This window comes from Lepidochelys olivacea (assembly GCF_965140295.1).
Source record: "Lepidochelys olivacea isolate rLepOli2 genome assembly, chromosome: 8".
Classification (NCBI taxonomy): domain Eukaryota; kingdom Metazoa; phylum Chordata; order Testudines; family Cheloniidae; genus Lepidochelys; species Lepidochelys olivacea.
This window is the reverse complement of record NC_140418.1, coordinates 94,540,772-94,684,950: the sequence shown is the minus strand read 5'-3', so window position 1 is coordinate 94,684,950 and position 144,179 is coordinate 94,540,772. Positions and strand designations below refer to the sequence as shown.

The window sequence follows — 144,179 nt, the reverse complement described above, 5'->3', positions numbered from 1 at the left end:
TCAAACGCCTTTATTCATTAAGACCAAGGGACTATTTAGTTCTTGGTAACTAATGCCTGAGAGTAGAAACATCCACTTCCACAAAATTCCTCTTCTCTTTTCATTTACCCTGCCAAGCAATATTTTATTTTTCCTTTCCTCTGGCATGGAGCATCCCTGCAGGTCAGCAGTCCTTTGCAGAGCCAAAAGCAAGTAAGGAGTGGTGCTTCTTTTATTTGTTTGTTTGGCACCAAGTCAGGTTTTCTAGCAGAGCTACAGAGTGAGCGAGTCCTGCCAGGACAAAATGGTCACTTTGAGAGGCACTCTGGGCTTCAGTGACAAAATACATAAAGGTTGCCAGCAGAAGGCTGAACCAGCAAAATGTAGGTTTATTTATAGTTTTCAGCGTATGCAAAATGTGTGTGTTGTACTGTGCTCTCTGGGGATAGGAGAGGAGAAGGAGCAATATGATGAGAAATGTATTGTTTGTGCTTTATAAAATGTAGGTATTGCCTTTAGGAAAGTGCTTGTTAGGCTCATACACCTGACAGTCTGACACTGATCACCAAACAGATCTTGTGTTAGATTCTAGGGGCTAGGCTCTTGGCTGCAGCCAGTTACCATTGGGCACTGCAAGGCACAAGGGCCTGGTTGGAGTTTCCAGATTCACTGCCTGGACACACATTAGAACAGCCTGGGAGCTGCTGTAATTTACAACAGCTGGCTATGGTTCCCAAGGGACTATCCACCAGTTCGGGATTGCTGGAGTTCATCAAAGCCACTCCTCTTCCCCATCCCTGTCACGTTCCCTGCTCCAGGGCTTGTGGGATGTGGATGGGGGAGGCTCAAGAGACTGCTCTGCTGGCTGCGTGCCCACTGAGGGCATTCCCCCCCTGCCAGGGAAAGCCCTGGCAAGGGAATTGTAGACAGTCTCTGTTCCCCTTGAGCTGACTGAGTGGTACAAAGCCAGTAGAGAGTGGGTGCCTGCTGTCCTATGTAAAACCTATGGCCACTCTGAACGTAACCAACTGGGCTTATAAGATGTTGAGCCAAAACAGTCTTGTTTTTATTCTTTTCTTTTCTATTTTTTGTTTGTTTGTTATTTTGGTCAATAAAATGTGCCCATTATGCAATAAAATGGGGGGGAAATCTAGTTTTTAATATATTGGAACAATCATCCCTTCACAAATCTATGTCTGGATCATCTCCATTTTGCATACAACTTATCATTCATACTCCTTCAATATTTAGAAAACACTCAGGATTTACTATAGCTAAACGAACGGAGGAGACAGTTGAAATCACTTGGAGAAGTTGGTTGAAATTTAGGCTGCTGCCTTCAGCCTTCAAAAATGCAAAAATGTCATTTCTGAAATTGTATTAACTGGGAAGTGTCGTGTTTGGTCATTGTGTTTCTATAGTATCGTTAGATATTCTTTAGCGTCTCTTCTCTGGGTGGCAGGGACTCAGATCCGTGGGCCTACCTACAGCAGTGAAAGAATTATGTGACTTTCCTTCCAGACAAACTGCAGAAGACCACAGTGCCACAGATATAATCATACCCAGCTCTGAATAACATTGTACAGTATCGTAGCAAGGTCTTGTTCATATCTGATACACAGTGTTTTTACTGTTTAAATTTACTCTTGACATCTGTTTTACTCTGGCCCTACTAAACGGCTGCCTATAATATCATTAAAGGACTATCTTATTCCAGCCCACATTGTGCTGGTTTTGGGAAGTGTATATTTTGTCAGACAGACGAATCAGCATACTTCCAAGCAGATGTCCTCAGCCAGGCTTTGGGGTATTAAAAAAAGGGTGTACAGAGGAAACCTCTTCATTCTGATAAATCCCGCAAGTAACTTGACAAGGTTAATGACAGAAATGTCAAATAAGGGCATGAGTCATACTAGTTGGGGAGTTCTCATTTACACTGGAATATTGTCAGGGTTGAGGATCCAGCTGATAGAGAATAAACCTGGTCCAGCTTGTCGGCTGAGGTCAGTGCCTTTGATACGGGTGATCAGTGAAGTATGCACAGAAGATAGTGCTGATGTCAGTTGCTGTGGATGGGCTATTGGCTGGTTTAGGAAAGGTGAATTAATTAATTCATCTGTCACCGTGACAGGGGAAAATGGAGAGTGAAAATCCAGAGTTATAAAGGGCTCGCGTTCAGGTCTTTGAAACAACAAATGGTTACATTGCTAGAATAGTTCATCTGGCAAATCTCTGCTGAGATCTAAGTAAGCAAACCTCTAAGGGTATGTCTACACTGCAGCTGGAAATGTGCCTCCCAGGCCTGACAGACTCATGCTAGCAGGGCTCAAGCCAAAACTAGCTGTGTGGACATTGTGGCTGTGACAGAGACTTGGGCTGGCCCCCATGCTCAGACCCAGGAGTCAGGTGGGCTTGAGCCCCTGAGCTGCCACCTGACTGATACATCCACTCTGCTATTTTTAGCACTGTAGCTGGAGACCTGATAGCAGAAGTCTGTCTAACAGGGCTGGGAGGCTTGCTCCCAGCTGTAGTGTAGACATACCCTAAATAGCATCGGAGTGCGATACATGGGGCATCTTTGGGAAGGAACAAGAAAATGATACAAGTAGAGAGAAGGTGTATGTGAAATCTAGGTCATTTCACTCTGGCCCTTTGGCCTTACTTGACCGTCCTGAAATTTCCTGTCTGTGGGCTCCGTAGCTCCAGCTAATCATGTAAACCATTGCCTTCCTTTCCGTGTCCATCTGTCTTAAGAACATCAGAACGGCCATACTGGGTCAGACCAGTGACCCATCTAGCCCAGGATCCTGTCTTCCGACACTGGCCAAAGCCAGCTGCTTCAAAGGGAATAAACAGAACAGGGCAATTATCAAATGATTCATCCCCTGTCATCCAGCCCAAGCATTTAGCAGTCAGATATAGGGACACCCAGAGCATAGGGTTGCATCCCTGACCATCTTGGCTATTAGCCATTGATGGACCTATCTTCCATGAACTTATCCAGTTCTTTTTTAAACCCAGTTAGACTTTTGGCCTTCACATCCCCTGGCAATGAGTTCCACAGGTTGACGGTTTATTGTGTGAAGAAGTACTTCCTTTCGTTTGCTTTAAATTTGCTGCCATTAATTTCATCCGGTGACCCCCCCCCCAGTTCTTGTATTATGTGAAGGGGTAAATAACACTACATTATTCACTTTCTCCACACCAGTCATGACTTTATAGACCTCTGTCATACCACCACCCCCCTCCCCGATATCATCTCTTGTCAAAGATGAACAGTCCCAGTCTTTTTAATCCCTCCTCAAATGGAAGCTGTTCCAGACCCTAAATTATTTTTGTTGCCTTTCACTGTACCTTCTCCATTTCTAATAGCTGTTTTGAGATGGGACAACCAGAAATGCAAGCTGTATTCAAGGTGTGCACATATCTTGGATTTATATAGTGGCATAATGATATTTACTGTCTTATTACCTGTCTCTTTCCTAATGGTTCCTAACATTCTGTTAGGGTTTTTTTTTTTTTATTGACTGCCACTGCACATTGAGTAGATGTATCAGAGAACTATCCACAGTGACGCCAAGATATTTCTTGAGTGGTAACAGCTAAATTTAGATTTCATCATTTTGTATGTATAGTTGGGATTATGTTTTCCAATGTGCATGACTTTGCATTTAAATCAAGTCTTACGTCAAGATGACTGCTAAAATTGTTTCTCATGGACTGTGACAAATCTAGTCATCACAGATGCCTTTGAAGATGACATTTTATTATGAAAGTCACTTGCTATGGATAAAAGAACATGGATGGCCAATGCAAGCTGTCTCAGTTTTGTAGGGAGAAGTAGGAATCCAGGTAAGAAAAAATATTGATAACATTTGGATGTCCACGATAAGGGCCTATTCCTGCTTCCATGGAAGTCGGTGGGAGCGGTGTAGGTTTCTTAATGGCAACCTAGTGCGTAGCACTTACAATCTTCAAAGTGCACCTTTCCTCTCATGCTTTACACAGCTCAAAATGTTAATGTGACAAAACATTGTTTTTGTCCTGGGTGACAAGGCCTAGTGGTCTCTGGTCCCTGAGCCAATCCAGTTCAGAACTATGCCCGCTTTGTGAATTTTCTTTGGCTTTGCGTGTAGACAAATCATGGGATGTGAAGCAGATATTTCCTGTAGTGTGTTACATGCAGAGTGCTTTTATTTATTGTGCACTTAACAGAAAACCATGTTTCAGAAAACTATAACATCGCTTCTAGAGGTGTCTTGACACATGGTAAAGCATAGCATAAAGGAGAAAATATCATACAAGCATCTACGGGTCTGTAGTGACACGTCTACTTTATGGCCCCATCCCGACTGACTAACAAAGTCCCCATTCAACTTAGATCAGTGATAGATAGTACAGCAGGTTTTGGTTGTTTGGACTAGTGATGACACTTGCAGATAATTCCCCTATTTTCCCTTTTCTCTTTTAAATGACTGGATGAGCCTTGTTAATTTTAATGAAAATTTAATTGGAATGAAAATAGCCTGGCTCTAGTCAGTGCTTTTATTCCAAGGGGGTGGGGAATGGATTTCCCTGGCAATTTTTAGCTTTTAACTCTAACATCCTGGCAAAAGCTTCATAGTGACTTCCGGCAGCAATGACTGTGTCTGTGATTAGTTCTGAAGTCTACCTTGTACCATTTTATTATGTTTACTTCTAAAAATGACTGAAATCTTGTGTATTGTAATGTAAATGTGAAAGAGGTCAAACTTTTTGATGAAAATTAGTCTACTGCTCAAACAGAAGTTATGGGTTTAATGCCAGAATTACTGGGTGAAGTTCTATGATCTGTGTCAAGCGAGTAGCTAGTAGCTATGATCATAGCGCTTCATATCCCATGACCATGGTGGTCCCTCCTGGTCTTAAAATCCATGAATCTATGAACCACCTTTTTTAGTTTGTGTTATAGAGAATTGTTAGATCGAAGGGGAGGAGGTGACCAGCCCTCTGTGGAGAAAGAAGTGGTTCGGGACTATTTAGAAAAGCTGGAGGAGCACAAGTCCCTGGGGCTGGATGCGCTGCATCCGAGAGTGCTAAAGGAGTTGGCGGATGTGACTGCAGAGCCATTGGCCATTACCTTTGAAAACTCATGGCAATCGGGGGAGGTCCTGGACGACTGGAAAAAGGCTAATGTAGTGCCCATCTTTAAAAAAGGGAAGAAGGAGGATCCGGGGAACTACAGGCCAGTCAGCTTCATCTCAGTCCCTGGAAAAATCATGGAACAGGTCCTCAAGGAATCAGTTCTGAAGCACTTAGAGGAGAGGAAGGTGATCAGGAACAGTCAGAATGGATTCACCAAGGGTAAGTCATGCCTGACTAATCTAATTGCCTTCTATGATGAGATAACTGGCTCTGTGGATGAGGGGAAAGCAGTGGACGTGTTATTCCTTGACTTTAGCAAAGCTTTTGATATGGTCTCCCACAGTATTCTTGCCAGCAAGTTAAAGAAGTATGGGCTGGATGAATGGACTATAAGGTGGATAGAAAGCTGGCTAGATCATTGGGCTCAACAGGTAGTGGTCAATGGTACCATGTCTAGTTGGCAGCCAGTATCAAGTGGAGTGCCCCAACTGTCGGTCCTAGGGCCGGTTTTGTTCAATATCTTCATTAATGATCTGGAGGATGGCGTGGACTGCAGCCTCAGCAAGTTTGCAGATAACACTAAACTGGGAGGAGTGGTAGATATGCTGGAGGGTAGGATAGGATACAGAGTGACCTAGACAAATTGGAGGACTGGGCCAAAAGAAATCTGATGAGGTTCAACAAGGACAAGTGCAGAGTCCTGCACTTAGGACGGAAGAATCCAATGCACCGCTACAGACTAGGGACCGAGCAGCTAGACAGCAGTTCTGCAGAAGAGGACCTAGGGGTTACAGTGGATGAGAAGCTGGATATGAGTCAAGAGTGTGCCCTTGTTGCCAAGAAGGCTAACGGCATTTTGAGATGTATATGTAGGGGCATTGCCAGCAGATCGAGGGACGTGATCTTTCCCCTCTATTTGACATTGGTGAGGCCCCATCTGGAGTACTGTGTCCAGTTTTGGGCCCCACACTACAAGAAGGATGTGGAAAAATTGGAAAGCATCCAGTGGAGGGCAACAAAAATTATTAGGGGACTGGAACACATGATTTATGAGGAGAGGCTGAGGGAACTGGAATTGTTTAGTCTGCAGAAGAGAAGAATGAGGGGGGATTTGGTAACTGCTTTCAACTACCTGAATGGGGGCTCCAAAGAGGATGGATCTAGACTGTTCTCAGTGGTAGTAGATGACAGAACAAGGAGTAATGGTCTCAAGTTGCAGTGGGGGAGGTTTAGGTTGGATATTAGGAAAAACTTTTTCACTAGGAGGGTGGTGAAGCACTGGAATGGGTTACCTAGGGAGATGGTGGAATTTCCTTCCTTTGAGGTTTTTAAGGTCAGGCTTGACAAAGCCCTGGCTGGGATGATTTAATTGGGGATCTGTCCTGCTTTGAGCAGGGGGTTGGACTAGATGACCTCCTGAGGTCCCTTCCAACCCTGATATTCTATGATTCTATGAAGGGGCAAAACAGGGAGAGGACAGCGAGAGGGGGAGCACATAAGGGGCTGATGGATGGACAGGAGAGGTGACACATAACCTGCCACTGCCTGGCGCCTGCCCACACTCACCAACCAGTGCAGCACGTAGCCAGTGCTGGCTGGAAACAGGGCAGGCAGCAGGGCCCTGCTTGCCAAGACCCAGCACAGGCTATGCTGACGGACAAGCAGGGGAAGTGGCCAGCCCCGTGCGCTGCATCTTTGCCCCACCACCAGCCTTGCATACCCACCCCCATTGTCAGGAACTGGACCCCCCACTCACCACTGGTGGGCAGGTGGCTGATGAGCAGAGATCTGGCCAGCAGCAGGACCTGCCAGTACTGACGCGGGGGAGACAGAAATATGGGACAATTTGCCTGTTTTTAAGAAAAAGTCAGGACATCTGCAGAAGGGCTTAAATATGGGACCGTCCCTTTAAAAATGGGACGTCTGCTCACCCTGTGCAAGTAAGAAACAGATACAATAAAAAACTTCTGAAATAAATTAACAGAACAGGACTTAAGAAGGGGGAAACATCTAAGTCCATCTAAGTTCATTTGGGCTGCACACTGACCTGTGAGAGCCATTGATGTATGTATGTGAAGCTGTGGTTTTTCTCACTGTTCCCGGCATGGAGTGGTAGGGGTGGGATGTGGGTCCTGATGCCATGTGGAAAGTGGGGTGGGGGTGTATGGAGATGCTGAAATGGAGTTCTCCATTGAGTGCACAGCAAGGCAAGCCTTGTGCTTGTTGAACCTGTAGGTCAACAAGAGTCTACAGCATCTGTTTGCTGCTAGAGAAGCCCTATTATGTCCTGGTGTATCTCCCTCTCCCTCTCCTCCTCCTTTTCCTGCTGGGACTTCTGGGCCTTTCTCCTGTCTGCTCTTTCCTTCTCCATACTGTCTGAAATATTCACCCAGGCCCTCTGTTCACGGTTCAATGCAGCACTGGCTTGCAGGATCTCACTGATCATATCCTCCCATGTCCTCTTTTTTCTCCTCCTTATCATGGTCAAGTGTTCTGTGGGCATGGAGAGGGGAGTCCTCTAGCCCACAACAGCAGCTGCACATCCTATCCTCTGCATGCCTTATATTTTTGTCCTGTTTGTCCTATTGACACATATTTCGTCCTTCTCTAAGGTACCACAAGGACTCCTTGTTGTTTTTGCTGATACAGACTAACATGGCTACCTCTCTGAAACCTGTCCTATTCATGGTCTTCTTTCCCCCCACCTCCCCAACGTGCTTATGCAGCTTATCCACCAGTGATTTCTCCAACTGTGCTACTAGCAGAAACTCAAGAATAATCCCCCTGTAATGGAACTACTGTTCACAATGGTGGTTTGGAGGGAAAACATTCTCATGATATAGGGTTGCCAACCCTCCAGGATTGTCTTGGAGTCTCCAGGAATTAAATATTAAGCTTTACTTAAAGATTATGTCATGTGATGAAACCTCCAGGAATACGTCCAACCAAAACTGGCAACCCTATCCTGATGCTGTACAGAATTCAGATCTAACTTCCTTTTCTAGGCAGGAAGATGTGCTACATGTCCTTCACCCTAACATCTCTTAGCACTTTTCAGCTGCTACATAGTATTTTACTTCCCCTCTAGAGAATAGCCACATTGCTCCTTTAACTGCTGCAGATAAAACACACAGAGGTTTCATTGTAGGTATAGTCACAACAGAAAGTGAACGTTAAGATTCAGAATTCCCTTCCTTGCTCTCCCTAAAGTTTTAAACAAGACAGGCTTATTGACACTTCAGCCTTGGTGCGCCTGTGCATAGCCCCAGCGATGCTGAGCATGGCAAGGTGGGGAGTAAGAGAGAACCAGGAGAGAATTGTTCAGTTGCAAGAAAGAATAACACTTCGGCCCCTACTTCCATGGGTATGAGTTACAACAGAAATCTCTCATCACATCCGCTAACGTCTTTTGAAAACAGTCTGCTATCTCTTCATCCTGTAGCTGTACCACATTCTGATCAGAAGATCAACAGACAATCCCTATCAATTTACTCCCATCCAAAAGAGACTTTGGCTGTTCTGTAGTCCCATGGTGTAAAGGGGCTGCTAAAGAGCTGCAAACAGACTCCTTTGTATTTTAACAATGGGGTGTCTCATTTGTGCTGTGCAAGGGGTGCAGAAGCAGCCCTAGCACTTCCATGGGATTGCAGGCTGTGTATAGAGTATGATTAGGCTGACAAAGAGCGACTAAAGGGCTGTATCACTAGACAGGAGCCCGGGCAGCCGTGATTTACTCAAATCAAAGTCTTGCTGACAAGGGACCTCTCAGACTTCCAGTGAATTGAAATGCCACTGTATTGACTCAGCCATATACTAAGCAGCAACATTTGATGGGCTCTGCAGTAGCAAAAGACTGGGAAAGAATATTTGCTACTCCTTGAAACTTCCACTAACAATGCTGCTTTGACTCAAGTAATAAGTGCTGCTGTTGAATTCAAGGCTCCTTGGTACAAAGGACAGATTCCTCAAAAACTAGTTTTTACAAACAAAACAAAAGCCCATCTCTGATTTGGGACATAGGCAAAAAGTCATTTTTACAGGCAAATGGAATAATGGTAGCTCTTATTAGATAGTCCAATGTTTTACAAGACTTATGCAGCTCAAGTAAAATTTACTAGGTGGGGAAAAATCTCCAACTCCAACGGCTTGAGTTGGCAATGTTTTCTTGAGCTCTGAATCATTGTGTTTTGATCCCAGCAAACCTCAATGTAGGGCAGCAAAGGATGTTAGGTTCTGAGTCACAGAGCTCCAAACAACCAGTTGGACCTCGCTGCAGATGTGGACCACGAATGTGTTGAAAAGGGATTCGTACACTACTGCCACGGGGACCACTAGAATGGTGGGGAAGGGGTTACCAAGAAGCCACTCTGGAGTGTAAGGGCTGCAGAGGTGTTATCAAAATTAGGAGAAAGGCAGCCTCCATTCTCCTGACAGCTTTAGCTTTAAGTTCTGGCCTTGGTATCTAAGAAACTTGGAAATACAAATATCTTGTTAAAAGAGAAACTATGTCAAAGTGCCTGGTTACTAAAGCTGTTTGACAAATATATATTTTCCCACCAGTTTTTTGTTTTTGTCAGTTTTTCTACAGATGTTTTGAGGTTTTCATTCGAAAACATTTTTTCCAGTTTTTGGCCAAAAAAAAAAAAAATGGCCTGTCTCTAATCTTACTGAAAGGTTTTTGCCCACCAGCTGAAATGTTTCAGGTTTTGGTGCCCCAAAATTGATTTTTTTAAAAAAATATTTGGTTTTTGATTCCTGGAAACCAAAAAAATGGTGAGCCTTTCTCTCTCTCTCTATATATATATCTATCTCTTTAAGTTTTCAATTGCCAAAACCTGATTTTCTAAAAACTGTGTTTTTTTTAATTTTAAAAATCTGAATTTTGGGATGTTTTTCTTTGCTGACAAAAATGGAGGCCTGTTAATGAAAAACTTAAAAAATGTATTGCCCCCCCAAAAGCCATTTTTCTTCAAAAGGAATGTTTAGAGTTAAAAAAAATCTATCTACGAACCATGTGCCATTAACCGGAAAAGCCAATCATTTCAGACTACCATCTCTTCCTTCAGGTTGCAAAAAATCCCCTGGAAAGTGGAAAACTTCAGTACCATTAGAAATGCAGATTGTAAGTACTTTGGTATAGGGACAATTTTATTCCATTCCGTTTGTAAGTGCCTAGCATAATGTGGTCCTGATCTACGACTGGGGCTCCTAGGCACGAGCAATACAATTGCCGGACGATTGGAAAAAGGCAAATATAGTGCCCATCTTTTAAAAAGGACAGAAGGAGAATCCAGGGAACTACAGACTGGTCAGCCTCACCTCAGTCCCTGGAAAAATCATAGAGCAGGAGCTCAAGGAATCAATTCTGAAGCACTTGGAGGAGAGGAAGGTGATCAGGAACAGTCAACATGGATTCACCAAGGGCAAGTCATGCCTGACTAACCTGATTGCCTTCTATGATGAGATAATTGGCTCTGTGGGTATGGGGAAAGGGTGCATGTGATATACCTTGATTTTAGCAAAGCTTTTGATACAGTCTCCCACAGTATTCTTGCCAGCAAGTTAAAGAAGTATGGATTGGATGAATGGACTATAAGGTGGATAGAAAGCTGGCTAGATCGTCAGGCTCAACAGCCCAGTGTCTAGTTGGCAGCTGGTATCAAGTGGAGTGCCCAGGGGTCGGTCCTGGGGCTGGTTTTCTTCCACATCTTCATTAATGAACTGGATGTTGGGATGGATTGCATCCTCAGCACACTCGTGGTTGACACTAAGCTGGGGGGAGAGGTAGATACACTGGAGGGTATAGATATGGTCCAGAGTGACCTAGACAAATTGGAGGATCGGACTAAAAGAAATCTGATGAGGTTCAGCAAGGACAAGGGTAGAGTCCTGCACTTAGGATGGAAGAATCCCATGCACTGATATAGGCTGGGGACTGACTGGCTAAGCAGTAGTTCGGCAGAAAAGGACCTGGAGATTACAGTGGACGAGAAGCTGGATATGAGTCAACAGTGTGCCCTTGTTGCCAAGGCTAACGGCATAATGGGCTGCATTAGTAGGAGCATTGCCAGCAGATTGAGGGAAGTGATTATTCCCCTCTATTCGGCACTGGTCAGGCCAAATCTGGAGTATGGCATCCAGTTTGGGCCCCCCACTACAGAAAGGATGCGAACAAATTGGAGAGAGTCCAGCATAGGGCAATGAAAATGATTAGGGGACTGGAACACATGACTTATGAGGAGAGGCTGAGGGAACTGGGCTTATTTAGTCTGCAGAAAAGAAGAGTGAGGGAGGATTTGATAGCAGCCTTCAATCACCTGAAGGGGGGTTCCAAAGAGAATGGAGCTTGGCTGTTTTCAATGGTGGCAGATGACAGAACAAGGAGCAATGGTCTCATATTGCAGTGCGGGAGGTCTGGGTTGGATATTAGGAACAATTATTTCACTCGGAGGGTGGTGAAGTACTGGAATGGGTTACCTAGGGATGTGGTGGAATCTCCATCCTTAGAGGTTTTTTAAGGCCCAGCTTGACAAAGCCCTGATTGGGATGATTTAGTTGGGGTTGGTCCTGCTTTGAGCAGGGGGTTGGACTAGATGACCTCCTGAGGTCTCTTCCAACCCTAATCTTCTATGATTCTATGAAATAATAATTGCTGACTGCTGATTTGTTTTGAACTTCAGTGATGCTATTCCAGTGGTTGTTGTCAGTTAATTTCACTTTCATCTTTCTATACAAGGCCAACCTTTCTGGCTTTATTCATATCAGTAGTCCTTTTGTCTTCTATGTGACCTATAATCTTAACCAGTTCTGCTTTCTCCAGTTCCCTCTGAAAGGCTTCTCTTTGTCAGAAAATAACCTCAGTTCCATTTTTCTTTACTAGCATGATTCAGATTAGCATACAAGTACATCAAAATGGCAAAACCACTATTGTGTATGTAGCTTTATTCTTGTTTCTTTATTTCATTTGTCACACTCTTAACATTTGTCTATAGATCTGGAGTAAGTACCGAGGGCCAGATCCTTGGTTGGTGCAAATTGGCAAAGCTGTATTGGCTATCTGATGTATGCCAACTCAAGCACGTAGATGGCTTTCAGCATAGACACATTTGACAGGTTTATTGTTTTCTGCTATTCCTGAATGTTCATTCACAACATTCTATATATTTGTCTTCTCTAGTCTTAGTACACAACAGTGAAGGAGATAGCTCTCTCTTCCCTCTGTACTCCTCTGCCTATTTTAGATGCATTTTCTCCTTCTGTGCTAGCTTTGCTATAGACATACCCCAGAGAGCTACCTGTCCTTTTTTGCTCATCCTCCAGCTGAAAATTCCCCAACAGCTATGTCTGCCATCTCAGCTACTACACGGGCACCCCTTCTTTCTCGGTGTAGCTCTTAAATACAAGATTCAGCTCTCTGCACCAACTCTTCACACGGGTATTCAGGTGCCTACTCCATACCTGTTTGCCAAGCATGGTGCCATTTATTTCAGATTGCTCCCCTATGTGGTCCTCTTTACGAAATTTTCACCTGAGAATATTCTTGCAGGGAACAGGGGCCTGACCCACATAATGGGTGCTGGGTTTGGCACCCATACCCATAGATCCAAAGAGATCGAGAAGGATCATGGTGAATATGCAGGAGGCAAGACGTATCTGTAAGCAGACTCTTTGCTTCTGCTCTCCCCTCTCTACTCCCAGCATTCTATTCTATTCCTTATACGGCCCTCTTCACCTAAGCCCCTTCCAGAAAAGCCTTAAGCAATATGACTATCATGTAATCCATTTGGTTCTTCTGGCTTTGGCAGAGCCCAAATGGGCATTCTACAGAATGGAAGAACTCAGGCTTTACCGCAGAGTATCTACTGGTGTCTAGGGCGAGGACAGCAAGAGAGAGAGAGATGTGAATAGTGCACCTGTCTCCCCCCCACCTAGCCTGCCCTCTTGTCTCTCTTCCCACATATGGATCCATGACAGGCTCTTCACTGGGTCAGGGAACAGTGGAGGATGGATCTGTGGAGACAACACTTCCCTACCCCCAAACAGGCAGTCAGGGGCAAATGACAGGTGGAGGAATGCCCTCCACACACCTAGGGGAATAATCTGCTGCCAGATTACATATTGTATTATTTAGCTAGCTCCCAGTTATTGAACCCATTCTCTAGGACCTCCATTCTAGTTTGCCACACAACACTAGCTTCAACTTGAGACAAAATATTTCCTACCCTGGTACTTAGAAGACAATTAGTTGTTCGGAATTATGGTCATCATGATTGTGGATGATGCTATTTGCATATTTACACATAAGTGAGCATGATGCTATTTACTAATTCTGAAAATGTGTTACTTTATCAGGTAATGAAACAAATCAGGGAGCATATCAGATACTGCTCAAGCTATCTGATTAGATGTCCTGCTATATTCTACATCTATCAGATCTTTCTCTCTTTAATTTTGCCACCTCAAAGTTCACTGCCAGCCAGAAATAGATCTAAAGTGCATCTTAGAAGTGCTCATTCATATTATTTCAAGTTCTGGTCTGCTTCCATTTCTCATGTACAATACTGTACCCAGTCTCCATTCATTTCACACAGTAATCTCTTCCCATTCACATTGCACTGCACCTAGTAGTAACTATTCATATGCTGTCTTAGCCGGTTCCCTAGTCATTGCCATATATCATAGCTCAACAAGTTCCCATTCAAATAATTAAGCAATTATTAAGCCGACATTTCACATCCTTTTTCATTTTTTCCTTTTGATTCATAATTGAATCAAATTTTAAACCCATCTAGGAAATTACCTCAATATTGAAGTAATGTCTTGTAGCAGCTTTGAATATTTAAATGTATGTGTGGGTTTTTTCTCCTCTTTTCTTCTACACCTCTGGTAAACAGTCTCCCCCCCCCCACCATTTAAAAGTATTAGAGATGACATCACAGCTGACTAAAATGTTCATGTTGCTTTAACCTGCAATGCATTTTTAATGGCTGACTCAAATTTCACCCAAGCTGGCTCCTTTTCAGAGCCTGACACGATGGATCATGGAGCCAGATTTCATGTCTTGCGTTTACCAGGTGTAAAAGCCAAAGGAGTTAAGTGCACAATGCTATGATTTTTTTTAACTTGGGTAATGTTGTGCATTATCAGCCAGGCGCACCATCCATCTCTAGGAATTTATATGGGCACCATTACTGTGGCACCTCATACTCTTCACCTCATACTCTGACAACGCTAGTTGACCTGATAACACTCCTATGAGTGAGAGAAGAGCTCATACCCATTTCACAGATGAGGGAACTGAGGCCCAGCGAGAGACTAAAACTATGTCCACACTTATGGCAGCGGGTAGAATACAGGCACTACACACCACTATGAAAGGCAGGCTCTGGCCACACTTGTCACTGCTGCATGGCAAGGAAAGGCTCTGGCAGGGGAAGGCAGCAGGACATTACACTGCTAAAAACAGCATTGTAAACACAGGAGGCACTGCTTGGGCATGTAGGGAGCCTGGGTAGGATATATATACCCTGGAGGTTCAGGCATGAGCCCTGGAGGTTCACCTAAGCCATCCCCCACCATCTTCACTGCTGTGTATACCCAGGTCAGCTGGACATACTATGTCTGCACTCTACATGCCACCATGAGCGTCGACAGACCTTCAGTGTCTTGCCTGAGATCACCAAGAAAGTCTGTAGCAGAGCGAAGAACTGAACCCCAATCTCCCGAGTCCCCTAGCTCCCTAACCATGGAATCGTCCTTCCTCTGCTACAAAGTGATAACAGTCTAGGGCCCCAATCCTACAAAAAGCTCCATGCAGAACTCCAACAGTCAATAAGACTCCACTCAAGGCCGGGGCTCCACCCACACAGAAATCTTTGCGGGTTGGGGGTGTAGGTATTATATATCACTAGTATAAAGGCTTCCGATGCATCACCAAAGTAGAAATGGCTCCCTAAAAGACTTAGACCAGTTGCAAGCTGAAAATTATTTCACAAGCACCATGGTCCTTGCTAACAGAAGCTTCACGTTGTTGTTACTGGTGTTATATTTTGAGTACGAACAATATGCTCCCTGCTGTGTAAAACAAGGAAGAAAATGCAGCTATGAAGGTATCTAAGGTGCTTCGTTAGAGGTAGGCAGGACAGCCTAAAGAGACCTGGGCATAAGTAAAATGTGCAAGAGACAAAGATTGTAAAGTCAAATCATCATATCACCAGTGATTTCTTTTAGTGTGGTTTCTAATATTCATTGCTGCAGAAGTTAAGGCTAATGAATATTGCATTTGGTGAAGTCCATCACTTTGCGGTGGAGGGCTTATGTTTCAGATGACAAGAGATGTGCCATTGTGGTGGTCTACAGCCTGATCCAACTCCCACTCTAGCCATATGAAAAATCTCCATTGACTTCAATGTGCTTTGAATCTAGTGAAAATTACTCCAGCTGGTTTTGGTTTTGTACAGTGATTTTAGTTCTTGTGAAAGGCAATAGAATAACAGTGCTTAAGAATGAAGGGCCAGATCCTCGGACCATGTAAATCAACATAGCTCCCTTGAAGTCAATGCTGATTTACAGTAGCTGGGGATCTGACCCTAGATCTGTGGAAACAAGATGAACTCCCCATGACTTTCATCTTATGGCACAGGCATTTGCACCTTTGCCAAGTGGGTTTAAGACACTATTGTGCTGCTCTGGTACTCCCACTTTAGTCAGATGCAAATGGGACTATTGTGTGCCAGGCCATGGAGAATCAAACCCTCTGTCATAAGAACTTAAGGAGGGGAATGATACCAAAATGTATTAGAGTCAAGCCAGAGAGATTTAAATATGTGCAAACACTTTCTAGCTAATGCAAGGGTGGGTGGACAGGGTTGTTAAAGGCCCACAAATCAGATGGGAGCTTTACCTTTCTACCCATTATGAATAGCAGCAGGCCCCCATCCCACAGCTGAGATCATATTTTGAGGCCAGCAGTAGATAGGTGCAGCTGAATCATGCTTACCAGCTGGTGGTAGCGCTCTCTAGTCCAAAGAAGCTCTAAAGGTGGGGTTTGTTGTGATAATGCAGGTAGATTTACCACCTGTTCCTATTGTAGTTAAAGCCATCCCGGTGTTTCACTTCAAGTGAATATCACACAGCTATTGTGAGATGCTGTTTGAGAATGTCAAGCCATTGATCAGCTATGTTAGTTATAAATATGGGGACTGGGGGGAGGAGAAGAAGAGGGGAATTATATACTTTAAAATTAAAATAATGTGGAAAAGATGTGATGGTGTGGTGTTGGTGAAATCAGTTAGCTCAATTCCCCACCCCCACCCCGCGGCCAAGGCCTGGGTTGCGAGAAAGAGAAGTCGTCATTCTTGTGGCATATTCTTGACAATTCCTTTTAACCCAATCCCATTGAACTCCTTGTACCACTGAGAAAAGTAAAGCAAACACAAAGTCTACCAAATGAACTTTTAATTCGAGAAGGAGCTGAAAAAAGGCACAACTTAAAAAGAACAGCAGACATCAAAAGCAAGGACTATGACATGTCTGAACATTAGAGCTTCCCCCTCCTATTCAACGCACCTCATCTTCTGAAATATGCTGTTGCTGTCATCCACAACAACAAAGACTTGGGAACTAATCAAACGTCCACAAAAGTCTGTGAGAGCCTTCCCATTGATTTCAATGCATACTGACTCAGGCTGACAGTGGTGGGGTGTTGGTTTGTTTGTTTGTTTGGGTTTTGCTTCTCAGGTAAAACTTTTTCCACTTCCCTGTTCAGGGAGAAGTAGTTGGAAGTTTTAGGGATCTTGACTTGTTTGCGTGAGTTGACAGCCCAAGAGTATTCGCCAAAAGTTGGGAAAGTGCCAAGTTTTCATTAAACCTCTTGTAAACTCAAAACTGCAGTCCCACGAGGCTACATCTGGCAAGGAAGCCATCTGCGATTCGTATAGTCTTGCTCCAACAAAACGACAACAGTGTGAAAAACTCTTTTCTCTGGTCGGCAGTGAACTGTAAAAGTAACATTAGTAATAGCTTCTGCAGGCTCAGTAATGACATAATTGACATTGGCTTAAAACGCAACCCCCCAGCTGCGAACTCTTGCCAAAGATCTGGATTGATTCATATCATCCTTTAAAAATGTAGGTCATAGTCAATAGTCCTCTTAGACACTGGTCTCCAGTTTAGCTTTGGCACAGATCTGTTTCTGAAGGATTCTGTTGCAAAGTACCAAAATCTTCAAAAAAGCCTCATAACCTCACCTCCTAAAATGCAGCTGTGCCTGACTGAAGCCATTTGCATTATCCATAAACAGGATCTATATTTCCAGTTGTTTAAAAACCTGCAGTTTCATAGAGGGGTGGACACTGCACCTAGTAATCTGTTATAGCTGTAGCAACATGACCTGCTGCATTTTATTTAATGCAGAGCCCTAGCTAGGAGATTGGGCTCTAAGCCATGTGCACATATGTTTCTTGGATATTTTCATCTTGCTTCAGATGATCTGAACTGTTGGGGGCTTCCATTTATAGCATCCGGGATTTTTTCCAGAATATGTTGTGATTACCCCCACCCCAACCCCCTTTACTCCTGCCCCATCAAAAAAAATACAGATCCCAGCAGATGTCCAATAAAAAAAAGAGGAGAGGCCAAGAAAACAGTGATCTGCTCAGATCTCGTGAAAAAGGAAACCATTCCCTAGTTTCTTTGTGTTTAAAAGCTCGGGGCCCCTGTTTTACCGAAATCCTAGCAATGCTATTTAAAGATCTCTATGGGACCATGCAGCATTAAGAGACTGCTTGCTTACTAATGGGGAATGTTTAGAAAAACAACACCTCAAGCCACCAAGACTTCCATTTTCACTTCTCCCGTTCTACACTTATTTTAGAGAGCTCGAGCTGAAATGCAGGAGCATGTATTGTCTTATTTAGACAAGTAAGTGGCAAAATCTAATGGACCGAATCCTGAGTCCCTTACTCAGTCGTTTCAGGTGGCAGTGAGAATTTGATCCAAGGAAGGGAAGAGTAAAAAAAAAAAAAAAAAGAATATGGGCCATAAGATCACTGGAACAACAGGCACTGGATTTGGGCCGTGTTTAGAAATGTGAAGGGATCAATACTTACAAAGCTCAGAGACTGCTCTTCACATAGAGTGACCGCTGTTCAGACAACAGAACCGGGGAACTGAGGGTGGATGGAGTGGGTGAGGGAAGTGGAATCATCTGCATACATTTTTTTAGAAATATTCCAGCTCTAGCGAAGAGTCAGTGGGCCAAATTCAGAGCTGTTGTAAGCAGGTGCAACTCTGTTGTATCCAATCAGCTGCTTACATCAGATCTGACTCAATAAAGGGCAAAAAATGTCAAAGGCCAAACAGTGAATAAACTGAAAGCTGATTGGTCAGATCCTTGGTCCTGCTAAGGAGCTGGAGTTGTACTGGGAGACAAGGCAGGGCTGGCTGGGCATGGGAAGAGGCATTCCGGGCGTAGGAGGAGAAGGGCCCAAAGTGTGTTTCATTTCTCTGATTGTTGAATGGTGGAACAATCCCTAGAACATTGTCCTAGACCTCCACTGCTGTAATTTACCCTGGAGGCTGGTTTGGCCCCAGCTGGCCCAAAATCAGATTGGAATAAAGATGACTTAGAGCTACCTTTGGTTCCTCCCTTCGGCTGCACCATGCATGACCTCATCACAGCAGAGGACTGTGCCCGAGGTCCTAGTATTTATGTTGTGTACGTCGTTCTTTTACAAACACGTAAGCTGTGCTCTTACACCCGCTCCCCTCTTGTCGCCTCACTCACTGAGACTCAGCAGTCCAAGAGCCAGAGGCACAAGCCGCACAGGCTGCCAGAAAGACATGTCAGAAATAGTGAAAGGTGCCACAAGGACTCCTTGTTGGTGTTGCTGATACAGACTAACATGGCTACCACTCTGAAACATGTCGGAAATAAACATTCAAGACGAAAGTCACGATGCCAGGATCCTGCTCTAAACATTCCCATCCATTGGCTCCCATGCTTGGCACAGTTTGAATCTCCCACAAGCTCAGTTAACTAACTTGTGGTTTTTTGGGTTTTTTTCCCTTTTTTTCTTTTTTTCAGGCCTGCTCTTTGAGTCTATAGGGTGCATTCACAGACAGCTTATTGGGTGGGAGACAGACAGCTCATAAGCTTTAAGGGGCTTGATCACCAGAGCTCTCAACTCTGACCATTTGATGCAGCTCCACAAAGAAAGGGGTTTGTTCTCTATTCAGTGCACACTCTTCGCAGGAGTTAGGCAGGCACATCAGAAGGAGGAGAGTAGCCCCCAGCATGGGTAAGACAAAGTGCAGACAAGCATTTTCTAACATTGTTTAGACAAGCACTATAGAACTCTGAATGAACCCTTACAAACATCAGCTGGTCTTGCCTCACTGTTGTATGAAAGGTGCTAGTCCTTAAAAAAGTCAAAACCCATCTACCCGGCATTTATATCACACGTTGACTCCTGCAGCCCTTCCTGCCTCCAGACATAGGATTAGAACACGTAACAGAAAAGGCTGGTGACGACTATTGATTGACTTTAATACACTGTTTTTAAAAAAAGGAAAAATATTCCACATGTTGGATCATATTAAAGAAGTTCTGTATTAAAATCACAAATGAGTTTGATTCCCCATAGTTTAAATTCCAGGGTATTACTAATTAAGAGGTCTCTTGGTTTTTGGTACTGTTTCTCTCCCTCTCTGTGTGAAACTTGCAAGCTGCTAATTGCGTTAGTACATTCTAAGACAGACTCTGTTCTCAAAGCAATTCACACAGAGAGAGACTCAAAGCAATACTCTGTAACAACAGAAACAGCACCCAGAGACTCCCCACCCTTTTGTTGTATTCATCTCGCTTTGTTAACAATTGTGATTAAAATAGAGATAGAGGATGTATATGGATGGATGCTTGGTGTGGATAATAATTGAATGATCAGGGAGGTGCCAGCCTAAGAATCCAGTGTCCATCGGCTGAAGAAGGCATCAAGTGGAAATAACCAGAGGACCCCCCCCCCCGGAGGGCAGACTGGAATCCACCCAACAGCCTGAAGAATGGAAGAATCAAAGAACAAGATAACAACTGGCAGCACGGAGCCGTCAGGAATGTGCCATCTGCTGAGTGATTCAGCAACAGCATCATGAAGCAATTCCCATAGACTGGCATAGGAAGAAATTGCTATAAAAATGGACTCTAGAAAGTGAGAACTCTGGGATCTGATTCTGCAAACCAACTTCTAGGAGCATCAGATGAGCATCTGATAAGTCCCTGCTTCCTCCTCATGTCCTGGCCAGTGGCTTGGCATGAGCAACTCTAAGGCTGGTAACTATGATAACAACCTTGCAGAATCTGTGAGTGTGTATGAATGAATGTGTGAATAAATATGAAATTGAATGGAATGTTATAGCTATAACTAAATGCTTACTATGATTCTTTCTACATTCACAATAAATGTGGTATTTTGCTTTTTTCCCTTTAATAAGATCCTGCTGGTTTTTATTTTATTGGTATAACACACACCCAGGTAGGACTTCAGAGCAGTCACTATGCTACACACCAAGGCTAGGCAAAACCGCAGCTGAATTAACTCTGGTCCTCCTACAAAAGCATTAACCCCTACCACTTGAGCTAAATGTGACCCTCCTTTAAGTGTTAGTGGTAGAGGGTCTGTGACGTGGTTGTGCAGTTCTTATTTCACTCAACAGCATAGATACATATACTAGCTAGTTCATCACAATACACAAAATAAGCTTTCTATTATTGATGACACCACAAAAAAAAAGAAAAAAAAAGAATGCCCTATAAACGTTAGGGCCAAATTATAGCTTGGGATACACAAAACCCAAGTCAGAATTTTTCCACATAGCCATAGTGTCAAACATTAATTATTTCCTAATGTTCCCTCTTTTAAATTCCATGTTTGAATTGTAGTTCATTATTCCTCTTTTTTTTTTTTTTTTTTTTTTTACAGATTGGGGTGACTAGTGGGCTCTAAGATCAGACGTATGTTTCACTATTCATGGGTAAACAGGGCAATGAAGATGATTGTAATAAAGAAAAATATATAATGTAGGCTTGGAGAGAAGTGGGAAAACGAGCAAAATGAGCAGAGGGTGGCCACTTTCTCCATTTGTAGATTAATACAGGAAGACCATTACTAAAATACTCAGTCACTGTCATTTACATCCAGCTAGATTACCAAAGGATTTATAGCACAACCCCCATACCAGGGTGTTGCGGAAATTGTGGTGCTATCAGATCCTTTCTGCATTTCAGGTTGAGTTTCCCAGGAATTTCTTTTATCCCGTTATCCTTAATAAGTGCCCAGTGACTTTGGGACTCGGTTTCATTGCTAGGCATGAAGAGGGAGGAAGTGTGCCGTAAAAACAAATATCATTTTCCGGCTGCTGCATCAAGGCTCTTTAGGAAAGGGTTTGTCTTTTTATTATGTGTGGTCTGCATCTAGGATCATATTAGCAGCTAGCTGCTGAAAAACATGACACTTAGGGGCAGAGATCCCCTCTGTATTCAGCTGTAAGATTGTTAGAGTGCAAATGGCCAAGTGGTCAGGATTGGTTCCCCGCCATCCTGGAGGGTTAATGGAGGATGGCGGTCTGAAGGCTCCTGAATCCCCCATGATGCTGCCATGATACCATGGCTCCATCACTTACCCAACATTTAATTCATTGTTTGAGCCGTCAGAAGCCAGACACCAGATGTGTACCTCGGACAATGTGATTCTGATCCCCTGTTGGGGCCTCTGGGTTTTCATCAATAAAAATGCTAGAAGACAATCAAATATAACAATATACAGTGTAACAGTGAAATAAATAAATAAATTAAATAACATTTGCAGAAGCCTGACTCCTCAAATGGGATTGAGTCTTTTTAACCAAATATGGAGACATTTTATGGATGAAAAACTAACCCATATAAGAAGCCACAAGAAGGAGAAGAATCTAGAATGCTGGATTCCTTTCTTTGGACTAAATTCTCAGGTTCTTAATTAAGTCTTTAGTCTCAATATTTCATGATTTAAAATTAATATGCTGGACTATTTTAGAAAAATACTTTATTTTGGAGTGTAGGCTCAGATGGTTTGGTCATATAAAGCACTATGTGGGCATGTCGAACAGATCAAGACTGAAGTAAAAAGACAGAGAGGCTGACCCAAGAAGAAGTAGTGGGATGTCATAAGGAATGATCTGTTCACATGTGGTATGATCGAGGATATGGCACTGAACGGAGCACTTTGGAGGGAGAGGACTTACAGACCAGACCCCATTTGATGGTCTTAACACAAGGAAGAAGATGACTATCTTAGAAAATGGCAGACAATTAAGTTGTGGTTTACTCACACTGATAGTGCTGATCCAATCCAACTGGAGTTTACATTGAACTAAATATTGTGTCTCTCTACTCAATCCTCACAGCCTGAAATCAGTTTTTATGTGTTTTGGAACAATATGAAATCAGTAAGATCTCCTTGAAAAAGCACAATGTTGCAATGCAAATGTTGAAAACCCATTCCCTTGTCCGATTTTTAAATAGGGTTTACAGATTTGCTGAACAGCTATAAATGAAAGCAGAAATATGCTAAACTGCAGACGACTACATTATCTGTTTATGCACTCTCCTTCTGGTAGCTGTTGGGATCAGAATACCAAGGAACATATAGCCTCATGTTTTTGTTACTAACGTTGCATCTTGTTACTGATCTGACAACACTAGCAACAGGGCAGCTCATCAGCTTCCTATTAGAGTTGTGACATTTCCAGTAGAAGAGTAATGCGCTGCACAACAGCTAACCAGGTAGTAATGTCAAAGGTGGGGACATTTCACAGACGATTGATCAGTAATATATAAAAGCAATTGATAAAATGCCAGGTTATTGACATTTGATACTAATTAATAAGATGGCAGGTTGGTATGAAGCAATGCTATTTGTTCTATTTTGCTCGTACAAATCATTTGAGAAATCTACCTCTCCTCGTCTTTTGCATTACTGTGGACCAGATCCTGGTCCTTGCTTTGTGCCAATGCAGGTAAAGAGCCCCCCTATTTCCCTGAATTTCCTACCTGTACTGAGGCTAGTGGTGTGTGGAAAGAGCAGATGTTTCCAGGCCACTGCCCTTCCCAAGCAGGTGGGCAGGCAGGAATGGGAAGGGACGTGAGCTTTAGCTCCATCTCCCCGATGCTCCAGTCAGCAGAGCTGAGCCAATGTGGAAGCAAAGTGAGCTGTGCCAGGAAACATGCTGGTGCAGCTTTCTTTCACCATGAAGGAAGGAGGATTCAGGGATCAGGTGGCAACTCTGTGAAAGGGAAGGTAGAGATGATCTACACTGCATAGCTACATGCTACCCCTACTTGGAGCAGATGGTGAAAGATTACAATCAAGCCCTCAACACTTATAAGATGAAGAGAGATGATAGGCTAACCTGGAATAAAAACTTACTGCTTAAATGCTCCCAGTCATGCTGGTGCAGAGTGCTGATCATTCTTGGTGCTACAAATGAGCCCAAACAAGAACTCTGAATCCACACATCCCTGGACTTTGGGCATTCTGGATCCAAACTTAATTCCATGGACCAATCTCTAACTGGTCTGTCTTCATGTTCGGTTGGACTGTGTGATGCAGAAGTATTCTCTGGGTCCTTCTGTCTGCTGGCAAGCCTTGTTTGCCTGACTGTCAGACAGTGTGGAAAGAGAAGGACAATGGGAAAAGAGTCAGATAGTTGGAATCAAAACGGTGGAACAAAAATCAGACACAAATAAGAAGCATGTTGAGCTCACTCCATCCCTTGTGAGAGACACACTGCCATAGGATCTGGGGCTTTATTCTCACTTAGAGGAGTTAATTTCCCCTTTACAGCCTTTTTCCTTGCCACAAAGGGCCTTGGCTGAAATGTGAATCTTGTCTTTGGGCTCCTACTGCTACATTAAACCATAGCACGCAAAAGCAGAGATTTGGCTTTCTTAAAGCCATTTCCCCCATTTGCTGGTTTAGTGATGGCTACCCATTCATAACTCTCCCAACCCCCCGTGAAGATCTTTCCTTCCAACATTTCTCATTCCACTCACAGGACATTTTGCCATTTCTGCACTTAATAAGGATTTAATCAGAAAACAGTGATGCAATGACTGGTCGCCAGCTGAGAATTTTATAGCCACAATGAGTCAGCGGCCAAATCGAAGTCCATCTCTGCCAGAGCTTTCTCGTTCTGATAATGTTACAATCTAGCCAGACTTTTAGTTTGGGGAGTCATTACCAACCACCTCCTAGGCATTGCTTGTGTACTCTGCCAACTGATTGCTTGAACTAGTGAATTAAAACTGCTGCAAGGCTCATTCTCTCATCTGTACTGTTTGCTGCCCGCTTTCAGTGTTGTGCTACAAAATTCTTAACCACCTTAAAGCCATAGCTGTGGCAGATGTTTTAGTTTAAGAAACAAAAATTCAATTACAAGGCATGACTAATAAAAGGTAGAGGCAGGAAAAAAACAAAATGGCACCATCTGCTTTTACTCCTCCAGCAGCCAGCAGAATAATTAACCACAGCACATGTTCCGTAAGAACTTCACAAATCTTTGTCGATTTGTAACTGCTGCTATCCTGGCTGTTGAGCAATGAGTGGGAGATATTCACCAAGAAAGGCTGCTTATTAGAGCTCGACAATGCAGTTCAGGTACAATAAAAGCCTCTTTCAACCTTTTGTCCAAAAATGTGAATCATCATGAACAAATCCCGAACCAATTTTGAACATCAAAAATATTAGCCCATTCTACATTATTTTTGTGAGTGGGTCCAAGCCACCAAGTTTGGTTCTTCTGGACTTTGCTTCAAACTCCCCTAAAGTCTGGGGGTCGTTCAGATTGTGAAATTTTGGTTTGACACCACCTTTATAAATTCTCTCTAGTGCCATTTCTTTGGACTTCCAATGGCCTTAAGCATTTCCATTCTTAATGGTGGCATTTCTTCTGAAAACTGTTACCGTTACAGTAGTCCTTTTTGTTTGCATTACAGAGACTTGATCTACAGTACCAACTTCTGTTGGTATAACTATGTCATTCACTGGTGTGGGAAATCCAGACTTAAACCAACCTAACGCCTCCGTGTAGACAGTGCTATGTTGATGGGAAGGTTTCTCCTGTCAACATAGCTAGTGCCTCTTGGGGAGGTAGAGCACAACACCGATGGGAGAAACTCTCCCACCAGCGTAGGTAGCTGCACTCATGTAGCTGTGGCCACCGCAGACCTAAGTGTAGGCAAACCTTTAGAACCAACATCTGAAGTCATCTTCTTAGTGTGCAGCGGGCCCAGATCTAATGTGCTAATACCATGTGCCCTAACTGTCTAGGAAGGACTTTTTGTTTGCTAGACTGCCACAGACAGAGACTGTGAGGTAATACAACAAAGTCACAATGTAAGCATGAAAATATCAGAGTAAAACTTCAGAAGACCACAAGGAATTTCAGATTCGTAGCCCTGCAGCAGTGAGAGATCACACAGGGCTGTTCCCTTCCATTACTTGTTGGTGTCATTTTAGAAAGTCTTTCTTCCACTACCAACTCAACCCCTTTCCCCCACCTCACCCTGTACACACACATGCACACACCTCCTCCCAAGGCAGTTTTTTTCTCTCCTATGGTACTATCACAAGCCAACAGCAGCAACAAAAGAACACACAAATGTCCACAGTTAAATCCCCCCAGATTAAAAAAAAATGCCCTTATGTTGTGGGATACCAAACTTGCTGTGGCGTATTAGGAATGAAGTCATCTATTGAATCCTGTAAGAAACACAGTAATCAACTGTACGAGTGACCAGAGTGCAAATGAAATCCCCAAGGGAGTTCTGACTTTCAGGCTTTCATTTTGGATCAGTGTGCTGGTTATTTATTTGTTTGTTTGTTTGTTGGAAAATAAGGATGTTGCTTATGTTCAAAAGCAGAAGAAGCTACTTTATGTGAAGAAAACCCAGCCGCTTTCCATTTTTAGTGCATTCTACATTCTTCAGAAAGTATATGAACAATTGTTGAACAAAATAAAGGTGGTTTTGTTTTCACTTGATTTGAAAAATGAAATGCAGGATTTGTGACGATTTTGTAGACAAAGCAGTGTGACAAGAATAAGTTTCATTAATAGCTACAGCTTTCATGTAAGTGTTTTAGTGGGCAAACTGCTCTAAAGAAACCTGTAGCTGACTTGATGAGCTTGTATCCAAGTATTTGTACACTGTCAAATCTGATGAACGCAAACTGGCCAAATATCTGGTGATGAAGGATAGAGAAGAGCTAACCTATAAAGTGTCCTGTATTCTAACAGCCTGTTTCTCCATTAAGCTTTTTTTTTAAAGACACCAACAGAACATATAGTACTGTATTGTATGTTACATGTCTGTGTGCTGTAAAAAACATTAGCTTTGTCAACGGAATGCTTAACTCCTGAAGGTATTTGCAACAGCTGGTGCTGAGTTGAAGATATTGCACCCTCTTTATTTTTGATTGAAAAGTTACATTTGGTTTTATGTGGTCACATGATCACCAGGTTTCACCCAAAATACAATTGAAATTTAATTATTATCACTACTGTATTTGTGGTGTGGAAACACCTAAGATGCTGGCCCAGACCACCAGTGTTCTTGGCTCTGTACACACAGATGGTCCTTGTCCCAAAGAGCTTCCAATCTTAAATCCAGTTGGACAAATTCTACAGGGTGGTTGCTCCAGGATAATGGAGGCAAAATGCATTTTTAGATCATTATCATTATGTGTACTTACACAGCCACTTTCACCTGGAAACCCAAAGCATTATGGGCTTAATTCTGAAACAAAGGGGAGGAATAAAAGGTCAGTTTTCAAAAGAGAGAGAGGTAAATAGTGGTGTCCCCCAGGGGTCTGTCAGAAATGCTGAAATGTCGCCGACGACCCGGAGCGAGAGAAGGCCTGTGCCGCCGAAGACCCGGAGCGCTGCCGGATGAGTAAAAATTTTAAAAGGCGCCTATAAATTAAAAAGGCACCACTTGTGCTCAGAGCAGGAGCGGCCGCTCCTCCCCGGCTATGCTACTGGTCTGTCTTGGAACTAGTACTGTTCAACATATTCATAAATGATCTGGAAAAGGGGGTAAACAGTGAGGTGGCAAAATTTGCAGACACAAAACTACTCAAGATAGTTAAGTCCAAAGCTGACTGCGAAGAGTTACAAAGGGATCGCACAAAACTGGGTGACTGGGCAACAAAATGGCAGATGAAATTCAATGTTGATAAATGCCAAGTGATGCACATTGGAAAACATAATCCCAACTATACATATAAAATGATGGGATCAAATTAGCTGTCACCACTCAAGAAAGAGATCTTGGAGTCATTGTGGATAGTTCTCTGAAAATGTCCAGCGGCAGTCAAAAAAGCGAACAGAATGTTGGAAATCATTAAGAAAGGGATAGATAATAGGACAGAAAATATCATATTGCCTCTATATAAACCCATGGTATGCCCACACCTTGAATACTGCATGCAGATGTCGTTACCCCATCTCAAAAAAGATATATTGGAAATGGAAAAAGGTACAGAAAAGGTCAATAAAATTATTAGGGGCATTGAGCAGCTTCCATATGAGGAGAGAGTAATAAGACGGCAACTTTTCAGCTTGGAAAAGAGACAACTAATGTATACACGTATAAAATCACGATAGAAATGTATAAAATCATGTCTGGTGTTTGGCCATTCTTACGTTCTTATGACTTCAGCAGCCAGAGGCTTACTCGTGAGTGGGTCTGTAGTTAATCAAGGGTAGCTGAAGATTCTCATGAGCAACACTCAGAAGTGGGAATTACTATATCTTTAAAAATATATGTTGCCCACTTTGCCCATTGCTGGCATTTGTACAAGGCCCATGACCTTCACCCTCGCTAGGATTTCATATCACTCCCACCACCGCTATATTCTGTGTACTTGTGTACTTCATGTTGGATCCATGCAACAACCTTCATGCCCTCTTTGAACTAAAACACACTGATGGCTATGCAAGTCTGGTCAGCCCGCACCACACAATGCACTCAGCTTTCTGGTTGCCTCCTGCAGGTGTGAACTGGAGTTAGCCACAACTCAGTCCTAACTATGTAAGCTTCACAGTACTTATGCTTTGTTACACCTATTGTAAAACTGAGGATTGTTGAGGTTAAGTGCCCTGAACAAGATCTTATGGTAAATCATTGGGAAGACGGAATAGAACGCAGGAGTCCTGGCTCCCTGCCTCTTGCTTTAACTACTAGATCAATTACTTATCTACAAAACTATTGTATTCCACCCTTGAATTATCATTAAAGGCCCTTTCCAAATATGCCAGCAATGCTAATACGTATTTAATCTTTTAACCATTATATATGCAGCAAGAGCCCTGGGATCCAATGCATTTCATACCTGGAAATAACATAAATGGCTCCATCACAGATATTAGGCAAATGATACAACTCAGAAAACAGGTAATCATAGCTAGAGCACAGTGCTGCAAATGTTGGCATTTTAGCATTGAGGGGTTTAACCATTTGGTAACAAGAGTTCCTAGTGCCATTACAGTCATCAGTGTTACATCTCCCATCCCCATTATTATCAGTGTACTTTGTTTAGAATCTTGGAGAGCTCTCCGTTTGTCTGGGAAGCATTTCAACATAACGTTTAATGGGTCATCCTCTATATTTGTACTGTATATGGGAGTTCACATCCCCTGCCTCTTCCGCCTCACCAATGGCTCCCTGGAAGAGAAAAAGCACACGCAAGGAACAGCACAACAAATAGTTCAAAGGGATGGGGGAGGCGGGGAAGAGAGAACAAAGAATCTTCAACCTTGTAAAAAGTTTATAGTGGAAAAAGCAGTAAAGCCCAGGTCAATACCGGTAAGAGTATTTAAAAAGTATCAGGAAAGTAGAACAAAAGCAAAGATAATTAGGCTTAGATGTACTTCTTCTTGTGCATTTCTTAGACATCGTCTGTACATGATTTTCCATATATATTTCCAGATGGGAAATATGAACCCTATTTATGAAAATTACACCCTTTCTTGGGTATTTAACCTCTAGCCTTTAAACAGTGTCTTAAGTCAGAGAATAGTTTTGAATGGACAAGATGTTCTTGTGATCCAGTATGGATCCGTAGGTAGTATACCACTCAGAATCTACTCTTCCCTACCCTTCCTGACACCCACCTTTGTCCTCACGTGTCCATTGAAAACAATGTTGTTATGATAATCTTTTGGGCCTGTTGTTCTGACGGTTTCACACACAGACTCCACCCCACACGTTTTGGGTCCATCCACAGTCTCCTCTTTCCCTACCATATACAATGACATGTTCTTTACCTCACGTTTATGAGTTTTGTTTCTTCATATTTATCTGCTTTTGTAGCTTATTGCAGCCTCTAGTCCCCTCTACTCCATCACTGAGGCCAATCTGCATTATCCATTTGACCATTTCTTCTACAAACACCTGTGTGCTTTCTTCCATACAACCCCTTCATTGTAAAATTCCCTCACTGAGCTAGTCCATAAAGCCCCTACCAGTCCTCTTTCTAGTCACTCCCCAAGACTAACATGGAACCTATGATAAATGACCATCTGATAATAGCTAAACAGGTAGAGATAGTGACATCTACTGTATTTCATTTTCCTTGAATATTTCTTATAATGTAAAACAAACAAATGTTTAATTAGTGGAGACCATCTAATTGTTTGTTTTAACCTCTTTTTGTTGTAACCCACTGGTCAGTGTATGTTACATGTCCCCTTCTGAGCACAGTCCACATAGGATGTGAGTCCAGTACAGCTCTCAGCTAAACAGGCTGGCTTTTCAGCTTAAGCTGTGAAGGCTCATGCTCTGAGCCGCAGAGAGCTGTAGTTCAATCTCTGAAGTTGGTTAAAATGGCAGCTATCACATTGTGTCCTGTCTTTATGACCCTGAAAATAAACACAGAAGCAGCTTTACTTACAGGAATGCTCTCATTGAAATAAAGGGGACCGTTCGTGTGAGTAAAGTTACTCCTTTGTGTTACTCCTTTACTAGACTGAGCTCATGGACTGGTTCCAGCTGGGCAAATAGTAAGAAAAGTGGTCTGTGACCATTTCAGCAATTTCTAAAGAAAATCTTGCTTCAGTTCCATTTGCACCCCTTCTTATTCACACGGGGTTCTGTACAGATGTTCATGCAAAGTTTTGTTTTTCTGCATAATCACAGAATCTTCAAGTCACGGACAGTTTCTCACTACTGTATATGTTTGTACAATGCTTAACAAGATGGAGCGCTAGCCCTACCTGAGGCCTCTGGGTCCTACTGTAATAATACAGGTTTCAGAGTAGCAGCTGTGTTAGTCTGTATTCGCAAAAAGAAAAGGAGTACTTGTGGCGCCTTAGAGACTAACCAATTTATTTGAACATAAGCTTTCATGAGCTACAGCTCACTTCCACTTCACTTTCCACTGAATGCATCCGATGAAGTGAGCTGTAGCTCACGAAAGCTTATGCTCAAATAAATTGGTTAGTCTCTAAGGTGCCACAAGTATTCCTTTTCTTTTTGTAATAATACAGTGAATGACAAAATGACCATTGATTTACATTGGACCAGGATTTGGAGTTTTATAAATAAAAAGGAACGCAGAGGAATTCCATTTTGAAACAGTTGTATTTAACGCTCTATGGAGTTCTGAATTTTAAAGTAGCCCTGTGACTCAGAGTAAGCCTGTCTCAGGTGAGCAAGCAGGGACTGGAAGCTCTAATCTTAGGCTGTAAGTGCAAATTGCACTTTATCAGCTTAGTGATCATACACAACATCAGATGACAGAAAAGTGAAGACATGTAAATGGTTGGAGACATCAACAAAAGGTATTTAAAATATCTAATGAAGGATTTAAAAAGCTCTGGTTTTCCTAAATTCTAGCTGCAAGTGCTATTGCCAATTTCATGCCAGGAATAATCAGTCTAGGAAACACTTGGGAGTTCATCAATGTAAGTGCTTTGCCTGGTTCTGCTGGCCTTAACCATACAGAGCACCCATCAAAGTCAGTGGGAGTTCTATGTGGAGGACGACCATGGGATCAGACCCATGGAAGTTTCTGCTTCATATCTTGGTTTGTCTTCTGGTTTTACTACGGACTGCTGGGCAGTCCCATGGGCAGACTGGTTCCAGCTAGGCAAATGGTAAGAAAAGTGGTCTGTGACCATTTCAGCAATTTCTAAAGAAAATCTTGCTTCAGTTCCATTTGCACCCCTTCTTATTCACACGGGGTTCTGTACAGATGTTCATGCAAAGTTTTGTTTTTCTGCATAATCACAGAAGATGAATTTCAGTCCTGGAGCTGATTCAGTAAACAAGACAATGAAAAAATTGTTTGGGGCAGAAACTCTAAATATGCCATGGAGGATGTGAGACCTTTCAAACAAACACTCGGAGAGTCTCAGTCCTGCAGTCCATGCCCACCCAAATTTCCACTGGTTTCACAGAGACTTTGGGGTCCATGTGTAGTGTAGTTACAGAACCTGGGACTGTGTAATTATGGAAATAGATGCAACTCATGCATTCACCTGAAGGTGTGATCCAAATTCTCTATTGTTTTCAGTTTCATTTAAAGAAAATCTTCCTCCTCATCCTAAAGAGATTACATGCAAAAATCTGTTATTCATGAACTTATTGTAAAGATTGAGCTTTTAAACACATAAGAGTATGGAATTGTAAAGTTATCATTCCCATTAAATCTGCCTCATTGTACATCCTAAAGCAAAATAAACTAACACCGTAAACAATGACTCAGTCAATCCCTGGACATAGAAGCTTGTTGTTTTGGTAACTATGGGGCTGGATCATTATAAACAAGGGGCAAAAATCCACTAAAATAAATGGAATTACACTGTGGTAAACTGGCTTAAATGAGACCACACTCAGGCCCCAATAGCATTGATTTTTGCAGTCCTTACTCAGACAAAACACTCATTGATATCAATTGGGGGTTTGTCTGTGCAGAGATTGCGAGATCACAGCCCTAAGGCTTTTAAAACTAAATTAGATGATTGCATGAACTCAGATTTTTTTTTTGCATTGAAATTTTTGTTTCAGCTTAAGCGATTTACTGAATTGTTCCACTGAAACTTGTAAATAACATTATTTCTCAATTATTACCCTAATAATTCTCTTGAGATTAAAAAACGTGTTTATTTTGACTCAGACTGTAAAACCACAGAAATAAAACAAGTGTAGGCTGCCAATGCTTTATTTAATTTCTCCTCCTATCGCTGAAGCTCTGAGAATAGCTGCTGTTTCCTGCTGAAGAAGGAAACAGTGTTTTCCTTGACTTATATAAATATTACTTCCTCACTTGTACATTTTCCCAGTGTTGGAATCATATAGGATTCTTCCCAGACATGAATATTGCAGCCCTTTTTAAAAAATTGACCTACACCCAGTTTACCTTGGACTGACTTGGAATGTTTACAATTTCCCTTAAGGAAGTGGTGTGGCTGCATTAATCCTTATGTTCATGGTTAGGGTCACTTGGAGCAAAGAGAAGGTGCACCTCAGCACTGTGCCTGCCAGCTCTCTTGGAAACAGTCTGACTCCTGATCAGAGAGTGCTGACTACATTTTGACCTCAACGGAATGCTTCTCTGTGTTCATTTTTCTGTGATTTAAGTCTATAGGCTGTAACATATAATCAAGACTTCCCTTACTAAAAGAAACTCAAGCTAGAACCAAGAGAGTAAAATATAGGCTAGACAAGTAATGCAAGCATGTGAATGTGGATGGGAAATGCAAAAGAGAGGATCTGGAGGAAGACCTCCAGTAGAAAAGTAACACTGACATCGAGAATTATTTATATGGCATGTATGTAATCATATGCTACTATACTACTGGGAAGATGCGGTGGTGAACGTCAAACAAAGGATACAACAGATGCCCAGAATTCCTCTGGATATTTATTACAGCAACATAATAGCATAGCAAAACAAAACAAAGACAAAGGCCTACATTTAGAGTGAAAGTAGAGTGGGCTTATTACCACTGTGTATAGCATTAGTGAGAACATGACTGTTAGCTGTAACATTGAAAGATATCCTTACATGCAAGAAATATCACTGCAAGCCCTATTGCTAGAGTTGTCCCTATCCAAGTTTTCCTCGGATAATCCCTTTTGGAGGTAGATGTCCTGGGAAATCAGTAAGGGTGTTCCGAACACACTGCCAGCTGTCCAGTTTTATGGGCTCAGCATCATCCCAGGTCTCCTGGTTTTTTTGCACCCAAAGGTGGCAACCCTACATACAGTACATACGTTCCTGTCAGGGTTTATGATCTGACGGGGAAAAACTACACTGCTGCTGGTAACCAGACAAATGTGGTGTTGAGGTCGTCTGCTTGACTAACTAAAACAATGTTTGCTACAATAAGAGAGTCGGGCAAAGAGGGTGATATAGGGACCAGTGACCTTCCCAAGGGAACTGGTTAGGAAATAACGTGCTCAGTCATGCAGCTAGGTTCTTTCTTATATTGTCTTGGCTGTATAAAAATGGGTGCTTCCCAGAAGCTCAGAAAGCATCTCTATTAGATAGTGCAGGATCCTGCTTGGTTTGCTCATTTAGAGACCAAGCCTGACTCACGCCAAACACACTCAGGTTTTACTTAGGATAATGGGATCCATGCCCCTCATTTCTAATTATTCTACCCTGTATTGTAAAGTTCTGTCTAAACCTGGGGTATAGAGCTAACATCCCTTTCTCCTTCTCTCTCACATCTGTCCACATACTCACCCCTCTACTTCTTTCTGCTATTGTCTTTATTATTTCTCACATTTCCTTTTTGTATTGAGACTTAGTAAGCTAGAACCCTAACAGTGGCTGAGATATATTACCACAACTGTGCTGAGTGGAAGGGGACACTTTATGACACCTTTTGTTCCACCCCCTCCTCCAAATCCTGTGGTTGGCTAGGCCCTGGTATAAGTTAGAGCAGCCTTAGGGCTGCTCTTAATTACATATCCATTCTCCCAAGAAGTGTGTTCAGGCATTTGAAGGTCATTGAGTCATAGGGATTCCCTGGCCATTCTCTTTCTCCTGGGAAATTCCCAGAGGCTAGGAGGAAGGGTGGCATAGAGCAACTACATTGGCTCTACATCCCCTGGGATTCCCTCCCTGAAAGAAAATCCATCAGGAGCCTGTTAAGATGGATACAGCTGCTTTGTACTGCTGGAGCAAAACTGAGAATTGGGTGCAGTAACCACTGTGTTGTGAACTGCCATATAGCGTCTCCTTGGTATACAGCCCACAGTTTCAAATAGCTAAATCCAGGAATACAAACAACTTAGAATAGTTATCTCTGTCCTGATTTTTTTTCCTCTGGATGATAAATCACCAATTAAAAGAAAATGACCATCTTCCTGAAATTTCTGTATCTTCTGCCGTCTCCACCTCTGCCTTTATCTCTTTCCTGGAAGTGTGTTGGGAATCTGGTTGCTGAAGGTCATGTCCCCATTATTCTGCTTTTGTCATCTTCTAATCTACAGTTTCTCTCACTCCTTTTTCCCCCTTCCTTCCTTTATTGTCATTATGGCCAAATGTTACCATCCACCTGCGCCCTTCCAAAAAGAAAAAAGGATTTTCTCATAACCTTTATATGCAAGATCCTTCACTTTTGAAACACACAAAAACACCCAAGTTGTCATCTCTCGTGTAACTTTCCAAGTCCCCTCTATCGGTACTTTCCGTGGAGAAGGGGGTCCCAGTTCAGTGCTGACTGAGTTCTCCAGCTCTTAGAAGATTCCAAGCAAATAAGTGACACGTTTCACATTACATGCAAAATTCTTTGCAGAACACCAGTGACAGTACATTTTACAAAACAGTGTCTTATAGAAAGAGGCCAACCTAGGGGGTCTCCATCCTCAAAGGTGAAGACTCACAAAAGATTGCATCCTTTTTAGAATTGGCCCCTAATAAGTGGAGAAAGAGGGAAATTGATAGAAAAGTGAGAGCTTTAAAACACGCTTGAAACTAGCTTCCAACCTTTGTGCTAGTGGCCAAAAAAAACAAAAACAAAAACAAAAAAGAGAAAGTTTCCCCAACCAGGACAGGCTTAGGGACGTAATGTCCACAGTATTTATTCTGATCCATGTTATATCATTCTAGGTTGCTCCAAGGAAAGGTCTTGTTTACATTACCTCACTTAACTGAAGAATTCTTTTCAGTGCCGCTCTCTCACTCTGACAGGCTATTCCCTCACTACACTTGGAAGTTTTCCCTTACTTCCAGCCTCGTGTTGTAATCCCATTTGTTTTTCACTGTAAAACCAAACCAGCCTACTACGTGGCTTTTCCCTGCTCTGCTGTTTCTGTGTGCAATTTTGTGCTTGCTTATTATACGCAATGATCAAAACAATATAAATATAAGTATAACTCTCATGGCCAAGCTGTACCGCTGCTAAACATATTTGTACTTTTGATGGTAGAGCAATCTAAAATGTCCTAATGCTGTCCAGGTTATTCATAACCTCATCTTACTAGTTTTTATTTGAATAAGCTCCCATATGAATGGCATGTTTATCAGATATTCCATTACAGTCACAGAGAGTTATAGTGAGTATTTACTATATGGGAAGAACATGGATTCAGCCATTAAATTCTATGAGCAGCGGTTAAATGCCAGACTAAGCTGACTGGGTTTGCCCAGACCATTTTGTAAAAGCTTCATCAAGTGTCTTCAGTCACCAGATAAAAACAATGAGGAGTCCTTGTGGCACCTTAGACACTTATATCCCATGAAAGCTTATGCCCAAATAAATGCGTTAGTCTCTAAAGTGCCACAAGGACTCCTCGTTGTTTTTACTGATACAGACTAACACGGCTACCCCTCTGAAACCAGTCACCAGTTAGCCTCTGAAGGGTTTAACCGAAAATATTAACATTAAAAAACATTCACAGGCTCAAATTTTGTGGCCAGGCAGAGGGAATTTTGATAATTTAACCCTCGAGGCAAATGGGTAGATTATTCAAGAGTAATAAAACATGTTTACTCATTAGATGCAATTTTATATCTAGAAAGTCTTAAAATGGATAAGGTTTTCAGAGCTGCTTTATCTCCTTGGAATTTGAGGAGTGTTTATGGTGCCACTCGACTGACAGGACTGTATCTGTGGATGTTATCAGCTAAGTCTTGAGTCACTCACCTTTTCAATGCAGCTCAGGCTGTTGATAATAACCTTTTCCCTAGCTTGGAATGTTGCTTGTTTTTGTATGGACCTGACATTCTACCAGTATTCTAGAAGGGTGTTAGCTAAGCTGCTTTTACTTTATCTCTCACAAGCCTTTAGGAATCTCATTCCTTTTCCATTTTATATCTCTATGTGAAACTCTAAAGTATCTGCTAATCTTATTTGATGTCCACAACTTGGTCCTACACATTCCTTGCACTGGAGCTGGGAGGGAATTAGGTGCTCAGTTCCCGATGAAACTCCCTTATGCAACTTTGAATATCCCAGTCTGAGTCTTCCCCCTTACCCCTCAATTGATTATTCAGGAGGTTAACTTAATTTCCAAAATTAACTTGAGAACTGTCTTCTCTGCCAGCTTTACTATAGCTCAAACATTTGCTGTGGTGAAATGTTGACAGTTACACCCTCTTAAACCTATTGCATAATCAGAAAAGTGACACTTACCATTCTCCCATCACTGATCCATTTATCATGACCGTTAGCACCTAAATACCTGATCTGTGCATTCAGGGCAATGGGTATCACCTGATGTCTGATTCAGTTTCCTTTTAGTCCATGTGATCTGTGTAAAGCAGGAGGCCACACAAAACTTTGTAGATTTCAGGTTCAAAATGAGCAGTGAAACCCTGTGAGTTTCATGCAAACTTTAGTTGAACACATAAACCTTTCATTGAAACGTAGGTCAAATTCAACTAGTTGCTGGTGTAAAGAGTAATATCAGGACTTATTTTTGCCCCAAAAGTAAAAAAGGGGTTTTGACACTGAGTTTCCTGGTTTCGTTTTGATTTTGTGACACTACTGCCAACTGTTTGTCACACAGTAAGGCTATGTCTACACTAGCACTTTTGTGGGTATAATTTTTTGGCGGTATAATTTATGTCACTCAAGGGTATAAAAAAAAAACCCCCTTTGAGCAACATAAGTTACACCAACAGAAACGCCAGTGTGGACAGCGCTGTGTTGGTGGGAGACACATTCCTGCCGACACAGCTACCGCTGCTCATTGTGGGTGGTTTGATTATGTGCACAGGAGAGCTCTCTCCTGTTGGCACAGAGTGGCTAAAAGAGCAATCTTACAGGAGCACAGCTGCATCAGTACAGCTGTGTACTCGCTCGTGCAGACATGGCCTAAGTCTTCTGTGTTGAACAAACCATTTTTTCCTGAATTCTTATAAAACCTTGTTAAGCACAGAGCTTAATGAAACTCACTAGTAATTCTCCCTTCACTATGCTGGGATCAAAGAAACCTGAAACAATCCCGGAGGAGTAAAACTGAATTGTCTGAAACTGAGTTAACAGATGGTTTGAACAAAAACTGGCAAAATTTACGCTGTCCTACTCCTGAGGACTTTAGAATGCAAATATATTATACTTGTTCTTAATCCTCAAGCTATTTATTTGTAGGAAATGTACCTGTTCCACCTGTGTACATGTGTGGGGGGTGGGGACAAAAGGTCTAGATAATATCTACGTAAAAGTTCCTGTAGTTGATTTATATAATTAATAAAGCATATGCAGACTGCCAAAATTGTGGGACATGACTTTTTCCATCTTTTCGATATCAAATACCCTCTGGCACCAAAATGTGAATCACAAAACCCAAGTGACCCTTGCAAGTTGGTTTGTTTCTGCACAAAAGATTATCCAGTCACAGGCAAGAACCCAACACATTGCAAAACCCAAAGTACAAATGACTTCACACATTATAAACCATCCCTGCTCAAATATTAGGAGAACCGTTCAAAAATTTGTTTTCTTTTAACTGCACTAAGGGTTGTTATTCCCCCTCAAGATGCAGTGTTTCTTGTCAAAAAACTAGTTGATGTTTTTCCTGGAGCTGACTCTTGGAATGGAGTTGAACTCTGATTAATTATGAAGCAGTTTGAAATGAAGGTCTTTAGCAGGATAATGTAATATTTACTTCTTTCTTAAGAGGACACAGCCAAGTATATGTGTGTGTGTGTGTGTGTGTGTGTGAGTGTGAGAGAGAGAGAGGGAGCTTTTTTTTACTCTTTTGTTTGTAACCCGCATTTAGCAGCTGAAAATCAACTTTTCCTTACCTATATTTGTCCTTTTCTTTTTATTAGAAATGAGAAATACTAGAAAGGGACCTGGAGAGAGTTAAATTGTGGGCAGAAAAACTCCCAGGTGAGAGTGTGGCTAACCCTATGCCAGGGGTTCTCAAACAGGGGGTAGCGAGGTTATTTCATGGGGCTGGGGTTGCGAGCTGTCAGCCTCCACCCCAAACCCCGCTTTGCATCCAGCATTTATAATGGGGTTAAATATATAAAAAAGTGTTTTTAATGTATAAGGGGGGGTTGCACTCAGAGGCTTGCTGTGTGAAAGGGATCACCAGTACAGAAGTTTGAGAACTACTGCTCTATGCGATCTATTTAGAAGCAGCAGTGTGGTCCAGTTGATGTGGCACAGGACTTGAAATCAGGAAAACTAGGTTTGCTTCCCAGCCCTGCTGCGTGACCTTAGACACACAAGTTGGGTTACCATATTTCAGGTTCCCAAAAAGAGAACATTGCTGGGGCACTGGAGGGGGCTGGAGGATTGGGAGGCTGGGGGGTTTAGTTGGGGGTGCTGGAAGAGGTACCTGCAGCGGGGGTACTCACTGGACGGGGGGGGGGGGGCAATGTCACTCCCTGTTACAGCGGCAGGGCAGCTGGTGCACGTCCAGGACGCAGCAACAGCCAACAGTCAGCGCCTTTCTGTGGGACTCCCTCCCAGCAGTGGCAGATTAGCCACTGGGCCAATGGGGACCATGCCCAGGGGCCCTGGCCAATTGGGGGCCCCCGGGAAAAATGGGCACCCCCATGCCCTGACCTGCCCATCCAGCACTCCTGCCCCCAGCAGAAGCATCAGGTGGGCAAAGCGTGGCAAGCCCTCATGCCCCGACCCAGCCGGGGGGATGGGGGATGGAACTGCAAGCAGAACTTGCTCTGGCCCAGGGCCCCACAGACCCCTAATCCACCGCTGCCTCCCAGAGCGGAGAGCTGGGGCTTGCGTGAGTGGGATCCAGCAGCTGTGCTTTCAGGGGAACGAACCAATCAGCTGCAGATGCAGGGGAGGGACCAATCAAGAAGCAGTTTGAGGCTCTTTCTGGGGCTCTTTGGGGCACTTAATTGGGGCTCTTTCTGACCTGCAGCTTTTCTGCGCTACAAAAACCAGGGCCATTGCCTATTACTTTTAAAATCCTCCCCGGACAGAAAAAGGACACTCAAAAAAGAGGCTTTGTCCGGGAAAACCCAGACATTGAGTAACCCTGCACTCAAGTAATTTAACTTCCCTGATCCTTATTTTCCCCAGCTGTGAAATGGAAATAATGATACTTACCCACTTGTGTGAAGTGTTCTTCAATCTAGGGATGAAAAGTCAAGTATAATTACAATTATTATCTAATACAAAACAAAGAGTCTGGTGACCTCAGAAGTTAGTCTTTGGATTTCTGATTGTTTTAGATCTAAATGGAGATGAAGTAGCATTTAAACATTCAAATAAATTCTTAAACAATCCAGTACTGGGGGACATTAAACTTTCTAACTGTTGTTAATCCATGTTTCAGCACACTACAACATTTTACTCTTTGATACTATTTTGAACTCCAGTATTTTGACATCCTGCTGATGGTTTGATTTGGGAGGCAGAGCAAACTTGTTGTAGTTAAATTCCGGTTTGAGCAATGGGACTAATTAATACCTCTTCTTAACCCAAAAATACCATCAGTCTCATAGTGTGGCACAGATGGTTAGATGTTCAGTCTTACATCACATCTGTCAGCACATTGTTTCCTTGCAGAATCCTGGGACATGAATCTACAATATCTATAGGCCTCCAATTATTGTGGTGTCTAGGCATAATTGTGCCTGGACCCAGAGGGAGTCATGCTTTACTTTTCATGAATTTGAAGGATTTTATTTATTAAATTTATCTGTTTTAAAAATAAAAACATTAGAAGGGCTATAAAGCCTCATGCTTCAGAGCAGAAACCAAACCCCAACCAATAGGGAAGATAACTTGCCCATAGGGGAGACATTCCATAACTGACCACTTCAGGGCTCCTTGCACCTTTCCCTGAAGCATATAATACTGACCCCTGTCAGAGACAGGCTACTGGATTAGATGGACCCACTGGTCTGATCGAGTATGGGAGTTAGGGCAGGTCTACATTACAGTGGGGATCAATGCTCTGAGATCAATCCACCAGTGGTCGATTTAGCAGGTCTAGTAAAGGCTTGCCAAATCAACTGCAGATCGCTCTCCAGTCGACCCCTTTTCTCTACCCCTGACAAGAAGAGTAAGATAAGTCAATGGGAGATTTTCTCCCATCGACCCCCCACAGTAAGTCAACCTAAGGTATGTCGACTCCAGCTATGTTATTCACGTAGCTGGAGTTGCGTAGCGTAGGTTGACTTACCGCAGTAGTGTAGACTTAGCCTTAGTATGGTCTTATTTCCTACTGGTGAGCAATTTCATCTATTATCAGTGTTCTCAGCAGCTTCCCACATCTGAGATCAAAGATCTATACTTATTTGTAGATGCCCATAATTTCCTACCTTACCTTTATCAGGTCTTAAATACAGGACTGGGAGCCACTATGCATAACCATCCTCTTATGCCTGACATTTCCTCTGCACTTAACACACTGTCAGAATAGACATGCTTCTTGCCCTCATTTACTTTGTTCAGATTTCTGGCATGTAATTCATTGGAGCATGTTTCCTTGTAACCTCTGAATACTCATGTTTGTTACCTATCTTGCTTGGACAGAAGCTATTAAAAGCTTTTTAACATTTCTTCCCCTCCCAGGAAAACGTCTCCAATCTCTAGGATGTGATGTTCAACTTTTTTTGTGAATGTGGCAGTAAATAATCCATTCATCTTCCTAGTAATATCAGCATCATCTGTCATTAAGTTCCAGCCCATGTCTCCTAGTCGCCTTACTGACTCCTTGCTGGTTTCCTCCTAAGATATTTAAAGACCATCTTAGCATTTCTCTTTATTTCCTTTGCTATTTGTGTTCCATATCCTTGGCCTTTCTTATCGTCCTTTTCATTCCTTTGGCTGTATTTAATCAAGAAGTTCACATTCAAGGTTACAGATAAAAAAAGGAAACCCATAGAACAGGTCCATGATGGCAGGTCTTGAAGAGTCAGCTCTTAAATACAGATTACAAGGCCTGATACAAGTAACTTATATAGGATTCAGGTTTCCTATTAGTTTAGTCCACAACCTTTTCCGGTGCACCAACCTTTTCTTGGTGAAGCATAAGTTCTATGATGTAAACTATTGTTCCAGTGAGAACTAAGCTCAGACCAAGTTTCTTTTCCTTTAGGGCCACAGGCTATTCTTGCCTTGAGTTACAAGGGGACAGACCTGATGATTTATCCACTAAGTCATACAGGCCCCTCAAACAGTTTCTTAATATAAAACATATGTCACCAGGCCCAGGCAGTTAGTTCTCACTTTGACTTAGACAGGGTTTGTTCAAACATTGAACATCACTAGACAACAGATATTTTCAGTAAGGAAAGCAACATTTCTGTATTTGTCCTTAAATGAGGTTTCCAATCAGTCTGCTGGCAATTATTTTGACTTGGATTTAGTTATTTACATAATGCAACAAAGGATGATTCATTTGCCTGCCCTCTAATTATGATTTGCTTTTGCAGCTCTAAGTATTGTGTGTTATGGTGTGTAGGACATGCACAGTATATCAGTGTGAGTGCAGTGGGCCCCATTTATTGCCAGGACTTACGCTCTTGTGAACAACGTGTAAGTGGGTTGTTGCAATATGTGAAAATGTGCATATCGCCTTTATGGAGGTTTCTGAGTTTATGAGGGAGGTATCAAGGCTAACTTACACTGAGAATCAATTGGTGATTATCCAAGAATGGCTATACGACGTGTGGGAATGAAAGAAAAGAACCAAGTAAACGCTATGTACAATGAACCCTGAGAGGCATGGCATATGGACCCGTTCTTATTGAAGTTAGTAGCAAAACTCCAGTCAACATCCATTTCTGAACGCCCATTCTGAGTAAATATATTGGACCACTTCCTCAGCTGATGAAAATGTACATAGCCCTATAGGTTTAGTCTACACTGCAATTAAACACCCACAGCTAACCCATGTCAGCTGACTCATGCTCATGAGGCTTGGGCTAGGGGGCTGTTTAACTGAGGTATAGATGTTTGGGCTCGTACTGGAGCCTGGTCCACTCCCCTCTCATAAAGTCCCAGAGCCTGGGCTCCAGCCCAAGCCCGAACTTCAACACCACAGTTAAACAGCCCCTTAGTCCAAATCCCACAAGCCCCAATCAGCCGCAGCTGTTGATTGCAGTGTACATATACCCATAGACTTCCATGGAGTAATGTCCATTTACACCAGCTGAAGATTTGGCCATCGATGAGTCTTGCCACTTAGCATAGCTAAGAAATCCCTTCTATTGTTTTGGAGTGTATTGAGGTACTTGCTAGAGTAAATAAAACAACATCAAATAGAAACAACCACCAGATGATAAATTTATCAGAGCAAGGACAGCCTTTCTGTTATGTGTATGCTGCCTAATACTGAGGGGCTCTGAACTATAACTGGGGTCCAGAGGCACAGCTGCAATACCAATAATAACACAGAGAGCTGGTAAGGAATTTTCTGTCAATGGTTCTTTGATGGAAAATTCCTTTTTGCAAAATCTTTCCCTGCCCTCTTCCACCCCCACAGGGAAAGTATGATTCTTCTGTGGAACCAGTGTGCTGCATCATGGGAGTTTAATAGCCAAAGTGCATCATGGGAGAGGTAGTCTGGCCCAGCCACCCAGCCCATAGGGGAAAAAATGGGGCATGAGGCACCCAAAGGCACTGCAGCAACTCAGATAGATGCAGTTCAGTGTCAGACTGACTCCAAATAACACATTTTGATTCAGGAATGTCAGAGCATTTCATTTTGATCAAAAACACCTACACAAAACATTTTGATATTTCCAAAGGGAAATTTTTCAGAACTTTCCATTCAATGAAAAATGTTGGTATTTTGATTTTTTTATCCTGATTCAGAATGAAAAAAAAAACAAACATCAAAATATCAGAATTTCTCATGGGTTGGAAATTCCAATGTTTGACCAGCTCTAGTAATTACAGAAATGTGTAGGAGAAACTCTAAACATATTTGGCCTAAGTAAATACATACATCTAGCATATCTGCTGCCTTCAAATAACTCCAATACATTACACAAGACTACACAATTACTTTGGAATTATAGTGTATTATGGTTGACCAAAAATGATATCTGGAATCAGATTGTCACTCATTCTTAAAGGAAATAAATGAATGTCTTATTCTCTCATTCATCATTATGAGACTCAATTCAAGGTTTTTGCATAATTCATAGATTCCAATGCCAGAAGGGACCATTGTGATTATCTAGTCTGGCCTCCTGTCTAAAACATGCCACAGAACTTCCCCAAAATAATTCCTAAAGCCGATCTTTTAGAAAAAAACATCCAATCTTGATTTTAAAATGGTCAGTGATGGAGAATCCACCACAACGCTTGGTGAATTGCTAAATGGCTAAATACTCTTAACGTTGAACATTACCCCTTATTACCAAAAAATCATACATAAAGATAACATAGTAATATAGTTTAAAATAAGCAGATTTTGTGAAAGCATCCTATAAAAGAGAAATGTATCCAGGAATCCATTTACAAGATTCCTCCACTTCCCAAGAGAGGAAGAAGGAGGGTCTTGTGGTGAAGGCACTGGACTGTAACCCTGGTTTGGGTTGAACTCTTGGCACTGTCACAGACTTTGTGTGATCTTAGGGAAATCACTGTATCTGTCTATACCCCAGTTTTCCATTATAAATTAATAATAATGCTTCCTTTTTCCAGCCCCTTTTCAGACTATAAATAGATTATGAGCTCTTCAGAGAAAGGAATGTCTTACTATGTGTTTGTACAGCACTTAACACAATGGGATCCTGATGTCGGTTGGGACCTCTAAATGCTATTGTAACATAAATAATAAAGCTCCAGAAGACAAGGACAGAGACATGGCTTCTGTGCTCCACAACACCTGTTGGAAGAAGGACCTTCAGTAGAATGACGGACAGGCCAGGATTGAGGCCAGTCTTCCTTTTATAAGGCTGAGATTTGCAGGAGCAGGGTCAGTATATGTGGTTCTTGGGCTCACTGCAGATCAAAGGTCCACCTGTAGCACTAGTTTGGCGGTCCTACCACGCTGTGCTGCTTTTGGCTAGTCTCCACCCCTACCAGCCAGGCGCCGCTGCACACCTCTTGGGCTCTTCAAAGTAGACTGAATTCCATTACGAGTTACTCTTGTCTTGAGGGAAGTGCCGCGTAGAAGTCCCTTGAGGACACTTCTCTTCTGGCGACTTACAGCTGCCCTGAATTCTTGCATAGCCCCCAAAGCAAAGTATGAATGGCTTTCCACTGGCTGGGAAGGGGAAAGAATGCAGTGTAGTAATACTAACCTTCATGTGGAGCCTTTGCCCCATTTCCAATCATATTTGCTTCCCCTTCATGCTGTTTATTAAATCTCTTGTCTGTATAACTTGATTCCACCCCCCACACACAAGCATGGCAGCCAATGTATGAACATGGGCCTGTTTCTTCCTTATCCTGTGTTGATCCCTATGTGCTGGGGAGGCCTGGGGGCAAAGGGACAGTGTAGGGGCTGGCAGAGAAAAAGATGGAAGTGGGTTGGGGAAATCTATTCAGTTTTTCCCACCAGGTAACCAAAAATGGTTTCTTAACCAAGTATTACTGGGCAAGCAAACTCAAAGTACAGTAAGTGTCTTGCACTGGAAATATTTATATTTTGCTTCTAATAAAGTATGCAGGGTATGCGGATAGCTTAGTTATGCACAATACTCAATATATTATATGTCACTGTTGTAGTTTATGCATGTTTGACCCTCCAGCCGGATTAGAGAGGCTAAATTGTCCAAGTGTCACACCGATACGTACAAACAGTTGTTCCCTGATAAATCAGAAAAGGACTATATTTTGATGGGTCAATTTGCTCCCTGGGTATTCCTTTTTCTAATTATTGTCCCTAGAGACATGTGTGCCTTACAATACCGTTATTTGTATGGGGAGCTGCTCTGCAGGATACTGCTTTGCACAAGCATTTCCTTGGAAGAGTTAATCCGCATGTTAAATTTATAGCCAGGCCCATTCGCCACCTGCTTTTGGGAGCTACTGTATGTATTGAATGACAGTGCATGCATGGATTAACACCCTGCGTGACTTTGCCTTCTATATCCAAATCCCAATGCAGGAGCCTGAAAATACAATTACATACCTATTGCAAATGCTGTTTTCAGGGGAGCAGAAGGCATTCAAGATTTTTTAATATCTTGTCCTTAACAAATACAACTGAAAAAGCAACCTTCCACTGACTCGCTCCCTGTAGATTAGTAGGTCAGGGAGCAGCCACTGGGGGAGAAAAGCCTGATGAATTATTTTAAGTTTCCATGAGCCAGCGTCTATGCAGTTATCCATTATTGACGCAATGTACAATTGTTTGTTCGGATCAAGGCCAAGGCTACATTTGCCTGTTGTGTCTTTGCAGGCAAACAGTTGCATTTCAAGAACTTGTGTGGATTTCCTACCATTTCTTTGTAACAATGTGTCTGCATTGCCCTGGAAAGCTGAAATTTTTACACACAGTTAATACTTCTACTGCATGAATATTTAAGGTGCTCATCAGCAGCGGACAAAGTCTGCTCCCAATGAGCTTAACTCTCCAACTTCACCTCCTCACTTCCCCTGAGAGGAATTAGGCTCCAAAGACCTAAATCTAGTGTTGTACTGGTTTTCCACCTTGGTCACTCAATTGACTTGATAGGAATCACCCTTTATGTATACCAGTGTAAGTTAGAGGATAATCAGACCTGAGGTAGTGTTTGGAGGATGCGGCCCATCTGCCACAGGACACTCCCTCAGCTACCCAGTGTGCCACACTGCCTAGCCCGTTTGGGTGGTCTCTTATTCACAGCACACACACACAGCCTATTTCTTTTCCCCACGTGTACCTTTAATCTTTAGATACCAAGCACTGCAGAACATAACACAGCCATGTGTCAGGAGGAGTCTTCCACCCAGCTTTCTCCACACACCCTGCTCACTCTCTGAGCTCTCCCTTTACTTACTTTTCCTGCCAATTATATCTCTTCCCCTTATTGAGCTAATTACCTCATTAATCTAACCATTGCCCCCAAGTGTCAACAATTCCCACCATAACAGGTTAATTGATTCCAATTAAGCCTGTAATCTTCTCTGTTATTCAATTACCTAAGTAACCAGGGTGCTACAGATAGCACTCTGTCACATACCTTTCCCCTTCTTATGTCATTTGAGACCTTTTATTGCCTCCTGGAAGGGAGGGGGCTCTTCCTCCCCATTGGAACCCTACTCACTCTGCAGGGCTGGGGTTCTACCAGATCATCATGTGCCCTTTTACACTGGCTGTCCATGGGGCACCCGTGGAAGACAAGGAACCCCTACCCACAGAAAGTAAACTCAGAGACGAGAGGTTTGTTCCATATTTCCACCTTGACCTATCAGTTACCACACCACTCGTGTCCTGTTGACGTTTCCTCCAGCTTTCTTTGCCCCGGGTTGTATCTATATAGAGATTTCTCTCTTCCCTCAACTTGCCGTGCCCTAGGCTTTCTCCCCCCAGAGCCTCATTATTAGGGACCTTCTCTCCCTCATTAGTATATTTTCCATCTCGGGCTTTGCCTATGACTTGCTCCGCCTGGGAGCTGGCTGAGACTCTGCCCTGCTTGTCCACTAGATCCATCACTCCCAGATATAGTGCCCCCTGCCAGTACTTCTCTCCCTCCCTCCCCCCTCAAGTCCACGAGCATTTGGATTCTCTCGGAGCTTGTTGGCCTGTGTCTAGCATTATTTAACACTAGTCCTGAAGGGTTGCCTGGAGGGTGTATGACAGAGAGTTCTTTACACAAGCCCCCACCACAGAGGTTGCCTCCTCCGTCCTCCCGCTTTTTTTTCTACCAGAAATGGAGACCAGTCCATTCCAATCATTCCTGCATAGGGCAAGGACTTCAGAACTCCCACTCTCTGCCACTGAAACTTCCCTTCTACCTCTATTGGAAAAACAGCCACTGGCTAAGTGTTCCTTTCCCTGTGGGCACAATTTGTTGTAATCAGCACCCCTTTCTGTCACCACTGCAGCCTGGCCAAGGTGCTCCGCACCAGGGAACATGCAGCTGCAGAATCCATAATTGTGGTTGTCCAGTTCACTTTGACTGGAACTGTCCTTATGCCCAGACTGGCCTTTACCTCCACCCGCCGCAGAACTCAGAATCCCATGGTCTACGCATGGCAGTCTCTCTTTATCTGTCCTTTGACCCCCTCGCTGATAACACACTACTGGGTGGGCACTAGAAGCACCTTTCTTCACCTCTGACATCATCCCCTTTCCAGGCTTTGGTGACAGCGGCTCCTCAAACCTTTTCTCCCACTACCTAACCTTTCAGAATCTCATGGAAGCTCTGTGTGAACCGTTCTAGGGTAATTGAGTCCAGTACGGCCCCTGTGTCCTGTCTTTCTGGCCTCAGCCACCAATTGGCCCTGTCCAATAGCTTTTGTATGAATGCCTGGGGATGTACCCCATCATTCCATCCTGCTGCCCTAAATTTTTGGGGGTATTTCTCCACTGACATGCCCACCCTATCCAAAATAGCAGCCTTCAATGTGTCATAGTCCTTGGCTTGATGCTCCGTTAGCACTATTTCAGCCACCTCGTCCGCACCGATGAGTTAAAGGTCAAGCTGTAGCCCCATGCCCCTTTGTCCCATCTGGCACTCATAGCCAAATGCTCAAACATTATCAAAAAGGCATCAGGGTCATCCTTCAAAGCCATCTTACATAGTCCCAGGCCTACTGTCCAATGTCCTGTTCCCGCATTGGCATTCACCAGCCTCTGCAGGAGATGCTGCTATACCTGGGATTGTTTCTTGATGAACTCCTGTAAGGCCTGTTGCTGTTTCATCTGCCAACCCAGGAGTGCTTGTCTCTCTCCTTGCTGGGTCCTTCTGCATCTCTTTTTGTTGTTCAATTAGCCAGTACAGCATCTCATCCATCCACTGCATCCAGATCCTTTGCCCTAGCACAGCCAAGATCCCGTGTACTGAGCTAATTACCTCATTAGCCCAACCATTGTCCCCAAATGGCAACATTCTCCACCCTAATAGGTTAATTGATTCCAATTAAGCCTGTTACCTTTTTGGTTATGCAATCACCTAAGTGACCAGGGTGCTAGAGATAGCACTCTGTCACACCATCCGTTAGGTCTTCATGAAGAGATGGGTCTTGTACCATGCCACAGAAGTGGCAAGTCTTGGTGGAGTATAATCTCTGTTGGAAGCCAGTTCTAAAGTGATGAACCAACCAACCATCCACTTGAAAAGTTGTTGTCCCCTCTGATATGCACTCTGGGCTCCATTAGATGGAGATGTGGGGTTAAATATAGCACCAGTAGAGTGGGAAAAGGTTACAAAATTGTCATTCTCCAGGGGACTGGAAGGTTCAGGGCCTTAAAATGAAACACAAAGACTTTTTTTTTTTAATGGGACACTCGGAGAAATCTGATTTCTGACTAAAAGTTACTCTTGTCTTGTGGCTGTTTGGTGGCTTATATGATATGAGTTGATGGTCACAGTGTGGTGCTAAGTGGCCTTATCACCACCGAAACATTCGACAACACTGATGTGACCATGTCACAGAGGACAAAAGACAGACTGAGTGTAGAACACAACCATCTTAATTTTAGAAGAATTAGTGATGAGCAACCACAGCATGGATGCTTATCTGAGAGGCTGGGTCTAAAAAATTGGGGCAAAGATCTAATATGAGCAAACAATTTTGAAATTTTCCCAACACTCCCACTTCCAATTTTATTTGTAGCACAGAAGCAAACAGACAGCTGGAAATGAAAAATAAGGAAAGAATTAGCAGTGCATTTTTAACAGTGAGTGCCATTGATCATTGGAACAGATTGCCAAGGGATGTGATAAATTCTCCATCACTTGGAATCTTTAAATCAAGATTAGATGCCTTTCTAAAAGATATGCTTTATCTCTGCAGCAACTTGTTAAGCTAGATGAAGAATCAGTAGGTGAAATCTAGCCTGTGTTATGCGTGAGGTCAGACTACATGATCATAATGGATACCTTTGGCTAATTTGGACAAAGTTGTTGCATGAATCTCAAATATGGTTCTAGTTGGTCTTGATTCAGTTTTGGGGTGACATTCAGGAGTGGGGAGCTGTTGTGTTAACCACATGGATTAGCAATGCCTTACAGGTCTTACTAATGCCCCTGCTGTACCTGTTCTGTGGAAAGGAGGATGACTTAGGCCTTGTACGCAAAAAGAAAGTTGCACAGGTTTAACTTAAATCAGTATTTAAAATCTATTTAGTTAAACCAGTGCAAACCTCTGTGTGCTCATAACAGCAAGTTGGAAAATTAGCTTTATTTATTTAGCAGAAAATCCAACTTTTCAGTGAAAAATCAAACACCAAAATATTTTGGCTGAAAACCAAAATAGTTTGATTAGGAAATGCTGTCTTGTGGGAGTTGCAGCTTTCTTTTAAAGACAGATTGGACTACATCTCCCATGATGAACCATGGTCTCCTCTCATGGAGAGGGGAGGTGGTTGCACCATGGGAGACCCTGGCCATGGTGCAGAGTGGAAGCTGTAGTGAGGTTGGGAAGCCTGGCCCAGAAAGGAGAATGGGGACATGAGGTAACCAAAATACAACTCACAGGAGGAACAAACATGGGACATCTGAATCACAATATTTTGGGGTTTGGCTCAAATATTTCAGTTTTTGGGTATGTCATTTTTTTTTTCAACAAAAACTGAAATTTTCCAGAGGGGGAAAAAGTCACTTAATTAAAACCCAGTTTCCTGTATTTCTTTTTAAACAGTTTCAATGGAAAACTTCCCACCAGTTCCTATTTTGTTTTCAGCTGTATTATTTCTGTTTAACTCAATCCTGTTCCTAAACAACTTAAACTAAACAGCAAAAAGTTTGGTGAAAAATGACAGAAAAGCATCCACACTGTCTTTGGCATTGGCTTAACTAAATTGGTTTAAATTCACATCTTAAGTCAAACTGGTGCAACTTTATTGTATACACAAGCCCTTTAAACTCTGGAAATGTTATTTGTGTACCTTCCACCAGTATTCAAATTTTCCTGAAAGAAGAAGTGTTCATTCTCCAGCATAAATTGATGAGAACACAATATTTGTCCATTAGTTTGCATTACCACAGGGAGCCAGAGCCTTCCAAAGTCAATGGGGCTAACCTGGCCCTCTCTTTATCTTGAGAAGAGTTTTATTTCTGAGACCTTAATTAAAACAGCATAGTTACTTTTGGTGTCTCTTTTGGGAAAAAGTTAGCATAGTGTAATGTGTGTGCTATCTTGTTTAATTTATACCTCAGCATGAGCTCACCCAACACTACAGAACTGAAACCACACACACACAAATAAATATATAAAAATCTTGGATGGAAAAGCCAAGCTATTTGTACCAGTTCCTGTAGAAACTAAATGAATGTTTGTTAGTTTGGGGTAGAGAGAGAAATTACACCTTTAATATTTTGAACTTTTGCCCAATTTGAATTACTTCAATGTTTCCCATCAGAAGTGGTCTGAATTCATTTCTGCACAAGAGGTCATAGTGACAGAGTTGGGATAAGAATATATATATTTAAACATTTCTGCTGACGTGGCAACACTAAAAGGTGTTTTTTAAAATAACAGCTCGTTGTTCCCTCTGGTTATGAACTTTTAATATAAAGTGAGATCAAAAACTGTAAACTTCAGGCCATTACAGGTTGCATATGCTGATATTTTAGTTACTACCAGTGAGTTCACTAACAGACTTGTATTGTGAGGTGTCCCAAAACATGACATTGAAAGTTATCTGGTTACAGAGAGATCAAGTTTATTTCTAGATTAAATAAAAAGATACATTATTACTTGAGGCAGCTCCAATACCGTGATCACAAGGAAGGTACACAACTACTTAGTGCCTTGCTGACATTAGTAGTAGTGGTATTACCATAACACCTCAACGTGTATTCTATTGTTTAGTCCACAAGTAGAGAATAAGCTTTGTAGACATAGACTTTTCTAAGAAAAACAAATGATATGTGTGGATAAGAGAATTGATCTCTCTTGTGACTTCCCTGCAAGTGTTGGGTGAACAAGAAATTCAGGATCATTTCCCTTATCAGCTATGGATAGGATGAAAACAAGGGATTGGGCAATTAGTCATTGCTGACAGTTTGATCAGTACTATACCAACACATGAGGAGACAGTCTGTGCCCTGAGGAATTTACAATCTAGACATAACACAGTTCAGACACACATAATGCATCTGGAACCAATATGAGCTTGGGGGGTAGAGTGCAAAGATCACTGCTGAAAGACTTTTCGGGAGATGTGTGTCTTAGAAGGTGATGTTTAGCTGATCCTACCTGTTACCCCCAAACTTTCCCTAATTTCTGCTTAATTCAATAGAGATGTCAACCTCCATTCACAAGTATCCATTAAACACTGGAGATATTTGGCAGGATGTATAAACAAGTCTATAAAAGGTGGTGATAAGGGGAAGATCAATCAGTTCATTGGGAATGGGGAATAAGGAGAAGAGTGTGTCAAGGGGAAGAGGTGGTCACAGGTACGGTGGCGAGAGAGAGATCATGGAGTCAGAGGCGGGAGCTAATGGCTTTGGAAGTTCTCAAATTTTTCTTGGATCCAGGTTACATATAGTCTTAGAGTTGGGTCTGGCCCAAAACCCCAGCTCCCAATGTTAGGAGTGATTGTTAATTGAATCTGGATCCAAATTTTGTTCTTGGTTTTATCTTTATAAAGAGCAAAGAAAAACCCTATACCCAAACATTGGAATATTAAAAATCTAAAGTAAAGATCTTTAGTATTAAATTGCCTCTGCTTGTGGAACATGCTCTAACCTTCCTCCTAGTATGGAAAACTACACACATCAAAATGACTGAACAGTACCAGAATACCTTTACTGTTTGAAAATTGGTTAGACCTCTTCCTGGGGATGGCAATTTACTGTCACAGAAAGTTTCAAATCTTACCTTGGAGCCAAAGTCTCTACTCCATGAACTTCAGGTGCTTGCATGCAGCCCCAGGTACAAATATGTTAAAAATGTTTGCAGGCAAAACTATAGGGTTTTTGGTAGGTATTCTCCCACAGCTCTGAAACTTTTACAGAAAGATCAAAAGATCAATGGCTGAAAGCGATTTTTCATGCTCTCTAGGGGCTGGCCAAGAATGGCATCCAATTTTTATTTTTGGCAGTACTAAGGGCCATATCAGAAATTTACCTGGGGATTGAGCAATGTTCCTAATTTGCAGAGAGATGTGCTTAATTTTTTAATCCAACCATCCAGGGACTCATAGCTTTCCCAGTGTAACTGAAATTGCTGGTTGATTGAGTTCATCAACAATAAAATTCCATATCTGCTCTACTTCACCTAGTGAAGGAAGTAGCCATGGGGACAAGATCTACCTTCTACAGATGAAAGCAGGCTGCATTAGGCCGTCCTTTAGACAGCTCCAATTTACAGCTGTAAATTGAAGACCATCTGCTGCAGAGAGATTCTAACCATTGGCCACTTCTAAAAGGCTTGACTTACCTCACTGGACTTCAGTCTGCTGCCTTGGTTTCCTTGTCTGGTTCTCCATTTCATTGGCTTCTCATTCACTTTCCTCCTGCCAGCTACACATTGATCATGACCTATCTGTTTTTCTCCAGATGAATCTTTTATTGTCTGCAGTGTCTGCTGCCCTTTCTGGAATCTAGACCTTTTTAGTTAAGCCTACTCCACTCACTGCCTGCACAAACAAGGTATTCTAGAACCATGCTGACCTCTATTCACACTATTCAGTCTTCCCTCTTTTTCTCCTACCTGACAGGTGCTGCTACTTTGGACCCAATCAACTCCGACCTTTACTAGGCCCTCTGCAGTTAACCCTGTTCCTATAACCTGCCATCTGGTCTTTAGCTTGCATCCCCTGAGATTCTCCTGTTCTCTTTTCTGACTCCATTCTTCATCTATCCTGTTCTCTGTTTTGTTTTTGTTCTGCTCAAGCAAATGTTACTTCCTTGGCTTGCCTGTCAGCGTCTCTTGTCTGTCTTCTCTGGTGTGATTAGTTTTTTTAAAAACTTTTGTTTAATTTTCATTATCTCTTCCCCACTATTTTAATCCAGCTATGCTGTATCACCAACACATATATGATGTTTAATAGAATTTTTTAATGCTTGCTAGTGGTACAATGGTTGCAAGCTAAATTACACACCTCTGCGGATACTGAAGACCTCTGATCTTCTTCATTCTGCAACCTCATTTCTCTGTAAAAGTCAGGAAACTACTCAAGTGGTGCCAGAAACTGCCACAAACCTCCATGGCTCCTTTCCATAATACACTTTAAATTCCATGATTTGTTAATTTTCTTCAATTTATTCTCCTCTTATATGCCTGTCTTCCATAAACCTACTCTCTACTAGCTTTAATAGGCTCTTCACTAATGCACCCTACCCATATCCTAGCCATCTATATCTTTCCTCCCCATTTGCTAAATCTTCCTCTATTAAAGTTAGGGTGACCAGAAAGCAAGTGTGAAAAATCGGGACAGGGGTTGGGGGGTAATAGGAGCCCATATTAAAAAAAAGCCCCAAATATCGTGACTGTCCTTATAAAATCTGGACATCTAGTCACCCTCATTAAATTGTTTTCTGTCTGTGGCATCCAAGCACCTCTCCACTGTACCATCCCATTCCTTAATATTCCCTCCCTGTAGGCACTCCTCCAAAACGACCTTACTCTTGCATATTCCCTTAGACCCATCTCCACTCAGTTATCATTATTTGTGTTGCCACAATGCCTAGATGCATGAGCTGATATCAGGGTCCCATTGCATTAGGCACTGTACATACGCAAAGTAAGAGACAGCCCCTGCCCTGAAAAGCTTACAATGTAAATAGCCAAGACAGACAAAGGGTAGGAGGAGAAACAGACCCCAGAAAGGGCCATGCTTATCTCAGATCACACAGCAGGTCAGTGGCAGAGCCCCAGAAATAGAACCCAGGTTTTCTGAGGCCCAGTCTGATGCCCTAACCAGTAGAACATGTATTGAATAACGTTCCTGGAGGATAGGTCTGTCAATGACTATTAGCCAAGATGGGGAGGGACACAACCCCATGGTTGTCCTTAAACTTCCGACTGCCAAAAGCTGAGCCTGGATGACAGGGGATGGATCACTCAACATTGCCCTGTTCTGGTAATTCCCTCTGAAGTTATGTGGCACTGGCCACTGTTGGAAGACAGGATACAGGGCTAGATGCACCATTGAGCTGACCCAGTACAGCCGTTCTTATGTTCTTCCACTTCATTCCTCTTCTTTCACTCTCCTTACTGACCCAGTCTTTCTGCCATTCCTCATTTTGTGCTTATAAATACTTCCCAGAAGCAGTCAGAAACCCCAATCCCTCCCACTGCTCCTAATATCTCCTATTCTGCTTCCCATTTCCTTTGACACTCCTCCAATCCCTACTCTTCCACCCATAGATCTGTATTCCTGCCCTCCTGCATGGGTGGTTTAAGACCTGACATTAAAATCCAAGCAAGCACTTCATTTAGTCCAACAGTGAAGACTTCCTTAAGTTTGCCTTCAGAGCACTTAGAGAATTTTGCATTCAGCTACAGTCTGTTTGTGGGCTGCATGTTGCTAAACCCAGTTAGGGTTTCTCTCAAGGGAAAATTCAGGCTGCTGAAGGTGACTCAGTAGGGGGCGACTCTTCCCTCTGGAGATATTATCGGACATAGTGCAGCTAGAGATGTCATCTTTCAGATAAGTCCTGCTGATGGATGTTAATATAAAAAAATCCCCTTGCACTAAGAATAGGAGCATTTACCCAGCTGTACAAAGTTTCAGTATGAGTAATAATAACTCCTACCATGTTCTGCCTGCTTAATTTCCCCCCTGCTGTTTCACTTTGATGTGGAATTCACATCCTATCACAAACTGTCATGCATCTTTGCTGCTACAGTGCTTCACTCCAGAGTGAGCTGTCAGAGAGTTACCTTGACGTTTAACTGTCACCTGTGTGCGGACATCAATAGATGTGGGCATTTTTATTTATTTATTTTATTTATTTTTGCACTCAGAAAAGATCTTCCATCTCCATCCAGATGAAAGTTTCCTATTACATTGGAAAGTTGTTGGTCTTGGGAAAAAAACTGTGGCATAAATAGAACGGAGACAAAAGAGATTTCTTTGAAAATGCTGAAAGAGAGGCGGAGTGTGGAAAGTGGAAGGGCTGCAGACTGTGGGTCTTTGTCCTGTACACAACAGACAGCGCGAGGCTGTTGTGCTCCAGTGCAAACGTGCGCAGACGTAACACATGGACACATGTACGGTTAAATGCCTGGCAGTCCTTGACGTTAATTGGAAGCACTGTGGTCTAGCAGATAGGGCGCAGGATTGGAAAGCTGGTTCTCGCCCTGCCACTGATCTTCTGCATGACAGTGGACAAGTCACTTGTCTTCTAGGCTTCTATTTCCCTGTTCAGTGTTCTCTATTTAGACTATAAGCCCTCCAGAGCAAGGACTGTGTCTCCCATTTGCATCGTGCCCAGCAGAGAGGGGCCTACCTTAACATAAATAAGTAGAAGTAAATTTCAAGCTCCTTGAGCACCACTCCTTCATACACAAGAGCACTGGGTAAGAAAGAGGTGTGGCCAGAGGAGAGCTCATCCTTACTATGTAAATAAGGGGTTTAGCTATGGGCTTCCATCTCAGTTACTTCTGCCTTGTGACAGAAATAAGCCAAAGTCCTAGTCTACACTTAACATTTAGACAGGCATAGCTGCATCGCTCAGGGGTATGAAAAATTCACGCCTTGAGTGCCGCGGTCAAACTGACCTAAACCCTGGGGCAGACGCAGCTAGGCCAACAGAAGAATTCTTGCATCGCCCTAGCTACTGCCACTCGGAGACATGGATTATCTAAATCGACCAAAAAAACCTTTCCGTCGATGTAGGAAGCATCTACACTACGGCCTTGCAGCGGTGCTTCTGTAATGCCCACAGTGTGGGCATGTCCTTGTTGACCCCCACATCAGAGCTCTCATTTAAAATGGGATCAGGTTCAGGGCTTTTTTGAGCCTGGAACAGATATATGCAACATTTACCCAGTGCAGTGTAAAGCCTCACATATACCACCCCAGTGCATTTTATTCAGATTAATCTAAGAACAACACAAATGCAGAACATGGTTAAAATAGGATATTTAGTTATGTTATGAGCTTTTATTTAAAAAGCACATTTATACAGCAATAATTTCGCAGATACAAACTTCAATTTTGTATTCTACAAAAGTCTTTGAATATTCTTCTCTTTACAAAATGAAACATTACAAAAATACAGACAATTTAATATGATTTTTTTATACAATTGTCTCTAGTTGTAGTTATTTTCATTAAAATATTACTACCACAGACCTACAATATTTTAGTCGACTACAAAAAAAAATTAATTCAATGCTTTTTTAAGCAGCAAAATGTAAATAACACAGGTCAAGACACAGTTTATAATCATAGTGGATATATCTAAAAAATTGTTTCAGAAATAATATTTTACATAGTTAATTTTTAATGTTTTATACATTATTTATATAATATTTATATATAAAAAATCATAGCTTGCTATAGCTGAAATGATAGGACGGATTGTGTAATATAGATGTGCAAATGGCCATTCCACGTGGTTTGCATGATCCCTTTTCCATTTAGCGTTTTTTCAAAGTTTTAAGATAGATCTTCAATATTTGTCTTTAACTTCCAACAGAAAGCCAAAAAGCTAGGAGAAGTAGGCAAGATTCTGCTCTCTTTTACACACTCTTGATGCACTACCGATGTAACGGAGATCAGAATTTGGCCTAATGTCTATTGAATGGCTTATAACAAGACCCTAAACAGAGAAGATGAGGGAATGCTCAAAACTGTTTGAAATCCAGGCTAGGACGTTCCACCCAGCAGCCCGTCCTAAAACTGCAGAATCAATGTTCCCTGGGACTCAATCCCAAATTCATAGTGCTAACATATCTTCAACAAGATCAACCACTAACAACTGACATGACGTGAACTCCCAAAGGTGGCAGCAATAACACAGAAAATCCTTCTGCAATTTATCAGGGCCAGAAGTAGTGAAGGGAGCCTTTTTAAAAATTAGGCCATTTGTCAATTTTGTGTAGGCTTGATGCCTCGTACAGTACTAATGTCACCAGGTACGTAGTGTAAATGAAAAGATTTGGCTTCTAAGTGGATAACAGATTCACTCATGCTCAGTTTGTTGTGGAAACACCTTAGATTGTTGTGGGGGGGGGGGGGGTTAAGTTTGTGTAATATGACCAGGCACCCTTCTTACATTTCTGACTGGGCAAGCTTCTTCTGAACCAACATCACAGTATGGAACGGAGTGAAACAAAGCAATATTACAAAGAGGAGGGGAGGAGAAAAGAGCGGTGACACTTAGAAACCAGTCCCAAATCTTGAATCAGTGCTGTTTCTTGTATACAGTGCTATATAATTTAGTTTTGAGTTTTTCTTACCGGCATTGGAAATCTTCATAGTAAAAGCTAAGATGGCCGGCTTTACATAATCGTTTAGTGTTCATTATGCTATGAACAATTTGGGTTCACTACAACATGAACACTCAACCAATTGCACATCCAGAATTCCGGCATTGCTGTTTGTTTGTTTTTCTCATTGTTGCTTTTGACTTAGTTGAACAACACCCATTTCATGCAAATGTTGCAAGTGAAAAGGCCAGAGAGTAAGACCTTATTAGTCGGGCAAGAAAGTCTCTCCCTACATTCTACTGTCTGATGAGATTTGAGAGCAGCAGGTAGTTGCTGTCAGCAGTCATTTTTGCAAAAAAAAAAAAAAAAGGGGGGGAGGGGGAAGGATTGTGGAGGGAGGAGGGTTGCAAAGGTCTACACCATATTGTGGTGATTATTCCGTTCAATGATGTCCACAGGTGAAAGGATATCTTTCCGGATTGGAGGAGGAGGCAGGGAGGTCTTCATCTTGGGTTTGAAGAGGTCTGACACATAAAACACCTGTAAACATAATTTAGAAATCAATGTCGCAACATTTACTCACACACTATTTGATAGGTTATCAGTGAGAGAGTATTCATGTTCTATTTTACTGCAATCAAATTCTTTGTGTTAGCAAATGACTGACCACAGGACTGGGACCTAGGAATTCCCAGCTTTGAAACCACCTCACCGTGTGTCTTTAGACGCAGGGTCTGGTCTCAGAAGGTACTGAGCATCCTCAGCTCCCACTGGGGCAATAGGAGTACTTAGCACTTTGTAAGATTGGGCCCTTAGCCTACGTAGGGCTGTTTTCCTAGCTGTGGCATAGGCATGTACAATTCTTGACTACAAGCCACATAGGGTGCTGGGAGGTTAACGGATAATGGCTCAATATGAACTGTTGTGGGCATTAATAAATGATTGCATTTATATGCTATAAATAAATTGATAAACACACAACTCCACAGCTTAGGCTTGAAAGCTCAGAAATAAAGAGAGTTCCTTGGGGCAGGGACCATCTTTTTGTTCTGTGTTTGTACAGCACCTAGCACAACAGGGTCCTGGTCCAGACATAGGCCTCCTAGGCACTACAGTAATACAAATAAATAATAATAATAATGATCAACATTCTAGACTCAAAGAACCCCCCCTCCCAAAGTTTAAATCCTGCTTGCCTGACTCACACAAATAGCCCCACTGACTTAAAACGGTCTCTGATGGGCAATTAAAAGCCCTAAAGTTAAAACTACTCTACAAATGACACTATCTGTAATGAATCGGGGCTGCTTGATATTCTCTGCTTTCCCCTTTTCTCATGACACATGAGCTACAAAATTAACGTTTAGTCCGGATGACTGTCTAGCAGTCAGAGTCCAACGGAAGGAGGAGATATTCCTGAATACCCAATGAAGTAACCACGCTGCCGGATGTGAAAAGGCCAGTGTTTGACAATTTAGGGAGGCAGAAACACAATAAGAAACAAAGTACTGGGAGGAAACCTTCATTTCCTCCTTGGCAGCCATGGCCTAACCCTTATCAGTCCAGCGTGACTGCTGCACTTTCTCCCTTACTAAACTTAAACCTGAAGCCAGAAGGGGAAACAGTCAGACCGTGTAACTCTCCGTAAACAGCAAAATACAGAGAGGACTCATCTTTGTTGTTTACACCAGAAGTTTGATAACAAAACAAAAAAACAAAAACAAACATCAGTGACTGGTGAACACACATGCCAACAAGCACCCAGGCTACTTCACTGCCCCACTTTTGATAAGTCTGTGAGTCAGAATTTACCAGCTGAGCTGAAACTTATTTTGACACTGAAATTTGACAGCTGTCCATAGATAACGCATGGCATTTTACTATAGCCAAAGTGATAGGGCGAATGATACTTGGTATTTTAATGTTTGCAGAATCATAGCAATGCAGGGCTGGAAAGGACCTCAAGAGGTCATCAAGTCCAGCCCCCTATGCTGAGGCAGAACCAAGTATGCCTAGACCATCCCTGAGAGGTGTTTGTTCAACTTGTTCTTAAAAACCTCCAGTGATGGGGATTCCACAAGCTTCCACAGAAGCTTATTAGTTCCAAGCATAAACCAAACATTGGCTGTGTGGGGTTAAGCTTCCCTTAAGGAAAGGTTATCCTTTTTTAATGGTCCATTATGGGGTTTCTAAAGCATCTGGTGCAGACAGGATACTGGATTGGATGGACTAGTGCACTGATCTGGTATAGCAAGTCCTACATTCCTAAATTCCAATCAAGCTGATAGGATGGCAGCCTTCAAATTATAAATGTGTTTGTATCTCTTCCTACTGCAGTGTTTGATTTAACACACTCAAATGGAAAAGGGATAAAATGCTTACTGAATAAGACTAGACTACACAATGATATTAGCTAGTCCACGTACAAGGGTTATTGAGCCACATGTTTCAGGGTGGTTTATTGGTGAAGACAGGAAGGCATTTTCCTTTCACTCCCTTCCCCATCATACAGCTGTCCAGATGCACTATTCAGCAGGAATATTCCTTTTCCACCTCCACCTCTTTTCTAAGCTACTATTGGAGACAGGAAACCAGGTTATATGAACAACTGGCCTGATCTGAAATGACAATTTATTGCTACATCTAAAACTGAGAATCTGGGGGTCTGAATCCTTCACTTTTCAAGTTTTATGACTTATCCATAAATATTTGTCTTCAGCAGAAAAGCATAAGAGGCCCAACATTTAAAAAAAGTATTTTTTCCTTGAGTGAAAATGCTGACATTCAGATGTCTAGCTAACTATCTGTGCCCACATATCTGCCGATTAGACAAATAAATGCTAGCATTTGTGCTACAGTAAACTGAGGGGGTAAAATTGCACCCACAAAAACAGAGATTTGGATGAGTCCTTTCTAAAACAAACAAAAACCACGCTCAGAATATCCTGACGAGAGAATGCATTGCTGTAAAATATTTTTCTTTTTTTGGTTGTTAGTACTCAAAAAATAAAATAAAATAAAATAAAATAAAATAAAATAAACCAGCTGTTTTGGAGTAATTTTGTTGCCATTTCTTTCACATGCCTGCCACCTATCATTGGATTCAATCAGAAAAGTGTCCAACTTCTACATCAAGAAATTCATGACAAATCAATTTGTGGGAGGAGGTAGGTGGCATGCAAGAGGCAGATGGGGATTATATTGAATGTGGCTTTATTTTATAAATGTCAGTTATGGATAGAGTATTATCCTATGATTGGTTGTTTTTTAGCCTTTACTCTGCAGTTTGTTGCTTTTGAGGGTTTAATTCAAATACTTGGTAGTAGTTTTAATTCCCCTTTAAACTGTATTTCTCTCTAGCATGGCTTGAGGGTATTACACACTTATAGGAATCCTGAAACATGATCTTTTAGGGTCAAAACAGTGTGCTAAATCCTCCTAATGCTTGAACTGTTTAACACTAAAAAAGGCTAATAAATGTGCAAAGTTTTTACTTGGATTTGTTCCATTTCCTGTAGAAGGTGCTTTCCACCCATAAAAAAAAAAAATTGACAGCAGAGAACTGGGATTGTACTATACAAACTAAGTCAGTATCTTATATTTCCACTTAATAATCCCATTTCTTTTCATCATATTAAAGAAATCCATACTCAGATACACAATAGTAAAACAAACTAATATGACTTTTATGAGTTGACACCAAAAGGTATCTTGTCTGTTTAAATGTTTCCACTCATGTAAACTATGTGATACGTATTAATCTGCTTATAGTGCTATTTTGATTTTCGGAAATTCTCATCATATCTCACGTTGGAACCAAGTAAAAATGTTTCACCAGCTGGAAGTGCTTGACACGAACGTCTTGCGTTTGTTATTTCAGGCCAGGAAGGACAAATGTGTCTGCTACAACTTTTAGCTTTGGTAACTCTTGGAGATGAAACACACAACTGGCTTCCACGGAGAAGTACGGCATGATTACTACTGCACTTAATGGCCTTTTAATATCAACAGCCTGCGACACAGTTCTTGAGTCACAGCGGAAGGCTGTTCTTCAGGCTGAGTGCCGTAAGAAATGATTTTGAGTCACCCCTCTCTGACACAATGTAGTGTAGTAAGGAGTGATAATGTAATGTAATGTAACAGAGAGAAAGCCCGAATCAGGTGAAGGGGAAATGACTCAGTGTGCATCTCCAAAAAGGGTTCCATGACAAGCAGGAGTTTATTGTTCTGTGGGCTGATTAGCTCAATAAGGGCAAGACAAAGGGCAAGACAAAGAACTGTAACTTGTAATGGCTGATATTAACTAGCAATTCATTTCAAGGCAAATCTTGCCCCTGCCTCACTGGTTCCAGTGAGTTTCCAGCTTTCAGAACTGGCCTGAAATCTGTTTTACAAAGGTATAGCAGAATCCTGGGGGCGGGAGGGGTCATTAGGTTGATGTGGAAGTGAGAGGGGGGCTCGGATCTGGCGGGGAGCATAAGGAAGTGAGTTGGGAGCTCCCAGGCCTAAGTCCTCTTTCATAGGAGGGGATGTGATGCATTAGGACTGTGGAGACCTCAAGGTTTCAGCTGTGGCTTATGACAGAGTACTTACTCCTCGCCCCACTCTGTGGAGCAGAGCTGTTAATAGCAAGATAGCACAGCATCCAGCACAGCATCCAGCCCAGAGAGCGAACCTAACAAACAACAAATTCTACACTTGATGCAATGATCAGGAGCTTTTCTTGTCCCACCTTAGTATAGACAAGGCCATAGTGGTAAGGGGTGGGGAGACAACCTTTGAAGAGTGGCTGACTGCTAGCCTACAAGCAGTTAGCAGCTGGGCAGGAGAGGGAGGAAGAGAAAGTGGAGAGCTTGGCGTGGGAGTGCAGGGAAGTTGTGCAGCCAGCCAATGAGAGCTGACCCTGAAGCTGCAGGGTGGTAGGAGAGATGCAACCCTGTGATCTCTGAGCTGTTCTGGGACATAGTGGTAGACGTAATAGATGTGGTAGCAAATTTCTAGGATCTAGGGCTATTAATTCGGGGTGAGTCTGACGCTAGGCATAGGATGGAACGGGAAGCTAGTGAATTCTATTATGAAAACAAAAGCCTACTGCTTACAAGAGAAGGTCTAAGGTAGGATTTAGAGAAAGCCTGATCCTGGGTCCTTTACTCATGTGAGCCGTTCCTCTGACATTGACACTTTAATTTGGCAGGAGGTGGGAAGGTTGCTTATTCCTACACCACTGCCCTGATTCCAGCTGCAGGGAGCCCTGGAGTGACTTCACAGTGGCAACAGCCTAGCAGCTTGTTAGGGCCCTTGGCTCTTACGGTTAAGGGGGCCCCCAACCATCTCCCCCAAAAGAAGGGAAGAAATGTAGGCCCATAGTGGGCAAATATTAACCCTAGCCCTCATTTTTTAAACAAGTGAGTTCAGGGTTCCAAGAATATTTTAGCTGTCATTTGCACCTGGACAAACATGTGACAGGGGGTTGGGTTTGAATCCCATTGGAAACCCCTTGTATCGTTTCCAGGCAGTAGGAACAGGGCAATGAATGATCAGTGCCCCCTCCACATCCGGGCAAGGAATGGAGGCATACAAAAGAGCGGTGAGTAGAATGGGTGTGCCCTGAGCTCGAAGGGAAAGACCAGGCCTGTTTGTGAAATAATGAGGCAGCTGCTTCCTATGTTGATTTACTTCGTCACAGGAAAATCAGCCTATGGGAGCAACATTCTCACCCTCCTCCTGGCCCAGTACAATTTGCCATCTGTTAAAGGGTCAGGGAGGAGACCACCAGATTTGCAACTTGTCACTAGACAGGAAATGTACGAATGTCTGTCCCTAGCATCTGGACCTCTATTGTCTTTCAGAACCCACTACTTAGATCAATATCGTGTTTCATCCTTTTATCATGTTGTTGTGCATATTCTTTTCCCCCTCTACTTGTGACAAAGCTTTAAAAAAGTGTCAAGAAGAAGAATATGTGGCTTAGGAAATGCACACATAAAAAACCAGTCTGACTACATACATGGTTAGTATCTAGACATTAAGCCACATGATGTCATATGAAGCACCTGAACTGAGAAAACCTGCTTCACTGTTCCAAAGGTTGCCCAAGACCTTTTTGCTCCAAGAGCTTTCAACAATGAGGTGTTGTTTCTTTAATTGGCTGCTAAGGGTATTAAAAGGTTTCCAAGGCTTTGAGGAATACCGTGAGATTTGAACAAAAGATAGATATGAACCATAATGATTTTGCTCCTGCTATGCATAAAAGAGGCAAATTTAAGAAGGAAAGTCACACACAGTAGTGGTCTATGTGGAAGACTTTCATCAGTTAACCCTTTGGCACTGGCATTTAGGATTTGCTGACACTAAGCCATAATGGTGCATTGGCACTTGGCAATGGCAAAACCCAACTCCCACAGCCAAACGGGTTAATCATTTTTTAAACAATTAGATTACAGCGTTTGTTTGGGTTTTTGCTCAGGTTTAGCATTTTATCACTAAGTGGAAAATGCACAAGCAACCTATTTTCCACTCCTGAAAATCTCGAGTGAACTTTATTTCTTGCCTCAAGGTTTACTTTACTTCCAGATCAAGCAAAATAAAAAGTGTGTAACCTTTTGAAAACTTGGTTTTAGGAGTTTCTAAAGCCACATAATTACTTTAGTCCCCAGTCCCTTTGTTTCTAAACAAGATAACTACACTGAAAACAATCACGTCATTACACGGAGCCAGCGCCTCCCATTCTGCCTACATTAAACGTTTACATGTGTCACTTTGAGTTAAAGGACTGTGCAATCAGGTCACTCTTTGGAAAGTAAATTGCATGAGAACAAGCCAGGCAGTGGCAGACAAGCAATCATGGCTTTTGTAAACCATTTTCTCACAAACCTTTTTGCCACATAAAAAAACAAAACAAAAAACAACTACAATCAAAAGAACAAACCCAAGATCCACATTCCCAGGCAGGGAATTTTTTTGGTTTAACTCTGAAGGGAACATATATGTTCCCCACCTCCAAGACAGTCTTCTGGGATCTTTGATTCTGTATAGATCCTCTGCAGAGGTTTGAAAAGCAACATAGTTTGCATCAACAAAGGAGTGTTTAACCTTTAAGGAAAAACTGCCACCACTGTTTGCATATTAGCCTCCCTAAGCTGCACTCATAATGTGCTTGGATTGGAGAGGGCCACTGATAATTGAATCCTTGCTAATCAGCGAACACACTGACCCTAATGCTGACAGGGCAGACCAGAACTCAGCTGCTTCACTTAAGATGCTGTGTGGGTTTTACATAACTAGGGTTTCAGATGAGATTCTTTACATTTTACATATGAGACTCATTTACAGATGAGACTCTCTACATATGGACTTTGATCCTGCAAATCCTTGGCTGGTGCATTTGTCAGTGTCATTACTCAGTAGTGCCAAGTAGGGGGATGCACTATGTGTAGCTGTCCTCATTGCAAAGCATTGCCAAGTGCCCGCATGCCTGCTCCCTTATTTGCAAGGGCTCGGGGGTGGAGAACGTGCACAGCTGAGGACACAGGAGCTTAACAGCCATACTCCTGCTAATGACGCTCTCTGCTCTTAAGCCTCAGAGCAGCTGCTGCACAGGAGTAACCAGGTGGCATTGCAGCAGTTCTCTGATGCAGGATTGAGTCCTCTTTGTCTCACGTCTCACAGCACTCCCTACCTGCTCTGGGCAACATCCATGCCCCCAACAAAGACAGATTTTTAGAGAGTCATTTGGTTTATGCTGCATCTTCTACCCTGCAACCCACTTGAGAGAGCCATCCACCATGTAAATGTTAACTCTCAACAGCCCCAGCTGCCCTAAAGTGGCTGGATTCCCTAACATGGTCAATAGCCTCTCTCACAGGTTATGCCCCACCAGCATCTCCAGAGTTACCAGGATTGCCCTGTCATTAGTGCAATAGTAAGAGATGGCACTCACTATGCAGTAAGCCACCAGGGCTCCTTGTGCAAATCCTGCCAGCACATCTGTAGGGTGATGCTTGTGGTCAGATACACGGGACAATCCTGTGTAAAATGCCATCATGATCAGGGTAAACTGCAGCAGGGGACGTAGCAGACGGGCTCCTCTCCATGTGAATCTGGCCTGCAGATATAACTAAGGATTGAAAAGAAAAACAAAGGGGAGCATTAATTTTACACCTCGGTCACAGTGTGTGCAGCAACGTAGAACAAATGCACCAGCTAGCTGTGGAAATGGAGCGGAGGAATGTCATTCTGCCCTTGGATGCATGCAGCTGGCTGCCACTGGATACAGCAGGAATTTCATGCATGTATCCAAGGGAAGAACTTGGTCCGTAGTGTGTTATGGTGGAAGGGGCGGGGGGGGGGGGGGGGGGGATGTTAAAGGAGATGAATTACTTCAGATAACAAAAGCTGCCCAGAGAGGGGTGCCTGAGGTAGTCGTCATGGCAGCAGAACGGGTGGTATTCTAATCCAGTGGTGAGCGGCAAGGGGAGCTGGATTTCTGGGGGCTCAGGCTGGAGCTTGGACTGTGAGCCAACCCCCACCCCTAAGCTTCAGAGCCTGAGCTCCAGCCCAAGCTGCAATGTCTACCTAGCTATGGAGTGGGGGCAGGGCCTGTGGCAGAGTCAGGGGTTGAGCAGTGAGCACCCCCTGGCCCTTTGGAAAGTTGGCGCCTATACCAGGAGCCGCATATTAACTTCCAAAGAGACACATCTGGCTCTGGAGCCACAGGTTGGCCACCCCTGATGTAGACGGACCCTCCGAGAAAGCGGTCCACACCACTGAGCGTTTCCAATTCCAGTTCATTGTGCATTGACAAGCCTGCTGAAGGTAACAGAGAATTGTTGTTTTTATCCAACGTTTGCCAAGCAGAGCAATGAGAGTTCACATTAACACTATTGCTTCTATTTAGCCAGACCCAAAATTAGGCTTGGCAGAATTCAATTTTTATTTTATTTTTATAATTTCAGCAGATCATATTGATGTTTATTTTTAAGCATTTTTTCCAATTTTATCTATTTAAATGTTCAGTTATGCAAAATTATGGGATTTAAGCATCTTTTTCTGTGATCAATTTATATTTTCACAACTGTGGGAAATTTGGCATGGAGGTGTCAGACAATAATTATTTAATGGCAGTGTAGAGATTCAAAAAATTAAAGCTTTACAGCCATTAAAACATAAAGTGCCAGCAGCACGTGTTAAAATATACAAAGCAAATATCCTTATGTCAAACGCTGATAAGTTCTCACTTTCTTTCTTTGCCTATCTGTCAATTTCAATGATCATCAATGGAAATATTTTTTGTCAGTTTGTGTGAATAACCCTGAACTTGACATTTACCAACATTTACCAATAAAAAGCTAATCTGAGAGGGAGGCAAGCTGTTTATCTAAATGCAGGAACTCTTCCACAAGAAAAAGCTGGTGGTAACTATGCACATATCCATCTCCTTCAATCTGTGCAAACAGGATAATTATTAATGGACAAACAAAGAGCCAGCCCTGCTCCAGAATAACTGACGTGTTACAGTGGGGTGCACTCACTACTCACACAAGCAGACCTTATGTTGTGGCTATTCATATCAAGAAAGACCCTCTCTTTGCCAGATTGAGCCCTGATCCTTCAACATACAGAATTCTACAGTGCCTTTGTGTCACTCAAAATATAGAGAGGGGTGTGTGTGGTGGGGGGTGGGGGGCAATGTTACTTTTACTTACAAGGGGAAACAAAAGGACTTGACCTGAAGTGAAGAAGTTGAAGTGACGTCAAATGGGTATTGTCCCCCCTACAGTTATCTTGAGCTTTTTTCCGTTGCAAACGGTGGGCACAACCTACTTCCCAGGTTCCTGTGGGAACTGGGGAAACCAAACGGGAAGAGACGACAGGAAAACTGGAACCTTCTGTCTACAAATCAAAGTTGCCTGAGGCTGATCACCCCACAAGGCAGAGCCAAGAGGAGCAGTGCCCTCCCAGAAAGTGCTCCCTTCCTGTGCATGAGTGAGGAAGTGGAGACGGGTGGGGTGGGGTGGGGAGGGCTGGATGGGGGAGATGTGGGAAGGATGTAGGTCAGGAAGTCATAGCACTGTCGGGGGTATGTGGGTGCCTGGGGAGGGGACAGGAGCAGCAGCTTCTTCATTAACACTTGCAAGACAGAATACAAAACCCCCCTAATGTCTAGAATTGTAGCCCAGCTAAACATCCTACAGAGCTCTGTACTCCTTACCAATGAAATAGAAAATATAGCCAGTAGCCACATGGAAAAAAAATGGTGATTGAGTAAGGTTTTTAGGTCAGCTGCTCTGCTGGCAGAATGGTGTAAAGTGGCCTTTGTGTAAATGAGAATCAAGCCCATGGATATTTCCATAGCATCCCAAAAAACACCGCAACACTGTGCAAAGGCAAACCTGGAAAGCCGTACTAAATGGTTTAATACGTTGTGTCTGTTTCACAAACCTTTTATTTGCCCCATTTGGAAAAAGTATGCAGAATAACGTTAAAATGATCTGAAGAAGCATTTGCATGAATCTAGCAGATGCTTCATATTATCCAAATTGATAGCCAATTAGGATTGAACAGAGCAGTACCAAAGCAGCTCAGTGTTGGCCAAAGCACATTACAGAGTCTATGGAATACAGCAACATATATGCTAGTAAATTCACTCCCACACATTTGTACTTCAGTTTTTAATAATAATTTATACGCTACGGAAAGAATTAGTTAATCATAAAAATGCTTTATAAACACACTGCATCTCTCATCCAGAAGGATTTAAAAGCACTGCTCAAAGTACACGCACTTCAGATACTGCTAAAATGCAGTCATCACGGAAGTGGAAGACTTAAGCTGTTTAATAGCACAGTGCAACACTACATAGCAATTTAAAACTATGTAACGCTGGGCACTTCTTTATTCACAGAACCAGTACCTTCCACGTGTTTCATTAACAGTGAACTGGCTTCTGACTGTTTTTCAAATGTCTATGTGCTCAATCTGGGCCAAATTCTGATACCCTTGGTCATACTGAGTAGTCCTTTACTCCTTAAGAAATCAGTCAATGAGAACTAATTGTAGAGATAAGATACTGTAGAACAGGATTTAAGGGGCTCACAATCTGCTCCTTTATCATTCAAATGCACTTTCTTGAAGTTTTTATACAGTGTTGTCCCTTTAAAAGTCTATATTTTGGGATCAAGGGTGGTGGTTTTTAAAGCAGCTGAGGGATGTCAACTAAATTTTCATTGCCACTGATGTTCAGATGCAAGATTGCAGCCTCTGCCTCATTCCGATACAAGCATGGACCCTGTATACAGCATTACACTTTACACACAGTGCTGCTCAGCTTTGCTAGAAGAACTCAAGAGCTAATTTCATGCATAAAGCTTTATGCAGTGTTCATTCCAATTCCTTAAGAAAGAGGTTTCAAATGTTTGATATGCAACAATAATGCATATATCCCCTTCTGTATACCGTTTTGAATTACTTCCCTGTCCTCTCCTCATTGCAGCCCAAAGGCTTTGACTAAAGAGTTCAGAGTAGAGAAAGCAAGAATTTAATTTTAAAATGACCAATTAAAAACGAGCATTGATTTAAATAGAACATAAGCTCAACAGTGACAAACTCAAGAGGGGTAAAACAAGAAAAAATGGCTTCAAAATGTACAAGTGCAACTGTTTGTGTGCCCACCTTTCCAAAAACAAATGTCCTAATTATGCCACACATCAGGTATTGCATGCACACAGTTCAGACTTGCACATGTCCTTCTGTAAATATGGGACAAGAGCAATGCATGCCTGTATTAGGTGATTAAGACTTCTAGGTGCCCAAGTTGCATGCACTTCAACACACCGTCAAACTGTGGAACTCCTTGCTAGGTGATGTTGTGAAGGCCAAAAATAAAACAGGGTTCAGAAAAGAACTAGATAACTTCATGTACGATAGGTCCATCAATGGCTATTAGCCAGGATGATCAATGATGCAATCCCATGCTCTGAGTGTCCCTAGCCTCTGTTTGCCAAAAACTGGGAGTGGATGACAGGGGATGGATCACTTGGTGATTGCCTGTTCTATTCATTCCCTGTGAGGCACCTGGCATTGGCCACCATCAGAAGACAGGCTACTGGGCTAGACTGGACCAGTATGGCCAGTCTTATGTTCTTATGCACATACACCTGATTTTGGATATTCAAAAAACATGCAAGTACAATAGGGAGGACAGTCCAAAAATCAGAGCACTAGCCTGGGACTTGGGGGACCCCGATTCAATTCTTTGCTCTGCCACAGACATCCTGTGTGACCAGGGGCAAGTCACTTAGCCTCTCTGTGCCTCAGTTCCACCTCTGTGAAATGGGGATAATTGCACTTTCTTACCTCAAAGGGGGTTGTGAGGATAAATACACAGAAAACTGTACCTAAAACATAACATTTCCAGGCATGAATTTAGGAGGCTGGACTGAGGCTATATTGAAACTGTAGCCCTCGGTGTGTGTGTGAAATACATATCATATGGGAAGAAAAGCAAAGCAAATCAGAGAGCTAAAGGGAAAACAGAAAGCATCAGAATCTCCTGGCACAGAAAAATCAGTGGTATAATGAAAGGCAGGAAACCCCCAGCAGCTTCTCTACTAATCTTTTTCAGAGCAGACTGTAAGCTATTTGCAAGTGGCTTCTGCTAAATGTGTAAATGCTGCCATGCAGGAGAAGTCTAGCTGGGGGTAAGATAATAATGTAAAATATGTTACTCCCACTGCAGCCCACTGTGTAGCATTAAAAGAAAGTAACATACAATGATTAAAAGGAGCAGGCCTAACAAAAGGCAAGAGGGAAGGGAGGATGAAGTGACCTGCAATAATATGTAGTAGTAGCTATTTAGAGAGCCGAGAAGTTACCACAGAACCAAGATGGCTTTAGGAGCAATACATAGCTTTTCTCCTGCCAGGGAACTTCCACTGATGTCAGGGAGAACAGAGTGTGGTCAGCAAGTGAGCCTAAGCAAACAAACAGTTTATGTCCATCTGTAGGATTACAAGTCAGGAGCAGGCAGGGAGAGAAGAATATATACACTTTATCTTTATGCTTTGGAGGCGTTTACTGAGGAAGGTGCTGAGTAAGTAACTTGGCTGTCAAACAGAACTCCCATCTCACTGCATCCATATCACATGGCTGCATTCAGCCAGATCTAGGAAATTTGTCATTTTCTTTCCTAAGATTTCGCTCTGAGCATTGGCAGGGCCTTATCATGTTTCCCTGACTGGACTCTTTACGCTTGACCTGAAGTTATCTTCCATGTAAACCTCTCTCCATCCCCCCGCCTTCCCCCCCCCCGCCCTTTGAAGAGGGCACAAATCCTGGAATGCTTATTTGGGCAAAACTCTCTAAGCCAAATTCATCCCTGGCGAAGTCCACTAGACTGACAGGATGCAGTTAGCTGACTGATTGTGAACTGCAGGATTAGAAGCACAAAAGACCTCATAGGAGCAAAAGCACGTTTGCATTTTCTTCCTTTTGTCGACTGTATAATCTGAAATTTAATTGCAGATCGTTATCTAGGGGTCACATTTTGGCCCTGATCCCATCAAAACCCCAAAATTATCAGGTAAGTAGAACTTGAACCCAGCACTTGTTTTTCTTAAATGACTCCAGAACGCCCCTTGAGCTTGCATCTGCATGCCACTAAACTCACACCATTCTTGGACCAGAGACAGTATTCCATGACCCAGCTCTCCCCACTAAGCCACAAGCAAAGAACAATGCTAAAGGACTGCAATCAGTCAGTTAATCTAAGGTGACATGATAACAGCAAACCCAAGTAATAACCGCTGGCATCTCAGTTCTCATGAGGGAATGAGGATCACTGGAATACAAATAACTCTGATAGTTGTGAGGTTATTAGGAAGATTCTGTTACCATGCGGCATTGAATTGCAAGTTGATAACTAATGTTTCTCCTTAATTATGCTCATTGACAGATGGGAAAAAATTCGCTGCTATTCTTGCTTTCAAAGAACAGAGAAAAGAACTCTGAGTAAAAGTTTGATTCCCAGCACAAAGCTGAAGCTTTATGCAGGGCTTGAGGAATAGAATTCTTCCTTCAGCCCAGAGCCAGGGCATTAGGGCATCAACATAGCTAGTCCAAAGATGTTACTTCACGTTAATGATCGCCCTAGAATCCACCAGCTTCCCCCTTCCTCCCCACTGCGCTTAGCTCTATGACCCACGTGGGCTGAAAAGTCCTATTGTACAGGCCATCTGCATCCTCGTAGTTCAACATCCTTATGGGCCTTATCTGACCTTCCGCCTTGTCTTCACTCGGGGGAGAAAAAAAGGTGTGTTCTTAACTCAAGTTAACTACCAGGAATCAGATCAGGCAGTTTGCAGATCAGGCAGTTTGTAGTTTTCACATTAGCAGGTTGAGATAAACGCCAGGTTTCCCTATAGTCTTTAACTTGACCTGCTAAGTCCTGTGAAAACTACAAACCTCCTTGTCTTCAGTAGGGTTTTACCTTGAATGAAGAACACATCCTATCCTCTCCCCCCCCCCAACATCCTACAAACAGGATTACCAGAGAGTCATTTCCCTTTGTAAATTGTTATACAAAGCAGGTGACGTTAATTGCATGTTTCTGAGGACCAGAAAAAGATACAAAATATAGCCCTGAATCTGTGTTTCAAATTGAGCCCCAAGCACTTTCTGTGTGTATTAAATGTCTTCCTGGAGTCACTTCCATAAGGATTTGGAATATAGAATCCCCTCTGGTATTTAGTATTTATTCTTGTTTCACTAATGGGGGCAAATAGTAACAAAACTCTTGGCACCATTTGGATATTTTATCGGTCCAGTTCCTAGTGGATAAATGTTCTCACTGGGGGGTGGGGAGCCACTACAATTTACACTAGTTGACAGCATCACCAGGGAAACCAAGGACTGTCCCATCTTCTCATCCCCAGGGCTACACTCTCCAGGTCAAAGTTGGAGCACTTGGGTTGGGCACTGTGGGGGAATCTTGCAATACTATTTCTACTCTGGATCATTTCTGTGGATAAATGACAGGCTGGGGCTATCAGTCAGGCACCCTTCAGGAATGCTAAATCCACCCCATATTTGGACACCACAAAATCTGGACATTTTCTAAAAGTGTCTGACAGTTTTTGGTAGTGTTTCCCCACACAAGTACATATTTCCCAGTGAGTTTGAATTCTCCATCTAGGCTCTCATGGCCAGAGATCTGGCTAATGAATGGCACAGACCTGTTGAAAAGAAAGGTTTGCATGAACAATATATATCTTTATTGAGGATTTTGCACATCAGTGAATTATTTTAGATACCCACACACTCACAAACACAACATCTCAATGGTTTCCTGGGGCTGATCATTTAATGAGATACTTGCTGAAGGTGAGATTCTACATTGTTCACTAAGCCCCCATTAATTTGTCCAAGCATGTCTTTAAAAAAAGGACCTGGTGACTAATGACCCCCAATCTGCAGGAGATGCCTGAAAAAATTCAGCCAGTTCCCTGGTCCACAGGCCCCTGCCAAGCCCCCCATCACATGAGCCCTCAGCAGTGCAGCAGCCAAACTTTTGCTAAGCAGCTTCTCAGGAATTGGAGAGCAAATGATTTGTTTACATCAAGATAATGGGGTCCATCAAACTTACTGACACCAAGACATATTAGAAGCATGCAGAAATAGTGCTTGGAAGTGATTTATCTGTGTTTCAAACCAGTCTTACAAAGCTCCTCTCACCCAAACAACTGGGAAGGAGAGAGGGTTTTTTAACACCCACTAATACAATATCATTAGTTTTTCTATCATTATCAGCTTTTCACTACAATGGATTTTGTGCTGGGGTGGTATATTTTCATTATGCTTTTGGTAGCAGAAAATACAAAGGAGAAGACTCTTGCACGGAGTGGCAGGAAGGTGTGGAATGACAAAGAGAAAGCCACTACTGGACAAGGAGAGGGACTGGCTTCCTGACATCAGACACTCACTATACACAACTATGTCTCCGTTTGTTTCTTTTTCCCGCCCCCCCTTCAATTTCCATCAAACCCATTAGCATAATTTTTGCCCCAGCTCTATGAGCACAATTGAACAGATAGCCTGACAGTGCCTGCTACCAATCCTAGCTCAGTATTTCAAGCCTTAAAAACCTCTGGGAATTCTGGGCCAGTAATCCTCTATCCAGAGGAATAAATGGAACCAATCCAATGTCACAGGTCAGATTGTTATATCCCAGCCAAGGAGCAGAGGTCGGTGCCTTCCAGACTGCAGTCTTGGAGGACATAGGCTCTACTGGTCAAAAGCCAGCTTCCACACTGTTTTGTTTTCAGTCTCTAGTGGGTTGGAGGAGAGAGGCAGACACTGCAGAGTGCTGACAGCCGAAGTACTTCCATATGAGGACGATGGGAAGGGCAAGGGCAGGGACGAGAAATCAGAGCTTGATTACTGTTGGAGTGCCATGGCCGCAATCTCATTCTCTCTCTGATATATCACTGCTAGCAGCTGCAACCGGGGCCCTGTCCCACAATGTACTTCCCAGTAGATTCAGATGAGCATGCTGCCCTTCTGGAGGAGTCTAGCACAAGACTCATGGGCTGTGACTATTCAGTTGTGCGCTCCCCCAAATACAGGGCAGTCATTAAAAGCCTTCTGTGGAGCTCGGAGAAAAATATATGGCAGGCACTGGGGCAAAGTGGTGAAAAATGGCAGGACCAAAAAAGCATTGTTCCTAACGTCCTGTGGGAGCATCTCCTGCAAGATGCCATCTCCAGGCCTGGCTCTGGCCTCTGCAGGGAACCCAGTGCATGGAGCATTTATATGGTCAGGCCCATCCTGCATACCTGAACGGTCAGTGTTCCCTTTTGTTTCTTAACTTGCTGTGTAACTGCTGGCCTCGCAGACAAAAACCTGGCAAAGTTTGTGAGAATAAAACAAACCGTGCAGTGCTTTTAACACAGGAGAGAGAAACTTGGAGGTCTTTCGTCAACTTCCATTGAAGCCAGTTGGGCAAAAATCCCGAGAGGTGCTGACCGGCATCTCTTGTTGTCGTTGAAGACACCCGGCACATCTTGGGAAAGGGGGGATTTGCCTGAGTCAGCACTTCAAGATTTGTCCCCATGTATTTTAATAAAGAAAGCAGCAGAACAGAGTCCTTATGGTTTAAGAGTGTGAGTTACTCCTTTGTGGTATCAGGATCAGCAGAAGCCTTGAAAAGGTAGTGGCAGAATCTAGCAAACAATAGGATCAAACACAGAAAGACAGCACCAGTCTCGCTTATTGTTCTGACAGAACCAGCCACCTGTTTAATTAAAGCTGCCAGTCCTCAATTTCCTGAAGCCAAGCCTGGAAGCCTATTAGAGATGACCTACTTGACTGCCTGCAGAACCTTATTTAATACTCATGTCAAGCAATGGCTCCAAGCACAGTTTGGAAAGTTTTGCAAATCAGCCATTAAGGGCTTAGATTTCTGTGAAACGTCACTGCGTGGTCTTTGGCACTGTGAATGATTCCCCTCCTCTCCTGACACGGCAAAGGAACTTTTAACCTGTTAACTTTAATTAAAACCGCTGCACTTTAGGGTATATAAATACAAATCACTCGTGATGGCGTGCTGGGGTCGGGGGGAGTTACTGTTTCATGGAAAACTGAAGTAGTGATTTTTGTTGATGGGTAAAACAAAACAGTCATTCAGAAACAGTGCAGAACTGTTGTCACAACCCTGGGTCTCTCTTTCTCTTATACACACAAACACAACATTAAACCCTATTTTGTTTGCGGATGGGGTGGGGTGGGAAATGTCCAATTCCTTTCACATCACATCTCCCCAGCCATTCACTGACAACGTTGTTTTAACGTCGCTGAGAGGAAATGGCGTGAATGTTTACAGAATAAATTTGAAATGTTTCAAGGAAAGAAAAAAGAAAATGAGGAAATAAATTAATGGAACCCCCCTGAACTGTCTAAAAAACCCAGTAATTAAATTACAGAAACTGCTTCCAGCCCGGGGGAGGGGGGTAAAAAAAAAATCTATGATTAAAAACCAGAAGAGAGCCATGGTAATTTATGTTTTCAGATGGCAAAGTAAAGGAGGGGTGGGGAAGTGCAGCTCGTGGATAAATAAAAGTTCATGTTTAATGTTTTCATAAGTACAGGGCTGTTTCTTTGGTTTCCAATCTAAGGTTACAGGAGATATGGGGGCCGCAAATCTTTGAAAGTATCCAAAAACCTTTTTCCTAATTACTTTTTACACAAATCACTGTCCAAATCTCCTTTCCCAAAAAGTTTACCATAGTTCCACCCATAATTGACCTGTGCTGGGTTGTTTCATGAGTGCTATCAAGCATGCCTCCAGCAGCTAAAGGCAGGAAGCACCTTGGCACACTGCTCTATTCAAGGGCAGAGTAGAGGAAGGGCAGAACCATTTTTCATTGACAGAGAAAAACAGACCAGCCCACAGTGTTAGATCAGACTGTGTGGGGAGGCCAGTTCACCTGCTTTGCTTTCAGATTTGGCCGCAAATGTAACATGGAAACCAGACTTTAACCTATAGGGGCAGCAGGTTAGGCTTATATATTCATCAAGTGCAGAGACCAGAGCAAGCTGCCTAATATAAATGTAAATAGAGCCCCTGTGCATTGATCTTAGGAGATGCAGCTTCCTTGTTTGGCTCACCCCAAACTCTTGTTGACTTCAGTGGGAATTTGAGCAAGGAATGCAGGACTGATCTGGGGACTTGGTAACAGTCTTGGTGCAGCCAAGGTCTGTGTAACCGGACAGAAATTTTAGGAGTCACAAGACCAAACAATGCTAAAAAGTTCAAGTATTTTTGAGTTTTTAATGGCAGTTTTTTATTCAGTCCCTGCAGTCTTCTGACGTAGTCAGAGCAACGTAATCAGCTGCCAAATTGCTACAAGTGGGGGTGAGCGTCCCATGTGGGGATGCTGAGGTGTGCAAACAGGTTTGACTCTCAAAAAATGGAGGGTACTCACCACCAAATAAAGCATGGTATAGAGCGAGAAGGAGGCGTGACCAGAGAAGAAGGATTTCCTGTAAGACAGAGAACACGTATGAACCAGCCATTGTAATATTAGATTGAACCTGCCTATGAATAATCAAGAGGCAAGACTGTGACCTGCCTCTTACAACAGGGGAATTAGGAGATGTAAGGTACACCCTTATTTTTTCAGTATGGGCTACCTGGCATTGTGTGTGGGGAAGCAACTTATCTGGGGCTGCTGCTCCCCCCACACCCAGTATGGTGGAGAGTGAGTGGATGAGGAGGGTATGTATCAAGCATTGGCTCCACCCCCATCCTGACACTCCAGCCAATGCAGCTGAGCATGGCAACATGATTAAGTAGACCAGTAGCAAATTATTTCCTCTACGGACCAAGAGGTGGAGAATCATGGGATTGCAGTTCCCTTCCTCCTCTGCTTTTGGGGCAGCTATGAACTGTTATATACTCAGCAGACTGGTAACTTACAAACCAGCCCAAGATATCTGGGAATTTAGGCAAACACCAATCAGGGGGCATTAAGTATAACTTGTAAAGTTCACCCAAAAAAATATCAAAATTAAATATCCAATGAACACGACATAAAGACTTTGAAAAAGACTTCCTGACGCTGTTTGTTGTCTTTACATAAAGGAAGGGCTGTTTTGCTGTGTAGATCCAAACCACTCACCTGTGATGTCAGCTCTTATGGTAAATTCCCACATTGAGCAAGCATTCATGAAACAATGTTGTGGGAGTTAATAGAAGGAAGGAGAAGTATTATTCAGCAGAGTTCAGTAACTCCTTAGGGAAATTGCCAGTCAATAGTGGTAGCTCAGTGGCAGTCTTCCCAGAGAAGGAAGTTTCCAAATGATCCACTGCTGGCAGAAGGGACCTGAGTTGTATTTTGTGGGACACCATTTTGGCAGAAACAACCGTTTTTCCCCCTATGTTGTCAAGGAAATGCCTCTCACCTGGCTTCCTGGACTCTGCTGTCATTTCCCCTACAGGTGTAGTTTTGAATGTAGCCTTTAGAGCAGTCGATTACTGAAAAGTCTGGATTACAAACTTCCAGGAAATGAGGTCGCAAGCGTCCGACAGACACTTTGGCAATGTCTGTGAAGGACTGGCTGATGGCACAGCCAAAGGCGAAACAGCCCACTTGTTTGTAGAGAGCCGCCACATATGGGTTCTGGATGAAGGACCGAGACTTCTCCTTTAAGTAGTGAATCCGGTAGAACTCCCCTGTTATGATCTGAGGGAGGAATTTTAAAAAATATATATAAATAAAAAACACATTTTGCATTAAGAGGTCACATCAGGTAAATGTGCAACCATACAGGATAATAAGATCTCAGAATAAAAGAGCATTTGTTAAGAAATAAACTACAGGGTCCTGCATTCAAGTCTTTCAGAATCCTATTAATTACTGTAGGCTTAAGGCCAGATGCATATTAACACTTCTTAGTGAGAGAATTTTTGTTTCAGACAGAAGGCGAGCATGTTTCTGAACGATACATATTTATCCGCAAATCCTGTCTTAGAAGCAGACTCAAGTTAAATAAATATTGATGGAATTCCAAGAACAACTTGCCCATCTGAAACCTATTAGATTCCATTATATCTCAGAATGCAACACGGGGTTAAAAAAAAATGCTTTTCTTTATTGCCGGGAGCATTGTAAAATGGCACTTACCAGTCTCTCTCTTTCCCTCCTCTGTCAGCCTGCAGGTAACAGTGACATGCCCAGAGACATGAAGAAACTGGTTTCACCTCTTTTGTTTGTAGATTCTAGCTATCCCATATTACCGTGTCAACAAAAGCCGTCAGTCAGACCTAAAAAGGTCATATTGGCGATTGGACACTTGCTTCATGGACGTAGCAAGATACACAGTGCAGTTGTGGCCCAAATCAACAGCAAATGATTCCAAAAGGTGAATACTTCCTAAGAAGTGCTCACTTGGCCTGAGTCAGCCACCTGAGCAAGAGAGAGAGAGAGAGCCCTAGGAATGCCACGGTTCTTACTATAACAAAACCACAGTGCATTTTCACCTTTTTTTTTCCCGGGGGGGCAGGGAAAGGGTGAGAGAGACATTCCCCACTCCTTTCACTATGTTCTTGATGCATAAAGCAAGCAGTCCATCCACAACAGGAAAGTAAATAACAGACCAGTATGTCAGTACAGTACACTCCATTTCAGAAATCTCCAGCCATTTTGTTTTCTTCACACATGGATAAAGCTGAACTTGATCAAACCAGAGATCCCTTAAGTTCCAGAGAAACCTTTGTAACTGGATGATGTTCATGGAATCATAGATATCAGAGACAAAAAACACCTGCTAGGGTGTTCTGTTCTTCCCCATGCTAGTGCAAATTGTTTCCTCATTATATTTTGTATAATTTACAATGGTTTGCTTTGTTCTGAATATCTCAAGTAATGGGGCTTCCACCATGTCAAGTGGGAGAGCATTCTGCCACCTGCAGGAGCTCACCATTTGGAATTCTCTTCTCCGACACATCCTAAATTTTCCATTTATACTTTCCAGAAATCAAAACCAACTTTTTTTTTAAAAAACGTAAGGAAAAATTCTAAGGCCAAGCTAAAGTTATTGGATCAAATTCTGCTCTCGGGTACATTGGTGTAAAGCCGCAATAACTGCATTGACTTCAAATGCTCCAGCTCCCCCAGATTTATACCAGTGTAACTGAGATCAGAATTCAATTACAACCTAATAACAGAGACAAAAGAATCAAGGTTCTTTGAGGTGCAAAGTTACTATATTAAATTCCATATAGAAAAAAAAAGTTTAACATTTCAGAGGTGGGGTTTTTTTTTAATTATTTTTCATAGCTTTAAAAAAAAATGAACACAAAGAATCAGATTCTGAGATACTCAAAGTATTTAGAATCTGGCCCAAAATTTGCAGTGGCCAGACCCAATTTAAATCATATAAACTTCCATAAACACAGGACTTTCCTGGGCATTCCAATGGTCCTTGTAGTTATTAAGCAGCAAATTATGTATTTCTTGTGCCACGTGGGGGGGAGTGTTGTGGATTTGACAATGTTGTCATAAATCATAGTTATGAACCTGAGGACCTGAGTACCTGGCTTCTTGTAATCCTAACTCTTAAAAGGCAATTTAATGAAAATCAGGCCATGAAATGAAGTCCAAATGTCTCACCTCTCCAAAAGAGGCAAAGGCTTAAATTGTTCTGTCACGTTACACCCTAGTTTTTGAGCTCCAGATTTATAGCTTTAGGATTTTATTCATTACTTTCAATGTTTTTATACCTGAGTAATAAAATGAGGTGGTTTTTTTTTCTCCTTCACTCCCCTTTCTGTTCCAGTCAGCAGCATTGTGATATGTAAATTTAGCTGTCAGGAAAAATGCCTTCTTGCTAATCCCTTTCTGAAACAGCTAGCAATATTCTTCACAGCATGGCAGCCTGCCAACTCCATGCAGAAGAGAATTCTCCCCTACCTACCTTTTTAAAAACTTGGCACAACATTTGGAAACTAATAAACTGGAAAAGTATTGCAATTAGACTAAGAGGAGATGAAACTGTATCATGGTTTGAACTCTGAGTACCAGGGCTTGAAAAACAAAGGTTGACCTAAAGTAACTGAAATAATAGCTATGCAGGCTTTATCAAAGGGAAGTAAAAAAAAACCCTAAATGCTGCAAGCAGACACTTATACTTCCATACTTCTTGGAGAAAGACATCGGGGTCATTGACCTGCCACGAAGGGTTTACAAACCACAGTCACATTTTACAAAAGACTATTAGTATCGAGCTCCCTATGGGCTTGACTGAGGTTGTCTAGGGTCTTGCAGCTGACCTGTTCCAGAGTCATTTGTAATCCCTTAAGAATCCAAGTGCTCTGCAGATGATGGTGTATCTAGATTTTGGACTATCTTCAAATGCAGGCTGCGAGCCAGGAAGTATATTTGCATGAAGACCAAAAAAGAATGTCTGAACATTTCTGCTGTGGCAGAACACAGTTCATTTGTGTCATGGAAAGGACATTCATGCTTTCTAATTGTCATTTGGAGGCAGCTCTTCTCCCTGCCACTGTCGTTTCAATTTCTCTCGGTGTTTGCACATTTATCTGCGAATGGGTGGTTTAGGAATCCCCTGTGGGTTTTGTGGGCACCCAGGAATCTACTTCCACTACACACAAAGCCCTGGTCTACGCGTCAAATTTAGATTGACCTAGCTGTAGTTAAGCCAACCTAACCACTGGGTAGCTACCGCCACTTAGGGAGCTGGGTTACCTACACTGACGGAAAAACCTCTTCCGTCAATTTAGGAAATGTCGATATTACGGCACTACAGTGGCATAGCTGCAGCTGTGCCACTCATAGTGTCGACATACCCAAAGAAATGGCCTGTGGATTTTGCCACTCTCAAAGTGAGGGCGTCCAGTCTGCAACTGCACCGCAGAAGGATACCTCATCCCAACTGCGTACTGCAACTTTCTTTGATGGCTGGGTGCATCTAGTCATGCAGGGAAGAGGGGCCTGCATCTTACAAGGCTTAGAACTGCAGAGGGAAAATAAATTGAATTAAGGATGATATTTGACACCACAGGATGTACCATTATTCTCAGAGTTCACAAACGGATCTCCTTAAAGCTTAGACATGTGACCCATTTTAAACAGGGACCAACAAAGTCTAGGGATTAATATTTTTTCTCACTGCTGGTGGTCTTGGTAATTGCACAGATGTAGCAGACTGTAAATTGGAGACTTTAGTCTCCCGCTAACACACTGCTGGGTAGTCATGACCCCTCCCCACTTTAGTTAAAATCATGGCTGAACGTTAATGAAAAGCTAAAATAGGGCAAAGTTGTTTTTTGGCAATGCTCTCCCTGATAAAGAGCGACTTAGAAAACTAATTCAGCACAGATGTGCACAAACTGAAACTTCATCCTGAACAAACAACTCTTAAAGGTACTAATCTCCTTTTCTGACTTGTGTCTCCAGCAAATAATTTGCATGTGGTATATAGAGAATTTCCCAGTGTGAAATGCTGTAAACATTTAACATAGTCACTACAAAGAAACAAATATCAAATTTTTCTCTCTAGTCTCTTCTACAATCTTTCTGATCAAGTGTAAGTTTTATATGCAATTATCATCAATTATCAGTTGCCCCAGTAATTACACTTTCAGGGTCTTTCTAATCAGTTTTGTCTCCAATGTATTGTTTTTCTGTGTCTTGCCAAATGGGAGCACTTAACATTGAAATATAAAGTATCTGACTATCCACATTTGTATTCTTATAAATTAGCTGATCTAGAAAACTTGTTGGTTTTTTTCGAAAGCTCTCAAGATCCGACAGTACATGGAGTTGGATACGAACAACAGTATTATCCATAAGGGGGCTCAGGAAATGGAGTAAAGAACCTTTTACCTCCAGGGTATGGCTTCAAATCCAAGCGTAGCTGGAAGTGATTGCCAGTTGTTACCACCTGTTCAGTGGCCTATGTGAAATGGGTTTGTGGCCTCACTCAAGATCAGCAGGTGCAATTCATCCCTGTGCAGAAAACCACCACAAAGCTTGTGCACCACAGACGGCCCTCTTTGAGGACATCAGTGATGCATAAGCCTTGTGCTGTCCTCCGCACAGGTTGAATTTCAGTCCTAGTGAGCAATTGCCCCTCCCTTGTTAGCATTCGGAACAGAGAGACCAAGAACTAAATGGACATGATCATTCTCTCCCTTATACAGGGAATCCCTCCACAACTGGCTTTTAATGGTTACTGGCTGGTCAGTGTGGAGAATCTTGTATTATCACAGCTTATGCAAAGCCTCGTCCATGGCTAAAAAGAGGCCTTTAGTCTCCATGAGGGTCAAATATTTTCCACAAGTGAAAGCACAGAGGTTAGGGATCTATTACAGGAGTGGGTGGATGAGGTTCAGTGGCCTGCAATGTGCAGGAGGTCAGACTAGATCAGCGGTTCTCAAACTTCATTGCACCGTGACCCCCTTCTGACAACAAAAAATTACTACACGACCCCAGGAGGGGGGAACCGAAGACCGAGCCCACCCAAGCTCCATCGCCCCAGGCGGGGGAGGGGAGGGCCAAAGCTGAAGCCTAAGGGTTTCTGCCCTGGGTGGGGGCATGTAACCTTAGCCCTGGTTGGTGGGGCTTGGGCTTGAGCCCTGGGTGGTGGGGCTTGGGCTTCAGACTTGTGCCAATACCAGCCTTGGCGACCCCATTAAAATGGGGTTGCGACCCACAGTTTGAGAATCCCTGGACTAAATGATCATGATGGTCCCTTCTGATCTTGAAGTCTGTGAGTCTATGAACATTTAGTAGAGGTCTGAGAGCAAAAATCTTAGGGGCAATTAGTATCTCAAGGGTCTTATGCATGTGTAACGCCAAAGGCAGTCTTTGCCTCCAAATCCGTAAATATGTAGGCACTGAACACAAATGCATATCCTCCTATGTCCTGACAGAAGCATAAGTCTTCACTTCTAAAGTTTACTTAGCAAGAACTCTGGCAGTCTTCAAGACACATAAAACACAACCTGGACCTTTTGCTCTGGCCTGAAGATTCTGCCGGTGCCAGTATTTAAAGCTGGGAGTTGGGAACATGAAATTTTTTTGTTTTATTTATTGTCCTAAATTGCTCTTATCTACAGTCATGTCTTTGAAAAGCAAACATTTCAAATGAAAGAAGAGATATTGGTGCTTTGTGGATTTGCAAGGAATTCATATTATACTACAAAAATTCTGGTATCTGGGTTACATCTGAAAAAGAGGTCAGCATGACTTGAATTTTCCATATATTCTGCCATAGCAAGAAATCTGTTTCTTAAATCACTTGTTAGCCATTTGTATCACTCAGCAACAAATAACTGAGCTTTTGTATTTTCCTTACCAATTTACTTTTGTCATGAGTGAAGTGAAACCTATGTAGAAAACATCCATTTCTTTCAGGGAAACTTTTTTTCTTTTTAATTGACCTGCCATTTCATGTTAGGAAATTGATGGATTAAATAGCCAGCTGATTATGTTTCCAATTTCAGTTCCAACTCTTGCATTTGCCACTGGCTCACTACTGATCAGAAGCAGATTCTGCATGGAGCCGACATGACGGTATGTCAGGCAGTAATGTGAAAATGAGGTTTTTTTCATTTTATTTTATGGCTTTTCCATACTTGGGGGTATGGAATTTTACCTGCAGGGTAAAAATTTCTTCTTGTTTATAGATTTTTTTTTCACTTTCACTTTTAGAATGAGAGACAGAGAATTATTGGGACTGTTTGCCCATGGCTCTATGAATAAACTGACTGGCAAACGATGTTGCGATCAATGAAACCTGAAACCTGGCTTCATTTCAATTCTGCTTGGGGGAGAGGAGAAACTAACAGATAATTATCTTGAAAATGGAATAACCCAAGCCAAAGGATGACTTTGAAAAGAAATCAGCCATCTGTTTGGTAGACACAACACAATGAGTCATATGCTATCCTCAACCCTATACATACATGACTCCCATTGACAGGAGAGAGAGTTCCATTGGGGATCGCTTCCTATCTTTGCACTGACTATAATGTAGCTTTAATCACTGCTGAAAGGATCAGACAGTAATACTGAAATACGTTTGAAATATTTCCCCGAGGGAAAAATTTATAGGATGAAATTCACCCCAGTGCACAGATTCTGCACAGGACCCCTCTGTACAGCTTAAGCCTTGAGTTGGTACTCTGTGCAAGCTAAGCTCTCTCCCTATGGCCCTGCAAAGACTAGTGGGGGTAAGGCAGTGATTGGGCCAAATCAGAGGGAGGGATCCACATTCATCTGAAAGTGGCATAAAGAGGCTGTGACTGCTATTGTATCCCACAGGCTTGCATAGCAGCTACAGAGAGCCTTTCAGAGTAGCAGCCGTGTTAGTCTGTATTCGCAAAAAGAAAAGGAGAACCAGTGGCACCTTAGAGACTAACCAATTTATTTGAGCATAAGCCTGCTTGAGAAAGCCTGCGCATCAGTTCCTCATGCTGCTCCCATTGGGAAGTGGATTTCACATATACAACTCTCTCCCTGCCAATTCTTCCCCACAGCCCCCAACAACGCCCCCTACACACACCACGTGCACTTCATCCATGCAATAACAAACACCTCTGGCTTTATTCATGTGAAGTGAATGCTACCCAGAATGCATGAACCTTCTAATTAAACAGACAATATCATGATTCTGATTAATTTACCGCTATAGCTTCTGATGAAGTAAAAGGAAAGGAAAACTCATGTGCACAATTTACTATTTGAACCACCAGTGTAAGTATGAACGAACAGTATAAAGCTTAGATGTGCTAAAGATATGGGGCATTACAGTGCTTGTAGGACAAAGAATGAAAGCTAGGGGGAAATAGGAGCTTAAAGTCTTTTCTTTCTGTCCCTTAACCCAATGGTTCTCAACCAGGGGTCCGAGGTCTCCTCGGGGGGCCGCAAGCAGGTTTCAGGGGGGCCGCCAAGCAGGCCGGCATTAGACTTGCTGGGGCCCAGGATAGAAAGCCATAGCCCAACCGCATGAGGCTGAAGCCCAGGGCCGTAAGCCCCTCTCCATCAGGCTGGGATGGGGTGGAGCAGGTGGTGCAGAGCCGGGGGGGGGTGTCACCAATGGATGCCCCCGCATCAAAGGAATCCCCAGATATTCTTTTGCACCGCAGGAGTGGAGCCAAGGGACTGGAACAGGGGCAAGGATCTGCCACCTCCAAAGGTGGTATTTTGTTTTTAAATAACAAACTGCACTTCATTTCAGCTTTTCATGATGGCACTACAGATACCTGTCAACTTTTAGTAGAGCATTGTGACTTGAGTGTAATGAGGCCTCCTGTTACATGGTTAGCCCAAAGTGTTTTTAGTAAATAGCTGACAAATGTACTGCTGTAAGGCACCTCAACTCAGCCGACTCTTCCAGGGCTGGATTTGCTGAAACTTAAAGCAAATATGTTCACACACAACATAATCCCTCCACACAGTAGTGGGAAATTTGATAGGAAAAAAAAATATCAAAAGTAATTAGAAAGGCGACACAAGTAAGATCACAGCTGCCCTTTAATATATGTCTACTTTATTATTTATTAAAGCCTAATACTGCCTCCAAAACTTTTCCATGCAGCAGTTGGCTGAAAAGGCACCACCTCTTTTTAAAAACTGCATGAAATGCGGAATATGTAAATACCACAGCAATCACTCAAATGTGGACACAACATGCCAAATCCTTATTGGCACCAAATCCTTTAGCTTGTAAGGAACATGCTCCCTGAAACGTGAACTCTATCTTATATTGCAAAGTTTGCAGGACGTGCCCAAATAGTTTGACTTGTTTACTTGCTTCAGAAATAATCTTACTCTTCCTGCTGTAAATTTTCATTTGCACATCGCTGCAGATTGTTGTGCGTGTTGTGGAAGATGATTGAAATTTATGCCTCATATTCACAGTAAAGGCACACCAGTAGGATGATGCTTCCCTATGCTGATAATCTGATATGGAAAGGGCTTCTTCCATTGGGACAGTAGGCCAGTCTCATCAGTCCCCATCCATTTCCGTTTAAAAGTCAACAGAAAAGCTCCCTGGTTTCAATAGGTGCTGGAGCAGACCATAGGCCTTTTCGTTTATCTACTTCAACTGTCTGCATACAGGTCTGTGCTCATTACTATAGCTGTATTTGAAATGGGGAGCTCTTCTGCCACAAACTAAGCAAATCAACCCCCAGCTACCCACCAAATTATTAACTGGCTAATTTCACCACAGACACCAGACTGTCTTTGGATGGTAATGAGTTTCAGTCACTAACCTGGACTGATTTTGAACAACTGACCCCAGACGTGAAAGGCTTCATATCCTATTACCAACACCATCTTGTCTTTGTTGCTGTTGCAGTAGATTTTTTAACTTGTTCCAGGCACAGTCCTAACTCCCAATCCCTATAAATTAATTGCTGAGCAGAGATTTTCTAATAGTCTTTTTGCGTTGATTGACACGCTGTCTGGGAGTGTCAATAGGGCCCTGTCAGCATTACCTGCTTAGGGGACAACACAAACATACAGTCCTGTCAGAGAGGGGCAGAAGAGCGTGACCGATTTTACTTACAGCAAGGATGGCAATGAGAATCCCTGCAGCACACAGCACAGCGTCGTTAATCGTCTCACCCGTTTTCAAAGGGTACTTGATACTCTCGTCGTTGCAGTAAAACCCCCTTTGGTACGGCTGGATTGTGCTAGTTTCAATGATCAGAAAGGGCAGACCGGCTGGGAGAGAGAAAAGACAAACAATAGAGAACAACACAAAAGAAAAACATCAGTAACTTGGACAAATACGAACAAAAAGCAACAAAGAGCCCTCCCCAATTCACCACCCCTTTGATGAGGCTTTTCTTTTTTTCCTAATAAGTTTCCAAAGTGCACAGTGTTGGGAACTGTTTTATTAAGTTTCTCCTGGGGGAAAGTACCTATTCTGCTGTGGTTATCAGATGTAAATGCTGCACGCTCCTAGTGAAGCCTTGCACACTGCAAATATTAACTTACAGGAATGAATGCCAACAGCATCCCCGCTGCAAGAAATCATGGAAAAAAATATGACAGTATTCCCCACAGAGTGCCTGGAACTCCTTGCCAGAGGGTGTTGTAAAGGCCAGTACTATAACGGAGTTCAAAAGGGAGCTAGATAGATTCATGGAAGATAGGTCCATCAATGGCTATTAGGCAGGATGGGCAGGAATGGTGTCCCTAGCCTCTGTTTGCCAGAAGCTGGGATTGGGTGACAGGGCATGGATCACTTGATGATAACCTGTCTGTTCATTCCCTTTGGGGCACCTGCCATTGGCCACTTCAGTGGACAGGATACTGGGCTTGATGGAACTTTGGTCTGACCCAGTATGGCCGTTCTTATGTTATTATGTACTGTGACCAGAGCACCAAAATGTCTCTCTGAAATGACGTGATGGAAGCTGAGTTCAGCAGGACTGTAGGAAGAGTTACTGAATAAACCAACAGCAAACTATCAAATATCAGGTCATGCTTTTCCTGCCATATTGAACCAGGCCAAGCCCCATCTACACAGGCTTCGATACAGTGTTTAAAAACAAAACAAAACTGCATTTCCATGGTTAATATACCTCTGTGTCTTAAAGGGGTTCCACCACAGTTTGCCTCACCAATGTGGACAAAGGATATAAACATCGTGAGGGCAACCTTTCTTTGAACACTTTTTGAATGCTGGTCAAACACAGCATCTATCCAACCATCCACAATAGCTGGTGAAACCACATCAGATCCTATTGGGTGCGACCATGAGAAATACGTTTTAGAAACAGTTTTAAAGACCTTAATTTCCACACTGTAGCTGGAACTTCAAACCAGATGTACAATATATGGTCACAGACCAATATAAACTGGTTATGGTACAAGATAATAAAACGTAGATTTGTTGCACTAGTATAATTCAATAATAAGCAATAATAATGCTATTTCAGAGGAACGTAGCTTTGTCTAGAAGTTAGAGTAGAGGATTGGGAATCTTTCCCAGTTCTGTTGCTGATCCTGGATGAGTATGGGCAGGCCACTTAAGTCGTCTATGTGCCTTGGTTTCACCAAGTGTTTTGCTGTTGACTTCAATAACAGGAGGATCAGTACATTTGATCCAAAAGCTCTTTGTAACCCTTTCAAAGTGATTTACAACTACACATATAGGAAAATCTTCTTCCGTCTCTGAAATGATACCCCACTGAGGTGAAGCAAAAAACAATTTAAGAATGCAGCAACACTACTCAACAGTTTGGGACATGATGCAAAGAGCAACAAAAAACAATGTTTGACTGAAACTACGGAGGATAGCATTTAGGTAATGTAGTTATCCAAGTTGGCATTTGGCTAAAACACCAAGACTGCGCGCCCTACTGTTGCAAAAAGTGTCATGGAATATTTATTGACCGCTAACTGGGTTAAATGTCTGAGTTCTTATTTACACTCCTACAACTTTAAAATTATCAGATTTTTTCTCTTAAATTAAGAAATGTTGCTTCTTGGTTTTCACATGATTTGCCTAGAGCAGTTTTACTGCTGTCATAGACAGCTCTCCTGTAATTAGTGAAGGATTTTGTCCAGAAAGGTAAAATCAAAGGCTCATTTTAAAAATGTTTTCAATTTGTGTGTAAACAAGTTAAGCTGCTTACATTTTTGTAATCCGTTTTGGAGTTCCTTCATTCTGTTTTAACAGCTTTTTCTAATCCACAAATTATTACTTTTTGCTGATTGCCTTAAATAAATGATTCACAATGTGAAATGTATAACTGTACTCTGAAAAAGATCTCACACACACACACACACACACACACACACACACAGAGCTGAATTCTGTTCTCAGTTTCTCAAATATAGCTGAGACCACAATTTGGCACAATGTTCTGGGTTATTGTGTGTGTGATTTTCTATAAGAATATAAGGAGCTGGTAATATTAAACACACAGACTGCCTGCACTAGGCTGTCTGTTTTCGAAGACACTAATGAAATAGTGAATAAATGTCTCAGAACTATTCCTCTTGTCAACTCATCTCAGGCTTTGCAAATAAAATTGGACATCTCATGTGGATCCAGCTCATCTTCATTCCACTCTCCAAGAGTTTTGAAACCTAGCCAGTTTGGCTCTGAAAGGTATCTCTTAAGCCGACAATATGATATTAATAACCTTCTTTAAAGATCCAGAGTATCCTGATGAAAAACTGCACCCAAAAAGCTAACGCTGTTTGGTGTGATCCAGTTTCACCACCACTTGAAACAGCAGCATAACAGTTGAACTTGGGGAGTAGACATACCACAGTTACATGGCTTATTGTTATTTCTCCAGTTCTTCTTTTTAATAGCTTTCACATGACAGGTCTGTAAAACACATGTTCCCACAGACAATGAAACACATCTGAAAGCTAAGAAAGAAAGAAAGAAAGAAAGAAAGAAAGAAAGAAAGAAAGAAAGAAAGAAAGAAAGAAAGAAAGAACAATAGTGTTTCTGTGTACTATATGAACCCAGGAATAATAAAGATTTGTTTTCCCTTCATTCATTGAACAGCATGAGGTTGTAGTATTTCTGTGTGTTCAATCATATGTTTGACTGCCACAGCTATAATAAGAGCATAAGTGGCATACATTGTGTATATTTTCTTAAAATGCGCATAGACATAGTTTAGAAAAATCCAATGGTTTTGTTTTCTCTCCTACAAACTTGTGGTTTAGTGGGATATTGCCAATAGAGTCTTGACATTTTTCCAGCAAACAGTAACCTCAGATTCCCTTCTTTTCTTTTTTCTTTTTTTTCTCTTTTTTTACAAGAGAAGCATAAACATACCCTCAATAGCTGAACGGATATTGCTTAGAAGACATAATATACCCTAGACTGTGGGCTAGAGGCTGTTCTTTCAAAGGTTATTATCCAAGTGACAGAAGGCATCACTCTTGTAATAAAGAATGTGCTGCCAGATACCCGGCTAAAGATGGCCCTTCTTTAAAAAGATTATCTCTCTGAGCAGAGATTGTCTAAGTGACTGTCACCACTCACACTTTCAGGCACTCTCACGCTTTCTGGCAATGATTAGCACTGAGACTGCAACATGGGGAAGCCTGTACTAGTACCAGAAGCTATTTGGAGAAAGGATTTTGCAGAAGATGCTATGAATGAAAAAGAACTCAGTAAAGGAACAAAAGGAAAGGTCCCTTCAGGGTTCCTTACAGAGATGTTCCTGATTCCGCTTTCATTTACACTGGAATATTCACCAGAGAGTTAAAGACTTCCAGATTAGAGAGGCTGCAATTGTCTATCAGAAAGACAAGGTAAGAGTCATGGACGGTGACAAACAATGGAGTTAAATCAATGAAGTTACAGCAGGAGAGAAAAGTTTGGCCCCATCACTTTTCCTGTACTAGTGCCATAAGGAGAATAAAAGGGCAAGTCCAATTTTCATCTGTGGCATCTTAATAAGACATTTTGCCTTTTGGATGCTCATATTGACACTTTCCCATAAACGTACATACTGTGCCCTTACGAACTGATTTGTGTGTCCAAATTCAAGATTTGGACAACATTTTAAGGCACCCAACTTTTAAAAGCTACCATCCCCCATGATCCCTTAACATCACTAGAAAACAATGGCAGGAGCCCTCAGAATGTTTAAAAAGTAATGGCAGTCAAAGAGGCATCCCCTAGAAAGCAGGGACAGGTGGTAAGTCCATACCAAGGTGATCGGTTGATCCATGTAGTAGGCAATAGATTGTACCAATGGAATGGTCACTCCATCCTAAAATGATCTCTGGTAGCAATTTATCCTGGTGCTTCTGTCCATGGCTCATGTTCATCTATGCCAGAGATCCCCAAAGTGAGGGGCGTCCCCTCACCCCAGGGGTGTGTGGAGGAACAGACGGGGGGGCATGGCATGGCCAGGGCATGGCAGGGCCAGGCCAGCCCCCAAAATGGCAGGGAGGGAACGCCATCCAGCCCCTCTCCACTCCAGTCCCACTCCCAGCCAAGTAACTGACTCCTGGCCCTGCGCCTGGCCCTGGCCCCAGCTTTGGCATGGCTCAGCTCAGCTCCTGGCACCACACCAGCCCCCAGCCTCTCACGCTGGCCACGGTATGTTCCCGGGCCAGGGCCAAGGCTGGGGGCAAAGCCGGGAGCGGAGCTGCACCTGGCCACTGGCCCGGCTGCCAGCCCCAACCACAGCCCAGCTCCTGTCCCCACCTCCAGCCTCGGCCGCTGGCTGCGGCACTGCTCCTGGCCCCAGACCCACCCCGAGCTGCGGCCCCAGCCTCGGCCCCCTTACCCCTGGCCATGGGGGTGGGGGACAGAGAGGAATAAGGAGGGGGTGAGACCTGTGCTTTCAGTTTCAGAAGAATGAGGGGGGATTTGATAGCTGCTTTCAACTACCTGAAAGGGGGTTCCAAAGAGGATGGCTCTAGACTGTTCTCAATGGTAGCAGATGACAGAACGAGGAGTAATGGTCTCAAGTTGCAGTGGGGGAGGTTTAGATTGGATATTAGGAAAAACTTTTTCACTAAGAGGGTGGTGAAACACTGGAATGCGTTACCTAGGGAGGTGGTAGAATCTCCTTCCTTAGAGGTTTTTAAGGTCAGGCTTGACAAAGCCCTGGTTGGGATGATTTAACTGGGAATTGGTCCTGCTTTGAGCAGGGGGTTGGACTAGATGACCTTCTGGGGTCCCTTCCAACCCTGATATTCTATGATTCTATGGGAAAGGTTGACATGAACAGACCTGTCCTCTAGTACCCCTACAGCGCAAAGGGATCACATCCTCTTTAGTACTGACAGTTCCCTTCTGGACACCTAGATAATGGCAGGCAGACTTTACTGTAATGCTTCAAGAACATACCATTTCTCTACTACTTGAGGGCAGTTCTACACTACTGGTTAAGTCGATCTGACTTATGTCGCTCAAGGGTATGAAAAAGCCACCCACCACGCCCCCAGCGATGCAAGTTTCGCAATGTCCACACTGGCACTATGTCGGCAGGAGAGTCTCTCCCGCTGACACAGCTTATGCTTCTCGCCGAGATGGAGTAATTATACCGACGGGAGAGCAGCCTCCCCTCGGCATAGAGCATCTTCACTAGACGCGCTACAGCGACGCTGTGTAGACGTAGCACTATAGGGTAGACCGTCCCTGAGGCATTCACATACAGATTTACCCTCACCAGACCCCTGTGAGGTAGGAAAGTGCTATTATCCCCATTTTACCTATAGGGAAACAGAGGCATAGAGCAATTAAGGAATTTGCCCAAGGTTACACAGGGAGTTTTGGCAGAGCTGGGAAATAAATGCCCTTTTTTTTTTTTTTTTGGATTCCTAGTCCAGTCTCTTAACTGCAGGACGATCTTTCTACCCTGTGGTCATATAAAGAGTTTCTGGTGTAATAACATAACAATGAAATTCCAACCGCACACCCTGAACTAGATATGCTCTGCTCCCCAACAGGGCTCTGCTCCAAACCATGAACATAATAGAAATCTCTTGAGGCCTGATCCCGGACCATTAAAGCCAATGGGAGTTTAGCCGTTGACTTCATCTGAAGCTGGATCGAGCCTCTGCTAAATGCAGCGTGAAGCAGGTGTGGATATTAATGAATTCAGTTAGGCACTGCAGGACTCCGTGGTGCTGTGCAGTGAAAAATTATGTTGCTTTTGTTGGGAGGAAGTCAAAGCGACTTTCTAACCCCTCGCGGCTGGTGTCCTACACTAAGATATTTCAGTAAAGGATTTAAATGTATTTGCCTTTATATTTAATAAATTATCCTGGAGGCCACTCATGTTTTGAAATCTAGTATCGAGGAGAGATATCTCTTCCCCTGTTTATTAATGCCTTTCCCCAACACTCAATTCATTTTCAATACCTCCTGGGAATGCTAACAACGTACAGAAAAAAAAAAAAAAAAAAAAACATGCGCTCACTGACCAGCTTCCAACATGCATAAAATCAAAGGCTGAAGAAAGGATTCTGTGTTGAGATGCTTTGAAACGTGGAGTCTTTGAAAAGCTAACACTTGTGCAGATTTTTTTAAAAAAAAAACAGGATAAGCTTTCATTGGCCACCCATTGATAAACTCATGTGGGAGGTGTTACTGGGGTGACCCAGCCATGAAGCTCTGATCTTCCCAGCCAAAGCTTCACCTTTGCACTAAATGAAACACAGTCTCTTTTTTGAAGGGTTTTTTTTTTTTTAAATCCTTGGAAGAATCTTTACTCTTTGCTCTCCCTAGACATCACAGGTCATCAAGAATTATATTTCCCATCATAGGCATCTCAGCTAAATGTCAGGAATCGCTACTTGAGCCTTTGCTACAAGTATTCTGCACTGTATTTGCTTTAGAGTCTATGATGCTCAGACCCCATGGAGGTTTTTAAAGTTTCACTGCATTAGGGTTCTAGCCTAATAGTTGAAAAAGATCTTTGAATAATACGGTGGGGCTGTGTGGTGTATCTGATTCCTCACTCAGGACATAGAGTATAAATATTTGGGTTACATGTAAGTGACAGGGGTTCCTTTTAGAGTAATTAATGGCTGGGCTTGGGAATGTATAAAACTTATTTGGTTTACAATTTTTCTTCAGATTTTGAAGGCTGGATAAAATCCAGATTAGACTAAGATGGGCCCCTATTGAGACTTTCCCCAGCTCTTAAAGAAGAATTGCCATTTCAGACAAGGAAAGCACTAGCCCTGGCTGCTGCTGCTAATGTGAAATATTCTGAGTATGGCTCATTTAAAAAACAAATATTTATAAGAAGACTTGAGGTGCCTCCCCCATGTCAAGCACAGGGAACCCTACCATGCCAGCCTTCCCAAGGGGCTTCAACAGCAATGAAACCAGTGGGATTTTTATCAACAGTTAAAAAAAAAAAAAGAGGGAGCCTGAGCCAATGCCTACTGAAGTCAATGGAAAGGATCCTGTTGACTTCAGTGGGTGTTGGATTGGGCCCTAAGGCTGGGATTTTGGAAGCAGTCTGAGGCAGTTATAGGCCCAATGCCCAATGAATTTGAGTGCCTACCTCCTTTAGACTCCTATGGAAACCTCAGCCTAAATTACTAAAATTTGTGTCTTACTGAAAGTAAATGAAATCACTTTAGCTCCCTATTGTAATGGACTGCTTCTTTTAATTGTTATTCCTTTGGTTTCAGCAGTCCCATACACCTCTCTCTGTCCTTGTCTACATGGAAATTGATCTGATTATGTGATTGCAAGGATCACATAATAATCTGCAATCTCCCCGACTGGGGGAAAAGTTTAACCGGTCAGAGTACAGACATCGAGATATGGGGTAAGTTATCCACACAACGGCTATGTTCAGTATGCTGGGTATAGTGAGTGAATACGGGGGTGGGGATGGGTCTACCCTCATTTGGTGGGGTTTAATGTTCAGTGGGTTTACGGTTCCAGTTCATACGGTCCGATGGGGAAGGTCTCTCAGTCTCTTTCCCACAGTGTGTGCACAATGTCGTACCGGCTCACTCCTCCTGGTACTGTCGGTGGCCGGTGATGTGCTTGTTGATTTTAACCAAAATATACAGGCTTTAGTTTATTTTCTACTCACAACAGGTTTTGCTACAGAACTCACTAACCTTTGTTTCTGTCTGTGTTAGTCTGGTCTGGGGCCCCTCCTGCTTACAAAAGGGGTGGCATTTCATTTCACCTTTTTTTTCTACGATAACTAATCGCATTTAAGCCAATAGGCAGAGACATAACTTAACTTAAGCATGGACAGACTGCCAAGTCCATCGTCTGCTACAGAGCCTGGAGGTGTGGCAATGAGAAAGCAGAGCACACTGTGATCAAGATGTGAATCTTGCTGTCTAATGATTTGCGACGAGCTCGTTATTCATGGTTTCTGAGCAACGTTAATCTCTCTGTTTCCCCACATGATACTTGCAGTGTGCTTCAAATAACCTGGAAGGAAAGAATATTTAATTCCTGCATGTACATCCCTGTAATATTTATGGCCCCATTGAGATGTGCTACTAATGACCCTTCTGCACATGTGTATTCCTTCTGAAGTGAATGAGACTGATTTGGAGTAGAGCAGTGATTTTCAGCCTATGAACCACGGACCCCTGGCGGTCTAAGATTTCCAAAGGGATCTGCACCTCCATTCGAAATATTTTAGGGGCCCACACATGAATAAAGGTTGAAAACCACGGGTGTAGAGAATCCCACTGGAATGCCGAGGCCTAAGGCAGGAATTTACTAGTGGTGCTTGAGCTTGATGTTCCATCCATTCACTTCACAACAATTTTTTTTAAGAAGGTGACACATGAACCAATAATTTGGGAACTGCTGGCCCAAGGTAAACTATGTCTCCACCTACTGGTCAAATGCATTTATCAGGAAAGCAGCAATGAACAATTTCAGGATTTTGAGGTACATCTGTAAGCATAACGCTGCTAAAAGGTCAGATCCTGACAGTGATTATCTGTGTGGGCTTTCCGGGCTGGTTATATAGAAAAGATCTTGGCAGCAAACACATTTAAAACAAATGGCAAATCATCCTCACACACGGAAGGGTTTGATAGATCACCATCAAACTCTTTCTGATTCAAAGTCTAAGCAGTCTACTATTGGGATCTTAGGGTGCCAGGTCCGGTTCCAAATTACATGAATGGGAGTTTTCCTTTGATTTTGGTGGGAGCAAGACTAGGCTTCTAAAAGTGTCTGTTACCTATTTACTGAGGTAAACAACACATACAAAGAAAGAAAGAAAATGACACAAGAAGAAAATATCAAGCAGTAAACTCAGGTGTTCCTCTTGGGAGTTCTACCTGCAGTGATATATTTAAAAAGGCTTATATTAAAGTGCACTTTTTTTTAAATGGCTAAAAATGCACTAATAAGAATTAAAAGTCCTTGTCCAAGACACACTTCCCAGGTGTATATAAAATTCTGTGTTTATGTGGTAGAACAAAGGCCAGACTGGCAGGACAGCCAGTGTCAGACAGGGTGAATACAAAAGCTATTATAAATACTAAACCAGGGCCAGCTGCAGCCCAACATGAACGGGAACAAAGACATCATTTCAGATGGTCTAAAGCAAGAAATAAAATGTGATATGCAGTAAAAATCCAAAGTGTCAAGATCTTACAAGATGCCTCTATAAATCTGAACATTTGGAAGAAATAGGCAGATATGACACAGCTGACCTTGGATGTCCCAGCTAGAATGGGAAATGGTTTTAAAATGGGTTTGCAACGTCTCCAATACTCATGGCAAATACACCATGTGAAAAATATACTGAGGAGATTATGTTTTCAGTTATAAATGCAGTGAATGTAGCTTACTATATTGGTCAATGGAATTTTGGAATGAGTTTTGCTTCATCATGACTTCATGTTTGTGTATAAATTGCTCTACTATGACTTGTCATGCCAATGGAAGGGTCTGAGACCACATAAGACCTCTGGATTTGAATCCCATGATTAAGTTCATAATGGGGGGGGCAAAGGCGGTAAGGGTGGGAAAGAAGGAATTCCACAAAGCCCAAATTATATTCTTTCAAGGAAACCTGGGAGCTCTTCTTTAAACTGGTTTAAGAGTAAATGGATCCGTTCTCTCCTTGAGACACACTACTCCCATTGACACAAATAGGAATCATGAACAAACCCAAGTATTCAGAGACTTTTTATTGTAATTATGGACCAGATCCTGCTATTGAGGTCAATGTGAGTTGGGTGCAAGGAGAGGGGGCAGGATTAGCTCTATTCCATCAGTTGTGACATATGCTGAAATTTAATGGGATTGTTCCTGTGAATAGGGACTGATGGAGCTTGCCCTTAATATATATGCAAACAACACACAGTGGCCTCAATTTCTCAGCACACTGTCCTCAAACAGCATAAGCTATAACCCCTGGCTACTTTTCATACAACATTCATTATAACATCCCTGCAATTTCATAGGTCCACATTTTGACGTTCACAAAACTTCATATACATTGGGGGGAAAAAATGAAAGGATGAATGCAGAAGTTTTTTTAAATGAAAGTGAAGCCAGTTCATCTTGTCCATATGTGGCCATTTTAAAATTAAATTTTCAGTTTCATCTGTTTTACTCCCAAGCTTTGTTTGCTCCCCCCCTGAGATTCCTCTCCAACCATTTCAGCTGTAATTAAGCATGTTTTTGGAGCAACTTTCCCTTTCCAGCCTGTTCAGGATAAGACAAGCCCCATGCTTGTAGCACTGAAGATTGCAACGAGGAGCTTTCTGATGCAGGTCTGTCAATGTACCCTATTGTAAAGGCAGAAACTTTCTTCAGATTTGAAGCAGCGGCCACCTGCATAAATAACGGAGGGATATAACTCTGTAACTGAATACAAGTACTGAAAGCTTAAAAAGTTTGTAGTCCAAAAAAATCCTTTTGACCTTCTATTTAAAAGTTTGCTAATCACTTTTTATTTATAATTTATTTCCTCTTGCTATATTTGGCATAAATAATACACTTTTTTTTGGAAGTTCCCCAGGAATAAATAGTACAGTATTATGCAACTCCCAGGATTAAGTGGAAGTGAAGCTCTTCCCCCCCAGATAATCAAGGGTTGGTACATTTTCCACAGACCTGTCCAAGAAGCAATATGCAGCACACAACAAAGAGAAAAGGGCAGGTGTTTAAGGGACCAGTCAAAAGCCCATTGACATCAACAGGAGTTTGACCTTAATGAACTTTTGATCAGACCCTACGCACTGAAGATGTACCAGTTTAACGTTGCTGTTACAGCAGTACACACAAACACACACAGTGTGGATGCATTTACACTTGCATAAAGGTGATTATATCAGTACAGCTTATTACCATTCAGGAAGGGAATAAGCTAAATTGTCATAAGACAACTTTATACCACAATAACAGTATCTACACTAGAGGTCGCATTGATCAGTTAAAAAAAATCACACCTGTAACTGAAATAGCTATTGTGTGTGTAGACCAGGCCTAAATAAACACTTTCTTATCCAAAGGCCAGCAGTGAGGTCCTTACTCAGTCCTTTTTGAGGTCCATGGGAGCTTTCCTGAGTAAGGACTGATGAATCAAGTTGCCCACAGAGATTATGGGCCCTGTTCTGAATACCCCACCCCCAATCCTTGCCCATTCTCTTCTCATACCAACCCATGTTCTCCTTCAGGTGAGGATCTTGCCTGGATGCTGTAAACCAGATCCCCATAGCAACCATAGTGCCTTGAGGATATGGACTACTGTGAAATGGATAACAGGGAGAGTAGAACTAAATCAGACGTCCCCTTAGAGCCATTTTAACTAGGAATGAAATTTAAACCTTTGAAAATCCTGTTTCGGTCTCCTCAATCTCCTGGTTTCACTGGGAATACAGAAGTGCTAAGTCTCCTGGATTTGTCATGTGGCACACAGGTTCATACACAATCACAGCACAGTGAACTGATAGACCTTTCATGGTTTCAATTACACTGGTGTGAAGTAGCTGGAAAACCTACAGTGAAAGGGAAAGCTACTGTCTACAGGGTTGAAAAATCCCTCAAAAGCCATTACCAGAGGAGGATGAATCGCCACCCTGACATTCCTCCCCCTCTGTGGAAAGGTTCTGAGGCAACTAATTTGCCTGGCACATTATTTATATTCCCAACATTCTTTGGGTTGAGATTTTCAAAAGCGACCAGGGATTTTGAGTGCTTCCATTTTTGGGTGCCCAAATTGCAGGGACCTTAGATGGGTTTGGTTTTTTAGAAATTGCTGAGCACCTACATTCTGAAAATCAGGCCCCTAGTAGGCGTATCAAGTTGGGCACTTAAAAATATCCTAGCCGCTTTCAAAAATGCAGGCCCTGTCTTCCATGTAAGCAAGGAGCAGCATTAGACCGTTACTATGTCATCTTAGCTTACACTTTGGCACAATTTCCCACCATTATCAAATTAGCTCCTACCATAATGCAGCTGAAGTCAACACTGTAATGGCAATAGCAATGCATTTGAAGGGCTGATACTTTGCCCAGTTGCTTTTTGCAAGCAGGCAGGTAATGTGCTGGTTTATGCACATGTTTTCGTCGATTACAGTTTAAATCAGGCCCAAGTTTGTTCCTAATTCTAATGGTGCAGGCAGCAGCTAGCCTGCTATTCACTTGTACTCCAGGGACACAATGTGTGTAGTGTTCTTTTAAACACAAAAATGGATAATTCCCAACTTCCCTTTTCAGATCTCTTGTAACAATGCAGTGCCCTGCTGTCAAGCAATGTGTGAATAAATTGGGGAAAAAAGGTTAAAGAAGCCCAAGGGAATGGCAGTCCCTTTTTCTTTATTGAGGTAAATTTCGACAAAGCCTTCACTGTTCTCTCCATTTTTTCTGAAGGGCTTAGTGCCAAGTAACATTATTCCTCTTCACCATGGTACTGCCATGAAATCAGCCTGGTATGTTTGCCTGAAAATCGTAGGTTTTCATGGAAATTGTTTTTCCTCCACAACAACTCCCTTTGTAAAATTAGACATGAAAAGAGGAGGAGAAGCGCTCAGGCTGAAATCTAATCACAGGAACAAAGCACTGAGCAAATGCCACAGCAACTACGAGAAAAGCACAAATAACATCTGAATTCAGCACTGCACAATACGGCTCCCGGAGTTCATTAAAATGTATACTCCCTTCCCAGACGGTAACATTCTCAAACTCCTTTACCACCTACCTTATAACACTGAGCCTAGTATAGATACAGAGAATGCATTTTAAATATCTTTTCACAGCCAAGTATTTTAAGCATTCTAATTACATGAAAGCATTTTTTTCCACACCATTAAAACTATTTAATGATTTCTAATAAAAATAGTTTATTTTCTTAAAAAGGAATATTTCTGGCTGCTGTTAAGAGACAGGATCTCTGAGAATTCTTAGGAATGCCTTCTATTTCCAATCACTGCCGCATTTAAAAATAAGCAAATAGATGCTTTAGTCCTCAGACTGGGACTTGGAGGGTCTTAGTTATTCAACAAACTAACCTTTATTAAATCCTGTCAAAAGGAAAGATTTGACGCTTTTCAATATGCTTACTATATAAACTGCTGAAAGACCAGCAAACTTCAAAAGCTTCACAAACTGAGCTCGGGTTTGGCAAGAGTTCATTAGCTGCCTATGTCTTTTCTGTGTGTGGCTTGTAATTACATGCAGACTTGATGCCAGATCTTAATCTATTAAGGGGTACCAATTAACATGCTGCTGGATGATTCACAGGTAGTTAGTGTCAAGACTTACGCACCCCACACACCAAACTTCATATGCTGATTTTAGCTGACTTTTTTTAAAGTAGTGAACTTTCGTGGTGCTCGGGAAAGGAGATATTATTACCATGACAGATGGTAGGAGAGTACTGAACAAGCTTCCTCATGCTTTCTGCTAATAGGACACAAACCAATAAGCCTGATCTCGCAATTTTTTCCCAGGCTAAGCCTCCCATGGAATTCATGTTTTTCCCAGTCGCTGGGTGTTTTGCCTGAATGAGAACTGAAGGATAGGGCCCTAAATCTGATACAAGCCAGGTCATTTCACTCTCATTGCTTTCATTGCTCTCTTTCATGAGCACAGTTGTGCCATACTTTGAAGAGGTTTTAATTTCTGTAGGCAAACACTCCCTTGGGAACTAGGTTGTGACAATGCAACTCATTTCCTTTATGACTTGATTAGAATTTCAGTGTAGATCTTCAGAGGCAAATAGGCTACTGTATATATCAAACCGACTTATTATTTCCCCTGTCAACACCTTCCTAAAAGCAACCTAAAATCCTAGCACAGGATCAACCAGTTGCCCGCAACACTATGGGAAATGGTGTCATTTTTCACTCACTATCACACTAGTTTGGAAAAATCTCCCCCTCCCCCCGACCCCCGCAATCATATGCACCAAATTGCTTTCTTCCTGCACTTTCCAATGCTGAAGTGCCACCTCCCCTACCAAGAATGCACGTTACTCCTATTACTAACAAAGAAGCATTCTCCACCTAACATTCAGTGAAGCATGATGCATGGAGGCAGTTGTTTCGCAACTATGTAAGAATTAATTAATGATTATGAAATAATTATGAGTTTCCATCACTGGAAGGCATAATGCTACAATCCAATTTAACTGAGCAAAATTAATATTAATCTTTAATCTTGATGATTGGAATTAAACTGCTCATTATCCACCCACTAGGCTGTCTCTTTGCTTCCCCACACCACCAGACAGGCGCATACAAACTGAGTCATGACTGAGAGTGTTCAGGGAGTGAATCTATTTTATAAACACTACAATCTTTAACCAAAGGATCCTCCTTCTTCCTGAGCATTAACAGCCTTCAAAGCTGGTTGGTTAGTGTCACTGCTGTTCCCTTTGTGGTGAGCTCTGAGCCCCCCAAACTCCAAGTTTTGAAACTCAGATCTAATCGAATTCTAAACTAATTTTCAGTTCTCCCTCATTTGGTTCTCAGCTTTGTTCAATCCACAAAAGGAAACATCATTGCAAGACAGGGATGGATTGCTGAAGTCAAGTAGAAGATACTAGTAACGTAACAACCCATGTTACCAATACTCCATGGGTCATCATTTTTGCTTTTGTAAAGGCTATCATCTTGAATGTCACTGGCAGTTGAACCCAGGACCTACACAACTAAAGCATGAGCTTCTGTAGCCAGAGATAAAAGACTAATTCTTCCAGCTGGCAGCTATAACAGATTCATATTATTTGTGGATCAAGCCTAAAGGACTGTGTATACAACAGTGGGCTGCACTGACATCTTTGACTTTCATGTGATTGTATATGATGTGAATATATGCAGAATTTGACCCTTCCAATCATAGCCCGGAAAAAATTAATGAGCAAAAGTGCAGCGATTCAAGAGATCTTATTAAAAGGGTATTCTTCACTCACAGGCTAAGTGGCAATTTTGGGGGGGGGGGGGAAGTGACGTGCATAAATATAAAAATTCCTCTACATTATACATTTTTTAGGAAACTTAGAACTGCAATTCTGTGCAAAAAAGCTATATTTAAGGATTGTTCACTCTCTCAACCCACAGTCATCGGAACGGGCTAAAAATAATAACAGAGATTTTCAAATACCCCAATTTATCACAATGATTGGTTTGCTAGGTAAAAATTATTCTACTTGACACTCTCTAACGATTTGTCTCCAGTCCCTTGATTGAATGCATTCTTCTGATAGCCAGTCTCCATCTGCATCCTGCATTAGCCAACAACTTGCACAGGCACCATAAAACTAATGACTCATCTTGTTTGCAAGCTCTTAGTCCTGAGAACAATGTGCTGATAGATTGTGCCATTATTATCCTTCCAGGCTGTTCCGCGCGAACCATAAGCCATGAAAAAGCATAAGGACTTTCACGCCTATCTTGGATTTGGTTCCAATCTCATAGCTAAGAGGCAGCCTGTACTGGAAGCCTATAGTGGGAATCCATTGGAAGATAGGAAACAAAAGAATGGGAAAATGATAACACATATCTAACAACTGATTAGTGTTGCTATGGATATTCCTTCGGACACCCAGTGAGCTTAATGTTTCAGATGCCATTCAGCAGATCAATCAGAGCTCTGCAGAGGTACATTTGTTATTCTATTAAGCCTAATATTAAACATACATGTTAAATAGTCTGTCAAACGTTCCATAATAATGCACTACGGCAGGAAGGTAATATAATGGCATGCTGCACTGCTCCAATTCATTTGATTTTGAAGGGATAGGGGAAGCTTTAATCTAGTTCACTTCAAAAACAATACAGGGAAATGATTTAAAAGTAATTTCAGGTTTCCCACTGAGACCCCCTGCTAATTTTTGTGGGTTTACAATCACATTTTGTTCTATGTTAATAAAAATATTTTTCTTCCCTATTGTAGTGTGAAAGTGTCTCATAAACAAGAGGAGAAATTGACTAATGCTCCCAATCCAGTAATGCATTGCAGGAGTGGCACACAGGGGGTCTACTCATATGAAGCAAGATCGCAGGACTGCACAGGGAAAATAGTGAAACTGACTACATGCAGAAATCCTGGATCCACTGAAGTCAGTGACAAGACTCCCTGTGCAGTTGGATACACAGTGTAAACAAACTGGGAAGGTGGGGGTGGGGAAGAAAAGAAAAATATTTTTCTACGCTAATCTTTTTCAGTTGCACTCATTTTAGGTGTTATTTGTAACACCTAAATAGTAAGGGGGGAAAAAACCCACCTGACATAAATGGGATAGTTGGCACTGTCCCTTTTAATCCTTTTGTTCCAGATAGCTGTTATTAGGACATGCAGGTTTATATCTATTGTGTTTTTTGTACCATGCATGTTCATATTGCGAACCAAATGCAGTTATCACTTTACAACCCAGAGTTTGATCTACTAAGGAAGTGAAAATATGGACCTGACATTTTATTGCTTCCTTGTGCTTGACATGTAGATACTTAAGTTTTCTTCATTTGTACTTATGCTAATCTGCTTAACTGGGATTGTTTTAAAGCTTTGCGTCTTTATGCCAGTTATCTCTACCTGGATAATTTATGGGAAAATCAAGTTGGGGAAAAACTTAATACCATCATAGGAGAGAGAGAGAGAGAGCGCATCAAAATAGTGAGTTCTGTTATTCACTGGCAGGTTATGGGGCATGGTTTTATCCTGGCCACAAATACAAAAACAACAAACAATATGTGAGAAAGGTCATAAACCCTTCAGCTCTCCTCTATTACAACCAAATATCCAGTTGGCTGGACGGGGACATTATAGGCAGCTCTCTCCTTTTATATGAGTATTATTTGTTTGTATTGTGGTGGCACTCAAAGGCTCCTGTTGGGGGCTGGGGCTATTTTGTACAAGGTGCAGTACACATACAATGAAAAGACAGTCCCTGCTCCAAAGAGCTCACAACTCTCCACCTTCAGCTGTTGCCCTATGAACATGGACAAACGTGGACGCAGACCCTTGCCCCTCCATCTCTCGTCCTCCGCTCTTTACTTTCTCCTGCAGCCCAAATAAGAGTTCATTACTGGAGGCAGAGTACAGTGCTTTCTCTTCCATCTCTATTTTTTTTCTCCGACCACTCTGCTCCTTTATCTGATCTGGCTACTGATTTATATCATGCCTTATACCACAATATCTCTGGTAGTTACCTCCTCAGCTCTCCCCCGTGTCTGTCTCCTTAGCCAACCAGCGACGGGATTGTGATTTCAGAAGTAAATAGCCCTTCCTGACCAGCTCATTGTGGAGTGCTGGGATTGTGGCGGCATTGAGGGGCAGTCAGACAGAGATACAAGCAGAACTCCTGGAGCCAGAAATGCTAGGGAGAGAAATCCACCTATCTTTGTGGGAAGGGAATCTTTCCCCGCTCCATTACAAAAATGCAAAACTATATTCACACCCCTTTGGCGATTCCCCCGCTGGTAGGGAAAAGAGACAAGCACCTACAGCTTATTCCCTCCCCTGGAAAACAAAACCATGCTGTGTTGGGAAGTCTTATACTTTCCTGCATCCACCTCATACCTTTCTAGTCCTGCGGATGCTTCACCAATCCTAAACTGCTCTAATTTAGAAGCCAACCCTCAGCCTCTCCACTGAACAGCCTCTTTGTTTGTATTCTCTTTCCAAATCAGCATATCCTCAGATTGAACCCCCAATGCCTTTTTTTAATGCTCGGATGCCCTGGCAGCAGAAAGAGCCTCCAGCAGGTTTGTGGTCCCGTAATAGCTTTCAAAACCTCACTGCTGGGGCACGTACATTGCTAAGGAACTGGTTTCAAGTTAAAAGAGAGAAAAAAGAAAGTATTACAAAATTACTTCCAACAACTCTTTAATCATTAATTGCTACCAGAAGAGCTAAATTCCTTCCCTCACCTCTCCCCCAGTCTAAATGATAGCTTTAATCAACATTAAATGATATAGGGTAAGACACACCAGAAAGCTTGAAATGCAGTGTGTCCTCCAAAGCCTGGATATTTTAAAGGGAAAAGAAAAAAAAAGTGTATTTTCCTCATCTGAAAGCACAATCACAGGCTCCACATTTCATGAGAGGAAGCATGGACTTATGGGACTGGGACTAGGGAGGTTTTAGATTCAATTCCCAGACCTGCCACAGACTTCCTGTACCACCTGAGGGAAATCACTAAAACCCTCTATGCCCCATCTGAAAAAATGAGGATAACAAGCCTGCCTTTCTCACTTGTGTCTTTGGGGCAGGGACTGTCTCTTGCTATCTGTTTGTATTGCACGGCGCACGAGGGGTACTCGCACTAGTAGAATACAAATCAATAATAACACTGCAGCATAATGTACTTGTGAGGCTTGGAGTTAATACGATGCTGAGCTCAATGTTTCAGACCCAAATGTTTAAATCTGATCTACCTAAAAAACAACCCCAATATATCTTGGTTTCTGTCCTGTGCTGACTTCTGAATCCAGCCTCTTTCTACTAGTACCAGTGATGCAGTTTAGACTCCCACTTACTGTTACATCACACAAATGCCTTTAAGTGTCTAACCTGAACATCGCAGCATGAATGAAGGTTGTGACTCTCTACATAGCGCCTAGATTTTACAACACCCCTACAACAGAACCCAGCCAGTTGTTCGAGGACCCCCCCCCCCGACCCTTGATACAGGTCTGGTCCAAAGCCCATTCAAGCCAATGCGGGAGGGTTCTTTCTCTTGACTTCAGTAGGCTTTGGATAAAGCCTTACCTGAGCAGACCAAAGTGAGATAAGGATCTGAAAGCCTGATTTCCCCTGCCTCGCCCTTGTGAAAGCATTTATCTCTGAGCAGAATGAGGGCAGAAATGTTACCATTCTGGTCTGCCGGCAGATTGCACCCAGTTGCACAGATTAAATGACTCTAAAAAGCAGAGTAGAACCAGAGTACCCAAGTCAGTGGGATTCTTGCCATTGACTGCAATGGGAACAGGACTGGGTTCCAAACCCTTACTTAGAATATCCCTGGCCTTTATGGATTTAGCTCATGCCCTTAATCAAAAATCATAGGTTAGTCTAAACGTACCTTTTGATGGCAATAGAAGGCCACAGTGTCATAGTACGGAATAATGGGGTAGGAAATGCTTTTAAATGACAGTAACAGAGTCAATATTCAAAAATATTCAAAACAGGTTTTTACTTTTCATTTATTGTACTCGACTGTAAATTCAACCCACTAGACTATTTTACAATATACACTGCAGGGGAAAAATGCCCCTGATTATATGTCATCTACCCTTCAGCCCAGCAGAGTTTCAAAGGCATATTATAATTCCCTTAAAACAATGGGCTATAATGGGAACACTTTCAAACCACTTGACTGAGAACTGGCCCTTATGGGGGACTGGCACAGCTCCACTGATATGCGTGGTTTGACTCTGATTTCATTCATAGACTTACATCCTCAAGTCTGACCCCCGTATAACACACAAGCCACAGAATTTCATCCAGATACCCCTATATTGAGCTGATAGCTTGTATTTGACTAAAGCATATGGTCCAGTAAGGCATCCTGTCTTGATTTGAAGATTTCACATAACTGTCAAATGAGAGATTTCAGAGTAGCAGCCGTTTTAGTCTGTATTCGCAAAAAGAAAAGGAGGACTTGTGGCACCTTAGAGAGTAACAAATTTATTTGAGCATAAGTTTTCGTGAGCTACAGCTCACTTCATCGGATGCATAAACCAAAGAACTTATGCCTGTCTGAAATCAGACTCAGGCCCTACAACTTTAATCAACCTCTCTGTCAGCAGACAGTTTGCTCTCAATGGCATTTGATTCTCAGATTTTTTGTACTGCCAATGATAGAGAATCAGCAGTTTTGCAAGTGACTTCAACGCAAGCATTATCAGGGTCTCTAAAGGCATAATTATATCCATGCAGGGGACTCCACTGGGACCTATGGTCAACAGTAGCATATCCTATTTGTAGCCATCTACTAATTAAAAAAAAACTTTGTGCCCAGAATACATTCTGTAACAGCCCTTAAAGCCCAGTCTTTAGAAAGCTTCTTTGTAACCTTGAATGTGCAGATTTTATCAAAATGGGCCTTCTCCAAAACCCCATCTGACTTTCTCATGGGTTTGTATTTGTCAAAGATTCATGCCAACTCAGTCAGAAAAATAAATGCCACAAAACTTGTCATTTAAGAAAAAACGTACAGACCAGCGCTTTAGAAACTTGCCCATATGCTAATCACTCTACTATTCAGCTTCAGAGTGAATAGGACTCCAACAATGGCACAGAAATACACTGAACCTATTCCACATTTCATGCCCCTTCACTCAAAATGTTGCTGTTACCTTGGTTTTTAACTGCTTTGTGGAAACTGCACCAGAATGACAGCTGTGTGCTAAAGCTGCACTCCTTCTGTGGGCATATGAAAGCGACAAAGATTTCTTGACTAAGAAAAACCCACTTTATTATCCTACTTAACATATTTGAATGGAATATAGGGCCTGATCCTGCAAACACTCGTATAAGTAAGGATTAGGCCTTAAAATAAAAGCATAGCCTTTTGTGGCTAGTCAATTCGGGAAGATTTTTGTTAGTTTGACAATTACAAGTAGGATAACACTTTGGTAAATCATTTCACTTTAGGATTAACCATTTGTACTATGTGTCATTGTTTAACAGATGTCTCATGTATATTTTTATCAAGGGACACCACAACTCTTCTGTTCCAGGTTTGGACGAGCCAGTTCCAAATGCAAAAGGTAGCCAAATGGCACAACACTCATTTCCCCTTATTTGAGAAGTACACATGACACTGTGGTCACTTAAACTTTAATAGGTTAATCAAACATTAATTTTCAAAGTCCTAGCAGTCTAGTGTCTTACTGATAGATGCACAGAACTCCCATTAATATTAACATGAGTTATATGCATTCCTCCTTTGAGACGAAGTTTAAGGCAATGGACTGGGACTTGGGAGATCTGGGTTTAATTCTGTCTTCTGCCACAAGACTTCCTGTGTGACTTTGGGCAAAGTATTAGGGACCCAGTAGGATTTTCAAAAGCACCTAGGCACCTAGTTCCCATGTGAGTTAGGTGCCTAGACACTTTTGAAAATCCCAGTAGGTGCCTCTCTGTATCTTTAGGTACCTAAATACCTTTAAAAATGTGACCCTCCCTAAAAAAAAACTCTGTACCTCAGTTTCCCACCTGAAAACTGGGGATAAAAATCCTTCCTTTTCCCCCCATCCTTGGTCTGTCTTGTCTATTTAAACGGTAAACTCCTTGGGACAGGGGCTGTCTCTTATTATGCCTCTGTACAGCACCTAGCACAATGGGGCTCTGATTTCAATTGCAGACTCTATGTGCTTCTGTGATCCAAAAACAATAATAAATAATGCATCACAAGGAAGAAAAAAAACCCTGACGGTTTAAGTAATCATAGGATCAACTTGTTGTTTAACACACAGTGCACGACCCTCAGCTGGTGTCAACTGTCCTATTTCTATTGACTTCCACGGAGTGACACTGATTTACAGCAGCTGAGAATCTGCCCCAAACTATTAGACCAGCTGCAGAAAACAAATGCACAGGGAGATCCACTAAAAGGAACTCAACAGGGGATCAGTAAAGACAATGTCGTAATAAAATATTTTAACTAGGGTTTCCCTTATGAAAATATCAGTTTAAAAACAAGGAGTGGGGCAATATATTTTTGCTAGGGCTTTAAAAAATTGCTGCTGCTAAGAAGTGTTTGGGGTTCTTGGACAGTTGCTATGGACACTGCACTTGTACACTGACTATAGTGAAAACTTTCCTGTAAACATCAGTGGGAAAGATAACTGGAGCCGTCTTCTGTATGAGTTCCGTACAGCATGAACTGACCTCAGCAAGAAGGTTTAAGGAAAGTGGCGTAACATCCAAAATGCCGAGTTGTAATTACTTTGAAAATATCAGAAAGACTGAAGAAGAAGAAAATGCTTCCATCACATTCACTGTTTGGTTTTTCTCTTTATAATTAAATGTTTGGGCAAATACATTGCAAGTCATGCAATTATGTCTAAACTCTGAATAAGTGTATCATGCAATGGATGATGGAATTCATATGCATTCTGTGGTCCCAGCTTCAGCACAGGTATGATCAGACCCTAGGGCAATGCTGTAAAAACTTTCCAAAACAGCTGTAACTTTGACAGGTTTACAATAAAACCATTTTGTGGTTAGTTACATATAGGTGTGATACCATTTTGTCACTTCCTTTTTGTGGTGGCAAGCATCCACAACTACCACCCTTCGAAGGAGCAAGCTGTCAGAAAACCTGTCATTTACTGCATGAAAGAGAGGAACGCCCAAGGCTGCTAACCAGCGAATCTCTGCCTTCCCATTTGATCTAGGGAAAGGAAGAACAGGCCTTCTTTTCGGTTGGTGTTACTGATGAAACAAAAGTGACTCCTGATCCTGCAGTCTTTACTGCCCTGACCCTGCAAACACTTACATATGCATTTAACCCTAAGCACAGTTCCATTAAATTTCAGTGGACCTACTCATGTTTACCCATAAGCATTAATTAGTGTTTGCCAGATCATGGCCTCAGTAAGGGCAAGGCTTCACTGCAGAGTGAACTTGGACGATCAGCACTCAGGTTAGCCCAGCACTGGTGTGAATAGCCACAGTGCAACACCCAACTCGCGTTATTGTGCCCTCAGGGCTGGATGCACTCACCTCCATGTGTGTTGCTAGGGCTTCCTCGGACAGATCCCATGGTTCTCTGAGCTACAGTAAGCTGAGCCACTGTATGATTCTTTCCCAGTGAATTGTGGGACGGCATTAGAGGACAATCAGCACTCAAGGGAGTTAGCCTGCATCTTTGCTGCAAAGTGGGTGGTTTAGGGTTACAGCCTGCCTGACAGCCTCACTTGGGCTTTATGACAGCCTCAGACAGCCCGGCCATCTCAGGCTGAACACGCCACTAAACCCAGGTGAGCGGGTTTTGTGCATGGGCAGGAGGGGGATTAGGGACAACACCTGAGTAACAGCCCACGTTACTCGGCAGTAAAGATGTACTTTGCATGGCTGAAATCAATGAGAGCTTAGCCAGAGTGTGGCCTGCAAAATTGGATCCTCGGTTATTTGAGCTATATTTCCTTCCTAGTTTATTAACCACTTTCTCACACACACACACACACACACACATTATTTAGATCAATTTTAACACAGTGATACAAATACAAAAGGCATAAATATTATAACCATCTTGAGAACCAAACTCATCACAGGACCTGGAGTTCAATACATTAAATGTGCCAAAACCGTGTTGTTTAATAGTTAATATTGATTTGGGGAGACAAATAATTGCCCTCTCTCCCACTAGTCTGGTTAGAACTAACATCCAAAATACCCAATAAAATAAAGAATAAGACGTTGTCAGTGAAATAAAGGACAAAATTTGACAGAGTTGGAGTTTGTGGAAATCACTGATACACCTAATTTCTTTGGGATGAACGCAATTTCCATACTTTTAAAATATACTCTTTTGGGAACTCTTACTCTTATTGCAAGTCTGATCCTTCCATCAAAAGCTATTTAAAGATGCTTCAACTCTTCTTTTCAGCAGCTGTCTACCTATTCAGCATGAAGGAAGTTTCACAGGAGTTCAGAAGCTCCTTCTATTGATTAAACCACACAGCTGTAATTAGGGCATCACATACAATGAAATGTGGAAAATGACACTTAAGTGCTCTAGCATGCTAGAAGGTGCAGGAGAGACAGGAGATAAAAAGAGAATGGAATTAAAGAAATATAAGGCATGTTTAAAAGTGATGGACATGAGTTTCCTGATAGGTTAGAGCTCCTATAGGAAAAAGCTATCATTATTATTGTTATTATTTGTATTTCCTGTGTCCAAGCTGTGAAGATGTCCCACAAATGGGATTCCCACTGACTTCAATGGCAATTCCATTCCTGGGGCACTTACAGGTTCAGGCCCCAAATCTTCAAGCAGGCAGGTTTCAGGTACACAAGGAAGAGATGAAAGATGTGGCTTACTGCAGCCTCCAAATGGGTGAGACATAGAGGACTCAATGAGCCCCGCACTGACTCTGGGTATTATGGTCTTGCCAACCCCACACATTCAAAATTCATGAGTCAGGCTCCAAAAATCATGAGATTGGCTTAGAAATCATGAGATTTATAATACATTAGTAGATGTTGGACTCTTTTAATTTACCATCCATTTTCTGAGCCTTTAGCTTTCACCCACGTCATGTTTTCAAGCTTCACCACACAATCAGAAGGGCTAGAAATCTACTTTTTTTAGAAAACAAAAGCCGACATTCTCCCACAGTAACATAAATGCGCGAAGTGGAGCTTTAAGAAAAGTCATCAGACACAAAATAAAATCATGACATTTGGCAACATTGCGCTAATATCCTTCTGCGTGTGGGCAGAAAGCTCTATTTGGGGATGGGAGATTCCCTGTTCCCCGCCTTTCCCCTTTCTCTTATCACTAGACCATGCAGCTATGTATTTATGTACACAATATTTACTTAACCCTAATGGTAGTTGCACAGCATGCTGCAGTCAGACTGAAAACAGTCTGCAGTTCTCTGCTATGGATGTACAGTACACTCCCCGTTATCCAAATGCCTGGGGGACATCCGAAACTTTCAGATAACCAGACGTTCAGATAACCGGAAGTGCTATTAACTAATGTAGGGCTACCTGAGGGACACACTGGGGATTTGGATAAGTAGGATTTTCAGATACAGGGAATTCAGGTAACTGGAATTATACTGTACTTACATAAAGATAGTCTACCCAAAGGGTGGGAAGGCTGTTGCTTTTGACTCCACAGCTGTATCATGTGAGTGAAGTATAGAGGATTGAGCTTGCCAAGTGCAGTACCATAGTCCCTAATTTTTTAAAGGAACCTTAACTCAACTTTCCTTTTTGCAGCCACAAATAATCACCCACAATTCATTTCAGGCACAGATGGGGGCATGTAGGTGTCTAAACTAACTACCTATCTTGCACACACTAAATGGAATACCAAGGTTATGAACAGCATGCCCATAGTGTTTTGGATAACATCTTACTGCAACAACCTCACAGCAAGCCTCTGCCATACCTCTCAGCTACCTTCACACTGAAACATGCCTAGGTCATTTTCATTATAAACAATTCAAACAAATGAAATGATCAGCTTCTCAGATATAGTGAGGCTGGCATCCACTAAGACAATGGCATACATCAAGGCAACCCAAATCAAATCTGAATTGCCTACAGTCATGTGTGATAAAACGAGATTTTAAAAGTCCCAAATGAATCAGTTTAATCTTGATGCTTTACTGGAAGGCAACAGAATTTTGTACACACATTTTTCCCCATAGAGAAAGTTACTAGATTACTCGTTCCCAAATTTCTAGATTACATACTTTGCTCATGTATGCATTTGAAATTTTTGCCAATATAATATTTAAGTTTATTTTTTAAAGTGAGATTTAGGATCAAACCAGGTCTAAAACTATATGTATATATAAAAGAGAGACATGGAGTCCTTTGAGAAAAATGAAGAGATTTTTAAATGCTCAGTGGGGCTGCCTCTCAGTTGCTTCCAGATTTCCCAGCTGCAGCGGTTGTCTGCTGTAATGATTGCCCTGGACTGATGACAGTAAAGGAGAAAATTAAAGCTATGTTCAGACAGAGGAATGAGAAGTGTAGTGAGTTGAGAGTATAAGAGAAAACAGTCTAAAGCTTACAGCTGTCCAGTGTAAAAAACAATCTACCTAAGCCTCAAGACTCAAGAGAGTCTATCATTTGACTTCCAGGATTCCAACAACCACGTAGGCTAAATGAAATCTGCCTGTCATGTGGCACCATTAGGACTTTTGGAAAGTCACTACACCTGTGTGAGCTATAGAAAAGTTCCTGAAGATCCAAATCTGCCCTATCGTCCTTGCTGGCAGAGTCCTCCCTGCTTCCATAGAAATGATGCTTGACTGAGTGCTGGCTGACAAAGTTCAGCTGGCTAGAGCTTTCCTGACGTAGGTCCCCTGCCAAGCAAAAAAGGCTGTTTTGTGCAGAGTACCCTATATTCATCAATGGTCTGGGCATCTTCCAATGCAGCCCAACTATAGGATATAGGGGAAGGCGCCTTTGCTGTGCAGGAGGCAAAGTGTGAAGGCAGATCTGTGTGGCCCATTACCCAACCACCTGCACCCAACCAATGCTCCAGGCAACTGGTCCAGTTTGTCCACAAGTCCGTAGATGGAGTAAACAGGCTATCTACAAGCTTGCCTGGCCAAGGACATTCCCTCATGAAGGATCAGTTCAGTCTGTATAATAGCCGGACATGGATCCTCCTCCTCTAGCTTGCCTCGATCTATATGTCCCACTCTCCAGGAAAACACTGCTGCTCAGTCGTACTGTCACGCTACTGTCAGTGGCACGGCTGCAGCGAGGCCTTCACTCTGAGGCCTGGTCTACACTACAGAGTTACATCAACGTAACTCCGAAAGCATCTACACTACAACGTTGCTCCCGCCAAATGTAATAACTTCACCACTGTGGTAGGCATGGTGCTTCGGTCAATGCAGTTAGGTCAAAGCAGTGTCGGTGCAGACACTGTGTTGACTGTTCTGGCTGTCAGACCATGGCAGCTGACAGCGTGGGGCATTGTGGGGTGCTGTCAGCCCGGAGCGGTCAGCTAAATCAGTGGATGCACTCCTGGTGAGGATGCACACCTCTGAGAGAAGAAGGGTAGTGTGGACATGAAAAATTGATTTAATTACTGTGGTGGCTGTATGTCAACATAACTTCAGTAGACTTAATTTTGTAGTGTAGACTTGCCCTCAGAGTCACAGTGCATATTAACATGAGGTGGAGAATATCCTGTGTTTGCTCTCCAGGGACGGCTGTGTGCGTCTTGGTTGCTTTTTCACCCTATCCTGAGTGCACATGCTCTAGTCTTCAGCTCTCCACGGTACTATGTTATTCTGTAATCCCTCCTGCCATAACTAATGGCAGTTTGCCTACACAGAATTTCTGGCTAGCTTCTGTGTCTGGGCTTCAGGTAGCAGACACTCTTTCCTTTTGCCGTGCATTACTGTTGCCAAATGCTGCTCTGTGCATGGAGGAGAAGTGTCAAAGACTGTCAGCAAAGATAAAGGAATATATGATTGTTGGGCAGAGCTTAATACGCAGGTGGAGCTAGACACTCCCATCAAGAGCAGGGGCTTCTCCCTCCCTGGCTATAAATCTTTCCTACAGTGAGGTAGAGAGCTGCATGCTTGTCCTACACTTTACTCTTTGAATGTGAAGCAGTGCTTGCTCCTATTTCACTGTGTAGCTAGAGCACTGTAGAGATTTAACTCCTTCCTGGCAGACCTGTGGGTATATCATTTTCTGGTGAAACACAACAAACAACCAAGCGGATGCATGACTAGGGACTCTTAACTGGCTTGCTTGCTGTCCTAGCAATTTCAAGAAGTATCCTCTTATTCTCTAAACAGAGTGATGAGGAAGGAGACAGAGAGGGGTTGTTGTTGTTGTTTTTCAGATGACCTAGTTTAAAGTCCAGCTAAGTAAGGTGCTTATTTCTGTTAATGAATCAAGCTGACATAAAATCTGTGGACATTGCTCAAAGCCAAAAATAAAGGTTAAAATCATCCATGTTATTCATAGATTCATAGACTTTAAGGTCAGAAGGGACCATCATGATCAGCTAGTCTGGGTTCCTGCACATGGCCGGCCACAGAACCTCACTCACCCAGTCCTGTAATAGACCCCTAACCTCTGGCTGAGTTACTGAATACTGATGGAGGTGTTGTCTGTATAAGCTTTAATCAACTCAAATATATTTCACTCAGAGTCCCATGCTTAGAAAGTTTTAGAACTCTGATAACAAGGAACGAAAGGTAAATGTGTAAACAAGCAAGACACATGACCTGGTCTGTTTCAAAAGATCTTCATCCAGGTCTAATCCATTCAACCTGTAATTAATTGACAGCCAGTAAAATGAACCCTTTCCTGCTAGCTTTTCAGTTAGTTTATTCCCAGTGATCCCTCTGTAATAAAGATGTGACTCCTTCTTTTAAGTGGCAAAGAGTCCTGTGGCACCTTATAGACTAACAGACATCTTGGAGCATAAGCTTTCGCAGGTGAATACCCACTTCTTCAGATGCACATAGTGGAAATTTTCAGAGGCAGGTATAAGTGTTTTAAGTCTTTTAAGTGTTTACCACTCTCCGCACATCAAGATAAACATTTTACTTAGTGATGAGTGGAAAGGTGGGCTAGGTTCCCATAACTATTCACATTTAGATTAAAGTTAAAGGAAGCACCTGAGACAGGCTACTGTACTTATTTCTATCTGGCTGTCTCAGAATAAATGTTTCACATCTAGGGGGGAAAAAAAAGTCTAGGTAATCTCCTTCTCATGCTCTCAGAAGGGAGCCTATACAGAACTAACTCCTGGAAAGTTAATAGTGGAGAAAGCATGTTTTTAATGGAAATTTTTAAGAATATTTTATATTTCCCTCCTCCCCCAATATTTATTCATATCCCTGGTAGAAGTAAATATGGCATCATAGAATAGTGCAAATGAAAAGGAAACTTTTACTATTTTTATGAATTACCTCCAAATCAGAAGAGCCTAAGGACTTGTCTCCTTGTCATTCTGTATGTTATGGGCCAGGTTCTCAGCTGGTATAAATCAGCACAGGTCCATTGAATTCAACAGGCCTTTGACGGTTTGCACCAGCTGAGAATCTGGCTCAGTGTCTTTACTACTGCCTCCCACCACCATAAAATAGATCACTTTTTTCATTATAGTTCTGAACAGGAGTCACTACTCTTCATTTTACTAAACAACTGAACACTCATCTTCTTAAATTTTTCCCATCTTTGCCAATAGATCACATTTCCTTTCACTGAAATACCATCTTTGCATCACAAACCAAGTGAACACGAGACAAACTGAACTAAACCAGGCCTTTTTCTAAAGAGCTCAAAGGTATAAATGAAGATTAGATGGGAATCAAGAGCTCATGAACACTGCAAGATTTTACTGGGTTCTCTTCCACAGATGAGATTATATTAAGATGGTAATGACTCTTCTTCTGTCAGCTGGTCAGCAGAAAAGTTCCTTCCCTTGAAGTTAATAACTTCTGATCTTTGTTACTCTATTTGCACATGGTAGTTGTGTCACAGAATAATCCCCCAACAATCCTGAAATCATTATTAATTTGAGTATATTTGTAAAGACCTTCCACACAAGTGCATCATGGTTACAGGTTATATAATTGTCTTACTATGTTTTACCAACTCTCTGCATCTGCACATGATTAAGCGAGACTCAGACTCCTTCCTTCAGCTGTTCAAATTATGCTCTCACTTTCAAATGTTACTCAGATATACTAGAATATTCACCATTCCCTTTCTGCTCTCACCTGAAATAATCAGCATAAAACAACATAAAGGGGCAGTTACACTGCATACATTATCCATTTCTAACATCAGTTGTAAATTGGTGCTTTGGTAACATATGTCAGATAATTCTTGTAGGGTTTAGGAATCCAGCCTGCAAAACTTTACTCATTCAAGTAGTACTTGCTCATGCAAGGAGTCAACAGAACTCACGTGAGTAAAGGGTTGGAGGATTTGACCTGTAGGAATCATTTCACCAGGAATTTAACCTTCTGTTTAGAAGAATGAGGTAAGTCAAGCTAGTTTATATGTTTCTACTTTTATCAGTTTTATATAGAGCATATCAAATGTTTTATTTTTTCCAGATACAAGAAGATTAAGCTTTCTGCACTAGTCTGTATTCCTGTGGGAATATAAAGAGAAAACCATGTCTCTCTTCTTAATATATTAGTGCCTAGTAATAGAGACCAGATGATCAATAAACTACGCAAAAATTAAATCAAACTGACAGTCTTCAGAAAAATGTGCTCTAAGCAGAAACAATTGTTTTAAAGACTGTGGTGTCTAGAATATTAAAATCCCGTGCTTCTGTTATTAATTTATTTGTTGGAAGCCAGTCGACTTTTCCTGCATGCATGTGTCAATTAGATAGTCAACCTTATACATAACTATTTTCAAATGCTAGATGTTTCAGCATGCAAGGTATTTGGAAAGAAACTGTTGACAATACTATACTTTCCTTTAAATGCAAAAGCAGAGTTTCTCTAGCAAAGCAAATCAACAGATTTCTAGATATGTTACTACAAGATGTCTTAAATCACTTTCTTCGGTGCACACACAATACTTCAAGGAAATAGTTATTTTTTATTCTGTAAATACATATAATGAGATGTCTGTACCTTTGAGGGGGAAGGGGAAGGCTGGACTAGAGCAAATGATGTATCCCAACAACCAAAAGTAACCTACAATGCCCACCGTTTCCTTCTCAGCTGTTTCTAAACTTCATGAAATGTGCTTAGTCATTTGTTATGTGTTTAGTTGTTTGTTACACAGCAGCCATCTCCATCTGTAGCTGCCTTTGAAGCTTACAAAAGGGGAGTAAGTATGGTTATTCAGATGCCATAACTGAAGCGCAGAAAGTTGAATTCCCCAAGGATACACAGCAAGTCTGCACTGGAAACAGGATTGGAACCCAGGTCTGGGATTTCTAGCCATATGGTTGATACACTAGACCACAGTGCCCCCTGGACACTGTTTAGAGCCATATCCTTTTTCTTTTGTTGCCAGCACAGTGTGTTGTGATACATCATTTTGAGGGGCGGTGGCAGCGGGGGGGGGGGGGGAAGGAAGCTGCAATAAACCCCAAGTGCTTTCTCCAGTCTCTACGCTATGTTTGGCACATGGATTTTATACATTTCTATGCACATTTTTTCCCTATGTGGGAAGAAGGGAATTGCTGCTTGCAAAAATCAGCCTGAAAGCCTACCCCATTGGTTCTTTTTCCTGTCCATTACAGCTGTCAGAAAAGTTAATGGTGCTACTTTCCAGCATTACAAACTTGTGTCTAAGAGAGTATGCAGAGAAGCAGGGAGCCTGATCCTACTCCACTGAAGCAAAACTCTCCCCGGGAGCACTGTAGGATCTGGTCTCTATTTGGTTAAGAAAAAAAAACCACCTTCGCCAGCCCCTCACAGCCACCGAAACACACGTGCCATGCTTTTCTTGAGTTTGCCTTATGAGTCAGGGATGGGTTACTGCAAATAGTTAACACATTCTTATCTGTGTCCACACAGTCCGTAAGGGAAAATGAGCATTTGACAAAGTCTTTCTGAGATTAAGAGGATTGTTCTGAATCCTCTGAGTTTAAGTGTTAATCATCATATGACACATAATAGAGTAATGAGAGAGGGCTTTCACCTCCTGAAATAATGTCTCCGAGTCCAGCAGCTTGACACAGCATCTCAGTCAGCATTTACAAACTATACAGCGCCTGAGGGGAACGGGACGAGTTTGTTTTCACAAGCGTGACTTATTATGTCTTGTCCTTGCATTAATTTACACTGGGGAGGTATTATGATTGTGAGAGTGCTTTTAACACGTTATATACATGCAGCAGGTCATGGCACTGGGTAATATCAACACAGATTACTCAGCACATGGTCAGATCCTCATCTGGTGTAAACTGGTGAACCTCCAATGCAGTCAGTAGAATGGGGCCAGTTTACACCAGCCTGGGGGTCTTTTAATTGCACAAGATTTCCCCTGATTCAAGAGGAAGCAGGGCCTGGCTTCTTTATCATTGTAATCTCTCTATGAAACCTCTATCATCATATCAAAACAAGGCCTGGTAGCTAAATTTATTACAAGTAAAAACTGTGAATTCATCAATCTCCTGACTTAATCTGACCTAGCCAGATCTCTTTCAGAGAGTTTTCTGAACTTGAAGCATGCCTGTTTCTTGATTAATGAGGTCCATCGCTACTGTGGGAGATGAGTGGTTGTCAGCCCTGTGGCATATCAACTGCTGTCTCTCACTCTTTTCAACCTCTTACACTGACCTGTGTAGAACCAAGTCCACCCATAAGACCAAGATGTTTCTCCTCTTTTTGCTTAGTTGCAGAGAGATACTTGCACTGTAGTCTGAAAAAAACTAAAACCCTGAAGCCATCAACAACCTGGTAGGACAAACCACACATTATCTCCAATCTGTAACCACTGCCTCCCCTCCCCCCTGCAGTTGTTGTATTTTGCAGAGGGACAGACTACATGCTCCCAACAGACGAAATCTGCGATGGCACCTTTCAAACTATTGTTTAGACTCAAGCAAAATGAAAACCATGCCTGTTCCCCTCTCTGCTCCTAAAGCTAGCAAGGGTGGGAGATGCTGTGTTTACATACTGAGGACAGACAGAAGCTCTGCTCGCTGCTGGGACATCCATTTTATTTGGATTGACACCAGGACTACTTTGCGTTTTCAATACATCGCTGTGGCTTTCACAGGGGGGGAAGGAGGGGGCTTTCGAAAGCCAAACCACGCCGCGTTCATTGCCCCAGTGGCCTTTAGCAACCTCTTCACAACTTTGTCCCTACTTCTGTAACAAACTTCCCGGGATGGGGCTTTGGTTTGCACACAGCCAGTGTAAACTGCCACTCTAGCAAATCTTTGCAGGGCTTTTTTTTTTTTTTGGCATAATTTTTCAAACAGGGCGAGCAGACTGGGACGATACAGCTGGACCGCACGCGAGCAAAAGAGAGAAGGTGGGGGGGGGACAAAAAGACCTCTTGCAAAAGAGACCGCCAGCAGCTGCAAAACTCTGGAAAATGCAAGGGGGGGGGAGAAGTTAGCAAGTCAGATGCATTGGCAAAAGGCAAAAAAACCAACCCCAAAGCTCTTCCTTTTCAGTTTCAGCAGAGAGCGAGCGGCAAGGGGGGGCGGGGGGGGGGACAGCCGAGAAAGAGCCGCGGGGGCTGCCCAAGAAAGTGCATGAACCGCAGGGGGGGAGAGAGAGAGAGAGAGAGAGAGGAAAGTTGCGGGCCGGCGGCGCTCACCCATGAGAAGGCAGAGGAGATCCAGGCAGACGAGCAGCCCTTTCGTGCCGCCGCTCTTGGCCGGGTTGTTGTTCAGGGCAGGGCCGCCCCCGTTCTTGCTCTCCGGGGCGATCGCTTTGTCGTACTTATAGTTCTGCATGATCTGGGGGGGGCCGGCGGCGGGGCGGGGGGGGGCAGACGCGGTCCCCGAGCGGCGATCCAGGCGCTGGAGCGGCAGGGGCGCGCTGCCCGGGCTGGGCTCGCGGGAGGCGGCCGCGGGCGGACAGACTCTGTTTAGGCGCTGGTGTGGCTGCAGTGTAAACTTCTTCCCGGCGGGGGAAAGCAGGGGAGGGACAGAGGGAGGCGAGAGGACGTTTGTGTTCGTCCGAAATCGTTCAGTGTCCTCGCGGGGAGAGACAAATAAAGGCGGCGGGGGGGGGGGGAGGAAGGGGGGAAATGCGATCGAGAAAAAGGTTGCCAAGTTTGGAAATCACCAAGTCCGGGGAGGATGGTAGGAGCGGCACCGCAGCCCCCTTTGGAGGCTGGCTCAATGAATGGAAGCTGGGATCTTGCAAAGCAACTTCCCCAGGCGGTTTAACACAAAGCTCTGGTTCGGCTTGGGGACTGCTGCTTCTGCCGCTGGCAGGGGCTGGTGCCTGCACTTTTATTGCACAAGGTCCTTTCCACCCCTTTAACAACACACACACAGAAAAGAAACCCGAAGTCACTCTGGCTCTGATGGGATATCCAAGTACAGCCCCCTTCCTGAAGCTGACACATACATATGATAATTAACTCCACATTGTTTTATTTTTTTATTTTTTTTTTTTTTGCAGAGGGAAGAAAAGCGAAAAAAGAAGTCAGGAAAAGCTTCTCTCCAGCAGAAGGGAGCCCCTAGTGTCCACGATCCAAGTGGAAAAAGAAAAAGGAAAAAAAAAGAAAAGAAAACGTTTTCAGGCTGGAGAGGATTTCCACATTTCGGGGGAGGGAGACGTGGTGGCAAATGCCTCTTTAAATCTCTCCACTGGGTTTTTCTTCTGATCGGCTCGACAGGTGAGGTGTGCTGAGATCAACCCCCTCGGAGGGAGCTCAGCTGCGCTCTGTTGTGCCTTGTGACCCAGTATTTTGAAACCTCTTTGCAAGCACCCTACTATGCCAGACCACAAACAGGGCTACAGAAGCAGGTTTGGGTCTCAGCTGCTCTTGGGGGCCTGGACACAACCAGGGCACAGTATGTAGGGAATAGGTTGACCACAGACATCCCTCCTGGCTGCTTAATCCAATGGCATAATCCCTCCACAAAATTGGCTGCTTTGCCGGGCTGCAGAAGGAATGTTGTGTTAATGAAGCTAAAATAACTAAAGCATTTAGATTTTTGGCTTGAACAGTCCCAGAGTTATAAGGCTGCACACACACTATTTACCCAGGATTATTACCTCTGTTGATCTCCCCTTTGATCTGATTAAAAATTGCCTAGGAAGTAATGGAAATTCTGCCTTGGAATCCTGACTGGCGGGGTTGTAATTTTAACAACCCTGAGTTGAAGGCAGGGAGACCAAGGTATGGAGATGCTGGAAATGGAATTAAAGGGACACTGTTAAGGACATGTATGCAGTGTCGTTGTAGCCAGTCAGTCCCTGGATATTAGAGAGACAAGAAGGGTGAAGTGATATCTTTGATTGGACCAATTTCTGTTGATGAGAGACACAAGCTTTTGAGCTTACACAGAGCTTTTATGCTTAAGGATGCCACCTGCCCAGGGGTGGTGGGTTTGTAGAAATTTTGGTGGTGCCCAGAACCTGCCCCCACCCAAACTCTGCCCCCCCATCTGCCCAAGGCTCTGGGAGGGAGTTTGGGTGGGGGAGGAGGTCTGGGGTGCAGGCCCTAGGCTGGGGCAGGGGATTGGGGTGCAGGCTCTGGGAGGGAGTTTGGGGGTGGGAGGGGGTGCAGAGGGAGGGGGTGCAGGTTCTGGGAGGGAGTTTGGGGATGGGAGGGGGTGCAGGGGTGAGGGCTGTGGGGTGTGGCTGCAGATGAGGGGTTTGGGGTATGGGAGGGGCTCAGGGCAAGAGTAGGGGTGTAGGGGTGAGGGCTCTGTCTGGGGCTGGAGATGAAGGGTTTGGGGTGTTTGAGGTGCTCTGGCTTGGGCAGAGGGTTAGGGTGAGGGGGGATGAGAGCTCTGGCTGGGACTGGAGATGAGGGGTTCGTGGTGTTGGAGGGGGCTCAGGGCTGGGGTAGAGGGTTGGGGTGCAGGAGGGGTGAGGGCTCTGGCTGGGGGTATGGGCTCTGGGGTGGGGCAGGGCTGGGGATGAGTTTGGGGTGCGGGCAGGCTGCTTCAGGACAGGGGCCAGAGAGGAGGACTCCCCCCAGCCCTTTCCCTGCTGGTAGCAGCGAGCTCTGGGGGATGAGCCCCCCTTTCCCGCCCCCCCAGCAGCACACTCACCCCCACCACTGTCACCGCATGTGCTCCTAGGGCCCCTCTCGGGTCCAGGAATCTCCCTCGCCTCCCCCGTGGTCGGTGTCAGGGGTGCTTCGTGCACCTCCTCCCCTGCTGTTGCCCCTGACTGTAGCCTCACTAGGGGTGAGGGATGGGGCTGCCCCCTTGCCCAGCATGGGGCAGGAGCGGTGACTGCGGGAGGGTGGGCCCCCTGTGCTGGTGGAGGGTCCTTCTGGAAAAGGGAAGGGTCTGAGGTGGAAGGGCAGGCTCAGTCAGTCTGCCCTGGCAGTGGAGCTGTGGGGCACTAGGACCCTGCGGCAGCAGTTGCTGCATGGAGGCAGCATGGAGCTGCATGGCAGAGACAAGAGGCAGGGACGTTCTGCTCCAGGGCCCAGGGAGGCACCCGGGGACAGACTCAGGGGAGGCGTGCGGGGCAGCAAGTGGGGCTGGGGGGGTACACCCGGCCCCAAATATTAGTGGAGCTGGGCCTCTGGGCTCTGAATATTGCTGGTGCCAAGGCACCACGTGGAGATATAACTCCCCGCCCCTGCTCCTGCCTACACCTTACCCTGGAGTGGTCCCTTCAGTCATTGCCCAAGGAAAGCACCCACTGGACCAAACCCTATGTTGAATGACAGCCTGTGCAATCACAGTGCTTCCAGTGTGCACTGAGGGGGACCGGTCTTGTTCTAGTTAATAAGAAGCAACTCTGAAAAGAGCAACCCTACAGTAACAAGCTTATGTATATTCTGGGTAGGAGGGTAGTAAGTTTCCAGTGAGGAAACATGTCTAGGTCAAGCATCCAAGTGTGGCATTTCCAGTAACATTCTAAGAAACACTCACATGAAGGTCAGGGGGATTATCGTATGTGAGCGACTACAGGATAGCACCTCCAAAGTTTCCTGTGAACCTGTTTAGACAAAGCCCAAATGAGCCTGAAACTCCACGTGTATCCATTTCCTGTGGCATTGCAGATAATGGTAAACCTGCATCCAAACACCTCTAGCGAAATCCTACTTGCCTTACTCACATATGCATTCTCACAGGATTTTTTCTCTCGTGTCTGATAGGAGTATTAAATTTACTCTCATTTTTTACATGAATTCATTATCAGTTGTGATTTGGCAGGAACCCCTCTTATGCTCCAATACAGCCTACCTCAGTGGCTCTCAACCTCTCCAGACGACTGTACCCCTTTCAGGAGTCTGATTTGTCTTGCATACCCCCAAGTTTCACCTCACTTAAGAACGACTTGTTTACAAAATCAGACATAAGAATACAAAAGTATCACAGCACACTATTACTGAAAAACTGCTGACTTTCTCATTTTTACCATAGAATTATAAAATAAATCAATTGGAATATAAATATTATACTTACATTTCAATGTATAGTAAGTAGAGCAGCATAAACAAATCATTGTCTGTATGAAATTTCAGTTTGTACTGACTTCGCTAGTGCTTTTTATGTCGCCCGTTGTAAAACTAGGCAAATATCTAGAGTTGACGTACCCCCTGGAAGACCTCTGTGTACCCTCAGGGGTACACATACCCCTTGTTGAGAACCACTGGCTTACATGGACCTTAGATCTGCATGCGTCTTCGCTTTATTCTCCACTTGAGCAGAAGCCATGTCTCTGCCACTGTGCCTCCTACAATGCACTCATCTGAGCTGGTGTGTTGGGGGGGGGGGTCATAATTTGCTGCTGGCCTATAACACAAGCTAATTAGTTGCTCTGGAGCAAAAGGAAATTGTGTGGTACAGTGTCTTCAGGGGCTCCTTCAGGGTTCCTTGCTCAGGGCTGTTTTTAAAGGCCCCATCTAGTCCTAAGAAATTTGCAACTGGTTCACAATAACAGTCAACAGTATCCAGAGAGTTTCTTGCATCAGTGTTAGACGCTTAGAAAAAACAGCAAGAGACTACTACTGACTGTAGTCAAATGTGACTTTTCTGTTTGGTAGCTTATGGCCTATGAGATGAGGTCATTCGTTGAAGAACGCTTCGTTTCAGCCTGCATTAGGTTGTTTCAAAATATGTTGACTGTAGATTATCCCAGTGTAGAATTCTCTAGATTAAATTCAAGTACCTTTTTAAAGTGAGAGGGGGGGAAACTGTTATTGTAACGGCAAATGAAAAAAAAAAAGAGGCTTTTCTTGTACTTCAAGGGAAAGTGAGGGGGTGTTTAAATTAAAGTTCTTCATTTCCATTTACAAGACCCTTCAGGCTATTAATGTTTACGTTTTCATAACAAAATGATTGTACTGTTAATTGATTCATGCAATTGCACACAATTTAGTCCAAATTTTGGATTTTTTTCTTAAGGGAAAAGAACACTACAATTCTCCATTGCAAAGCGTGAGCTGATCAAACTGTTAGCACTGAAAAGCAGCTTTAAGACTTTAGTTAATAAAATGCCAGAGAGATTCATAATAATTTGGTATGTTGTTTATTCATAAATTCAATTATTTAATAAATTATGCATTAGCTATCATTTTAGGGCCCAATCTTTCATTTCTCCCATACTCAACTTTCCAAATGGGGGCCAGATTTACTTCACTAAGTCACTTGATTTACACCAGCAGAGAATTTGACCCTGGCTGTTTTGGGACCTAGTCCTAATCCCACTGAAGTCAATGACAAAACTCATCAGCTTCAGCAGAGGCAGAATTGGGCACTGGGTGTAAAAGGAGTGCCAGATCAGGCTTCATCATGATAAACTATGTTCATAGCAAAGGTCGTTACTGATCAGAATTGTATCTAATTGTTTAATGGGAATATTTTAAACACATATATTAAAATGATAATTACATTTCATTTATTTAATCTTGATATTTTAATGAATAACTGAGTTTAATAAGCAATCTCACTAAAAACTTCCCATTCAGTTATATTCACTTTAAAATTGAGAGAAGCATGAGTAGTCATTACATTTCAGCCTGGTGGTTTCATTCAATCTCAAATTGACTCCAATTTGTACTTTTTAACATGAATTTCTTTCTAAATTCCGTTGAGATCCTTCAGAAAGAAAGACACTAGATAAATGCAGGATATTAGCTATCTATCATTTCTTTTACTCTTCCGTTCTCCTATCTCACTTCTCCCATCTTTCTCCTTGTGTCTCTTTATCTCCCAATCTCAATTTCTAAAAAATTGCTTGAAGTTTCAGATGGAGAAAAGTAGAAAGGCAAATCAAGGTGACTCAGACCTGTGGAACTCATTTCCCTTGCAAGTCACTCAGGACAAGAATTTAGCAAGTTTCAAAAAGGGATTGGACATTTATATGGATAAGAAGAATATCCATAATTATCATAATTAATTATAACAATTTTTGAAGGGATATTAAACCTCATGCTTCAAGGCTTAAACCAAACCTAAAGTGGGGGAGGGAGGCTGATTATCCCACATTTGCCTATTGTGGAGTTCTTACACCATTCTCTGAAATATCTGGTCTTGGTTACTTTCAGGGACATGATACTGGACTAGACTGATGTCAGGTTTGGTTTAGTCTGGCAATTCCTATATTCCCAAACTTCCTTTCGGTGCTATGGGCGGATCATTTATTTTATTTTACTGGTAGCTACTTTATGTAAGTAACTATTACCATGGCAGGTGGGCTTTTCCACAGCAACAGCCTCTTCTAAATATGCTTCCATTTAACAAGCTGAACTGCTCCTTATCTGAGATGGTGCACTGTTAGGCTAAATTTCTGCTCTCAGATCGGGCACAGTGGCTCTCCACTTTAACTTTCCTGTCTGCTTAGACTATCTTTAATATTATTGGGAATTTCTCCCATGTAAGCAGAGCCAAATATCAAAGATGATATCCACCATCCCAAGTCTGAGAGAAGAATTAGCTCTACTTAGAGATGCAACAGGTGCAAGGCTGAGAAGACACTCCTCAGAAGAACATCCTTCCTGAAAGCACCTTCTTCTTGGGGCTGACAGGATGGAAGAGTAGAGCTGCTTTAAATGGCAATGCAGAACTGATCGGTCCCCATGATTCAAGTTAGACCTCTCCGGTCAGTTTTCTTGTTCATCTACGACGTTCATCTTTCTATTGCCAACACTCCACACCATAAAAATTAATTCTGTTGCCTGTCTTTTTTGTTATTAAAGCATGCTCCTTTTATATTCATTTACCCCTGTGTAAAACACTACCAGATCAGAGTTCTCCCCTCAAACCAGTGCTAGTATTTTATACTCAGGTTACTCTTACTTTGGGCCTGCTAGCTACAAGGTCCATTGAAGTCAATGGAAAGACTCATTGACGTTTTCATGGGCTTTCAGATCCTTCCTGCGGGTACAAATCCCTACATAAAATGCAAGGAAGTAGAGAATCAGACCCTGGGTCTTATTTTTAAGTCACTAACTACCAAGAATATAACAAAACCAAAATGAGAAAGAAAGGTTTGTTTCATTGGTTGTTGTCTACACAAGTTTCAAACTCAGATGGAGGAACAGAGCTGGGAGATACTGTGCATACCAAATAGGCCTGAATCAAAGCTCTAACCCAGAACAGCACCACAGTTGTGGAAAGCTCCGATCCGGATTGAAACTTTTCAGCTGGGGTCCATTTCTCACACCACAGGCTGTTGCATATCCTGAGGGAATACTATCTGAGAGGTTACCATCCAAGAGAGCACTCCTAAGGACTAACCCTATTCTAAGTCAGAGCTAGCATGGCATTTAATTACTGCTGTCACTTGGCTCCAAATGGTCCATGACGGGCCATGCCCTCTTTTAGATATCATCCGCCTTTCCGGATACCTACCCGCCACCTACCATTAGCCTGGCACCCTACTAAGAACTATTTGCCAGGTCTGAGGAAAGTCCAAGAGTCCCTAGCCACGAGATCAGTTCTGTTATAGAGATACATTTGCACAAATGCATAAACTAGAAGGGGGTGTTAATTCTCCACTCTGCTGCACCATAAGGACAGCAGGGTAAAACTGGTGTAACTGAGTGAAGAATCAGGCCACAAATATCTGACTCATTTAAAAGGCTACTTAGCCGATTAACACCCTGCTCATACAATCAGCTTTGTGCTTTTTAGTAAAGTCAAGTGTATTTTGAAGCATACATTTGCAGTGTTGTCAGCACTCCTGATTTTTATTGTGAGTCTTGTGATATTTAATGTTTGTCTTAAAGCCTCTGCTCCAGGGAAGAGCTGATTACATGGGAATCTCAGCTTTCATTTAAAGAAATAAGCCAGTTGGTTTCTAGTTTCTTGGATATGGAGGAAAGCTGGAAAATGTGTCCTAATAGTGTAACCTAAAGGTTCAAAATCCAGAAAGGGGGGAGGGTGTGTGGGGGACAAAATAAAAGCCAAATTTTTTAGATTTTTTAAAAATCATTATTTTTAATCTAACTTCATGATTTTTAAAGCAATCTCATGATTGTAGGGGGGGCTAACATTTTTGATCACTTGCGGCTAGCAATACTGTACTTGCAGCAGTAATCATGTCTGTGTATATTTAAAGCTTGAGCAACAGCCTGATTGCTCAAAAAGAGAATGATAGCACCATCTAGTGCCCTTCTTTATAATTTTATAAAATAATAAAAATTCAATGAAACTGATTTCAAAGGGTCATAATTAAACGCTTCCAGGATCTTATCATCATTGGATTTCTAAAATGCTATTCTGGTCAAATATAGTATTTACTGGGGAATTAGAATAAGTTTTTGCCTTTAAAATAAAGGCTGGATTCTTAGTTATGAAACATGGACATTGTTAGAAATCCCAGCATAAAATCGTAGTCATTTTATTGCTTTAGTGATTTTTTTAAAAAAGAGTTTATGTATAACAGTTTATATATTTCTATATTTTCCCCAAATACTTTCACGCATTTATTAGAAAAACCTTAAAGGGTTGTACGTATACTGCACCCTGCACCACGTATACTGATGTGCAATTTATCCAGGACAAGTATTTTCACAGTCCATAGTTAATGAAAGAAGTGGTAAATCATCTAACAGTCTTTGTAAAGGCTGGTAAAATCTGAGTTTGTGCTTTTTGCTGGCTGGCTTCCAGAAGTTTGTTTGAAAAATTCAAGTAATGTGGCATCTGTTAATTATGTACACAGGTCAGCATGCAAATGAAAAAAATCACTTTTTCAGATCTATACCAAACCATCTTCCCATTTTATAGGACACTAGATAGCTTTTGGTAAAGCCTTAAAAGATGAATAGGCACATTCATGACAATGAATGAGAAGATTCATATAGCTGTATTTTGTAAATTTGTGCTTCAATGAAGCACTTGACAAGGTAAATGAGAGCTGAAGAGTGGGTTTTGAAGATTGCGTGTGTAGGCTTACGTCTTCTAAGCAGGAGACAAAACCCCTTGCAGGTTGACACTGATGGGGGCTGGATGAATTACTAGAAAAACAAGCATAAACTCTTAAAATGGATCTTAGAGAAGCATATGTATGGATAGTTGATAGACTGATCAAGAGATAAGGAGGAACAAGGTAAACAACACATCTAGTCCCTAGGTCTGCTCTGTTTCCAGTATTGGTCCAATTTTGAAGTCAACCTACGTGTTTCCTATTGGGGATGACTGAAATTAATGGGAGCTTTGCCTATGAAAGGACTTCAAGATCAGTCCTTTCAATGCCAATGGGATGTCTGCATATGAAATGTCTGCAGAGCTGAGTCATAGATGTGTCTGCAGCTCTTGCCATGGGCTTGTCTACACTAGAGTTTTTACCATAGTTAACTCACTGTGGGTTATCTTCAGATCACTAACACGTTTGACAAGACAAAGCTGAATTTAAACAATTTATTAATGCTAATTTTAAAATTATATAATCCATAGGTTAAGAAAAGAGTCTCTGTACATCTGGGTATGGTGCTTAAATTAGCCAAAAGTACAAACACTGGTTTAAAAGTAATACAATACATATAGTACACAATCAGCAATAACCTAAATATGATTAATAAATTTAATGATACAATTTAGATATTAGCATCCAAATATTCAGGTACATCACTCATAAAAAGTTATATTTGCTTTCCACAACCAACTCTCTGTAAACCAACGAGTGAAGATTGTCCCTTAGTAATTGAGAATTTAGGATAGGTTGACCTGTTAGAAAATCCATAAGGGAAGTGTTTCAGTTACTTTCCCGACTGTGCTTACTACTCAAATATTTGTTCCAAGATAAAAAATGTCTGTGATTGACACTAGCCAAAGCACATAGGGTGAGCTCCTGACCTCACTCCGCCTGCTTCAGCCCCTTTTTGCCACACAGAAGAGCCAGAGTGGTGTCAAAGGGCCATAAAAGCCCCCTTTCTGCTTGGTGAAGGCACCCTGCTCTGGATGACAACTGCAATAAGGCTGCCTTCTGAGACAGTCTCAAGCCCTGGCAGATGGGTCAAGCAGCTCAGGCTGGATGAAGGAAGGGCTCATCAAGGACAAGACCACAGCACTGCAGAGATTCTGGGCAGCACGGCAGCCGATAAGGCTGCCCAAGGAGGCTGCCACAACTTAAACAGCTGTCTGCAGTATACCAGGGGCCTCTCCAGGATCAGCAGAGTACAAAGCTGGCTTAAAGGCACCTTAGCCCTCCTGCCCCCTCTCTCTGCCCCCCGGCCCTTCCCGCCCCAGGCTGCCATTCCTCTGGGCTATAAGTTCTGTGCTGTGTCTTTTACAGGCTCAGCACAGAATCTCACCTAGAATCTTCAAAGCCTGTTCTTCAGCTCTTATTTAACTTATCAAGTGCTTCACTGAAGTACAGATTTACTTAAAACACCCCTACTGTTATTAATGTTTCATTCCTGTTTGGGATCTTGACACATTCTTTTTTCAAGGCCTTACCAAAAGCTGCCAAGCTTCCTACAAAAGGAAAAGATGGTTTGGTGTAAATCTGGGAAAAGGATTTTCATTCTCCACTTGAATACTTTCGTCTAAGGTATTTAGATAACTATGGTCAGAGATGAGTCCAAGCCACCAAATTTAGGAGTATTTGGATCCAGGTTTTTGGCTCAATCCACTATAAAGTTAGAAGACACTTACAAAATTCACATTCAGATCTGGGTATGGATTTCAAATACCCCAAAAGGGTGCGGGCCTGGCTTTTTGGTTCAAGCCTCCTTCCATATGATGCCTCATGAGGAAGACTTCTCTCACCATCTTCTTTTTGCAGCCAGAATGAATTCTCCACCAATGCTGGTTTTGTTCCATGCGCCTGTGTCCAAAACTTGTTTTAAACTGCGTTTCCGAGAGTCAATTCAACATCACAGGAGAACACCCAATTTTAAAAGGCTACAGAAATGCCATGAAAACAACCTTTGAGACAAATGATGCTAAAGAACTCATATTGACCTTAGACAACTGGGCTGACTTCATGATAAAATTTATGTTGCCACTAGTGTGAAATACAGAACCACTCGATGGATGCTCCTGATGTTGCTTTCTCTGCAAATCATCAAAACTTTTTGATATCTTCTACTTCAACAAGGGCCGTAGGCATACTTTATCTTAATAGGTATGCCTTCTCATACTCGAACTTCTAGTAGTTGGAAAAGCCAGACAAATTCCAATTAGAAATAAGGCACACATTTTTAACAGCTGATTATCCACTGCAACAAAATACCAGAGGACGGGGTAGATTCTCCACAGTGCTTAATTTGTAATGAAAAAGCTGCCAGGGCTCGAGCAACTAGGTGCTGGGGCTCAAGCAATTTTTTTACTTTCATAAGTAATATGGCAAGCCCAGCGGTGTCAGGCCTATGAACTGCCAAATTTAGAGGTGCCGGGGCTCTAGGGTGACCAGACATCCCGATAAAATCAGGACTGTCCCGATTTTTAGGTCTTTGTCCCACGTCCCAACCAATTTTATATTTGCTTCAGCAACTCTGGCTGCTTTTCTTTCTTTCTTTTTTTTTTTTTTGCTTCCCCCATGTGTCCCAATATTTTCTTCATTTCATCTGGTCACCCTACGGGGCTCAGCCCTGGCAAACCCTGGCACAAATTAAGCACTGATTCTCCAGCTCCTGAAGTCTTTGTATCCAGACTAGATGCTTTGCAGGAAGATATGTTTTAGCCAAACACATGTTATTGGGCTCAATACAGGGGTATCTGGATGAAATTCTATACCGCCTGTGGGTCAGAATAGAGGATCCCTTCTGGCCTTAAATCTTTGAATGCTCTCTGACTCTGGAACAATTGAAATAGCTGATAGGGCAATGCCAGTAAACACATTTGAAACATATGGAAGCACAGACTCATCAACAGCCACTGCACAACAGTCCCCAAATTGCTTGTATAACACCACATCCCTCATTCTCTGGACTGGCTTATCCAGTATTGCCAACTCCAAATGTTAAAAATCATGAATCAGTCCCTCATCTTCCTTCTCCCCCACCCCAAATCACCAGAGTTTTAAAAAAAATAATCCATGTTGAGTTGTTTTTATTTGCCCTTTGGGCTTTGAGCCTTCAGAGTGCACCTGGGTCACATGTTCAAGCTTCTGCACAATCATGAGGGCAAGAAACATCCTCTTTTTAAAAATGAAAGCTGGGATTCTCACCCCAATGAAACGGCCTCTAAGAGCTGGAGCTTTAAGTCAAGCATCAAATATCCTGAAACTCATTGGCAGTGTGGCTTGCCTGATGCCAAAACTACAAGTCATGGCATGGTTGACTCATGGAATCTCTTTACATTCACTTTAGTTTTCACCTTCCCCTCAGTGGTTGCCAGAGCCTTTATCAAGGTGGATCCTGTGGATGGCTTTCTGTGTCTGATGATTAGCCTGGAGAAATGCTGGTATGTTACCAATGAATACTAATGAACCCAAACACTGATTTTATCTATTGCCGCTGGACTTCACTGAAAAGATTGCATGTGTCCATACTTAAAGTTCTTGTGGAGAAATCAGCATATTTTCCATGTCTGCTCTTAATCCACTTAATCTAGCTATTTTAGGGTTTTCTACCATGCCTGTCACTGTAATGTCTTAATATCAGACACTGTTATTCCATAAATTATGCATGCTAGTTGGGATTGAGATGGCTCTGGTGGAACAGAGTAAACCGGTGAAATAAAATGTCAACAAATGCAATACCCTTTGTTAAATTCAGATGAGAAGAAATTAATTCTATAAAAGGGGACTCTTAAAATAGCTTGGCACCAAGCTGTAACAAGAGACAGCCTTTCACTGGTGGAGAAGGATGACAGAATGACAGTCTGCCCTTATGGAACTCAGCCTGGAAAAAGTGAGGGCTTTTCCACCATGATGGTCATTTTAATATCATTTATTTAAAAAAAAAAAAAAAGCAATAAACAGGGACCTTGCTTCAAAAGTTCCAGGGGTCTTCAGTAATAAAACCAAGCCAATTCACGATCAGCCAAAAAGATTATTTTATTCCTATTTGTGCAGATATGATCTGTAGAAAAACACACCTCTAGGACTAATAATAAATAATAACGCTATTCATACATTTGCACTGGTTACAAGATGTCAATTTCCCCATAATTGAAAGGAACAGAAAAGGGTATACAAATAGTAGCCTGTGGTGAATAAGTATTGCCCAGTGCTTTGGGTTGAAGAGATTTCTTATGGGCACATGTATGTTATGAAAGAAAAGTGTTTTAGCATCCAAAGGACCCTGGAATAATTCTCCTGAATCTTTGCACAGAGCCTTATTCAGAGTGGCTGAAAGTGCCTGTTATTTAAACACAAAGGTGTTTCAAATGGGAAATGATTTCCAGGAGACCAAGACACCTTAACCACCCATGTGACATGTCTTTAGGCAGACAAACAGGCAAGGAATCCAAGCAGATACTTCCATGGCTGTTATTCAGATCTCAGGGCTACAATTGAGGCCAGGTCTACACTACACACCTATAATCGGTATACTTACGAAAAATCCACACCTCTGAGAGACATAGTTATACTGACCTAACCCCCGCGTGCGCCCTGCCCCCGTGCAGACAGCGCGGTGTTGATGGGAGAGTTTCTCCCGTTTACATAGCTGCCGCCCCTTGGGGGTGTGGATTAACTACCTGACAGAAGAATTTCTCCCGTTGGTGTAGTAGTATCTTCACTAAAGCCCTACAACAGTGCAGCTGCATCGGTGCCACCCCAAGCAGCCGCCCCCGAATTGCCGCCGAGCCCAGAAGAGCGTCGGAGCTCCCACCCAAAAGCCGCCGCCGCGGGAAGAGCAGCGGAGCGGCCGCCGAATTCCCGCCGCGGGACACGGACTGCTGCCCCATTCTCAATGCCGCCTCAATGCTTGGAAAGCTGGTGCCTGGAGCCGGCCCTGGCTGTAGCGCTGTATGTGAAGACAAGCCCTTAATTCGATCGGACTAGGAGGAAGAGAGACAGTGATCAGGTTCCCGATTGCGATCATGCGAGTTGTAGAATAAAGGTTCTGGACCCACCTTTGCTATTTCAGTCTATTTTTTACGATTGGGTATGGGCGGAAGCAGAAGAGGGGCGTTGTGCCTGAGGACACAAGAAACTGCATTTGAGTTCAGCTCTGTGGAGCTTGAAAGTGTCCACTAAAAGATATCACTTCCCCCTACCTTGTCTCTCTCATGTGTTTACAGTCACACATGTGCTTAAGTGTCTTCTTGATTCAGGGCCTTCATTAGCAAAGGTATTACTCAACTGTGCAAGAGTGGCCAGTTTAAGTAGCTCATTCATCACAGCAAGCATCTATTTTTGGAGTCAGGTACTGCAAATTATCCCCCCCCCCCCCATGTCAGTCCCTGTAGTCTGTGATGAACAATGTTTATTCTATGCGTTGGGGAGGGGGGAAGCTCTGATAAATCTATTAAGTTGTTTTCCCATTGTAGCAAAAATAACAGCAGGAGACAAAATCACTGGGCAAATGAGCTCACCTCAAGCTGCCCATAACTGTAATTGTTTATGCTTTGTTCCAGAGTATATCGATAGCATGGTTTCAACTTGCGTAATTTGGGATAAGAGCTGGGTGGGGTGACAGTTAAGACGTTTTAAGGAAGTCTGGGGAGAGAGTCTGCCCGAGGAGATGTTTTTCAAACAGAACAGCCTCTTTTCCAGTCAAATGCAGTCACATTTCTGACTTCATACCTTAGTTTCTACTAGGAAGGGGGCAGTGAATGACTGTAAAACAGAGCTGAGGTTTTTTTTTTTAGTGAAGTAAAGTATAGGGAGAGCATTATGGATAGTGGATGTACACAGCAAATGGCAAAATCACCATTTCTTTACTTTTCTCCTTTTTCTTTTCATAAGGCTGTAACGATCACTTTCCAAGCTGAGGCTTGAATAGCATTGAAGAATTCAGGAATTCTAATTCTCTGGCACATGCGCCACCTAGTGTTCATTCACTGTGAAATGCAGACTTGTCAAGACCTAGAGAGCCAAATTAATCTTTGAGACAACTCCATTAAATGGAGTTACACCGTGCATGAGATTGTCCTCGGTTATCAGACAACCTCCACCTCTATCAATACAGATGAACTAATATAGCAAATAAGGCGCCAGCTCGCTAGTTAGTTAGAGGGGCAGTAGGAGCTCAAAGAAAAGAAGTACTTGTGGCACCTTAGAGACTAACCAGTATTTTCAGGCCTGAAGTCCTGTGCAAATACCCCAGTTTTAGCTACTCCTCTGAAACACTCTTATGGTCTGAGCACTTGTCTGGGTTAGACGCTGTTGTCTTCCTTGTTCACTGATTTTGCCATAGGCTGCCATTTCCTTTCTGTGTCACTGAACCAATTGATTTTTCAGTGAGTTTGTTTGCCTTGTCTGACAGGACTTTCTTGTTGATTTTTTTCAGGACCTTGACAGAAATCATATCTGGTGTTGGGAGATAGGGCTTCTTCTGATTTCTTCTCTTTGTTTGTTAAATTACAACATTAAGGATAACACAAACAGGCAACCAGCAGGCTTTTGAGATCAATTCCACAAACATTCAGATAGCTTGCCAGAAGCCAACACAATATAATTCACACAATTTCTAAAAGACAGCCAGCGTGCTGAGTGAATTTAAGCCAATTGTTAATGGCTTAGCTGCCATTGTCTGTGTGGGGAGATTGTTCCTCACAGAGTAAGAGAGGAGAGGAGAGAATGGAAGAAAAATAGACAACAATTTGAGATACAGAAAAGAAATAAAAACAACCAAGGGAAGGCAGGAAATAAAGAAAGAACAGCTAATTAAATAGAATGGCAACACCTTCAAAAAGAAAGTATTAAGCCAGCAAGTTGATATATAGTAGCACTCAGCATTACTAGTGGAAATGGAAACATATCTAGGAAGCCATCCAATAGCAACTAATATGAACAGCGTCAGTCTTTTCTCCCTGTGTTGCTTTATTTTTTTCTAACACTCATATGTTTTCCCCTGATGGACAAGGACATAGGAGAGAGAGTGTCCTCTTAATTGAGGATATTTTTTTCTCATGTGCCTAACTGATTTAGGAGCCTAATTCCTATTTTTGAAAGTTAGGTTGGCATGCAGGAACCTAAAGGCTTGTGTACACAAACATTTAGTTAAGGGCCTATCAAAGAGACTGCATTTCAGATGTAAGGATAAGCAGAAAGTGAAGGACCAGTGAAAGGTTCACTGATGGCCGGCTCTTTACCCAGGCTGTGTGGCTGCACAAGGACTTATGGGGGAATTAAACCCAGTGCTCAAACACAGCCCTATATTCAGGTCCCCAAGATAAGTGGGTTTGCACTCCTGCTACTCACCCCTCTCCCTGTATAGATAGGTGGGCGGGTTGGCCCCTCTGCCTTCATTTATCTTTCCATCTTTCCATCTAGTTAACCTCCTCCTGACAAATCATCGCTCTACTTCTGTGCTCTCTCTCTCTTTCCCCACCCTGTTTCTGTCTTGTTGTCAAAGGGTGCACCTGTCCTGTAGCACCCCCTTCTAGCCAGCATAGCTCTGCTGAAGCCTGCATCAGTTCCCCTTAAAAAGTCCACACAGTCCGTATATTCAAAGCATTCCCCGTCTGGGATCCAGTTTATTAAGTCCTGCACAAAGACTTTCCAGATAGAACTCATACCTACAAAGTCTTCATTCCTGTTTCAATGGGGCCCAGCCCCTCCTTTCTGAGGGTCTGTCTCTCCTTCTAAGTTTACTTCTTTCACCCCAGTCCCACAGCCCCTCCTCCCTAAAGGTCTATCTGCCCTTATCTTCTGTCAGCCTAGCTGCATCTACACTGGGGTTTTTGCCAGCATAATGATGTTCACAGAATGTGTGGGTTTTGTCACACCCCTAAGCAACAAAGCTGTGCCAACAAAGCTTTGTAGTATAGACCTGCCTTTGCAGCACACTGAGGAGCCATAACAAGGTGTAAGAATGTGTAAGTTAGAACAGGGTGAGGGCTACTTTAACTGACACTTCCTTTACATTTTCATGCTAATTGCTTTTCTTGCAGCATTCCCCTCTTCTGACTCCTTGTGTGAGCAACAGCAGCTCAGATGCCCCAGGCTAGTCTACATTACACAGGCTTTGCCAATACAACAGAACCGATCTAGCCCGCTAGTGGAGATGCACCTTCTACTGGCAAAAGGAGTTCCTTTGCCGGTAAAGTTAAACCACCTTCCCAAATTGGCAAAAAGACCCTTTTGCTGATAAAAAGAAAAGGAGTACTCGTGGCACCTGAGAGACTAAGGTGCCACGAGTACTCCTTTTCTTTTTGTGAATACAGACTAACACGGCTGCTACTCTGAAACCTTTTGCTGATGTAAGCTGGATCTACACAGGGGCTTTTGCACGGCTGCTACTCTGAAACCCGCATAGCTGTGTCAGTCAGAGATGTGGGGTTTTTCCATACTGGGGCCCGGACGAGCTTTGTAGTGCAGACCTAGCCACCCATATTCTTAGGTAAGGTGTAAGTTCCACTTTAGTGATTAGATGTGACTATAACTATCGCCTCTGAATTTGGCTCACTAAGGGCAGAGGGAGTCTAAGGGCTTGTCTACATGGGGAAATTTATTGACAGAACTATATCAGTATAATTATACCACCATAACTATGCTGATATAACTCCTCATGTTGATATTCCATTTCTGGATTTAGAATGCCTTCTTTTTTTTTGGTTTCGTTTATGTCTCTTTGGAAGTGGTTTAAGCTAATCCCCCCAAAAAGGCCCTCAAAATCCCCTAAGGGAGCATCTACATGGTGAGTTATACCAGCATAGCTATAGCAGTATAATTATACTGGTGTAGTTCTGCTGGTACATTTTCCGAGACAGACAAGCCTAAACTGGTGGAGGAGGCTGGGTGGACATTCTTACATCAGTTTAAAACTGGTTTATAACAGTTTATCTTGAGTTGATTGGAAACTGGCTTTGCAGGGGAAAAAAGGTGAGCCTGGAGAAAACAGGGGGGAGGGATAGCTCAGTGGTTTGAGCATTGGCCTGCTAAACCCAGGGTTGTCAGTTCAATCCTTGAGGGGGCCATTTAGGGATCTGGGGCAAAAATTGGGGATTGGCCCTGCTTTGAGCAGGGGGTTGGACTAGATGATCTCCTGAGGTCCCTTCCAACCCTGATATTCTATGATTTAGCAGATGACATCAGTTTTATGAAGATATGCAGCAAAAGAGAGATAATCTTACAAATTCTGCAAGCAAATAGGTCTTATTATCAATAAATCAAAGAAGAAAGTTATGAAAATTAATTTACCTACCAATGATTTTATCTACGTGGAAAGTGAAGCCTTGAAAACTGTTAATAAGTTACTTTTCTGGGTAGCATCATTGTTGGATGTAAAGGCCAGCATAGGTAAAGCAAGTGCTGTATTTTAAAAACAATATAGTATGGATGTCCAATGTGATAAGCAAAACCAGTAAGATCTTAAGATCTTTAGAAGCAACAACCTGAGCATCCTCCTCTGTAGAGCACAGTCCTGGAAAATTAATATGTCCATCCACCACAAATTGAACAGCTGTCAATGCAGGGGTCTGTGTAGAATATTCCAGGTAAATGGCCTGCTAAAATAAGTAATGAAGAGGGCTGTACATCTATTTACAAAGAAGTACAGAAGAAGTGAGGGGCATAACTGGGACATCTTTTAAGAATAATAGGCTGCCTGAATAAGCATTTATTTAGTGACCCCAGGGCAAGATATTGGAGAGGCCAACCTCCTTAGCACACTAGTGCATACGCCAAAGCACAATAATGGCTGAAGCAGAGTAATTACATCTGAATATAAAGGACTTGGAACAACAAGCCCAGGAGAGGGCTGATAGGTACCATTTGACTTCTGCCTGATGCATCTGATGACATGGGAAGAATGATGGTGGTGATGATGATTAGGAACTGGTTTAAGATAAACCATTTTAGCATAACCAGTACAAATCCCTGTGTAGGCATTCTGATTTTGGTTTAAGAGTGACTTCTTTTGGTTTAACTAAATCAGTTTTAAGCTCTGTCTACTTGAGAGAGTTATACCAGTTTAATTTAAGGTGTGATGTTAAACAGATTTAGATGAACTTGTGCAAAAGGTTGTGTGGACATTTATTTTGGTTTAAGGCCTGGTTGGCACTTTAAACATATATCAGCATAGCTATGACAGTCAGAGGTGTGAAACCCCTCATTCCCCCCCCCCCCAAAGACAGAGCTATGCCAGCCAAACCCTCAGCATAATAGATACAACTGTGCCCACAGAAAACGGCTTCTGTCAGCACAGCTTCTGTCGGTCGGTGGGGTAGGGTGGGGTGTTCCTATGCTGGCAGAACTCTTTCTGTCAGCATACACTGCATCTATAGTGTAGACATAGCCTAAGTCAATTAGGAATTAGTTTAAACTAAACTCAAATAAGCCAAAATGAGTGTCTATGCCAGGATTGCAGCCATTTAATTAAATCTGTTTCAGAACCATATAGACAAGGCCTAATTAAGTTGCCGCAAACTTGTGGATAAGCAAAGCCTTGAACATTAAGGGTAGAATTTTCTATGCCGTGGAATATGTACAGATGTTCACTCTGTTCCGTGGTAACATCCTGTTAAGTACAGAGATCTGATGATTATATTACTGTATAATGTTTCTCTAAACAAACAGTGTTGTAATGACTATAGTTTTTTTTTGTTTCTGATATTTACATGGCCAGGATTTGTAAACCTGATAAAACCTCCTAAATAAATGAACAGTTAGAGAAAAGAAGAGAGCGAGAAAGAAAAATAGACTTTTCAAAAGAGTTGTATGGCCAATTATTTCTAAAGGGAACTGGGTACCCATGTTCCTCAGGCAGCTTTGAAATTGCCACCTTTAGGGTGTTGGAAGAAGGTGTAAGTGGCAACAACTAGACTTACGCTCCAGACTAGTGATAGTCCCCTTTGAATGTGGCCCTCAGCGCTCAAAATGAGTTCTACCCTAGTGTTGTGTGTTTGCTTTATGGCCTATCCTTTCTTATCAGTTCAACCCAGACCCTTAGATGCAAAAGGCAGCCAAACTCAGCAGGGGCGCAGATTCTTCTCACTATCACATGAGGCTTTCTCTTTTAGATTGTAAGCTCTTGGGGGCAAGGACTGCCACTGAGTATACATTTGCACCATTCCTGGCATGGCACTACTGCGATGTAAATGTTAAACTATAATAATGACAGTTCTGTCAATAAATTGGCTATTCTGTCTGCAGTGTCATCACTCACTGTATTACAAGTGCAACTTAAAGGAACCTTCTGATGCCAGGTTCCAGGTTTGTTCCTTTATATATGACCCTCCTCAGTGATACTGCACTTTCACGAACTAGTCGGCTCATCTGTTTTGCTGGAGCCAGACTGCATTTGTCTCTGCTGTGTGACAGTACGTGAATCACTTGCATGCTCAAGTCTGTGAATCAGGAGCAACACAGCTTCCCTTGAATTTGGAATAAGGTGACTCCTTTTCTCATACACATACTCCATCACCCCTTGTTTACAAAAAAAAGTCCTCACCCTCTTAGTCCGTTCATGTTGGCTAGCAAGCAGAAAAGTCTGCGAGATCAGAGTCTCTCTTTTCCTATTATGCCCAATAGGTACATCCACTGCATATACTGTCTTATGATTTGTGTGTTGCTGGGAAAACAGACATTACCAGATCAATATAGCAGTACCTCTCAAGATCCTACTGAGCCAAGAATTCCTTGATATTGAATAGGATTCCTTATCAAAGCTTTCCATGGTTTTAAAACTTACATTCAAACAAGTTGGTAGGTAGATGCTTAGTTTAAAAAAAAATGCACTAGAGAAACAAGTCAGTCATGAAGAATGAATACAGCATGTCGGAGACATATTTAAAACTAAAGTGACAAAGCAGTATATTGTGGGGAACAATCCTCTGTTATTATTATTACTGTTGTGGTACTGTGTGGGAGCCCCAGTCGTGCAATGGGAGTCCATTGTGGTACATGCTGTACAATCATATAACAAAAGAGATGGCCCCTGCCCCAAAGACCTTATAATCTAAGTAAAGGATGATGAAGACAACCTACTAGGTCTTTTTCATCTCTAATTTCACCAAGCCAAGTCCTGAAGGCCTTAATACTGAATTTCTGAAATTGATGGGAATTTTGCCTGAGTAAAGACTTCAGTAAAGACTTTTTATTCTATGATCTACCCCCAGTAGCATTGTATAAAGGTAAAACCTCAGTAGTTGCTGCATCAGTACACTATATGGGGAAAATTAAGATAAGAAAACAGGAATCAAAGCAAAACTATTTCCCCCTGTTTATTTTCCCCCCTACTGTTACTCACACCTTCTTGTCAACTGTTGGAAATGGGCCATCCTGATTATCACTACAAAAGGTTTTTTTTCTCCTGCTGATAATAGCTCATCTTAACTGATCACTCTCATTATAGTGGATACGGCAACACTCATTTTTCATGTTCTCTGTGTGTGTGTATATATATATATCTTCCTACTGTATTTTCCACTGCGTGCATCTGATGAAGTGGGTTTTAGTCCATGAAAGCTTATGCTCAAATAAATTTGTTAGTCTCTAAGGTGCCACAAGTCCTCCTCGTTCTTTTTGCTGATAAAGACTAACACGGCTGTTACTCTGAAATCTGTTCTATTTAGGTTCTTATACTGCTCCCATCACCAATGTAGCTGCGTGCCTTCCAGTAGTGCCTTAAGTGATGTGTCTAACATCTGTCGTCTGTGGATCATTCTCTCTTGCATCCTCTCCAAGGAGATTTGTGTGTGCAGTGGAGAGTTTTGGTTTCGTAGGGTTTTGTCTGGGGATTAAAAAAAATGTACACACGGCAGTGTGTTTATATTGGAAAAGGCAGGTTGAAAAACTGCACCTTGCGCTTGGCATAGAAAGTGGGGAGATTTGGGATGGGCCTTAGTTCCTGGGAAAGTTTGTTCAACAGCTTCATAGGGAATGTCTACGCTGCAAAAAAAAAAAAAAAATCCAGCCGCAGCGAGTCTCAGAGCCAGCGTCTGCAGACCTGGCTTCACGCTAGGGTGTGTGGAGATGTTCCCGCGCGGGAAACCCATCCTCCCCTCCCCCAGTTTGAGCTTCTCCAAGTGGCACAGTCCATAGCGCAAGGCCGGTGCGCCCGAGTCGGAAGATTCTGAGATTTGCTGCCGCCGGGTCCTTTTTTGCAATGTAGACACACACATACTGCTCCCCACCCCCCCAACCCACACACTCTGTTTCCTCCACAGGTGAGCTTTACCCTGATGGTAAAATTAATGAAACTAGTACTGGTGTGGAACCACAGTAATGTAAGAATAAAGCCAGGCCTACAGTAGAAACTTTTGCCAGCATAGCAATCTTGTTAATGGTGTGATTTTTTTTTTTTTTTTTTAACATTTCTAGACAAGCATGAGCTCTAGTGTAGATACAATTATACTAGCATAAAAGGGCTTTTGCTGGTCGAGCTTTTTTCATGTGGGGAACAGGCATAAGCTATGCTGACAAAAGCACCGTTGGTGGCCACCGAGAGCAACAAACAGGAATGCAAAGCAGCGTCCTCCTTACGTGGACTTTCAGATGCATCGCGCCTGAACTAAAAAGAAAAGCTCCATGTACACAACTGACTGACAGCTATAGCGTCTCTCTGTATGTTGACTTCATGAAAGTGTTCGCTCAATGTATTCCAAGCAGTGGAATCAAGTTTGGATTCGCAGTTATTTGTGCACTAGAAACCAATGGTAATCGAATGTAAGTTTCAGTATAAAAGGTCTAGCTGGCAGCCTGGTGTCATTTGCTGTGGTTTGAGACTCCTAGGTCCTAACTGATGGGGCAGAGGAAAGGGAAAACGTGGTGGCATGTTGCAGGTAAAGCGATGAGCAGGAGGCCAGTGTTCCCTCTAATTTTTTACATCCATGTGTGGAATGAATTTTGTTATGTTAAGTTACAAAATTCATGTGGTGGGGGTGGGGCCGAGGGGTTTGGCGTGTGGGAGGGGGCCCAGGGCTGGGGCAGAGTATTGGGTGTGGGGGAAGGGGTGAGGGCTCTGGCTGGGAGGGTGCGGGCTCTGAGGTGGGGCTGGGAATGAGAGGTTCAAGGTGCAGGAGGGGGCTCAGGACTGTGGCAGAGGGTTGGGTGCAGGGGGTGAGGGCTCCAGCTAGGGATGAAGGCTCTGGAGTGGGGCCGGGCACGAGGGGTTTGGGATGCGGGAGGGGGCTCAGGGCTGAGGCAGAGGGTTGGAGTACGGGGGGGGTGCGGGCTCTGGGGAGGGGCCGGGGATGAGGGGTTCAAGATGCAGGAGGGGGCTCAGGCCTGGTGCAGAGGGTTGGGGTACAGGGGGGGGTGCAGGCTCTGGGGTGGGGCCGGGGATGAGAGGTTTGGGGTGCAGGCTGCCCTGGATTTGTGGTGGGGAGAGAGGACTCCCCCCAGCACTCTCTCACCGCAGCAGCTTGGGGCCAGAGTAAAGGTGCCTCTCCTCAGCTGCGGGACTGGGATGGGCTGAGGGAGGGGCTCCTTTACCCGGCATCTGCTGTGGGCCTGGGCAGGGCCGGGCCAGGGGAGGGGCTTCTCTCCCTGGCCGTGGCAAGTCTGGGATGGGGACGGGGAGTGCCTCTCCCCCCGCCGCGGCAAGTCTGTGCCAGGGCCGGCGGGAAGGGGCACCTCTCACCACTGCGGCAGGTCCATGCTGGGGGAGAGGCATCTCCCATGCACAGCCGTGAGCCCCTGCGCGGGGCTTTATAGGCCGTTGCGCAGCCGCACAACTTAGAGGGATCTTAGGGCAGGACCCCCTTTTTTTGTTCTGGGTTGTACAGCGCCCAGCACAACGTGGTCCTGGTCCATGACTAGGGCCCCTAGGCACTATGCTAATACAACTAATAAATAAATAACAATATTAATAGGAGCAATGCATTGCCTAAAGGGTTTCCCTATGAGCTGGAACACATAATAGTTCCTTCCCATAAAAATAAATGATCACCCTAGTATAACCTTCATA

The 144,179-nt window shown here is 42.7% G+C and overlaps 1 protein-coding gene across 2 annotated transcripts; it reads right to left on the bottom strand.

The window, feature by feature from the left end:
• Window positions 1-56,819: 56,819 nt before the first annotated feature.
• Window positions 56,820-121,140, bottom strand: PLPP3 (phospholipid phosphatase 3). 2 transcript variants are annotated; one of them, XM_084636870.1, is made up of 6 exons: window positions 120,438-121,131; window positions 87,121-87,278; window positions 77,983-78,263; window positions 77,004-77,061; window positions 65,966-66,142; window positions 56,989-58,566 (listed from the first exon to the last, which is right to left on the bottom strand). In XM_084636870.1, the coding sequence occupies exons 1-6, from the start codon at window positions 120,574-120,576 to the stop codon at window positions 58,441-58,443; spliced, it is 939 nt and encodes a 312-aa protein (XP_084492996.1). In that variant the 5' UTR covers window positions 120,577-121,131; the 3' UTR covers window positions 56,989-58,440. The 2 variants fall into 2 exon arrangements, with proteins under 2 accessions (XP_084492997.1, XP_084492996.1); XM_084636871.1 differs by lacking the exon at window positions 65,966-66,142 and having other exon boundaries at window positions 56,820-58,566; window positions 120,438-121,140.
• Between the last annotated feature and the right edge of the window lie 23,039 nt (window positions 121,141-144,179).

What these genes read in the sequence shown, in the direction of transcription:
- PLPP3 (XM_084636870.1), bottom strand. Translation starts at nt 120,576, where the DNA reads ATGCAGAACTATAAGTACGACAAAGCGATCGCCCCGGAGAGCAAGAAC. An exon ending in AGCAGAGTCCAGGAAGCCAG is followed by an intron (nt 77,062 to 77,982) that starts GTGAGAGGCATT and finishes TCTGTCTTACAG; the next exon opens with GAAATCCTTCTTCTCTGGTC. An exon ending in ATACCATGCTTTATTTGGTG is followed by an intron (nt 66,143 to 77,003) that starts GTGAGTACCCTC and finishes TTCAATCCTTAG; the next exon opens with TTATATCTGCAGGCCAGATT.